Below are 127,632 nucleotides of genomic sequence, written 5' to 3' on the forward strand. Positions count from 1 at the left end.
AAATTTCACGTGAGCTCATGGAAACACACGACATCATATTAATAAGATCTGGTCATGTGTGAAAAAGAATTATTCATGTGAGAAAAGCGTTATTTTATCTGATGATTGAAATACTTGCTGGAAAAAAAATATTAGAAATATTTAGAGATGGGTTCCTAATGAGTTCTAATGTGTCTCGGATGGGAGTTTAATGGAATTCTGTTCCTGATGGTCCTAAAGGTTCCTTATCTAATTTTATCCTGATGTTATTCATTTACCAATAACAGAAAGTCCTACTGGATTCTGGTGGTATGTACAAGTAACTAGAAAATTCCTGATGGAAACCATTAAGCCAATTCCCATAAAAATCCATTATGTAATTTTCCTAATGAACTCTACGAGGGTCCAACAGGAGGCTGGTCTCCAATAATGACTTTTGTGGTTTATTGATTTATTTAAATTGACTTCTGTGGTGCTCTGCATCTTCAAGCAAGTAAATAATAATAACAACAACAACAACAACAACAATAATAATAATAATAATAATAATAATAATAATAATAATAAAACCCCAATTCCAAAAAAGTTGGCATGCTGTGTAAACTGTAAAGAAAAACAGAAGGCAATAATTTGCAAATCATCGAAACCCTATATTTAATTGAAAATAGTAAAAAGATAACATAGCAAATGTTGAAGCTGAGAAATTTTATTGTTTTTTGAAAAATATATGCTCATTTTAAATTTGATGTCAGCAACACGTTTTAAAAAAGTTGGGACAGGGGCATGTTTACCACTGTGTTTCATCACCTCTACTTTTAACAACACTCGTAAACGTTTGGGAACTGAGGAGACCAATTGCTGTAGTTTTGAAAGAGAAATGTTGTCCCATTCTTGCCTGATATACAATTTCAGTTGCTCAACAGTTCGGGGTCTCCTTTGTTGTATTTTGCACTTCATAATGTGCCAAATGTTTTAAATGGGAGAAAGGTCTGGATTGCAGGCAGGCCATTTTAGCACCCTGAGTCTTTTACTATGGAGCCATGCGGTTTTAATATGTGCAGAAAGCAGTTTGGCATTTTTTTTTACTTTATCCTTCCGCTTGTGCCTGGGGGGGCGTCGCGGGGAGATGTAGACATCTTTCTGCAGCCAGGTGAGTAGCCTCCTGGAGAGTCAGGCCATGTACACGGAGGGTCTCTGCTACTCCCTCTATCCATCTGCGGCGTGGTCTCCCTCTGGCCCTGACACCTGAGTGTCTGGCGGTGTAGGCTCTTAAGGTTGGCTGTGTGGTTGGCATTCTCGTCAGGTGACCAAACCACTGTACTCTCTGCTTGGCGATGAACTGTAGGACAGGTTTGGTTCCAACCATCTCTCTAACCACTTCATTCCTCAACCTGTCTCTCCTTGTCTTTCCAGCTGCTCTTCTCAGGACCCCCATCTCACAGCTTGTGAGTTTTCTCTCCTGTTCTCTGTTCAGGGTCCAGGTTTGGCACTGGTATGTGAGTGTCGGAACAAAGATGGCATTGATCAGTCTGGCCTTGGTCTCCATAGGAATACTTGGGTGCCTTAGTAGAGGTGCTAGCTGGTAGTTGACAGAGTTTGCTTTCTTTATTCTTGTCTCTATCTCTCTGTCTAATTTCCCATCCTCTGTAAAGATGCTCCCCAGGTATTTAAACTCCGTGGTCTGTTTGAGGAGTTGTCCATTTACTGTGATCTCCAGTCTCTCTGGGCAGCGGCCAGCTGACATGGATTCTGTCTTCCCAATGCTGATCTTCATCTCATGACAATCGCATGCACTGTTTAGCTCATCTGTGTGGTGCTGGAGTTCCTCCTTGCTCTCGTTCAGGATACCTTGATCATCAGCAAAAAGCAGTTTGTTCAAGGACTCTGGATCTGGGTTAGCTTCCTTTGTGATTTTATCCATGTACACTATGAACAGTAGAGGTGAGAGTACGCATCCTTGTCTCACTTCGGACCTTATCTGGAACCAGCTGGAGAGACCATTTGGTGTTTGTACTGCACTCTGACTGTTATGGTAAAGTGCTCTTATGTTCTCTAGAAGTTGGCCCTTTACACCGTACTGTTCCAAAATCTGCCAAAGTTTGTTCCTGTTTACCTGATCGAAAGCTTTTTCCTGATCAACAAAGACAAGGCGGAGATGCTTTTGGTACTCGCAAGCCTTCTCACAGAGTTGTCTGAGTGCAAAAATTGCATCCATGCAGCCCCTCCCTTTCCGAAAGCCGAACTAGGCTTCACTGAGCATCGGGTCTACAATTGCTCTTGTGCGTTGTTCAAGAATTTTTGCAAATATTTTACCTGTGTGACTGATGAGGGAGATGCCTCTGTATGTGCTGCATTCTTTCTTGTTCCCTTTCTTCTTCCATATTGGTATGACAATCAATTTCCTCCAGTCCTCCGACACACACTGTTCCACCCATACTTTCTGGAAGATACTAGTGAGCCATCTGATGCCAGTCTTGCCACACACTGTGATGGCTTCTACAGGGATCCCGTCAACCCCTGTGGCCTTGTTCTTTGGACTGGTCTTCACTGCTCTCCGGTCCTCTTCCTCTAGTATGCTGGGTTCCGTGTGCTCTGGGTAGCTGGGGTTGAACTGGATGTGACTGTTGTTCTCGTCAACCGGGTTGAGGAGATCTCTGAAGTATTGCTCCCATCGCTGTTTAATCTTGTCCTCCTTATATATGGGGTTTCCATCCTGGTCGTTTATCACAGGGGTGGGGTTGTAGGGTTCATCTCTGAGTCACACTCCTATAGAACTCCCGTGGTGACCGTTTGCAGAGTTCACTCAGTTCCTGTCCGTAAGCCTTCCATGAGGCGTCCTTTGCATGTCTCACCTCTCTCTTGCTCTTCCTTCTGGCTATTCTGTAGTTCACATAGTCTTCGTGTGTCTGTGATTTTACCCATACTTTGTAGAGTCTCTTCTTTTCCCGTACTGCCTCTTTCACCTCGTCATTCCACCACTTTGTGGCTTTTCTTTGACCTCTTCCATATCTCTTCGTCCCACATGTGATCTTGAGGCAGTCAAGGAGTGTGTCTCTGAAGATACACCATGTTACTTCTATGCTCTTGTCCTGTGTGTCTTCTTGCTGTAGTCTCTCTGTGACTCTTCGTTTTATCTCTTCTTGTGTGTCCATGTTCTTCCGAAGTTTGTGTAAGTTAATCTGTGGCTCATGTGGCACCTTTCGTCTGTGGTTCCCATTTTTCTTCTCTCTCATACTCATCAGCACTGGTCTGTGATCTGTGGCCAGCCCGGCATTTGGTATCGCCCGTGCATCGTGGACTGTGGTCCTCCTGGATGCTCTGGTGAGGATGAAGTCTATCTGGGATGAGACTGTCATGTCACTCCACCGATACCAGGTCTGGGTGTGGCTGGGGCGATGTTGAAAGAGAGTGTTGGTGATGACCAGATCGTACTCTGCACATAGACTCAGGAGTTGATGTCCATTGTAGTTGCAGTCTGTGTTTTTGTCACTGTGGGGGCCAAGATGTGCTGTCCATGGGTCTCTCCTTCTTCCTACTCTTCCATTGAAATCACCCATGACAACTATTTCCTCCTCATCAGCCACTAGAGAAAGACTGTCAGAGAGTTGTTCAAAGAACCTGTCCTTCTCCTCTTCTGTGTAGGAGTCATTGCATGGTGCATATACTTGGAAGTAATTGGTTATGCTGTCTTTTTCCCTGATCGTGATCTTGATGATCCTCTTTGAGATGTAGACTGTGTCTGAGAGATTCTTTGCTGTGTCAGGGTGCAGGATGAACCCTACCCATGGGTTGCCCTTTGATTTTGCTCCACTCCACACTAGGACGAAGTTGAGGTGGATTTCTTTACATCCTTTCCCCTTCCTTCTGCAGTCTGATATACCCATAACTGGGATGTTGCGCCTTTCCATAAATTCTACAATCTCTGGCTTCTTGTCCCTTAGACCACATACATTCCATGTTCCTATCTTCATCAAAGCCTGTCCATTCCAGGTATTTCCATTCTGGTCCATCCATTTACATCTCCTTTTGTTTCTACAAGCAATATAATCCACTGCCAGCTTGCTGGGCCTGTCGCAGCTTCACCAGAGCCCCGTTAGCCAGATGGGTCGGTGTGCCGATGTTGTGGGCTGTCCAAACTGTTACCATCTCTCACGACGAGGACGAGGGGTTGGACTTTGGGAGACTTTGGGAGTTTGGCATTGTCTTGCTGAAAGAAGGAAGGCCTTCCCTGAAAAACATTTTGTCTGAATGGCAGCATATTATTCTGAAACATGTATATATCATTCAGCATTAATGATGCCTTCCCAGATGTACAAGCTACCCATGGCATGTGCACTAATGGACCCTCATACCATCACAGATGCTGGCTTTTGAACTGTACACTGATAACAAGCTGGATGCCCCTCTCCTCTTTAGCCTGGAGGATGTGGTGTCCATGATTTCTAAATAGAATTTCTACTTTTGATTCATCAGACCTCGGGACAATTTTCCACTTTACCTCAGGCCATCATAAAAGAGCTCGGGTCAAGAGAAGGTGGCAGTATTTCTGTATATTGTTTATATCTGGTTTTAACTTGCATTTGTGGATGCAGTAATAAACTGTTTTCACAGTCGATGGTTTCTTCAAGCATTCCTGACCCCATGCAGTGATTTCCAATGCAGACATGTGTCTGCTTTTAATGCGGTGTCTCCTGCATTAAAAGCAGGAGACATAAAAAGAACAGAACACATTACTCCAATTCTAAGGTCCCTTCACTGGCTTCCAGTAAGCTACAGAATTGACTTTAAAGCATTGCTGCTGGTGTACAAATCTCTAAATGGTACAGGGCCCAATTACCTCTCTGATATGTTGCAGCGGCCTAACCCAATCAGATCTACCAGATCGCAGCAGAAAAATTTATTGTTAAAACCTGTTGTTAAAACAAAGTGTGGTGAAGCAGCTTTTAGCTACTATGCAGTACAGCTATGGAACCAACTGCCAGAGGACATCAAAAATGCTCCTGCTGTTGGCAGCTTCAAATCTAGACTAAAGACCAGGGGCGATTTCTCAGAGACAACAAGGGAAGCCGAGCTTCCCCTAAAATTCTCTCCCCAAACTGCGGCATCTATGACGTTCTCATTAAAACAATAACTTGCATAACATAATATATGCCCAAGATTGTATTTACGTTTATAACTATCCTGTAACTTATTTGAGTGATGTCTGACGAACTTGCAGTTCGCTACGAGAATCATCTTTGCTGCCAGGCTGTAACCAGCATTGCCAGATACTGCTGACGTTTTCCAGCCAAAATATGTTCAAAACCTGCCAAAATGCACTTAAAACCGCTCAATCTGGCAACACTGGCTGTAACCTTTCTTATTTCAATGGGCTCTATGCGCTGGCAGCCGGGTTTCCGTTGCAGTCTATGAGAGGGCTCTGAACAGCCAATTTCGGCTAGTTGTTATTGGTTAAAATCGACAAAATCGTCACTTCCAGGGAAGCCGGGCTTCTCTGGGACTAAACGAGACAGTGGGAGGGGCAAGAAGCCGGGCTGATGAAGGAGGTAGTGTTAAAGACATGAGGAGGGCAGGCTCTGTACTTCGGCGTCGGCGAGGAACAGGGAAGCATGATCAGTCCCTAGCGGATGTCGAGAAAGTGTAGTCATGTGCCAAAGTGCTGTCCGAATTTCTTTTCATATAAACGTTTCTTCTCATTGATGTCTCTGTACATTACTCTGTAAATAAATGCAAATATTACTTGTTGTGCTCCGTTAACTTTCATCCATTCTATCAGTTTGATCATTCGTGAATTCACTCGTTTATTTCATTTGTAGTTCAATCTGGTTGTAGGCTAGCTTGAGCCTTATTGGGATCTGCAGTGCTAGCTGCTAACAGAAATTGGTGAAGTCTCTGGAAAGCACAACCAGCTAGTATGACAGGGTCACAGACCATTTTCTGGAAAAGGAGCGGAGGGCAGAATGTGTGTATAAATAGTGTGCATCATATAATGTTCATGAATCTGAAGTGTGTATATTGTTCAGTAATGTTAAGAGAATGGTGGGCTCTGTGTTATAGGTTATACCTGGGTATAATATTCAAGGTTCTGTGTGTTGCATAGCCTAACTGGTTATGAATTTCCAGACTGTGTTGCAGAAGATGTTCAAGGATGTGTTGCACAGTTGGGTGTTGTGTTAAAGACTCTGTGTTGCATATCAGGGTATGATTGTTCAAGGCTCTTCGTTGAATAGCCAGTGATTTTTGGATGTTTGATATTTTTGATTAAGGATATGAGGCACTAGCCTGGCAAGCCAGACTATAACATGAAATGTACAAGCAAAAATACTTTCTGCCACTAGGTAGGGTTGTCTAGTTCACTATGCTAATGGGGCACACCTTTCTATGCTTTGATATCCGGCCTACAGGTTTTACGATGAATGCGTAAAATGGGCTTCCCCTGTTTTAAAAACCAGCAGCCGCCACTGCTAAAGACCAAGCTGTTTTCAGATGCTTTCTGCTAAATTATTAATATTGCCATCTCTACATGTTTTAAACTCTTTACTTTTACAGTCTCTCCATGTTTTAAATTTTACTTAACTTTTATTCTATTTTATTCTGCTGTTTTTTTTAAATTGAACTTTTATCTCATTTTATTATTTTATTTCTACTATTGTTTAATTCTTATTAATTTTCTTCCCCATTTATTTTATGTAATTTTATTTTCTATTGTTTACTGTTTTGCTTTTACTTCTGTAAAGCACATTGAACTGCCACTGTGTATGAAATGTGCTATATAAATAAACTTGCCTTGCCTTGCCTTGCCTGAGGGCCTGAAGATCACAGGCATCCAATGTCAGTTTTCAGCCTTGTCTCTTGTCTACAGAGATTTCTCCAGATTCTCTGAATCTTTTCATGATATTATGTACCATAGATGATGTGATCCCCAAATTCTTTGCAATTTTACATTGAGGAACGTTATTCTTAAATTGTTGCACTGTTTGCCCATGCAGCTTTTCAGTGAGTGGTGAACCCATCCCCATCTTTACTTCTGAGAGATTCAGCGTCACTGGGATGTTCTTCCCCAATCATGTTACTGACCTGTTGTCAATTAACCAAATTATTATTTTTTATCATTACACAACTTTTTCAGTCTTTTGTTGCTCCTGTCCCAACTTTTTTGAAATGTGTTGCTGACATCAATGTCAAAATGAGCATATATTTTTTCAAAAAAAAAAAAAAGAGAAATTTCTCAGTTTCAACATTTGATATGATGTCTTTGTACTATTTTCAATGAAATATAGGGTTTCCATGATTTGTAAATCGTCATATTCTGTATTTATTTATGTTTTACACAATGTCCCAACTTTTTTGGAATTGGGGTTGTGCTCTGTGTTCATGGTTCTATAGATAGAAAAAGGCAAATCTTTTATTCAAATATAACAATTTGAAATAAGACACTGAGAATAATCTGAATTAAGAGAGTAAACTGGTGGAAACCATTTGACAATTTTCATTAAGAAATAAATGTTTAATCACAATACAGTCCTTCATACAACTCAATCTTTTTTTATAACGTTTGTCAAAAAAAAAACCCAAAAAGAAAAAGCCCCCTTTGCAGTCCGTCTGATAAAGCCTTTCTAAACAAAGCGTCTCTGATTTAATTCATCTTCTGGCTGCTTTGTAAAAGACAGTCATCTCTTGTGTCCAGTAAAGTCTCACTTCTAATATTTCAGAAACCACACAAACGTTTTCCTTCTCCTCTGTGTATGTGTCACTTCACATTTTGATCAACACTGTCTTTTCATCTGGAGCTGCTCGTGTTCTTGGCTCCCACTGCGCATCACCGCATTGTTATTAACTACAATAAAATGTCCCAAGATGGGCCCTGGGCAAGAATAACACAGAGCAGAGAAATCTGAGTGCTGTCACTGAGAGCAGCTTCTGTGTTGGAGAGACTGTGATAAAAAAAAAATCTGCAAAAAAAATCTGAGACTCTGGTAAAAACTATGAAACATCCTGGCAGTGTTCAGGCCTTGATGTGTTAATGATAATCCTTAACACAACCTGAAAAATTACAAACCGTGTCTCAGTGTGCCTTGATGTGTCTCACTGCGTCTGACTCGGTGAGGTTGTTCAGCTCACACTGATGGCATCAGGGATTCTGATAAACACTGAGATATTTACACCAAAAAGCTGGTTGCCTCTGAGAGGAGGTTAAGACTCGGCCTAGATCGAACTTTTAGTACAAACCTGGTTGCAAGTCACAAAATCATTTTCAACAAAAGTCAAGTCAAGTTAATTTGTATAGCACTTTTAACAATAAACATTGTCGCAAGAGGTCTCAGTCTCTGGATTCAAACCCTGTTGAAAACTTGTAGTGTGAACTGAAGATGATGTTCACATTCACAAACCTGAAAATATCCAGGAGCTTGAAATGTTGAATATCTGACATCAGGCTTGTCGTACTTGAGTCCGACTCATGACTTGACTTAGACTTGAGCACTGATGACTCGGACTTAGACTCAGACTCGTGCATTAATTGCATTTGGACCCGTAAATTGGAGACAAGGAGTCAAATTTTTTTCTTTATTTTTTGTAACATGCCACAATAATTTCTCGTAAGATATTTATAGCTACATGAAATTTTGTACTAATTTCATGCAAGAGAATGCACATTCACCTGTTCATACGTCATGTTCAGGAACAAACTAATGTTAATGGCGCTAAAATGCCTGGAGAGAACACCACGAGAACACGCCCACTTTGCTTATTCAGACTTCTCGTGCAGTGGGAAAAATGCACTGCTATGTGTTCCATATTAGAAGAACTATCGAGGAGATGACAGGGACAACCTCGAATTTCAATCGTCACTGGGTAAGACTCCACCCAGAGAAAGAAGTGACACGCTATGTTCATTGCCCTGTTGATAAGCAGGGCTTGTGTCAGACTCGACTCGGATCAGTAGTGAACTCGACTCAGATTCGACTCGGATCAGTAGTAGACTTGACTTGGCAGACTAGACTCAAAATTTTCTTTAATGACTTGGACTTGACTCAGATCAGTAGTGGACTCGACTCAGACTTGACTTGAATCAGTAGTGGACTCGATTTAGACTCGACTCGGATCAGTAGTGGAATTGACTTGGCGGACTCGATTCAAAATTTCTTTAATGACTTGGACTTGACTTGGATCAGTAGTAGACTTGACTCAGACTCGACTCAGATCAGTAGTGGACTTGACTTGGTGGACTAGACTCAAAATTTTCTTTAATGATTTGGACTCGACTCGGATCAGTAGTGGACTCGACTCAGACTCAACTCGGACCAGTAGTGGACTCAACTTGGAATTGACTCAGATCAGTAGTGGACTCGACTCGGACTTGACTCAGATCAGTAGTGGACTTGACTCGACTCAAAATTTTCTTTAATGACTTGGACTTGACTTGGATCAGTAGTGAACTCGACTCAGACTCGACTCGGATCAGTAGTGGACTCAACTCGGACTCGACTCGGATCAGTCATGAACTTGACTCAGACTTGACTCGGATCAGTAGTGGACTGAACTCAGACTTGATTCAAAATTTTCTTTAATGACTTGAACTTGACTCAGACTTGAACACTGGGGACTCGAGACTGGACTTGGACTCGAGGTTTAGTGACTCGACTACAACACTAACTCATGTTTGTCCTACAATAAACTGAGAAACTTCTCTAAGCAGCTGTGTCTGTGTCAGTGACTGTTAGCTCCTGGATTGATCCGTGAGGCAGAATCTCTGAGGTGGCAGAGGTCGACATTCCTACATTATACTTTATCAATTCAACCTTCTTTGGTACAGACAGATCAAACCCTAACAACATGTGATATTGTTCTGGCTGTCATGAAGGCTGGAACTAAAAGCCTGGTCTAAAAGTCATTGTGTGTCAACAAAAAAAATGTGTCTCAGGAGATGACTGAAACCTTTTCACACTTACAAGGTCTGGTCTCACACTTACAGAAAAAAAAAAAACAGATTATGTTCCAAGGTGGAAATAGAAGCACTTTCAGGGCCCGTTTACACGAGGATGCTGTCGGGTAAAAACGACTAAATATTTTATCGGAAGTGCCTTTCGTCTACACGGGGACGGCGTTTCCGAGGCTGAAAAACGGAAAAAATTGAAAACGCCTTCCAGAGCGGATAAGTTAAAAACAGCCCCCGTTGCATATCCGTCTAAACTACCCAATACGTGAAACTCTGCTCAGATCTGCTCACGTCGGGTACGCGTTTACGTCATACATATGTCATATACTGTACATGCCAGCCCGGGAAGTAAGAAAGTAAGTAAAAAAGTAAGAGCATGTCTGATTACATCGATCCAACGGACCTTCAAGCTGCTCTGGCAGCTTTAATAAACGTCCAGGAGTCCTTCGAACATCTATACCGAATCTGCACATATACCGTTAATGAACAGAGGCGGGTATAGTATGCTCTTACTTTTTTACTTACTTTCTTACTTACCATAGCCAGAGTAGTCAAAGTTTTCGCGGCGCAGATGTGCAGATCAGACAAGACGGAAGACGTTGCGCATGCGTGCAGACATAGCGGAGGTCTTTCACAGCACCACCTAGCTGCCTGGCATGCACATCCAATTGAATTCCACACATTTATGCGTCACCGTATAGACGCAGATTTCCTCCTTGAAAACGGTCGTGTAGACGCGGAAAAAGGTGAGAACAAAAATGGACTTTTGCGTTTTTGTTTCAGACCGTCCCCGTGTAAAGTGGGCCTCAGAAGCACTCCTGGGCTGGGGGTGAACCCACAACCAGTTCCTTAGCCTCAGTGTGGGATAACAGCCACAGTGAGAGTGTGGATGGATGAACATTTCCTGTTAGGATTCACTTTGCTGCTCAATTAATTTCAGTTCTGACATCAGACATTACTTTAATAAGAGCTTTCAGAATAAACGAGCTTTCTATGTGCTTTTCATCTTCTGCTGAACGAGCAGCTGAGAGAACGTCACCGTGACATTCACTTATCAGTTTCTGTGTGAAAATGAGCACTGATAGGTGAGCATGCCTTCAAACCGGGGCTGTGTTCTTATCTTGAGAAGAGACACCTGTAGTCCGGAGGACATCCTGACGTTCCCATGCTGGGCTTTAATACAGAAAACCTGATGCCTCCCCAGTTAATTAACAGAGACATGAAGGTTAAAGGCAAATGTCACTCCTGTCTCTGTCTTTATCTTCGAGTTTTTTGCTCGGTGCTGCTTCTGTCACATGGCTCTGACTTATTAAACTTTTTTTCAATGACATTATATCATGACTCATAAAGGACCATTATCATTTATTCAACCTTTTTACAATTGATAGATATTATGATGAAATCAGAGGAAAGTCATTCACTCACATATAAGTCAAGCTGTAACAGAAGCTACAAGCGCGATGGAGTTTTATGGATGTTTTATGGATCTAAAACTGTGTGTTTTTGATCCATAAAACATCCATAATTTTATAGAAACGTTATTTTATAGGAACATTATTTTAGGAAAATAATCAACTTTGTGTGGTAGTATTACTTTACTAAGTAATGTTACCACACAAAGTTGATTATTTTCCTAAAATAGCATCCATCTGGGATGAGGTGGAGCGGTTGTCAGAGTGCTGTACAGATAACAACCTGGTCTTAAACACCACTAAGGAGCTGATCATAGACTTTAGAAGGAAGAGAATGGACATTCTGCCCCTGTTCATTAGTGGGAACTGTGTGGAGAGGGTCTCAGAATTCTGGTTTCTGGAGATCCACATTCAGGACGACCTGACCTGGAGCATCAACACCACAACAGTCATCAAGAAGGCACAGCAGAGACTGTACTTCCTGAGAGTAACTTCCTCAGAAGCTACCATCTTTCACAAAAACTGCTGGTGTCCTTCTACCATTGCTCCACTGAGAGCATACTGACTTACTGTTTCTGTGTGTGGTTCTCCAGGAAACAGGAAAGCGCTCCAGAGGGTCGTCACTACAGCCCAGAAGATTCCCTCCCTGGAGGATCAGTACAGTTCCCGCAGTGTAAAAAAAGCACAAAACATTCTCAGGGACCCATCTCACCCCTGACACTCTGTATTTGAACTGCTGCCCTCGGGCACACATTTTAGGACACTAACAATTAGAACAAACAGGCTTAGGAACAGTTTCTATACCAGCACCATACGGGCATTAAATAAAGCAAACTTGTACATTCACTAACATAAATATGATACAATACGGGATTGTGCAATGCCCTCCACACCACAGGATGTGAATGTTTGCGAGTGCTGATTGTTGTTTTATATAGCTTAAACAATTATTTATTTATTTATTTATTTATTTGTTTGTTTATCTTATTTTATTATTTTCATAGGTTTTTTAGATGTACTTTTTGTTTTTTGCACCAAGGACTGCATTTCAATTTCGCTATATATTTATCTACAATGACAATAAAGATATTCTATTCTATTCCATCCATCCATCCATCCATTATCCATAACCACTTATCCTGTGCAGGATCGCGGGCAAGCTGGAGCCTATCCCAGCTGACTATGGGCGAGAGGCGGGGTACACCCTGGACAAGTCACCAGGTCATCGCAGGGCTGACATGTAGAAACACACAACTATTCACACCTACAGTCAATTTAGAGCCACCAATTAGCCTAACCTGCATGTCTTTGGACTGTGGGGGAAACCAGAGCACCCAGAGGAAACCCACACAGACACGGGGAGAACATGCAAACTCCACACAGAAAGGCCCATGTTGGCCACTAGGCTCGAACCCAGAACCTTGCTGTGAGGCAACAGTGCTAACCACTACGCCACCCCCACCAATAATTAAAATGTTAATTAATTAAATAATGACAAATCATAATTTCTTATCCATTTATAGTTATATTTAATGTTGGAGTACATTCATGAGACACTTATGGTATAGCAGCTATAAACAGTCGTTCCCTCAGCACTTTCTCTTTACTCTCTCTTTCGTCATGTTCCTGACAAACCACAGAGAAGCATAAATTTGTGTGTCCTCTGGTTGTTTCAAATGTAAAAAAACATGCTTGAAAGTTTGAAAGTTTGTTTAGAATTTTCTATATTTCCGCATAAATACAGTATGACCTAAAAGATCGTCAGATTTCCAAATGATGAATTCTGAATTATTCAAGAGAATTCTAAATGAAAATCAGTTCATCTGTCTGTGAACTGAATCTCAAGAGAAAGTGGGTCATGCAGCGAGACAACGACTCAGAACACACAAATCATTCTACCAAAGATGGTTAAAGAAGATTAAAGCTAATGTTTTGGAATGAACAAGTCAAAGTTTTGACCTTAATCCAACAAAAATGTTGCGTGAGCAGTTCACATGAAGAAAAACACCAACATCCCAGAGCTGAAGCTGTTCTGTACAGAGGAACAGGATAAAACTCCTCTAGGCCGATGTTCAGGATCTGATCCACAGTTACAGGAAATGTTCAGCTGTAGTTATTGCTGCACAAGGAGCTCACACCAGATACTAAAAACAAAGGTTCACATACTTTTGCCACTCAGTGATCTGTAACATTGGATCATTTTGTTCAATAAATAAATGACAGAGTATAATATTTTTGTTTCATTTGTTTAACTGTGTGAAAGTTTGTGAACCTTGTAGAATGTTCTAGATTTCTGCATAAGTATGAGTTTCACACACATCCTAATAGTAGGAAACTGATATTTTCGATTATACAGTGCCTTGGAAAAGTATTCATAGCCCTTGAACTTTTTCACATTTTTCCACCTTACAACCACGAACTTAAAAGTTTTTTATTGAGATTTTATGTGATAGACCAACACAGAGTAGCACATAATTGTGAAGTGAAACAAAAATGACAAATGGTCTTCAAAATTTTAAACAAATAAAAAATCTGAAAAATGTGATGTGCATTAGTATTCAGCCCCCCTGCGTCAATACTTTGTAGAGACACCTTTTGCTGCAATTACAGCTGCAAGTCTTTTGTGGTATGCCTCTACCAGCTTTGCACATCTAGACACTGAAATTTTTGCCCATTCTTCTTTGCAAAATGGCTCAAGCTCAGCCAGATTGGATGGAGAGCGTCTGTGAACAGCAATTTTCAAGTCTTGCCACAGATGCTCAATGGGATTTAGGTCTGGACTTTGACTGGGCCATTCTAACACATGAATATTCTTTGATCTAAACCATTCCATTGTAGTTCTGGCTGTATGTTTAGGGTCATTGTCTTGCTGGAAGGTGAATCTCCTTCCCAGTCTCAAGTCTTTTGCAGCCTCCAACAGGTTTTCTTCCAGGATTGCCCTGTATTTAGCTCCATCTATCTTCCCATCAACTCTGACCAGCTTCCCTGTCCCTGCTGAAGAAAAGCATCCCCATAGCATGATGCTGCCAACACCATGTTTCACAGTGGGGATGGTGTGTGCAGGGTGATGAGCAGTGTTAGTTTTCTGCCACACATAGCGCTTTGCATTCAGGCCAGAAAGTTCAACTTTGGTCTCATCCGACCAAAGCACCTTCTTCCACATGTTTGCTGTGTCCCCTACATGGCTTCTGGCAAACTGCAAATGGGACTTCTTATGCCTGTCTTTCAACAATGGCTTTCTTCTTGCCACTCTTCCAAAAAGGACAGATTTGTGGAGTGTACGACTTATAGTTGTCCTGTGCACAGATTCTCCCACCTGAGCTGTGGATTTCTGCAGCTCCTCCAGAGTGATCATGGGCCTCTTGGCTGCTTCTCTGACCAGTGCTCTCCTTGCTCGCTCTGTCAGTTTAGGTGGACGGCCATGTCTTGGTAGGTTTGCAGTTGTGCCATACTTTTTCCATTTTTGAATGATGGATTGAACAGTGCTTCTTGAGATGTTCAGAGCTTGGGATATTTTTTTATAACCTAACCCTGCTTTAAACTTCTCCAGAACTTTATCCTTGACCTGTTTGGTGAGTTCTTTGGTCTTCATGATGCTGTTTGTTCTTCAGTGTTCTCTAACAAACCACTGAGGCCTTCACAGAACAAGTGTATTTATGCTGAGAGTAAATTACACACAGTAGGACTCTATTAACTAATTAGATGACTTCTGAAGGCAATTGATTGCAATGGATTGTATTTAGAGTTATCAGAGTACAGGGGGCTGAACACTAATGCACACCACATTTTTCAGATTTTTATTTGTTTAAAATTTTGAAAACCATTTATCATTTTCGTTTCACTTCACAATTATGTGCTACTCTGTGTTGGTCTATCACATAAAATCTCAATAAAAAACTTTTAAGTTCGTGGCTGTAAGGCTGGGCTGCCAACTCTCATGCAATGAGTGTGAGACACACACATTTGATTGTCTTCACACGCTCACACGCCATACCTCCGATTTCTCACGCTAGAAAAAATCTAGTTTATCTATCTGATCTCAGCTACCCATTGCGTCGCGCCAACCACTTGTGATTGATCAATTACGCCTTATGCACGGCTAAACAGGCAGAGAGGTGTTCCCTTCTGTACACACTCCCCTATGGTAGGTGGCGCATCTAATGATGCTGCACTCGCCGGAAGTTTAGAGGAAGAGGAGGGAGAAGAAGGTGTCCGAGTTGAAGACGGGTGTCTCAGACAGGTTAGTACATATACACGCCAATGTGTGGCGTTACTGGCGTAATTATGAACTTATATAAAGTTTCTGAATAGTTTTAGCCTATAAGTGTTGTGAGAATATCGAGAGCTGTGTACTAGGCATGCTAAATCATTATAGGCCTACTGCCATGCCACAGCCTCTATCTTCCCCAACAAGCAGCACAGGAGAGCACCTCCTTAGCACACGCGCATTTTTAGTTTGTTTACTGTATGTTATCATACTTTATGACTTTATTTGAAGCCATACTGGAAATGTTGTAAAATAAAGCAAGTAAGAGTGTCATGTTTTAACTTTTGTTTTCGCATTTCATTTGCTAGTGTTTCCATGAATGGTAAAACGAATGCACCTACCTTTATTGTGAAAATTATAGTAGCACTTTTATTTTGATAGCTCACTCGCAGTTAGAGGCTGTCAATCAAAATCTTATGGCAGAAAATGCAGATCTATCGGTAGACAGCCAGCTATCTTTGTTCACCACTTGACACACTTCATGCTTGCTAAAGCAACGTCTTTTTACAAAAAAGAATTTCAGTAAACTTCATAAAAAGACAACAACGCTTCTGTGGAGTTTCTGGAATGTTGTTTAGCTGTGTGGATAGCTAGCAACCCCTCTAGTGAGGCCAGCACAGTAAAAAGACGGCATCACAGCAAGCAGCGCTTTCTTGAAGCTAAGTGGCTAACGAACTAGCAAGTGGCTTACATCTACTGGACTGTCTGTGAAGCATTATTCAAATGATGGAGCACAGACCATCAGTGAGGTTTGAGACCCAATCATCAGTATCTCATGGCACCCAATCTTCAGTTAGCTCTAGATCTAGCATGGTGTTTTTGCAAGCTAAGGCAAAAGCTGAAGCAGCTCAAGCTAGAGCAGCATACATGAAAAAAGAGGCAGACATTAAAGTGGAGCAAGCACGTTTACAAGCTTTGCTAGATTCTCTCAGAGCAGAGCAAGAGCTAGAAGCAGCAAAAGCTGAAGTAAATGCATTAGAAGCTGGCTTAATTGAAATGGGCTATGAGATAAGGAGCCGAGCCTCTAGTTCAGATGTGAATGAAGCTAAACAGCAACTTGTCTCCAAATATGTGCTGGAGCAAAGGAGTGTAAATACAGGTGCTACGCCATATCAGATGAGGAATGTAGATGTTAGCACACCAAATCCTCATGTTGCTATAGATCTACAAACACCAGTGAATCACACAGCTGCTGATTATGGCCCACCTCCTCCTTTAAGCGTCCCGCGAGATAACAAACCATTACCTCACCCAAGCTATGGTGATCCACTTGTCCCTACTCCGCAACGTCCTATCTTCAGATCGCCTGATAATGGAGATTACCAGTCTTTCAATCTCACCAGTGATCTTGCTAAATTCCTAGCTCGCAGCCACATGGTAACATCAGGGCTCACTTCCTTTGATGACCAGCCCATAAACTATTGGGCATGGAAGGCATCATTCAAGAGTGCTGTAGCTGGCTTAGACCTGCCTGCAGCAGAAGAGCTAGATCTTCTTGTGAAGTACCTAGGCAAGGATTCAGCTGAGCAAATTAAACGAATTAAAGCTGTAAACATACGACATCCGCCAGCCGGTTTGACATTGGCCTGGGAACGACTTCAGGAGACCTACGGCTCACCTGAGGCAATAGAGCAAGCCCTTTTTACAAAGGTAGAAAAGTTTCCCAAGATTACAGCTAATGATCCACGAAGGCTGCGTGACCTAGCAGATCTACTATCAGAGCTGGAGTATGCGAAACTAGATGGCAGTCTATCAGGCCTGTCATACTTAGACACGGCCAGAGGCATACACCCAATAGTGGAGAAATTGCCTCACAACATACAAGAGAAGTGGATATCGTTTAGCTCAAAATACAAACGCAATCATCTTGTCAGTTTTCCTCCATTCTCTGTGTTCGTGAAGTTCATTCTCACAGAGGCTAAAGCACGTACAGATCCCAGCTTTAATCTCTTTGCCTTTTCATCTACGCCTGCAAATGTGAAAAGGGGCTATTCAGAGCGGTCAGCTAAAACACCTGTGGTGGTTCACAAGACACAAGTCTCTTCTACAGGAGAGTCACCTAGCGAGACTGAGAGCAGTGCAGTGAACCCAGGTAAACACTGTCCGATCCACTAAAAGCCTCATCCCCTCAAGAAGTGTCGTGGGTTCAGATTGAAGACACTGGATGAGCGTAAGCAGCTGCTTAAGAAACACTCCATCTGTTTTCGTTGTTGTTCCTCTACTCAACACCTGGCAAAGAACTGCACAGCTGAAATTAAATGTACCGAATGTGAGAGTAATGCACACATATCAGCACTCCACCCCGGTCCAGCCCCTTGGGAATCCAAAGCGTCTCTTCCCCCAGCAAGCCATGGCGGGGAGGGTGACAAAGTGGACAGCCAGGAGGTGACTTCGAAGTGTACGCAGGTGTGTGGAGAAGGAGTAAGCCCACGAGCCTGTTCCAAAATCAGCCTTATCAATGTGTACCCCATTGGATGCCAAGAACAGTCCAAGACAATGTATGTCATTCTGGACGATCAGAGCAATCGCTCTCTTGCTCGTTCCAAGTTCTTTGACATCTTTCAGATCAAAGGATCTTCGTACACATACACACTGAAGACATGTGCTGGGCTAACAGAGATGTCAGGAAGAAGGGTTTGTGGATACGTCATCGAGTCAGTAGACAAGACACAGTCTTTCCTTGCCGACCCTTCTTGAATGCGATCATCTCCCAAACAACCGCTCCGAAATACCTACACCAGAGGCTGCCCGCCACCACGCACATCTGAGGTGCATTGTGGATAAAATTCCACCTTTGAATCCTGATGCTGACATCCTCCTCTTGTTAGGCAGGGATATTCTAAGGGTGCACAAGGTCAGAGATCAGATCAACGGTGTTGGCAACTCCCCATTTGCACAGAAGTTGGATTTGGGGTGGGTAATTGTCAGAGATGTTTGTCTTGGATCCACACATAGGCCTCTACAGGTGAATAGCTTCAAGACCACAGTCTTGTAAAATGGTCGCACAAGCTATTTTCAGCCTTGCAGTGGTCAAATCAAGGTGAAAGAGACCTACACAGAGAAGCCCATCTGTCGTCATCAGCCAGCTTTTCCGTGAACGTGCAGCTCGATGACCTCAGTCACCGGTGAGAGCCTTGGTCAAGGTATCTTCGATCGCACTTCAGAAGACCACAAACTCGGACCATCAGTTGAAGACATGGAGTTCCTGCGAATCATGGATGAGGAGTTCCATCAAGATGATGCCAACAATTGGGTTGGTCCCTTACCTTTCCGTTCACCAAGACGACAGCTACCTAACAACAGACAGCTCGCCTATGACCGGCTCATGTCTCTACGATGGTCATTAGACAAGAAACCGTGCATGAAGGCACATTTTTTGGAGTTCATGGAGAACATGCTTAAGCAACAATATGCAGAGATTGCACCGCCACTCCAGGGAAACAAGGAGTGTTGGTACCTGCCCCTGTTTGGAGTTTACCATCCGAAGAAGCCGGACAAGATCCGCATCGTCTTCGATTCCAGTGCAGCCTACGACGGAGTGTCACTCAATGACGTCCTCATTACAGGCCCCGACCTCAATAACAGCTTAATAGGCGTGCTCATGAGGTTCAGGAAAGAACAAGTCGCCATCACAGCTGACATTGAGCACATGTTCCATTGTTTTGTGGTGAAGGAGAACCACAGAGATTTTCTTTGCTTTCTGTGGTACAAAAACAATGACATGGCATGTGAAGTCACAGAGTACCGGATGAGAGTCCACACCTTTGGCAACAGCCCCTCACCCGCCGTCGCCATATACGGCTTACGGAGGGCTGCTGAAGAAGGAGAAGCAGAGTTTGGTACCACAGCACGCAGATTTGTTGAACACGAGTTTTACGTTGATGATGGGTTAAAGTCATTCAGCACTGAAGAAGAAGCTATCAGTGTTCTAAAGCAAACTCAACAAATGCTTGCAGCCTCGAACATCAGGTTACACAAGATCACTTCCAATCGTCCTGCAGTCTTGGAAGCCTTTCCGCCTGATGACCGTGCACAAAACGTTGAAGACTTGAACCTCTTTGCAGATGACCTGCCTATTCAGCGCAGTCTTGGATTATCCTGGAACATAGCCATGGATACCTTTACTTTCCGAATCACTTGTGATGAAAGACCATTTACAAGAAGGGGAGTGCTTTCGACTGTGAACAGTCTCTACGATCCACTAGGGTTCCTCGCCCCAGTTACCATTCAGGGCAGACTGCTCTTGAGAGAGCTCACCAGCCTGGCAGGGGATTGGGACTCCTCTCTCCCAGACCACTTGGAAGCAGAGTGGATAAACTACAAGAACTTCAGATTCCACGTGTCTATTCACCCGTTTCTACAGCAGAGGCCCAGCGAAGGGAGCTTTGCGTGTTTGCTGATGCATCAGTGAAAGCTGTGGCTGCAGTGGCATACATGAGAGAGTTATCTCGAGAGGGGCATGTAGAAATCGGCTTTGTGTATGGGAAAGCGAAGTTGGCACCTCAGCCTGATTTGACCATCCCGAGGCTAGAGCTCTGCGCAGCGGTGCTTGCTGCAGAGATGGCAGAAATGGTAACCACGGAGATGGATGTGACATTTGATAACATAGTATACTACACTGACAGCAAGGTAGTGTTAGGATACATCTACAACCAAACAAGAAGGTTCTATGTCTACGTGCACAACAGGATACAATGTATACAGCAGTCATCATGCTCTGGACAGTGGAGATATGTACCATCGGAGTTAAATCCAGCTGACTACGGATCTCGTTCTGTGCCAGCAGCTCTTCTCAGTAGCACAACGTGGCTAAAAGGACCAGCCTTTCTTAAGAACCCATCTTTGCACCTCTCCGAGCCTCAAGAGGCCTATGACCTCATCGATCCTGCAGCAGACTCTGAGTTACGTTCCCAAGTGACAGCAAACCTTATGTACATCCCTGCACATACTGTGCAACCCAAGTGTTTTGAACGCTTCTCCAAGCTAAGCACTCTGATCATAGCAATAGCACATTTGAACCACATTGCTCGCACCTTTTCTCACTCTGCTCCCACCAACAGTTGCAGAGGTTGGCACATCTGTCAGCCCACGGTGGAAGAGATGGCGGAGGCTAAAGTGTGCATACTAAAGAGTGTTCAGGGAGAGTGTTATCAAGAAGAGATCAAATGTATACGTGAGGGCTCAAACATTTCCTCTTCAAGCAGCCTATTGAAACTGCACCCGATTCTTGACTCTGATGGATTGTTGAGAGTTGGGGGCCGCATAAAGCACTCAGGCCTACATTTGGATGACATCAATCCTCTCATTGTCCCCGGCCATCATCACCTGTCAGTGCTTCTTATACGCCACTACCACGAAGCTGTGAAACACCAAGGCAGGCATTTTACAGAAGGTGCCATCAGGGCAGCAGGCTTCTGGATAGTGGGTGCAAAACGAAGCATTGCCAGCCTTCTGTTCAAGTGTGTGACGTGCAAGAAGCTGCGGGGAAAGACAGAACAGCAACAGATGGGAGACTTACCAGCTGAGCGGCTACAAGTAGCGCTGCCCTTTACATACGTTGGTGTTGATGTATTCGGGCCATGGGACGTTACTTCACGCCGTACGAGAGGAGGACATGCCAACTCCAAGAGATGGGCAGTGATGTTTTCATGCATGTGTACAAGAGCAGTCCACATTGAGTTGATAGAGACGATGAGTGCCAGTAGCTTCATCAACGCTTTGAGGCGTCTCTTTGCCATCAGGGGACCCGCACGACAGATCTGGTCCGACTGCGGGACAAACTTTGTAGGTGCCTCTCGGGAATTACAGATGTCCAACACTGATTTATCCTCAGGAAGTGTAGAGAGGTACCTTAGCGAGCAGAATTGCACCTGGGTGTTCAATCCGCCCCATTCATCCCACATGGGTGGTGCCTGGGAGCGGATGATTGGGATCGCCAGGCGCATTCTTGACTGTATGCTACAAGAGCAAAGGGCCCAGTTGACACATGAGGTCTTGTCTACACTTATGGCCGAGGTAGCTGCAGTGATGAACGCTCTACTTCTGATCCCAGTATCATCAGATCCAGAATCAACTTTGATCCTCACTCCATCCATGCTCCTGACTTTGAAAACAGGGTCTGCACCTCCTCCCCCTGGCAACTTTGAGGGTGGTGTTATGTACAAGGAAGAATGGAAGAGAATTCAAAATCTGGCTGACATCTTCTGGGGCAAGTGGAGGCGCAAGTATCTCCACACATTGCAGTTCCATCGAAAGTGGCAGGACAAGAAGCCTAGTTTGAAATGTGGAGATGTTGTACTACTCAAAGACGCCCAATCAAAGAGAAACCAGTGGCCCATCGCAGTTGTCACAAAGACTTTCCCAGGACAAGACGGACTGGTCCGGAAGGTTGAGGTGACCACTTTAAAAGATGGCAGCAAGAAGACTTTCTCTCGTCCTGTCACAGAAGTAGTTCTGCTTCTGTCCGAAGAACCTCCCAGTGATGAAAGTAGTTAATGTGGGTTCTTTCAGACCCCAGGCGGGGAGTGTCATGTTTTGTCTTTTGTTTTCGCATTTTATTTCATTTGCTAGTGTTTCCATGAATGGTAAAACGAATGCACCTACCTTTATTGTGAAAATTATAGTAGCACTTTTATTTTGATAGCTCACTCGCAGTTAGAGGCTGTCAATCAAAATCTTATGGCAGAAAACGCAGATCTATCGGTAGACAGCCAGCTATCTTTGTTCACCACTTGACACACTTCATGCTTGCTAAAGCAACGTCTTTTTACAAAAAAGAATTTCAGTAAACTTCATAAAAAGACAACAACGCTTCTGTGGAGTTTCTGGAATGTTGTTTAGCTGTGTGGATAGCTAGCAACCCCTCTAGTGAGGCCAGCACAAAGAGATAATATTACAAATGCAAGAAGAGCCATTAGCCACCATGCTTATTGTTTATTTACAGGGTATTTATTTTTAATTATTTATGATGTATGTAATTGCTCAGTTAAAGTAAATAAAGCATGGTCACCTGTAATATCAAAGAACTTGAACTTGTGAATAATTAAAAAAAAAAAAGACAGAACAATATACTGAGGAAACAGGGTTTCAAAGAGGGTAAGACAGGTAGAGAATATTTGTCAGATAACAGGCCCTGATGAATGCTCTATTACTAATAAGAAATAAATTAATAAGAAATATATTAATATAGCTTATTTAAGTATGACCAAAATTTTTAAGCCCAACTTTGTGTGCACATTCTCACCTATGGCCAAGGTTCAGCTTTTTGTGTTTCAATACTGTTCAAACATAATCATTTTAATGTTCCTTGTAGCACATGCACATTTTGCTTACTGTTTAAGCATTTTATTTGTTCTTTTGCTGTTGATATTTTTCCCCATGCCAATCTTCTGCTGAACCCAGTGGTGGGGAAAGCCCTTAAATGCATAATGAATAGTCAGTGAGGGACAATCTTATTTTTACAACAGTTATTAAAAACTTAACATTTAGTTTCAATACAGAAGGTGTTTAGGCTTAGCTGATGAAATATTTTCAAACATGAACTTGCCTTTAAATCTGAAACACAGGTCTATAGGGCTACAGGAACATTGGCAGTCATCTGTAGTTTTCTAATGTGGGGGCTTTTAAGCCAAAACTTGGTGCTTTTGTTGGCCACAAGCTGAAGGCCTGGCAAGTCAGGGTGTGTAAGAATGTAGGTATGGCACAGCAGGCCACTCCAAAAATCCAGCAGAATGCAGGAGCATCTACTAAATCCAAAATCTCACCCCACCCCCCTTCATTGTCCATCTCCAGCTGGACGACCCACAAACAAAACACCAGAATGCAGGGGGACAAGTGAATATTAAACTGAATACAAAATTCCCACTTACTGCGTGGTGTGCGGAAAAATTTTGCCGTCGACCCCCCGACCCCCCCCCCAAAAAAATCTCACTCCAAGGAATTTTGAAAAGTTGGCAGCTCTGTAGTAAGGTGGAAAAATGTGAAAAAGTTCAAGGGGTATGAATACTTTTTCAAGGCACTGTACTTATGCAGAAATCTAGAACATTCTACAAGGTTCACAAACTTTCAGACACCACTGTAATACATGCTGAGTGACAGGCAGGATGTTGGAGATACAGCAGTAAGCTCCTCTGGCTCTAATAAACATGATGGAACTGACTCACTGCTGACCTCTGACCTCATCTCTGATCATTCAGGTCATGCAGGTCAGCAGCAGTAATAAATGTGATGTTATTCCTTCAGGAACCTTTGAGATACTCTTTGATTTCCAATAGTTCTTTAATTTTTTTTCAGTTAAAATATTGAGCTGCTGCTGCACATTCGATCTGAAGCAAAAATACCGAATGAGAACAAGCGGACATGGGAGCGACGTTTCCTCTGCCGTGTGCTCAATGTGTGCTGTGCTGTGATCTTGCTTCAATTTGTTCCACCACTCATCCAAGGAGCTTCACGTTTTCTTGGAAAGTTCTCCACTTGTCTCAGGTGTTGAACTCGTAAAGGTTTGACATGAGACTCTACAGCATTGTGTTTCCATGTCAGAAAAAGATCCAACAAGGTATTAATGAGAACATAACAAACAATAATTTGCAGGTTGTACCAAGGAAATTGTTTTAGTGTTGCTTTGTGTGTTTAGGCTGAATTTTGCATATCATGCACTAAATTGTGTCTATAAGGTCCATGGGTGTAGATGTAAGTCGGGATGGTGGGGACATGTCCATATCAACTTTCAGGAAAGCTGAAACATCCCTACCAGTGTTTAGACCTGTAACCGTGGCTAAAACTGAGACACGCACACTTCACTCAGCCACAGAGGGTTAAAGGTCCAGTGGTCCACTCTGTAGGGTCAGCTTAATGCATGAGTCACTCCACACCACCTTGTCCTCATCAGTCAGTGTGCTAGTTATTGATGGAGACAGATGACAGATCGTTTGGTTAAAATCTAAAAGAAAGACTTGGTTTGTCCTTTTCACATCTTTTTCTTGACTGTAAAATGATGAGAAAAAAACATAACAGACTGCTTTCCCTTGAGTTACTGATAGCATGACGAATAGATATCTTTATCAGTATCATCCAGAGGCTTGTCTATGTGGGCATAAGCTTGCTATCCAGGTAGATAGTTAACTTAGCAAACTATAGCATCGTTGTTGTTTTTTTCTGATTTTTATGATTGTCTCCTTGAAATAAACCAATTCCATGAGTGTTTACAGTATATTGTTGTACTGTAAAATGTTATACAGTCACATGGCTAAATAGATATTCATGACGTTGTTCATGATGTGCAGAAGATGTTGTTATGATTGATAGTTAGCGATCGTTAATTCACCACCAGCCCATTTCTGTGAGCAAATATGAAATAGTAGGCAAAGGTTGTTTGATAAAACAGAGAAATGTAGTTAGTGCACTTCCCTGAGAAAAAGTTCTTTTGTGTGTGTGTGTGTGTGTGTGTGTGTGTGTGTGTGTGTGTGTGTGTGTGTTTTTTTATCAGTCAGGTCAGAGCTTTGACTAAATGCGAGAAGAATGAATAGAAAAATGGACCAAACACCAGTTTGTGAGCAGGAGATTCCCAGCTGAATAGAAACGTGAATAAAGATGATTAACTAATCAAAATATACTTTAAATTAATCTCTACAGGGAAGTAAATCTGATAGATTAGATCCTATGTAATATCGCCAGTTCAGAATATCACACATTTACTGCCATTTAGAATAAAACCAAGACCCTGTGATGTCCTGCTTTAATTGTTGTCTCAGTCAGATCTTGACTGGAGTTAGTTTATAAAATTAACCAGATAATAACCTCTGCTTTACCTCCTCCTACACACACACACACACACACAGAGAAAGGGATTTCTCTGACCACACAAAAGACTTTATTATCTTTTTTAAGAAGCCCATGTCCAGTTCTGACAGAAGAAATTTCCATACCTTCTTATTTGTGGCTCCGTTAAACAAACCCACTTTTATTTCACTTCCATCTGTTTATTTCTATATAAAAATACAGGTACATTAAGATGCTTTTAATTCGAACAGAGTGCACACTTCTCATAGCATTACAGGAAACTGCTTCAGTGTGACACTGCAGGAATCTGGATGGCAAGAAAAATACCAGAATAATGCAGTAATGTGTTGGTATTAAACACAACCATGTGCATAGAAACAGTGCAGAAACACACACACAGAATTCACCTATAAATACACAGTATAAGCCAAATTGCAGCTTGAAGCGTGCATCCTCAAAGAAACAGCAACTAGCAGTTTGTAAGAACAATAATTTTCTCCTTAATGCTGATATTTGATGCTGGTGTTTTTTTTCATCCACAAAGTAATGAAATGAGTGAAATTAGTGAAGGACGGTAAATAGGCCTCATTCATGAACATTGTGTTGGTACAAAACAAGTCATGAAAATTGTGAATGCTCTCTCTCTCTCTCTCTCTCTCTCACACACACACACACACACACACACACACACACCAGGGTTTATAATTTGTATACGAGGCAACAGAAGCATTGCAGCTTTGTTTTAAATGAAATTCAGCAGTTGTGATTAGTATAGGTAATCGCATGGGGCCGAGTAAAATTAAGGATTAATTTCACGAGTGATTTCGTAGTTTTGAAAATTTCAAAACTTTGAAATCACGAGTGAAATTGATCCTTAATTTTATGAGGAACCATACGATTACTTGTTTATAATATATAGGGCCAAATTCATACTTTGGAAGCCATTCAAGTTCACAACATTTGTCATTCACGTTTTCTGAACCAATCAGGGCACAAGACTATCTTGCACGTTTGAATCAGTTTCTAAATCGTCTTTTGGTATTTTCATTTTCGCTTACAGCTTTCAATTGGTTTATCATTTCTTCATCAAATATAGCGAAACACGGCATTGCTGAGTCAGAAGAGTCAGCCATTTTGTTGACAAAATTTGTTAATTTTTGTAACCATAACGAAGCAATGAACTAGCCAATAGCATTTCAGAAATATGGCCCCGTGTTAAGGAAAAAAGCCCTCCTTGATTGACCAATCAGAATTGAGTAATTTGGCCCTATGTATTATAAAAGCAGAAATGACTTTCTTGCTCCAGTCAGTGTTAATCAACACACAGGTTTATTTTCTATTTCAATATCATCACGAGTACACTTTCAATTATAAAATGGTCAATTTGTGTTGCATTTGTGCTTTTAGAGGAGGCATGGTTAAAGACACGGTGTGTTTGTTTTTCATGATTTTTAGCTCACGATCACATAAAGCTCTTCTGTTTTCTCATCTGTTTTCTATTCTCATCTGTTTCTAACAACATTTTCAGCTCAAACTCAACACATGCTTGAAGTACAACACTTTATAAGCAGACACTGTGAGGTTATTTATATGATCACCGTGTATAAGAAGCACTGTGATTCTAACAGAGTGGAATAATGAACCCGTAATGAAGATGTGCAGAAATTAAACATTTTTAGTAAATGTTTATCTTGAGTATTCAAAAGTCAAAGAGTCCCACATACGTTTTTCGTACATACATTGGGGAGTGCCTGTTAGAGAGCACACTCTGTCTAGGCCGTCGGCATGGTGAGGTAGGGTGGCCAGTTCCTTTCCGCCTTTAACTTCCCCAGTGTTTCCACCAGGTCCCCATTCACTGCTGGGTGGACAAGAGGCGAGCCCCAGATCACCGTCCGAGGAGAGGCTCGAACCGGGGACCGTTCGCTTAGTGGTCTAGCACCCTAACCACTTGGCCACTTCGCCTCTGAAGTTAAAGTGTAACTTCACCCCCAGCTCTGAGCCAAACCCCACCCACTGCAGAATACTGAAAAATGATAAAAAAGTGGGTGAGGAGGGGCGGGGCGGGGCGGGGCGGGGAGGTGGGTCGCTCACCTCTGGTTGGAGGATGTTAAAACTTTTGTTTTATTTTATTTATTAAAAATAAATTTTATGATGTAATGAAGTACCACACAGTCGACTCTACATCAGCATTGGCCTTGGAAGGATCAGGATAATTTTACCCAGTAGCTAGCGTTTTCAACCCATAAAAATGCAGATTTTTTAAAAAATAAAATGGTAATTTTGTGAATATTAACACCAGCACTGATGTGTTTCATCAAAGTGCAGTCACTTCATTTAGTTTACAGCTAAAAAAAATAATACATTTAAGCCTGCACCACCTGTTTAAATGCAAAGATTTTTGTAAAATGTTTGATTAATTAGATATTTTTCTATTCATTATTTTAAAAACAAACAAATATAATACTGAATTAAGTAATTAATACATTAATTAATTGACAAACGCCAACCCCTATAATATCATCTGAACTGATTTTTTTTTTTTGAGAGACACCAGTTTCCCAAACGTAATCAGTGCAATGATCTGAACTCATGCTTTAGTAAAGGCTTGTTGGAGAATAAATCTGATGTGATGATGTGAACTTATCACTTGATTAATGTGTAAGTGATCTGTAATTTGGGCCTGAGTCAACATTCATACATTATATGTAACAGTAGTGTATTAAATTATTCAAAACTATTCCAAAAACCTTCCCCTTTAGAAAGTATTCAGAATAAAACCTTTACTTTCTTGACACTTACTGTGCAGGAACTGCTTTTTGTATTACATCTTAAACATATTTGTATTATTATTTATGAATTTACATTTTTAACTGTCCTTCTCGTTACTGATTGTCTTTCTAGTACTCGTCGATTTCTTGAACCTTTTATTATTGCATGTTTTGTACAATGTTTGGAATAAAAGCATCTGCCAGACATGAATAAATGACTAAATGTAAATGTATTCACATACAAAGACAATCCCTATGCACTTATAAGATCATAAATGAACATAATATATGCATGTTAAAAAAAAAAAAATCACAGTTATTACTGAAAGCTTGTTGACATGGTCTTACACTAGGTGGCATACACATGGTTTTATAAATCTGATTATGATTATTTTTGTTCATGTGGAACCTTTTAAGTTCCATGAAATGTTTATGAACGAGGCCTGAACTGAAAACTTGGAGTGCGACACTACGGACATCAACAAACATTACACATCTTTGGTAGCTTATTAAACATGAATGAAGAAATTAAGGAACGAATCGCATGTATTTATATTTTAACACCATCCATGGCACATAAAATAAACTTCAAGGCTGATGATGGAATGCTAAAGCAAAACTACTAAATATTCCACTGCATTAATGAATAACATTCAGACATTCATCATGAGGTCCCTGTTTCTTCAATAAATAAACTACTCAGAATTTATATAGCATAAATATTTCACACATTCAAAGCGAATAAATATAAATACAGCGACAGTTATTTGTTTTTACTTCTTTGCTTCATACATCGATAAATATAAAACACGGCTTCAATAATAACCCATGGAGCTCTTAAATAGAAACATTAAATGCAGAACCTGATTTAAGTGCAGCGCTAAATTAACACCAAGCTGAACCGCAACAACCACTTTTCAAACCAAACCAAACCACCGGTTTCCCGTTTAAAACAACCACTTTCTCAAAAAAATAAAAACTATATTCTTAAACGTCAGCATGGTTCACTTTTTTTCCAGCCAGAAGCAGTAATGAGCTATTCACAGTCCTGCAACAGTCGACAAATAATCAAGAGTTATAATGCACCCATATGGAAAGCAGGATGAGCTTTAGATGAATATCATGTGATTCTCAGTGGACAGAAGGGGGCGCTGTGTTCATCCTCAACACTGGGTTTAGTATCTGTGACAAGAAAAAAACAAGACCTCTTTGCTTAATGCTAATATGTACAGAGAGCTACATAATGTACACCTACATAAGCCTTTCATGACAACTAGACTCTCAAAGAACAGGTTCCTTTGGGGTTCTCAAAGGTTGTAGAACCTCATCAATGTTTTCCAATCAGAAAGGGTTCCAAGCAGATCAGAAGATAAACCATGTTTTGGTGAAGTTCACATTTCTCTGTACCTTTGTCTGGACGGTCCGTATGAGTCCAGCATCTGGGTGCTTGCATGCTCCAGGTTCCAGCTGCACCTCTGCAGAACTTCCACACACTCAAGCCGAGTCTTCAGACCCAGACGGAACAGTTGTTCCACCTGTCCAACACACACACACAGTGATGTGATCGATGATTTGCAATTGATCGTTGTGAATTTTGGTGATTAGTGGCTGGTCATCTGGAATAATGTTGCATCGAGTGTACAAGCAGAACCTGTGATGTGAGCTGGAGAGCTGTATCGAGTGCAGGACAAAAAGTCACTGCACCTTTTCTAATTAATTCTAATGAAAATAAAAAGACTTTTAGTAATCATAACAATAGCAGCCATACACCAGGCTACCTTTAGGTACTCAATAGCCTTCTGGATGTTCCAGCCATGACTCTGGAGTGCTGTCTGACACTCCTCTACTGTCACTCCATGGACTGCTTCCTGTACCTGCAGATATAAATACCAACCAATCAGCTTCCTTATACCTCACACAGCCAGAATATGTTCTGGAAAGCCAGGATGCTCTTAATGTACCTGTTTCACACTGCTATAAGTGTTGAGTGCTGCTGAGCTCTGAGAGCTGCTGCTGCTGGGGTTGGAGGTGATATTGGGCTTGGTGGCCTGCTGCTGCACCATGGGTCTAACGGTCGCCATGTTGGTCCGTCGCTCTTTGTTTTGCTCGGAATCTTTCACAGACCTGTATCTGTCGAGATATGCTGGCCTCTCAGGAAGCAGGTAGTAGTGAGTGCTGCTGGCCTTGGTGGTGTCGTTCATAATTGGTAGGTTGCAGGGGCTCTTGGCTCGAGTCTGGTCTATATTGGTGGAGGAAGTGGAATTCTGGGAACTGTAGTTGACTCTACTGGGACTAAGCGTGAGCTTTGAAGGGGTAGTGGATGGAGCGTAGGAGTACGATGAAGGGGAGAGGCAAGATCCCAGAGACCCGACACAGCAAAGAATTGGTCTCTGCTGAGTGGAGATCATGGGACTGGGGGATCGCGAGCTGGGTTGGGACATAGCGTGGTCTCTTGGAGGGATCTGAGGAGGCTGAGGTCTCTCCTCATCATCACCCAAAGAGACAGAAAGTCTGGCGCGTGTCCGTCTGGAAGGCCGTGTTGGCGGGATAGGAAGCCTGGGTGGGATCTGGGGCTTGTCCTCACAGGATGGCAGGATGATTTGGCGGTGTGGTAAGAGGGGTGATGAGGGCATTGATTGCACCGCCGCTGGCACACGCAACTTCGCCATGACCTCCCTCTGTAACTCCTTGAAGATGTCAGCTGATTGCGAGGTGGACCTGTTCTCCGAAGCAGGTTTAGATGGAAGGAACAGATCGTCTTCCACTTTGCACTTGGGATCGAAATCTCCTTCAACACTGTCATAATATTGCTGGCCTGGATTGTCAGTCTTCACAGCATTTATGGAGCGGACCTCCACGTCCTCCTGCTCCTCACACTCTAAAGCCACTTCGTCATATGCAGGGAGAGAAGGCAGTGGCCGGGAGTCCCAGTCCACCACGGGGGTTGGGTGGAGAGGGTTCGGCAAACTGCGGTATGGGCTTGGTGGAGGGCCAGAATCCAGGATGGAGGCTTCAGATAGAATGGATTTGGGGGCGGGAGTCTCCGTAATGGGGGAAGGCGATGTGGAGCTGAAACTATCATCTCCAAAGTCGATAAGCGAGACCTCACTGAGGTGATCTGCTGGGTCTGAGTTCTCCCATGGACGAAGGCGTAGCCCGAGGTATGATGGTGCTTTCAGAGCAAACTTCTTCAACCCGGTGACTATCAGATCATCGTCGTCATCATCATTGTCATCAATCACGGAGTCATAGAAAGGCTCTGAGAATGTGAAAGCAAACCGGAGCTGATCAGCAAAGGAGGAACAGATGTTCAGCTTGAATTAAATTCAAACATTCAGAGTATACAGTATACAAAGGTAAAAAAAATCCACAATGTTAAAAAAAAGCCCCGGTTCTATTTGATCCCAGAGGCAAGATCCCAAAATATTACATGTCAGCATATCAAAACACACTTCCAAAACCTTTTGGCTAAATGACTTGTGTATACCCAATATATATGAAGTGAAGTGAAGTCAAGTGTGTTAGAGGCTGAAAACAGAAAAACTTCTGTTTTTCAAAAACGGCAGAAGTTCATGAGGATGTCAGGTCGCTGGCGAAAGTGTAAAAACAAGCTCCTTTGTTTTATGCAATGCACAGTGAAAGAGGACGAGATTGGAGATGGTTCTTACTCTTTAGAAGAATGGCTGGCTGAGGAGGACGAGGAGGAGGTTGCTCTGAGGGACCAGGGTGGAGAAAAGACAATCAGAGAGTTTAGAAATTAATTAACATATGCTAGAAAATGAGAAGGAAGATAACAATATTCAAAGGTAATATTAATTTCTTAAAGTACAACAGCAGGACCCTCTAACTTTGTTTTGGTCACTCACTTTTGGAGCGGTTTGGTAATTTAGTGGGTCTGTCAGCATTTGGATCCATCCCAAGAACATCAGGGGGGTCCATAGGGTTCCCCAGGTATATACTACATCCAGAAAGTAAAAGCACAGCATGAGTTCAACCTCACAGAGAAATACAATGCTACGCTGCCCCCTAGTGGTGACAAACAGACCATCTCATCTCATTATCTCTAGCCGCTTTATCCTGTTCTACAGGGTCGCAGGCAAGCTGGAGCCTATCCCAGCTGACTACGGGCGAAAGGCGGGGTACACCCTGGACAAGTCGCCAGGTCATCACAGGGCTGCACATAGACACAGACAACCATTCACACTCACATTCACACCTACGGTCAATTTAGAGTCACCAGTTAACCTAACCTGCATGTCTTTGGACTGTGGGGGAAACCGGAGCACCCGGAGGAAACCCACGCGGACACGGGGAGAACATGCAAACTCCACACAGAAAGGCCCTCGCCGGCCACGGGGCTCGAACCCGGACCTCTTGCTGTGAGGCGACAGCGCTAACCACTACACCACCGTGCCGCCCACAAACAGACCATTGTGTACAAATACTTAGAAAAATGGAGAATTTTCAGTGTCTGAACCATCAAAAGACTGGATTTCTTACTCATCGATTTTATCAGGAGCGCCCCAACTGCGGTGAGGGTCGGTGTCTCCGTGACCCGTGTGGATGAAGCTGTGTTTAAGAGGCCTGCTGATGTCATGGGCAGAAAGGCCAGCTACAGACGTCACCACGTTCCTGGGAAACTGACCCACCTTCAGAGTTTGTCGGTTCTGACCTCGCCACCAGTAGTTCTCCGCTCTAAACAGATTTTAGTCCAAATTCTAAATTTCATATCATGATACCTGAAAGCATTTTCACAGCTCATAACACATCGTGATATTTAACACAGTGGTAGTTGCTTTAAAAAAAAAAAAACTAGAAATAATTGTATGTATATGATTTTTATTTATTTATTTCATTAATTAATTTTGTAAAGGCCATCACACGATCTTTAGTAAAACTATAATTAAATGACATAAATTTGGGGAAATTCAATTACTGTCAATATCACTCAGGATTGTATTGGACAACTAATCAGATTATAGAATTAGGACCTTATGATTAATTCAAAATTTTCATCTATTGATGCATTTATTTAATTTTCTACATAATATTGAAAAATAAAATTATGGATTTTTTTGTACAGTTTTTGTAGCAATAAAACAAAATCAGGCTAATGAGGTGAACATCTGCATAAATTAATTATTCAACAAGTAAAAAGACAATAAATTAAACAACGAGTGTGAAAACATAAAATCAGCTGTTTTAAATGAGTCATAATAAAGTTATGTAAGAAAAGATTTGACTCCTTGGGATAATAAAGTGTGTTGGACAATAATATATATTGTATCATCACATGATCATTCTCGAAGCTTAATCATCTCAATGTGTTAATTAATTAGCAAGTACAGTATTAATAAAATAATGTAATAATGCATTAATTTTTAATGATGCATTTATTAAATATGTGATAATTACTTACATAAAGGTTTCTATCACTTCATATTCATTAAAATAATTGAAACCATTCTTAATTTTTTTATTTTATGCTTTGAGGAAAAAATGTGTAAAGTGTCAACTGGACGTTTTTGACTCCAAAAAATGTGATTACGTGACCTGCCCTCGATGATGGTGATGACGTCATTGGCATGGATCTTCAGTTTGTCTGGTTCATCAAAGTCCTGCAGTGCTCTCATGTCTGTCGGCATCGTCTGCAGAGGCAAGATATCCGTGTGTATAAAATACATTCACCAATAATCCAAATTATTCAAATGTTCATGTAAACTATCATATTGGATTTTCAGATTTCAATTAATCTGATTAAACATCTGGACTTTATTAAATATTCATACTCATTATTATTAGCAGTAGGATACTGTTGATTTGAAATATTTTTCTTTTACATTAATAATTGAATTGAACGACTCTGACCTCCACGAGGAAGTCTCTCAAAGCCACGAACGTCGGTCTGTCCTCGGGTTTTGGAGACCAACTCTGCAGCATGACGTTGTAGATATCCTGAGGACAGTCCTCGGGTTTAACCAGCCTCTCGCCCTCCTTATCGATCTTATGGAGGATCTGAGGAAGAAGTGTTCAGCATGAGCTTCTGCACGTCGTAGAGTTTATAGATTTTCTATAACAGCAGATGCAAATCACAGGTTTATATTAATGCTCTCGTTCTGATACTAAATCATATATGTTTATGTTTCTATAGTAACCGCTCATTCACAGGGACTTGTACAGCAAATGCTCCATGTAAATGGTTTAAAAATCGTTGACGGCGAAGTTTTCTGAAAGTAAAGAGAGGTTTATTTCACATTTGTGGAAGGATCTGACAACCTCCAGCGTCCGAGGTGAAGCTGTAACTTGAAGTGAGAACACTAATTCACTTTTTCATGAATGTTTCACAATAAACGTGAATAAACTATAACATTTGTGGTAAATTGCTGTGGTATAAGAGGAATAAAACATGCTGTTGTAGGAAAGTACCGTTGCCACTTCAGGTGGTAGCAGTAACTCCGCCCATCAGTATTTTACTATAATACCAACACACACTGTGTTTATTCCTTACTGAAATATCGTCTCATGTACAGTGAGCTAAGCATGTACCTGGCTGCCATTGAGACCGAGCCATGGCTCCTGGCCGTGACTGAACATCTCCCACAGTGTCACACCAAACATCCAGGTATCACTGGCATGAGAGAAGGTTCTGGTCTTCAGGCTCTCTGGTGCACACCTGAGAAAGCACACAGCACATGTGAGAGAATCGACAAGAGAGAGATAAAAAGAAACCTATCTCTCTAAAACTCCTTACCAGGCAAACGGAACTTTGTGGTGCTCCTGCATAACGTAATGGTCGTCGTTTTTGGGCAGCGCCCGCATCAGGCCGAAGTCTCCAATCTTGACGAGGTCATTGGAGGCAAGCAGGATGTTTCGAGCGGCCAGGTCTCGGTGGATGAAACGCCGTGACTCGAGGTACGCCATCCCACACGCAATCTGCACAGTGTAGCGGCACAGCACCGAGATCAGGATGTGACCCTGTCGCTTCCTTAACCGGTCCAACAGAGAGCCAAGTGGAGCCAGCTCCGTCACCTACACACACACACACACGCGTAAATGTTTTCATAGTCATACCAAACTAAAAATTCATGCATATGTTGATAAAGACCAATCAGTTGTAAATTACCAAGTGTATTCTTCATAGCTTAATTACATTAACCACGCCCACAGTAGCAGTGTGCGAAAAATTAAGTACACCCTTACTACTTCCATAGAAATTATGAAGCCAATTAGCAGCCAGGTGTTGCTGATCAAATGAATTTGATTAATTGATCATCAGCAAGTGTGGCCACCTCTTAAAAATCAGAAGTTTTGGCAGTTTGCTGGTGTGGAGCACTCAGGTGTGTGTTAACACAATGCCAAGGAGGAAAGACATCAGCAATGATCTTAGAGAAGCAACTGTTGCTGCACATCAATCTGGGAAGGGTTATAAGGCCATTTCCAAACAATTTGAAATCCATCATTCTACTGTGAGAAAGATTATTCAGAAGTGGAAAACATTCAAGACAGTTAGCAATCTTCCCAGGAGTGGACGTCCCAGCAAATTTACTCCAAGGTCAGACCATGCAATATTCAAAGAAATTGCAAAAAAAACAAGAACTATATCTAGGACTCTACAGGCCACAGTTAGCATGTTAAATGTTAAAGTTCATGACAGTCCAATTAGAAAAAGATTGCACAAGTATGGCTTGTTTGGAAGGGTTGCCAGAAGAATGCCAGTGTGCCAATGACATGGCCTCTTCTATCTAAAAAGAACATGGCAGCATGGCTTAGGTTTGCAAAGATACATCTGAACAAACCACAAGCCTTCTGGAACAATGTCCTTTGGCCAGATGAGACCAAAGTGGAAATGTTTGGCCATAATGCACAGTGGTTTGGCAAAAACCAAACATAGCATATCAGCACAAACACCTCATACCAACCATCAAGTACGGTGGTGGAGGGGTGATGATTTTGGGCTTGTTTTGCAGCCACAGGGCCTGGGCACCTTGCAGTCATTGAGTCAACCATGAACTCCTCTGTATACCAAAGTATTTTAGAGGCAAACGTGAGGCCATCTGTCCAACAGCTAAAGCTTGGCCGCAATTGGGTCATGCAACAGGACAATGATCCCAAGCACACCAGCAAATCTACAGCAGAATGGCTGAAAAAGAAAAGATTCAAGGTGTTGGAATGGCCAAATCAAAGTCCAGACCTCAACACAATTCAAATGCTGTGGTGGGACCTTAAGAGAGCTGTGCATAAACAAATGCCCTCAAACATAAATGAACTGAAGCAATGCTGTAAAGAAGAGTGGGCCAAAATTCCTCCACAACAATGTGAGAGACTGATAAAATCATCCAGAAAACGATTGCTTCAAGTGATTGCTGCAAAAGGTGGTTCTACAAGCTATTGAATCATGGGGTGTACTTACTTTTTCACACATGGATTTTGCATTTTCACTTAATTTTTGTTAAATAAATAATGACATGGTGGAATCTGTTGTGTGTTGTGCCACACCTGAGGTTAGATTTGCATAATTTTAGGACCTGGTAAGGATCAGATGATTTTTTTATGTCATGTCTTGATTGGTAAACCCATATAACTGGAAGAGAGTATACTTTCTTTTTCACATGACTGTAATTTTATTTGCATAATTTTGGAGTCATTAATATGAAATGACATAACAGTTTTCACAAAACGTTCATTAAATAGCTCCAGTGGTAATTCTATAGTGTTGTGTATTTAACACACTAATAAACAGGTCAGAGGTCAGAGTCTGATCTTTGGTCCTCACCATCTTCATGGGGTGTGTCAGGATGACGCCGTACAAGCGGATGAGGTTCTGATGGTTCAGGGAGTGCATGGCGTTCACCTCACGGATGAAATCATCCAGACCTTCTGTCTGATCCAGTAAATCTGACTTCAGGCACTTTACAGCAACATTCAACTGTAATCTCACACACACACACACACACACACACACACACACAATGATTTTATGACCTTGATATAACTGTTAATGCCTACACAAAAAAACATGTGTGTGTGAGAGAGACCCCTCACCACTCGTCCAGATGGAGCATGCCACTCCGCTTTCTTCACCACGCCGAATGATCCGTCTCCAAGTTTCTCCAATAGCGTCAGGTCTCGGTCACTGATCAGACAGGTCAGAGCTGCCGGCTGGGATTCACCTTGAGGTTCAGCCCGAATGCTGCAGGGCGACAAATCCTCAAACGTCACTCCCGTTTGAGTCTCTGTCTCCGGTCTCTTACCTGTGAAAACCTGCAAGGGGTGGAGACTACACTTTAGGCTCCACCCACCTGTATTTTCACCTCATATAAAAGTAAACTTTTGTACTCAGCTGTGTGTTTATATACAGTGGGGCAAAAAAGTATTTAGTCAGTCACCAATTGTGCAAGTTCTCCCATTTAAAAAGATGAGAGAGGCCTGTAATTTTCATCATAGGTATACCTCAACTATGAGAGACAAAATGAGAAAAAAAAAACCCCAGAAAATCACATTGTCTGATTTTTAAAGAATTTATTTGCAAATTATGGTGGGAAATAAGTATTTGGTCAATAACAAAAGTTCATCTCAATACTTTGTTATATACCCTTTGTTGGCAATGACAGAGGTCAAACATTTTCTGTAAGTCTTCACAAGGTTTTCACACACTGTTGCTGGTATTTTGGCCCATTCCTCCATGCAGATCTCCTCTAGAGCAGTGATGTTTTGGGGCTGTCGCTGGGCAACACGGACTTTCAACTCCCTCCAAAGATTTTCTATGGGGTTGAAATCTGGAGACTGGCTAGGCCACTCCAGAACCTTGAAATGCTTCTTACGAAGCCACTCCTTCGTTGCCCGGGCGGTGTGTTTGGGATCATTGTCATGCTGAAAGACCCAGCCACGTTTTATCTTCAATGCCCTTGCTGATGGAAGGAGGTTTTCACTCAAAATCTCACGATACATGGCCCCATTCATTCTTTCCTTTACACGGATCAGTCGTCCTGGTCCCTTTGCAGAAAAACAGCCCCAAAGCATGATGTTTCCACCCCCATGCTTCACAGTAGGTATGGTGTTCTTTGGATGCAACTCAGCATTCTTTCTCCTCCAAACACGACAAGTTGAGTTTTTACCAAAAAGTTCTATTTTGGTTTCATCTGACCATATGACATTCTCCCAGTTCTCTTCTGGATCATCCAAATGCTCTCTAGCAAACTTCAGACGGGCCTGGACATGTACTGGCTTAAGCAGGGGGACACGTCTGGCACTGCAGGATTTGAGTCCCTGGCAGCGTACTGTGTTACTGGTGGTAGCCTTTGTTACTTTGGTCCCAGCTCTCTGCAGGTCATTCACTAGGTCCCCCCGTGTGGTTCTGGGATTTTTGCTCACCATTCTTGTGATCATTTTGACCCCACGGGGTGAGATCTTGCGTGGAGCCCCAGATCGAGGGAGATTATCAGTGGTCTTGTATGTCTTCCATTTTCTAATAATTGCTCCCACAGTTGATTTCTTCACACCAAGCTGCTTACCTATTGCAGATTCAGTCTTCCCAGCCTGGTGCAGGTCTACAATTTTGTTTCTGGTGTCCTTTGACAGCTCTTTGGTCTTGGCCATAGTGGAGTTTGGAGTGTGACTGTTTGAGGTTGTGGACAGGTGTCTTTTATACTGATAACGAGTTCAAACAGGTGCCATTAATACAGGTAACGAGGGGAGGACAGAGGAGCCTCTTAAAGAAGTTGTTACAGGTCTGTGAGAGCCAGAAATCTTGCTTGTTTGTAGGCGACCAAATACTTATTTTACTGAGGAATTTACCAATTAATTCATTAAAAATCCTACAATGTGATTTCCTGGATTCTTTCCCCCCATTCTGTCTCTCATAGTTGAAGTGTACCTATGATGAAAATTACAGGCCTCTCTCATCTTTTTAAGTGGGAGAACTTGCACAATTGATGGCTGACTAAATACTTTTTTGCCCCACTGTATCTGTGATGATGATGTGTCTCTTTGACTGTGACACGTGAGAACAGTGTACCTTCATCCATGACTTGCGTTTACACATCGCTCTGCGTCTCTTCACTGCCTCCCACAGACGCCGCTGACCTTCACAACACCAGAGAGAGAGAGAGAGAGAGAAGGCATTATATCTGTACATTATACAAGAGCTCACACTGTACCCTGTTATACGCTATTATACATTTTATCTTTAATGGATTTTTTCTTTTGTTTTTCCGACAGTTACAGCACCGCTGTCCCCTTCATGTTTAACATTTCATATGATTTTATTTCTTCAGCATAAACATCCATCCATCCATTATCCATAATGGCTTATCTTGTGCAGGGTCGCAGGCAAGCTGGAGCCTATCCCAGCTGACTATGGGCGAGAGGCCAGATCATCACAGGGCTGACACACAGAGACAAACAACCATTCACACTCATGGTCAATTTAGGCTACGTTTACATTAGACCGTATCTGTCTCGTTTTCTCCGCGGATGCACTGTCCGTTTACATTAAACTGCCTGGAAACGCCGGGAAACAGGAATCCGCCAGCGTCCACGTATTCAATCCAGATCGTGTCAGCTCTGGTGCTGTGTAAACATTCAGAATACGCGGATACGCTGTGCTGAGCTCTAGCTGGCGTCTCATTGGACAACGTCACTGTGACATCCACCTTCCTGATTCGCTGGCGTTGGTCATGTGACGCGACTGCTGAAAAATGTCGCGGACTTCCGCCTTATATCACCTTTCATTAAAGAGTATAAAAGTATGAAAATACTGCAAATACTGATGCAAATACTGCCCATTGTGTAGTTATGATTGTCTTTAGGCTTGCCATCCTTCCACTTGCAAGTGGTAAGTGATATGCGCTGGGATCACACACACAGCGGCTCAGTCCCGAATCACAGCTTGTTCACTTCACTCGCGCGCTCTGTGAGCTGCGCAAGGCCGGAGTGCGCACCCTCCAGAGGGCACTCGCTGTTCAGGGCAGAGTGATTTGGAGCGCAGGATGCCTGCGGAGCCGAGCGTATCCGTGTATTGGTATTGCTGTGTGCACGCAAATCGTGTATTGGTGTTGCTGTGTGCACACTAATCGTTTTAAAAACGTTAATCTGATGATCCGCTGATACGGTCTAATGTAAACATGGGCTTAGAGCCACCAATTAGCCTAACCTGCATGTCTTTGGACTTTGGGGAAATCGGAGCACCCGGAGGAAACCCACGCAGACATGGAGAGAACATGCAAACTCCACACAGAAAAGCTCACTGGTCACTGGGCTCGAACCCAGAACCTTCTTGCAACAGTGCTAACCACTACACCACCGTGCCGCCCCTGTACAGCATACATCTTTAATTTAAAAAAAAAGAAAAAGAAAAAAACACTAGCATTTGGTGCACAAGTTTCAATTTTCTTTGGGTTTTCTGAAATCAACACAGGGTCAAAATTATACATACAGCACACCTAATATTTGGGTAAAATATTCACAAGATTCACTTTGACCAAACATTTTTTGTTTACCATGAACAAGCTTCTGGCAGAATTCTGGTTGGATATTTTACAACATGGTAGAATTGGTAGAGTTCAATTACATTTGTTTTTTTCTTGGCATGGATTCGACTTATAAGCACGGTCCAGATATTTTCAATAGGGTTGAAGTCAGGACTTGTTTTAAGCTTAATGTTAGCCTGCTTTATCCTCCACAACCAGCTCTGATGCATGTTTGGATTCATTGTCCTGTTGTAAGTCCCAAGTCGTGTTCAAGTTTATGATGGTTTATGCTGAAGAATTCTGATGTAGTCCTCCTCCTTCATTATTCCATCCACTTTGTGCAATGAACCAGTTCCACTGGCAGTAAAACAGCCCCAGAGCATAATGATCCTACCACCACCACCAGCTGGTACAGTGTCCCTCTGTACATGGTGGTCATTCTGGCCAAACAACTCAATCTTTGTCTCATCTTTGTCTCATGTTTGATCATACGGCTTTCCTCCAGAAGGCTTTTTCTTTGTCTGTGTGGTCAGCTTCAAACTTTAGTTAAGCTTGAAGGTGTCAATTTTGGAGCAGGAGGTTATTTTTTGGATAGCAGCCTCTTAGTCCATGGTGATCTGAACTGTAGACAGTGATCCATCAGCTTCCAGTTCATGGCAGGGCTGTGCCATGGTGGTTCCCAGGTTGCTCCTGACCATCCAAACCAATTTCCTTTCAGCTGAGGGTGACAGTTTGGGTTTTCTTGAAGCAAAGTAGCTTGGCAAAGTGACTACACCTCACAATAATTTGCATACAATTGTTTGAACTGATCTTGGAATTTGCAGTTGTTTAGAAATGACTCCAAGAGACACTCCGAAGTTGTGTACATCTGCGATCCTCTTTCTCAGATCTGCACTGAGCTTCTTGGACTTTCCCATTGTATTGTGTGTTGGTCAATCCAATGAGTGCTGTAAACAAACCCTTTTTATGAAGGCACAGAGAAGCTACCAGCTGTAGTCAATCATGAGCACTAAGAGGAAGTTAAGAGACCTCGGCCTTGGCAAGATAAGAGACATTTTGGAAGTTTCAGCACCTCCGAATTAATAATCTAAGTGAGCGCATGCAAATTTTTGACCCTGTATGTATAATTTTGACCCTGTGTTGAGTTCAGAAAACCCAAAGAAAATTAAAACTTATGCACCAAATTCTAGTTGTTGTTTTTTTTATTCAAGATGCATGCTGTACAATCATTCTGCCACAGAAAAATAACAGTTTAAAGAAATTAGTGAAAGCCCAAATATTGCCATGACATTCATATCCAAGATGACATTCATGTCACTGTATGTAAACTTCTGATCACAACTGTACATCTACATCACAGTCACAGCCACCCAAAATGTTTCTGACCCTCTGATAGAACCCTGAAATGTTCTATGTAGAACCCTAAAAGCCAGAAGCTCAGAACTTGTAACTCTCCCATTAACTTGTGGAATCTTTTTTTTTTTCAAACATTGTATTTCTGAGACTTTATAGTGAAGGAAAAATCCTTTTACACTCAAGGCTGTATTTCATATACAAGAATGTAAAATGAACAGTTTTGTAAAACGAACCTGAACGCAGCAGACTGAAATGACTCATAACTGAATCTGCTGCAATGCTGAATGATTCATGTTTGCTTGTTAAATCTCTTTGTGTTGGAGGCTGAGCACCTGTGAGTAGGAAGCATGTGATGTGTGCCCACCTGGCCGCCCCATGCCGATCTTCTCCAGGTCTTCGGTCTTCACGTAGTCGAAGTGAGAGAGCCGAGTGACATTGAGCTCATCTCGGATTCGCAGGAAATACTGCTGCAGCTGCACGTCTGTGAGCAGTTCCATGAGCCACTCCGTTCCCTCGTCTGACTGCATGTCTGCTCTACACACACACACACACACACACACACACACACACACACACAAAGGGTATGGATACCTCATGATTCAGTGTCAATCCAAAATACACCAAATGAACCCTCATGCTTTACACATCACTGGTTATTAACAGATACTCCACTGACAACTGGAAATAAACATGGATGTTGTGTGACAGCATCTAAAATTGTTTATTCTCTTTTTTATTCATTTTATTCTTGGGAAATAATTACCTGAAAATAATCTCCCTACTACAATAGATATGATTTTCCTATTATTCTTCTTTAATAAGAGTGCTTTGAGAGCATAATATCCCTCGCTGGCAACTCTGCCATAACTCTGGTAAAATGCGACTGAATTAAACACAATTACAATATGTGTATTAGCAAAATATAACAAAGAATCTTGTCAAGTTTGGTGAAATTCCTCCAAAAATTGTGAGAGGAGTTGTGTGGCAGCGGGGGCGTGGCCAAGCGGTGGTCTGTGAATGGAGGGCGGAGTCAGGGAAGGTAAGTGGCAGAATCACTGCACCTGACGTGAATTAACCTGTGTTTGTGTGTCTCCCCCAGTGACCGCGCCCTTTAAAAGGAGAGAGAGAGCAGAGAAAGGGAGCTCTACCCCAACCTGGATGCTTGTGTGCATGTGTGAGAGTGAATATAAAAGCTGAAAAGCTAAATAAAAGAGTTTTTGAGAACTCAGTTCTGGCCTGCCGTGCTTCTGTGCTCCACCCACCTAGAACTCTTGTTACAAGTTGATTTCAGAAGATGAGTACCCTTTCTAGGACGGACGGACGGATGGACATCGCCACGACATAATCCCCCTTCGGGCCATTCAGCCAGCGGGGGATAAAAATTGTGAGGGAAGTTGATTTCAGAAAGCAAGCACACCTTGATGAAATTGCCAAGTTACAAGTTTGTTAATAATCAAGGGCATAACTCTGGAAAAATCTGCACAAATTAAACGAAATTTCAATATGCGTATAACTGTCATATAACAAAGCCTGTGAAATTCCTCCACAAATTGTGAGAGGAGTTGATTTCAGAAGAACGTACACCCTCATGAAATTCTCAAAGTACAAGTTATTTAATCAAGGGTCAAAACTCTGGTGAAATTTTCACAAACGAAATTAAATCGCAATATGCGTATAACAAGGCCTTTTGCCAAGCTTCGAGAAATTCATCCAAAAGTTGTGAGAGGAGTTGGTGTCATAAGGCAAGCACACCTTCATGAAATTGTGAAAGTACAAGGTTGTTAATCAAGGGCTGTAACTCTGGTAAAATGCGACCGAATTGAACAAAATAATATGCATACTACCGTCATATACCAAGGCCTTTTGCCAAGTTTCGTGAAATTCCTCCAAAAATTGTGAGTGGAGTTGATGTCAGAAGGAAAACACACTCATGAAATTGTCAAAGTATAATTTTGTTAATCAAGGGCTGTAACTCTGGTAAAATGTGACCCAATTGAACAATATTACAATATGCGTATAACAAAGAATCCTGTCAAGTTTCGTGAAATTCCTCCAAAAATTGTGAGAGGAGTTGATTTCAGAAGGTGAGCACCCTTCCCGGGACAGATGGATGGCCATCGCCACGACATAATCCCCCTTCGGGCCTTTCGGCCAGCAGGGGATAAAAATTGAGTTGATGTTAATTTCTCATCTCATCTCATTATCTCTAGCCGCTTTATCCTTCTACAGGGTCGCAGGCAAGCTGGAGCCTATCCCAGCTGACTACGGGCGAAAGGCGGGGTACACCCTGGACAAGTCGCCAGGTCATCACAGGGCTGACACATAGACACAGACAACCATTCACACTCACATTCACACCTACGGTCAATTTAGAGTCACCAGTTAACCTAACCTGCATGTCTTTGGACTGTGGGGGAAACCGGAGCACCCGGAGGAAACCCACGCGGACACGGGGAGAACATGCAAACTCCACACAGAAAGGCCCTTGCCGGCCCCGGGGCTCGAACCCAGGACCTTCTTGCTGTGAGGCGACAGCGCTAACCACTACACCACCGTGCCGCCTGATGTTAATTTTTTTGAATTATTCATGAATAAAAATAATGAAATTAAATTACATTCTACAGGAAGCAAGGCATTAAATATTATTATTATTATTCATCTCATTATCTCTAGCCGCTTTATCCTGTTCTACAGGGTCGCAGGCAAGCTGGAGCCTATCCCAGCTGACTACGGGCGAAAGGCGGGGAACACCCTGGACAAGTCGCCAGGTCATCACAGGGCTGACACATAGACACAGACACCCATTCACACTCACATTCACACCTACGGTCAATTTAGAGTCACCAGTTAACCTAACCTGCATGTCTTTGGACTGTGGGGGAAACCGGAGCACCCAGAGGAAACCCACGCGCACACGGGGAGAACATGCAAACTCCGCACAGAAAGGCCCTCGCCGGCCACAGGGCTCGAACCCGGACCTTCTTGTTGTGAGGCGACAGCGCTAACCACTACACCACCGTGCCGCCCATTATTATTATTATTATTATTATTAAAGAACATAAAATTAAGTACAACTTTATTTGCTTTTCTTTGACCTACATGCTGTATATTTACAGTATATATTTATATAATTTGACCTTGGAGCGATTCTACACCTTTATCATCACCAAAAATGTCAGCATTTAAAAATAAACATGCATATGCAAAGTTTACGTTGAGTTAATTTTGTGACGTCACAAGCTGATCTCATAGCTAGCCCACACTGGTGTATTAAGAAATAGGTGAAAAGCCTGATTTCAATGATTTGACTGAATACATTTGACCCAAACACTTACATCTACAGAATCAGAATCAACATCCAGGCGGAGTTTAAATGTTTAAGCATCACACTGTAGATATTTCAGCCTGTAGATAAACTCGAGCCTTCAGCTTCTCTCTCTCATGCTGACGATAATCTGAGATGCTCGATTCCTCTTTCATTCAATGGAGCGAAAAATAAACCGTGTGCTCCAATTTCATCTCCCATAAGACACGTCCTGGTTTCGCAGTGAACCGCTGAGAACATGCCCACTCCATAACATGCCACAGAGACTTAAAGACACAGCTGTTCCCATGGCAACCTCACATCTTTCCTCAAATCGTCATCCATAAATGAGCATCATCCATCCTCTCAATCTTTCTGTTGCTTTCTTTATTCCTTCGTCTCGTGACACACTGATGAGTCGACTCGCTCATTCTGGCTGAGTCACGACAGGACATGAGGCTCAGCATCGACCTTGATGCGACTCTGATGTACTGTGTACCACTGAAATTCTGAACATAACCAGAGATAATACTGGGCACTGCATCCTCACATAAACACACACACACTCGCAGTTGATCGCATAAAGCTCTGATTAATTATTCACAAGTAAGCAGCAGGAAATATTTATTTATATATTTATCCAACAGAGCTCCTGAGTTCTGGACTCTGATTGGTCAGAAGGATGTTGATTATTTTTCTATGACTACAGCTCTGACAGTTGTGCAGCTGCACATCACAGGTTTATATTAGAATAGAATGCCTTTATTGTCATTGCACAAATGTACAACAAAATTTAGTTTGTCATAGGAGAGCAAAGCCGCTGCGTATGTGTGCACCGCCACTCTTGGGCACTTCAGCCCAAGGCCATCCCATGTTAACCTAACCTGCATGTCGTTGGACTGTGGGGGAAACTGGAGCACCCCGAGGAAACCCACGCGGACATGGGGAGAACATGTAAACTCCACACAGAAAGGCCACTGGGCTCGAACCCAGAACCTTCTTGCTGTGAGGTGACAGTGCTAACTACTAGACCACCATGCCACCCTGATATGAATATAATATTCCTTATATTAAAGGAGTCTTCAGCGTCAGAGTTTTGGTCAGAGGTGAAGCTGACATTCTCAATACAGACGAGTGTATACTTTGTGACTGGTCAGGGAACAACTGTTTATAGCTGCTATAACGTCAGTGACAACAGGAACTCACTCATTTCACTGATATTGTAAATAGAAGTGTAGATTGTATATACGGTGGTGTAGTGGTTAGCGCTGTCGCCTCACAGCAAGAAGGTCCGGGTTCGAGCCCCGTGGCCGGCGAGGGCCTTTCTGTGTGGAGTTTGCATGTTCTCCCCGTGTCCGCGTGGGTTTCCTCCGGGTGCTCCGGTTTTCCCCACAGTCCAAAGACATGCAGGTTAGGTTAACTGGTGACTCTAAATTGACCGTAGGTGTGAATGTGAGTGTGAATGGGTGTCTGTGTCTATGTGTCAGCCCTGTGATGACCTGGCGACTTGTCCAGGGTGTACCCCGCCTTTCGCCCGTAGTCACCTGGGATAGGCTCCAGCTTGCCTGCGACCCTGGAGAACAGGATAAAGCGGCTACAGATAATGAGATGAGATAGTAGTATATAAAAAGCACTAGGGTGACCACCTGTCCCGCATAGCGCGTGCGCGTACAGCATTTGAAGCCGAATTTATGCGTCCCGCAAATTCAGAACGTGTCCCGCATAATCGATGCTTGCTGAGGGGGATGTCGCGCTCCCCGGGCCACCCAGGCAGCCAAACGAATATTACGAGTACTTGACATTTCAGCACACCACCGTCGCCACTATAGACTGTAGAACAAAACCACACACACACACACCCCTCACAACTGACTGGTTGTTGTCAACTTTTTGTTGTTGCCATGACACCGCACTCACGTGCACAGACAGTGACGAGGGACACAGGTCCAACGCATGCATTGCTTTCATATTAAAAAATGGAGAAAGGTACCGGGGAGATGGCAGGTGAGGCACCGCCACCTCCAGTTAAAAAGAGAAGGTGTATGTACAGGAAAGAGTGGGAAAATGAATATTTGTGGCTGAAAGGGGTTGAGGGGGATACCGAGAGGGCTTTTTGTGACCTTTGCAAAACATCTTCTTTCTCAATCAGACATGGCGGGGAATACGATGTGAAATGACACAGGCTCGCGGAGACTCACAAGAAACGTGTGCAACAGAAAGAAACGTCTAAATCTATGGATGCTTTCCTACGACCTAAAAACGACTCTCTAGCTGACAAAGTGACTGCGGCAGAGGTGACGAGTGTGTATCACACTGCCCAACACGCAATATCATATCGGGCAGGAGATTGTGGCACAAAGCTGTGGTTGTGAGTTAAGAGACTTTTTTTCTACTGTTTCTGTGGTGCTGAGCCACTACAATTCCTGTTAATCCACTGAAAACCAAATGGAGACTTGTCACTATTCCTGCTGTACTGATGCACTGCAAAGCCTCAGACTCAATATTATATTATGATTGATTTAAAGTGAATAAATTGTAATGGAAAATAAATAAAATTGAGTAGCTTCAGTAAATCATAAGTGGAAGTGTGTCTGTCAAGTCATTCATCTCATCATCTCTAGCCGCTTTATCCTTCTACAGGGTCGCAGGCAAGCTGGAGCCTATCCCAGCTGACTACGGGCGAAAGGCGGGGTACACCCTGGACAAGTCGCCAGGTCATCACAGGGCTGACACATAGACACAGACAACCATTCACACCTACGGTCAATTTAGAGTCACCAGTTAACCTAACCTGCATGTCTTTGGACTGTGGGGGAAACCGGAGCACCCGGAGGAAACCCACGCGGACAACATGCAAACTCCGCACAGAAAGGCCCTCGCCGGCCCCGGGGCTCGAACCCAGGACCTTCTTGCTGTGAGGCGACAGCGCTAACCACTACACCACCGTGCCGCCCTGTCAAGTCATTGAATGGTCAAAATATTATGAATGTTTATTTAAAATAAAAACACATTTGGTGGCCTGTTCATGACCATACATCACCAATAACAGCAGATTAGGGTATTATTGATATACCATGTAAGGTAGTATGTGCTAGAAATGGGTAAACCACTATCTGTGAGTCTTCCAGCGGCTGGCGCGGCGCAGTGGGGGCGGCGTCCCACATTGTCCCTCAAAAACATACCCCTTGTCCCCATGAGCAGGTGGTCACCCTAAAAAGCACCTTTAACATCAGGCGCTATAGACAGGGAAGAGGGTGCCAATACTTTATGCAGAACAACAGATGGGACTCCAGTCAGTAGCTGCAACTACAACTACAAAACGAGCTTGTAAGGGCACCGAATATTCTGGATTTCAGCCGACAACTCACACACACACACACAGGACATGTGTTTGTGTTGTAAGATGGTGTTGGGTCTCTGCAGCGCTTTCAGAGAGAAAGCCGTGTATAACGCGCTCGTGCAGGACTCGCACCTGAGATCCAGCCTGAGGTTCGGATCAGAGATGATGATTCACTGATCAACACACTGATGCTCACAGTAATACACCGGATATCCGCTGGGAATGAAGCCTCCCTGCTGCGTGTGTGTGTGTGTGATCACAGTGGTGATGAAACCTGCTCTTCTCTCTGCAGAACTCACCTGGACCGGATTCAGCACGCGCTCAGCTCGGTCTCGTGAAACCCCCGTTAAAGCCGCCGTTACCGGCCCACAGCGGAGCCGCATGTCAGCTCCGTTCAGCACTGTTTCTGTCGCAGCATCGCGGAGGATTATCCTGCTTTAATTATACAGTACGAACACACACACCTTAAAGACACAGTGCAGTGCTCCAGAGTGTGTTGCCAAATCCACAGATTTCACGTTTATTAATACAGTTACATGACACTGAAATCGGTAATAATTCCACAGGACACGCCATCACCCAGCTGTTCACCCAGCTGTCCTCATGAACTGAACTGGATTTAAAATGTAATGAAATGACGCTAGTAAATTGTACCACAGTGCAGCTGAATTCTCAGATCTGATTGGTCAGAAGGTGTGCGGTGTTTCTGTAGAACAGCAGCTCGGACTGTAATTCCAGCTGGAACACGAACCACAGATTTATATTAGTGCACTTGTTCTAATGTTATCGTTTCCATAGTAACAGCTCTTTCACAGGGACCTGTACAGCGGACGTTCTGCATTATATAAACCTAATAATAAAACAAGTGTTGCCAGGCAAAACAAACCTTGCCTGGAAGCACTTCTGATGAATATGAAGGAAGATATCGCAAAAAAAAAAAAAACATACCCTATGGCCATGGGCATAGCAGACGCGGGGTATGCAGGGGACATGTCCCCCGCACTTCCCGTATTTGTGCCCTCTGTCCCCCGCACTTTTTACAGCAATTACAACCACTCAAGGGCGGCACGATGGTGTAGTGGTTAGCGCTGTCGCCTCACAGCAAAAAGGTCCAGGTTCGAGCCCCGTGGCCGACGAGGGCCTTTCTGTGCGGAGTTTGCATGTTCTCCCCATGTCCGCGTGGGTTTCCTCCGGGTGCTCCGGTTTCCCCCACAGTCCAAAGACATGCAGGTTAGGTTAACTGGTGACTCTAAATTGACCGTAGGTGTGAATGTGAGTGTGAATGGTTGTCTGTGTCTATGTGTCGGCCCTGTGATGACCTGGCGACTTGTCCAGGGTGTTCCCCGCCTTTCGCCCGTAGTCAGCTGGGATAGGCTCCAGCTTGCCTGCGACCCTGTAGAACAGGATAAAGCAGCTAGAGATAATGAGATGAGATGAGACAACCACTCAATTCATTTTTAATATGTGGAAACACGTTTTTCCGAGCCGCCTCTAAACGCATCATGAGCAGGCGGAGCTGAGGCGGCAAACAAACCCCGCTGTCGTGTGTGATCAGAGACGCTTTAGAAAATATTGTATGAGTATCTTTGGTGTAATTCAGATCTGGGCAGTGCTTCTGTATGTTCAGCAAACCAGCCAAGACCCTAAAGACTTTAGACAGTTTTTTCCAAACAAACCATGTAAGTTGAGTAATGCTGTTGAATGTAGATAATGTTTAGCTAAAAGATGACAAATAGATGTCAATTTAGTTAGTTAAGCTAGCTAGCTAACTTAGAGGTGCTAGTAACTAGTTACATTTACTCCGTTACATTTACTTGAGTAACTTTTTGGATAAATTGTACTCTTAAGAGTTGTTTTGTTGCAAAATACGTTTTACTTTTACTTGAGTAATATTATTCTAAAGTAACAATACTCTTACTTGAGTAACGTTACTATTTTGGCTACTCTAAGATTACTCACTTCTGGGTAGAAAATAAGAATATATTTGTGTTCCTTTGACTTATTTTTGTAAAGATTTAATTTATTTTTGTGGTAGTTAAAGTTTAAAGGACATGAATTTGCTGATTATTATTACTGTATTCCTAATTCTATTTCAAAATGTTGCTTTCCACATATTTTTTAATCTTTATTGCCACAATAGAAAGAGCAGGGTGAGAGAGGAGACAGTGGACCAGAGGCCAACAGGGATGATTATGCAGGGTCACAGGTGAGAAGAGAATATAACTAGCTATGTCACTACTACTATTCTTAATTCTATTTATACATTTTAATTTATATATTTTGACTTTAGATTTTGATAGTATATCATTTTAAAGAACTAAAGTCGGTTCCCTGGTGCTGTGCTGTTTGTGGTTATGTGGTTCTTTAGCTGCTAAGGAGAGGTGCAATTGAATGCAAGAGGATGATAAATCACTCAATAGACCTCTGAACAATTTGTCCCCCTCACTTCTAAAATGATGGCTACGCCCCTGCCTATGGCTACATGTGGCTACTGCTTATAAATAATACTGGTTTCTGATACCATGTCCATACAGTAAATATAGCACATACCGTCAAGCCGGAAAGTCTGCACACCCCTTTCACCTTCTCCAAGTTTTATTACGTTACAGACTACAATAGACTGAGTTCATTTTTTGTCACAAAATTTTACACAAAATAGCCCATAATGACACAGTGAAAGCAGGTTTGTTTGTTTTTTAGACATTTGTGCTAATTTATTAAAAATCAAAATGTAAAATATCAAATGTACACAAGTGTGCACACCCAAAAGTGAGCTGAGGTGCATTTTGTTTTCACTGATACTGCTTGAGATGTTTCTACAACCTAATTGGAGTCCACCTGTGGTAAATTCAACTGACTGGAAATGATTGGGGATTGCCAGCACCTGCCTATATAAGGTCCCACAGTTGACAGGTCAGAGCAAACTCCAAGCCATGGGGTCAAAGGAATTATCTGCAGACCTCAGAAACAGGATTGTGTCAAGGCATAGATCTGGAGAAGGGTACAGAAAAATTGTTGCAGCTTTACAGGTCCCAAAGAGCACAGTGGCTACCATCATTCATAAATGGAAGAAATCTGGAACCACCAAGAATCTTCCTAGACCTGGCCGCCCGGCCAAACTGAGTGATTGGGGAAGACGGGCGTTGGCCAAGGAGGTGAGCAGGAACCCAAGGGTCACTCTGACAGAGCGCCAACATATCCTTGTGGAGATGGAAGAACCTTTCAGAACCATCCAGGCAGCACTCCACAAATCAGGCCTTTATGGTAGAGTGGCCAAATGGAAGCCACTCCTTAATAAAAGGCACATGACAGCCTGCTTGGAATTTGCCAAAAGGCACCTAGAGGACTCTCAAACCATGAGAAACAAGATTCTCTGGTTGGATGAAACCAAAATTGAACTTTTTGGCCTGAATACCAAGTGTCATGTCTGGAGGAAACCAGGCACCACTCATCACCTGGCTAATGCCATCCCTACAGTGAAGCATGGCGGTGGCAGCATCATGATGTGGGGATGTTTTTCAGCAGTGGGAATGAGGTGTCTAGTCCTGAAAGAGGGAAAGATGAATGCAGCCACGTACACTGAGATCCTTGAAGAAAACCTGCTCCAGAGCGCTCTGGACCTCAGACTGGGGCAAAGGTTTACCTTCCAACATGACAACGACCCGAAGCACACAGCCAAGAGATCAAAGGAGTGGCTTCGGAGAAAGTCTGTGAATGTCCTTGAGTGGCCCAGCCAAAGCCCAGACCTGAATCCAATTGAACATCTGTGGAAGGAGCTGAAAATGGCTGTGTCCCGATGCTCCCCATCCAACCTGATGGAGCTTGCAAGGATATGCCAAGAGGAATGAGCAAAAGATGTCCAGAAACAAGTGTGCCAAGATCGCAGCTTCTTTCCCAAGATGCCTTGAAGCTGTAATTGTTGCCAAAGGTTCATCAGCCAAATATTAGGCTAAGGGTGTGTACAGCTATGTAACCCGTAAATAACCTATTTTTGCCAGTAAAATAAAATTGCATATTTTCTAAAAACCTGTTTTCACTTTGTAATTATTGGCGATTGTGTGTAGATGTTTGAGGCAAAAAATGAACTCAATCTATTCAGGGTTCCCGCGGGTCCTTAAAAAGTCTTAAATACAACTTTCGGTTTTCAAGGCCTAAAAACGTCTTAAATTGTTTGGAATGACTGGAATTTTCGAACGGGAGGTATTAAATTTAATATTGGACCGAACGAGTGAAATGTCTCCATCCGGTTTGGGGTATTTTTTTAACCGTAATTTTAAAAGTGACCAGCGTACCTTTTGGGGGCAGCATTGGTTCTGTGCGTCCTGTAGATCTAACGTTAGGAGGCTACTGGAGGAAGTGTGGTGTGGTGCGGTGGTTGTGGAGAGTGAGAGATGCGCAGGTAGCTTACGCGGGCGCTAGAAAGCGTTGATAATTATGGGAAGATGTCTGTTTAACGACAAGTGGTTGGGGGATGACAAATACCCCCCAAATAAGGAGAAGAATCGTTTGCGATAAAAAGTGCTGGATCGCACAAATGTGTTTAAAGACGGTAACGCAGCGCTGGGGACACGGCGGACTGGGAAACGGGCTTTTGACGGACACGAGGCGCGCACGTGTGTTAGAGATCAAGCGCTCCGGAGTGAAACGCAGGTTCGCACATGCGCACAAGAGTCAGGTGGAAAATGGGACTTATAGGAAATACTACTAATAATAGTGATTAGCATCATTTTTTTTTACATAATTAACATTGTTTATTGTACTAAGTTTAATATAAATATATAAACAACCTTTATTTCAAAACTCAATTAAAAAGAACTCCAGAAAATACAATAATTCTAAATATAGTACAATATAAATAATTTGTACAAAAAGTTTGTTTTATTACTTATCGTCTACAACAGTGTTTTTAATATAATAAGAATAATATTAACAACCACTAATAATAATTAGTAGTAAGAGTAATTATTATTGATTATTAATTATTACTACTTATGAATTAGTGATTAATAAGTACTAGGGATTATTAAATGTTATAAAATTAAGTTATTAAAAATTATTACAAATAATTATTAAAACGTAGTAATTGGTAGAATACTACTCATGGATTATAGATAATTTTTTAAAATAGTGAACATTAATATAAAATAACTATACTACTACTACTAATAATAATAAACAATAATACTACTAGTAATACTTGTTGTGAATGCTATTATTATTATTATTATCAGTTCAATTGTTATATCAGTGTTCACTATTAAAAACAAATTATCTATAATTCATGAATAATTGTTTGTATCACTACTACTAATAATAATTACTACTTTTTTAATAATAATTTTAACTAATCTTATAACTCAATTTTATAGCATTTTAATAATCACTACATATTTATTAGTATAATTTAGTAGTTGATAATTACTACTTATTATTAAATTACATTTTGATAATCACTGCTTATTAATTAAGTAGTAATTAATACTGAATTATAATAATTGCTACTCTATTAATTAATATAACTAATAAGTAGTGATTATTAAAATGTTATAAAATTGAGTTAATTTTTTAAAATTATTATTAAAAAAGTAGTTATTGTTATTATTATTAGTAGTAGTAATACAAACAATTATTCATGGATTATAGATAATAATTAATGATTATTTTTGAATAATGAACATTGATATAACAATTGCACTGATGATAATTAGTTTACAGTTATTACAGCACATTGATTAATATTGATAATGGTTATGAAAGGTGACAGTTGTTTTTCTGTTTAATGTAACGCTCTGATGATTGTATGGCTGCATAAACAGGTTTATGCTGTTACCTGCTATAATGTAGAAGATACTCGAGAACTTCCTCAGCCAGCTGTATACTGTACGACACTCAGACTGATTTTGCTGTCGGACACAAAATCACACATCATCAAAGATAATCTTTGGGGATTGAAATAGTGCCGGCTAAGGTTGTTCTGCTGGTTCTACTTGCCGTTTATTGTTTTCATTTTTGAAATGATTCATGGTGTTTTCTCCAGTAAACACCATTCTTCTCCTTGCTGCTACAGTAGTTCTGCAGGCCCAAAACACACAACTTTGCTTCAGCTGTTTGCATGTCTAAAGGCCTCTGCATGCTCTTGCGACAAGGCTTTCGCAGATAGCTTTTCGCAGACAGTTGTAATTTATCGTTGAGCAGGGAGTAATAGGTGTACGCGATGTTATTCACCGCTACAACGCAAGGGGGCGCGAAATCGCTAGGAGTAGTTGGTGGGTGTGGTTAGTGGAGTGTTTATCCTCCGGTTACTTATAATGACTAGAACTGGAGTCGTATAGATACGTACTTCCTCAATCAACCGCTCTTCGTGCTGCTTCATCTTCGCTCGTGTTTTAAAAAATGGCGGTCGTGAAAACAAACCAAACCGGGAAAGTAGGGAAGCGGAAGTGCGTGTACAGCGGATGTAGAGTGGACCAATCAGAGCCCTCTTGTCTGCGACGCTGTCTGCGAGGCTTCTGCGGTGGTCACAATTTTTGAGAGGTGCGCGCAGAGCGTCTGCGAAGGTGGGGGGGGCTACGCAGACGCTATCTGCGACACCGTCTGCGAGGACTGGGTTGTCAGCATAAATTGGCCTTAACAGTTGCCATTGATGCACCCTGATGTTCATCAATTGTGTGCATTCTTAAAGTTAGTAAAAAAAACTATTGCAGAAAACAGTTTTAAGTTGTCATATTTATCATTTTCTTTGCCATGGTACAGTCTTAATTTTTCCATTTAGAGGTCTTGAAAAGGTCTTAAAAGTCTTTAAATTTGTACTTGAAAAATGTGCAGATACCTTGTCTATTGTAGAATAACTATGTAATGTAATAAAACATGGAGAAGGTGAAAGGGGTGTGCAGACATTCTGGCTTGACTGTATATTTACTCTATGAGGCAGTAGCCACAAAAATGAAGCATAATCCAAAAATGAACAATTTAAAAATCACAGAAGTAAAATATACCAAGTGTCTGTACTTTATATTATTCTACTCTTACAGTTTTTGAAACTGAAAACTCCGAACCGAGACTGATATATACACACACTGTCGCCATGCCCCAAACTCTTATTTCCTGGAAAAGGCCCGGCGCTAGAGCTCAGTGGACTCAAAAAAGTTACTCTTTTCGATAACTTCCCATAACAACTCAGAAATGTGTCACATCTACATCACACATGGGAGCACTGGCCGAAGAAGGTGAGAAAAGGGAGACAACCTGGAGTATATTTTAAAATAGGAATGTAAGAAGCATAAACATGCCTGAAAGTGATTTCTTTAGTCTAGTCCATTTATTTCGAATGGTGAACCGAATTGTATACACTCACTGGTTATTTTAATCGGAACACGTGCCTGTGCATGCACAGTGCGCGATCGTTACACTCTTACAGCACAATGACAGTGGCTACAGCCTCTATATGAAGCAGTAGCCACAAAAACCTTGACCAGATGACCCCCAAAATGTTGGAGGTTCTATTTGAGACTAATGCCCATCTATCCTGAAAGTTTCATGAAGATTGGTCCAGCTGTTTTCCCGTAATATCGTTTACAAAAAAAAAACCCGACCATGATACCTTGCCCCCCCAGTGGACTCCGCCCCAGGCGAGGTAAATATAAGCCAGTTGGTCTCTTTTGTGTGCATGCATTTGTGCTTAATTACTTACTTCTGATGAATAAATATCTATTACTATTTGAATACTGTACACTTAGTAGTAGAGCGGCAGCTACAATTATTGACACCTAAACAATCTTTTGGCCGTTGCAAAAGTAGAAAAGACTTTCAATACATAAATTGTGCATGAATAATTACTCAAACTTCCACTGGGAAAAAAAAATGAGTTGATTCCCAATTACTTAGCAAATCAGATCACATGACACCGTTCCACAATTATCGACACAAAGATGATCATTTATATAAAAAATAAATCGGCATCATGGGCGATTGCTCTAAGACAACGAGGGAGGCTCAGCCTCCTCTAAAAATGACGAACATCATGTAGGATGAACTACGCTAGGCTTATGTTATAGCCGACCTTATAACATTGCTATTTCAGATCCAGAATCATAGAAATATACAATCCCGATTCCAAAAAAGTTGGGACAAAGTACAAATTGTAAATAAAAACGGAATGCAATAATTTACAAATCTCAAAAACTGATATTGTATTCACAATAGAACATAGACAACATATCAAATGTCGAAAGTGAGGCATTTTGAAATTTCATGCCAAATATTGGCTCATTTGAAATTTCATGACAGCAACACATCTCAAAAAAGTTGGGACAGGGGCAATAAGAGGCTGGAAAAGTTAAAGGTACAAAAAAAGGGAACAGCTGGAGGACCAAATTGCAACTCATTAGGTCAATTGGCAATAGGTCATTAACATGACTGGGTATAAAAAGAGCATCTTGGAGTGGCAGCGGCTCTCAGAAGTAAAGATGGGAAGAGGATCACCAATCCCCCTAATTCTGCACCGACAAATAGTGGAGCAATATCAGAAAGGAGTTTGACAGTGCAAAATTGCAAAGAGTTTGAACATATCATCATCTACAGTGCATAATATCATCAAAAGATTCAGAGAATCTGGAAGAATCTCTGTGCATAAGGGTCGAGGCCGGAAAACCATACCGGGTGCCCGTGATCTTCGGGCCCTTAGACGGCACTGCATCACATACAGGCATGCTTCTGTATTGGAAATCACAAAATGGGCTCAGGAATATTTCCAGAGAACATTATCTGTGAACACAATTCACCGTGCCATCCGCCGTTGCCAGCTAAAACTCTATAGTTCAAAGAAGAAGCCGTATCTAAACATGATCCAGAAGCGCGGACATCTTCTCTGGGCCAAGGCTCATTTAAAATGGACTGTGGCAAAGTGGAAAACTGTTCTGTGGTCAGACGAATCAAAATTTGAAGTTCTTTATGGAAATCAGGGACGCCGTGTCATTCGGACTAAAGAGGAGAAGGACGACCCGAGTTGTTATCAGCGCTCAGTTCAGAAGCCTGCATCTCTGATGGTATGGGGTTGCATTAATGCGTGTGGCATGGGCAGCTTACACATCTGGAAAGACACCATCAATGCTGAAAGGTATATCCAGGTTCTAGAGCAACATATGCTCCCATCCAGACGATGTCTCTTTCAGAGAAGACCTTGCATTTTCCAACATGACAATGCCAAACCACATACTGCATCAATTACAGCATCATGGCTGTGTAGAAGAAGGGTCCGGGTACTGAACTGGCCAGCCTGCAGTCCAGATCTTTCACCCATAGAAAACATTTGGCGCATCATAAAACGGAAGATACGACAAAAAAGACCTAAGACAGTTGAGCAACTAGAATCCTACATTAGACAAGAATGGGTTAACATTCCTATCCCTAAACTTGAGCAACTTGTCTCCTCAGTCCCCAGACGTTTACAGACTGTTGTAAAGAGAAAAGGGGATGTCTCACAGTGGGAAACATGGCCTTGTCCCAACTTTTTTGAGCTGTGTTGTTGTCATGAAATTTAAAATCACCTAATTTTTCTCTTTAAATGATACATTTTCTCAGTTTAAACATTTGATATGTCATCTATGTTCAATTCTGAATAAAATATGGAATTTTGAAACTTCCACATCATTGCATTCCGTTTTTATTTACAATTTGTACTTTGTCCCAACTTTTTTGGAATCGGGGTTGTATGTGCTCAACCCAACTACAGTGCTAAATCATTCCGTTATAACTTTCCCCAGTTCGCCTAATGTGTGCGTGAGTTTTTCCCCCTCGTGACAACGCGATGCAGCCCAGCCTCAGTGGACTTCAATGGCATTTGGGAGCTATGCGCTTTTCAATCTCAAAATGCAAGACGATTATTGGACAAATACTGTGAAAACGCCCGGCCACGGAGTCCCACGGACTCCCAGCCTCAGTGGACTTCAATGGCATTTGGGAGCTATGCACTTTTCAATATCAAAATGCAAGACGGTTATTGGACAAATACTGCGAAAACGCCCGCCCCATGGACTCCCAGCCTCACAGTGGGAGGGACATGGCAAAGCTTTCCGCGAGGAGACTGGTGATTGGTGAAAGCGGCCGGATATTTTCTTTGATTGACAGCTCGTTTCAAATATAGACAGGCAGCGGTGAATTTCAGTTCAGTCCCATGCGGATTCGCAAGTGCTGTGGTGTATTGTAAGAGATCAGCTTACACTTCGATTTCATTCATTACATACGGTTTCTACCAGCTTTTTTAGTTTGTATATATTTTCATTGTAAATAAAGTGTAAATAGGTGGCACGGTGGTGTAGTGGTTAGCGCTGTCGCCTCACAGCAAGAAGGTCCTGGGTTCGAGCCCCGGGGCCGGCGAGGGCCTTTCTGTGTGGAGTTTGCATGTTCTCCCCGTGTCCGCGTGGGTTTCCTCCGGGTGCTCCGGTTTCCCCCACAGTCCAAAGACATGCAGGTTAGGTTAACTGGTGACTCTAAATTGACCGTAGGTGTGAATGTGAATGGTTGTCTGTGTCTATGTGTCAGCCCTGTGATGACCTGGCGACTTGTCCAGGGTGTTCCCCGCCTTTCGCCCGTAGTCAGCTGGGATAGGCTCCAGCTTGCCCGCGACCCTGTAGAAGGATAAAGCGGCTAGAGATAATGAGATAAAGTGTAAATATAGTGTTGTCAAGTTTGCTATCTTAGTTCCAGAAATTTCGTTTATTTGAGTGACTGAACTTGAACTTGAGGGGGCTAGTCAGCTAGCAATAAAGCTGCGCACGGATGCAAAGCATTGCTGATTTAATTTTGGCGAAGCCATTTGCCAGTCTTCCTTTCGAGGAAAAAATTAAAATTAAAGAGCAGGGTAGACCAATGCCTCAAATTGACTTGGTGAAAAAGGTAGGGAATAATACTCGTTCCTTTCAGCTCTCCTGGTACGAGAAAGTGAATTGGCTAACAGCAAGTGACCCACATCAACAACAGTAAATAGGCTACTTTAGTAATATGTCATGGATGGATGGACCAAAAATATAGAATCTATTTAAAATGTTTATGCTGCGTATATTATATTGGGATATATATTTTTCTGGATATGAATTAAACACAGCTACAATTTGGAAAACATTTTTAAACAAAAACACAGCCGAGAACATTTCACACTACAGACCTGGATTAAAAGTGAAGGGTTATCAAAATTGTCAATAAAACATTTCTCAGTCAAAATAAGTAAAATATAGGGAAAGTATCATTGAATGAAATGTGTGGCACCCAGCTCTATGTTTGGCTCCCCAAGGTCAGTGCTTGTGCCTATTCCAGAACACTCTGCTGTTACTGCTGAGGTTCCTGAAAAAGAGCTGCTTTCAATAATGATCAATTTTTAAACAACATGCCACAATTTTAAAATATAAAATGTTAAAATATACCCCCCAACACCACCATCATGTATATTGGACAGTAGGCTAATGGGCCAAAAGAACCTGTTATTTCACAGTTTGTGACCCTGCCAACAATCAGCCAGATCAGAGGCAAGAGTATGGGCAAAATTGATGTTTTTTCTTTTTTCTTTTAAAATCTGGAAATATCGTAACCGACCAGCCTCCCCTGTTTGAAAGACTACCAGCTGCCACTGCTATGCATAGACGATGAAAAGCATGGCAACAAAATAATAAAAAAACCTTGAGTAAGTAAGGGATAAGAATAAAAGATCAAGTTCAAGTCAACTTTATTATCAATAATGCCCTATGTACAGGACATACAGAGAATTGAAATTGCGTTTCCCTCTTATCCGCGGTGCAAACAGTAATAAACATGAAATATAAAATATAGGTAAAAGATATAAACTTTTAATATATCTCATCTCATTATCTCTAGCCGCTTTATCCTGTTCAATAGGTTCGCAGGCAAGCTGGAGCCTATCCCAGCTGACTACGGGAGAAAGGCGGGGTACACCCTGGACAAGTCGCCAGGTCATCACAGGGCTGACACATAGACACAGACAACCATTCACATTCACACCTATGGTCAATTTAGAGTCACCAGTTAACCTAACCTTTGGACTAACTTAACCCACAGTCTTTGGACTGTGGGGGAAACCGAAGCACCCGGAGGAAACCCATGCGGACACGAGGAGAACATGCAAACTCTGCACAGAAAGGCCCTCGTCGGCCACAGGGCTCGAACCCGGACCTTCTTGCCGTGAGGCGACAGCGCTAACCACTACACCACCGTGCCGCTATCTAAGAAAAGACAGTGGCAATCCAGAAAGTATAAATGTGGCCCTGTGAACAGAATTAATGGTATAAATTTAAATGTGACGAATGACAATATAAACAGAATGAACAATGTAAACGGGAACAGCAGTCTGACAGTGTAGTAGGGCAATATTGCACAATATAAACAGAATTATCAGTATAAATATGGCAGTATAAGCAGAATTTACAGTATAAGTATAATGACAGTATAAGCAGTATAGCAGTGAAGTCTATCAAAGATAAAAGATGTATAAAGTGTAAACAGTGTTGTCAACAGTTTTTATATAGTGCAATTGAGTAAAAAATATAACGTGTAAACAGTATTGTAAACAGTTTTTACATCGTGCAATTGAATTTTGTTAAAGTTTGTTAAAGTGGCTGGTGACATTTGGTTTGTGTATTAAGGGAAGGGGGTACTGGCCTGGGAGGGAGTTCAGCATCCTGACGGCTTGGTGGATGAAGCTATCTCTCAGTCTGCTGGTTCTCACCTGGAGGCTTCTCATTCTCCTCCCAGAAGGCAGGAGGCTGAAGAAGTGGCGGTTGGGATGGGTGGAGTCGCTCACAATGCTGAGTGCTCTGCGGGCCAGGCGTGTGTGGTAAATATCCTGAAGGGAGGATGGGGGACACCGATGATCTCAGCTGCTCTCACTATGCACTGCAGGGTCTTCCGGCAGGATGTAGTACAGCCACCGTACCACACAGTGATGCAGCTGGTCAGGATGCTCTCGGTGGTTCCGCGGTAGAAGGTGTGCATGATAGGGACTGGTGCTCTAGCTCTTTTCAGTCTGTGGAGGAAGTAGAGGTGCTGCTGAGCTTTCCTGGCCAGCGATGCGGTGTTGCTGCTCCAGGAGAGATCCTCGGTGAGGTACACACCCAGGAACTTGGTGCTGCTCACTCTCTCCATAGCGGCATCGTTGATGGTCAGTGGAGGATGCTGGGTGGAGGCTCTCTGGAAGTCGACAACCATCTCCTTCATCTTCTCCACATTAAGAGAGAGGTTGTTGTCTCTGCACCACACGGCCAATTGGCTCACCTCGTCCCTGTAGTATGACTTGTTGTTAATGAGTCCCACCACAGTCGTGTCATCTGCAAACTTGATGAAGAGGTTGCTGTTGTGTGTTGGTGTGCAGTCGTGGGTCAGCAGGGTGAAGAGAAGGGGGCTGAGCACACATCTTTGGGGGGGGGGCTGTGTTCAGTATGATGGTGTTGGATGTGTTGCTGCCAACCTGGACTGCCTGTGGTCTTCCGGTCAGGAAGTCCAGCAACCAGTTGCAGAGGGAGGTGTTAAGTCCTAGACAGTCCAGTTTCTGTATCAGCTGCTGGGGGATGATTGTGTTAAATGCTGAACTAAAGTCTAAGAACAGCATCCACATGTAAGAGTCCTTGGTGTCCAGGTGAGTGAGAGCTGAGTGGAGAGCGGTGGAGATTGCATCATCAGTGGACCGGTTGGCCCGATATGCAAATTGGTACGGGTCCATGGAGGGAGGGAGGATGGATTTGATGTGCTGCATGACTAACCGCTCGAAGCACTTCATAATGATGGAGGTCAGTGCCACAGGGCAGTAGTCATTGAAGCAGGATGGAGAGGCCTTCTTTGGAACAGGGATGATGGTGGTGCTCTTGAAGCAGGTGGGGACAACAGCTTGGCTCAGGGAGGTGTTGAAGATGTCTGTGAGGACATCTGTGAGCTCCTCTGCACAGTCCTTTAGCACACGACCTGGAATGTTGTCAGGTCCTACAGCTTTGCGGGTGTTGATCCTGGAGAGGGATCTCCTCACACTGGCTGGAGACAGGGACAGCACCTGGTCATCCTTCTGTGCAGGCGTGCTGTTGTTGGCTTCAAACCGTCCAAAGAAGTTGTTCAGACTGTTCAGCAGAGTGATGTCCTTGTCACAGGTCTGTGGTTGAGGTTTATAGTCCGTGATGGTCTGTATCCCCTGCCACAGGCTCCTTGTGTCTCTGCTGTCAGTGAAATGATAGGTTATCCTGCTGCTGTACTGCCTCTTTGCTAGCCTGATGCCACGGGACAAGTTGGCTCTTGCTGATCTCAGACCAGCCTCATCACCTGCTCTGAAAGCAGTGTTCCGGGCTTTCAGTAACCGATATACTTCCCCCGTCAGCCATGGTTTCTGGTTGGCCTGTACTGTGATGGTCTTAATGTCCGTGACCTCATCAATGCATTTACTAATGCAGGTTGTAACAGTGTCTGAATACTCCTGGATGTTGATCTGGTGGTTGTAAGTGGCTGCCTGCTTAAATATGTCCCAGTCTGTGATGTTAAAGCAGTCCTGAAGTGCTGAGGAAGCACCCTCTGGCCACACCCATACCTGCTTCTGGAACTGTCTGGTGACTTTGACCTTTGGCCTGTATGTTGGCATTAGCATAACAGTGATGTGGTCTGAAGCACCAAGATGGGGGAGGGGTGAGGCCTTGTATGCTCTTCTCAGTGTTGTGTAAACCAGGTCCAGTGTGTTGTGTTGATGTAACTGAGCCCATGTTTACATTAGACCATATCAGCGGATCATCAGATTAACGTTTTTAAAACGATTAGTGTGCACACAGCAACACCAATACACGATTTGTGTGCACACAGCAACGCCAATACACGGATACGCTCGGCTCCGCAGGCATCCTGTGCTCCAAATCACTCCGCCCTGAACAGCGAGTGCCCTCTGGAGGGTGCGCACTCCGGCCCTGCGCAGCTCACACAGCGCGCGAGTGAAGTGCACGAGCCACGATTCGGGACTGAGCCGCTGTGTGTGTGATCCCAGCGCATATCACTTACTACTTGCAAGTGGAAGGATGGCAAGCCTAAAGACAATCATAACTACACAATGGGCAGTATTTGCATCAGTATTTGCAGTATTTTCATACTTTTATACTCTTTAATGAAAGGTGATACAAGGCGGAAGTCCGCGCCGTTTTTCAGCAGTCGCGTCACATGACCAACGCCAGCGAATCAGGAAGGTGGATGTCACAGTGACGTTGTCCAATGAGATGCCAGCTAGAGCTCAGCACAGCGTATCCGCGTATTCTGAATGTTTACACAGCACCGGAGCTGACACGATCTGGATTGAATACGTGGACGCTGGCAGATTCCCGTTTCCCGGTATTTCCAGGCGTTTTAATGTAAATGGACAGTGCATCCGCGAAGAAAACGAGACAGATACGGTCTAATGTAAACGTAGCCTGAGGAAACACTGTTTTGAGATTTGCGTGGTTTGAAATCTCCAGCTACGATGAGAAGTCCCTCTGGATGGGCTGTCTGTTGGTCACTGATGGCACAGTACAGTTCACTCAGTGCCTTGTCCCTATCGTTGTTGTTGCAGCTGGGAGGAATGTAAACTGCAACAAGCAGCATGGCAGAAAACTCCCTCGGTAGATAGAAGGGCCAGCACTTGATGATAAACTCCACTAGGGGTGAATGGTGTCTGCAAACTACCACAGCGTCCTGAGACCAAGCATCCCTGATGTAAACACAGACCCTGCCACCGCGGGTCTTACCTCCTTCAATGAGGGCTCTGTCTGCTCGGTAGCATGTTAGCCGGTCGAGCTGGATGGTGGAGTCCGGTATGCTGTCGTTGAGCCATGTTTCTGTGAAAACAAAAACACAGCACTCCCTCACAGCCTGCTGGGTCGCTCTCAAAAGGTGTATATAGTCCAGTTTGTTATCCAAGGAGCATACATTGGGGAGTACGATGGACAGTATAGCCGGCTTGTGTGGATTAGCCACTAGCCTGGCCTGGAATGTTGGCCTGGCTTGGCCTGGAAGCTTTCCCCGCTTCTGCCTCCTCTCGCACTGCCTACGGCGCTTCCTCTGCGGGTGTGCAGCAGTAGTGGGGGTCGATGTCAAAGCGGGCCGCCGGAGTAGGCCGAGGTCGTGTAGCTCCTTAGTGTGTGTTGGGTTTCATCTCATCTCATTATCTCTAGCCTCTTTATCCTTCTACAGGGTCGCAGGCAAGCTGGAGCCTATCCCAGCTGACTACGGGCGAAAGGCGGGGTACACCCTGGACAAGTCGCCAGGTCATCACAGGGCTGACACATAGACACAGACAACCATTCACACTCACATTCACACCTACGGTCAATTTAGAGTCACCAGTTAACCTAACCTGCATGTCTTTGGACTGTGGGGGAAACCGGAGCACCCGGAGGAAACCCACGCGGACACGGGGAGAACATGCAAACTCCACACAGAAAGGCCCTCGCCGGCCCCGGGGCTCAAACCCAGGACCTTCTTGCTGTGAGGCGACAGCGCTAACCACTACACCACCGTGCCGCCCCGTGTGTTGGGTTTAACTTACATAAAAAAAGTGTTGCCAATGTCAAAAAGAGTCCCACGGCTGTATGTGCGCCTAGGGATGGACAAACGCGACAAAAACATACAATCACTCGAGCACACTGACGAAGACAAATATGTAAACACCACATTATCAGGACAGAGAGGGGCCGCTGCATCCGCACGTGCTGGCGTCTTCAAAGCTGTAAAAATAGAGTAAAAAAAAAGTAGAATAAATAAGTAAATAGAATAAATAAGTAAATTGATAAAAAAAAGGAACCATTTAATTGAAAGCTTCACTAAAAAGCTTAGTCTTCAGTTTGGACTTAAAAATAGCAATTGTGGGAGCATTTTTTTAAATTTCATCTGGGAGTTTATTCCAAAGTCTAGCCCCATAAACACTAAAGGCTGACTCACCACATTTAGTATTGGCAGCAGGTTGAACCCCACCATAAGGTCCATTCCTTGTCGTGGTGTGGTGGCTTGCGTGTCTCCGTGACCCCTAGAGCTATGCCAGCTGGAGCATAAGCTCCTGGTAGGGCCTCCCATGCTGGATTGGTCGAAGGATAGAGGCCAGACTAAATGTGGACCAACTCCCCCGGAGTTCAACGGGTTTGCGTAGGGCCAACACCCCTGCCTAGAAAAAACTCACATTACAGAAGCATCAATGACAGTTCAAAATCAACAAGACCTGGGAGAGGAAGGGCCTCTACATAGAAGGAGTACAGTGAAAGCCAGAAGGAAGCTGTAAGGCTGACCCCCTTTCTGACTCCTAGGAAAGCATCAAGGATTGTGACGTGGAATATTAGGACAATGTATGAAACGGGAAGAACAGTCCAGGTTGCACAGGAGATGAGGAACTACAACATCTGTCTGTTGGGGTTGAGTGAGACGAGGTGGCTACAGTCAGGACAGCTGAGACTGTCATCAGGAGAAACACTGCTGTACGCGGGACACGCGGAAGCTGACACCCCCCACTCTGAGGGAGTGGCGTTGATGATGAGTCCGGAAGCTCAGAGGGCACTCATCAGTTGGGAACCAGTCAGCTCACACATCATCACAGGAACTTTTGCCACCAAGAAGAAGTGGATCAGAATGTATGTCATCCAGTGCTACGCTCCTACAAATGAAGCTGAAGAGGAGATAAAGGACGACTTTTATTACCAGCTTCAAGCAGTGCTGGACAGAAGGGGAGCTAAAGACATCACAATCCTCATGGGTGACTTCAACGCCAAGATTGGAGTAGATAACACAGGATATGAGGACGTCATGGGCATTCACGGACTTGGACAGATGAATGAAAATGGCGAGCGCTTTGCAGACCTGTGTTCCTTGAACGAGTTGGTGATTGGAGGAAGCATCTTTCCACACAAGCGAATTCACCTGGCCACATGGAGGTCTCCAGACCACATCACGGAAAACCAGATCGACCACATGTGTATCAGTAGGAAATTCAGGAGATCCTGCCAGGACGTACGGGTGATGTGAGGCGCCGATGTGTCATCTGATCACCACCTGCTCCTGATGACAGCTAGGCTCAGACTCAAGAAGTTTCACACAACTACCAACACGCGCACCAAGTACAACGTGGGACTTCTTAGAACCAAGGAGGTGCAGACGGCATTCCAGATCAGCCTTCAGAACTGGTTCCAGCCATTGCAGGAACTTGTTGAGAAGGGAGAGGTGGACATAGAGAGTCAGTGGGAGCACACAAAGAAAGTTTGGCGTGACACTTGTGAAGAAGTGCTGGGAAAGAAGAAAGTGCAGCACAAGGAGTGGATTTCTGAAGCCACCTTGAAGAAGATAGAAGCGAGGAAAGCAAAGAAAGCAGTGCTCAACATGAGCAAGACGAGAGCAGCAAAGGCAAAAGCACAAGAAGAGTACACGGCAGCAGAAAAAGAAGTCAAAAGCAGTGTGAAGAAGGACAAGAAGGACTATATTGACAACCTGGCCAAGCAAGGGGAAGAAGCAGCTGGACAAGGAAACATGAAAGACCTGTACATGGTGACAAAGAAACTTGCAGGCAAATTCCAGCAGATGGACAAGCCAGTGAAGGACAAGAGTGGGAATCTCCTCACAGCAACAGAGGAACAGCTGAGGAGATGGGTGGAGCACTTCAATGAACTGCTTAATTGACCAGCACCAGAAGCACCACCAGACATCCCACCCGCAGAGGCAGAGCTACCAATCAACTGCGAGAAACCTTCCAAGGCAGAGATCAAGAAGGCCATCAAGTCGCTCAAGAATGGGAAGGCAGCAGAACCGGATGAGATTCCACCAGAAGCCATCAAAGCGGACCTGGACACAGTGGTCAACATGCTGTATGACCTCTTTAGCAAGATCTGGGAAGAGGAGAAGATCCCGAATAACTGGAAGGAGGGAATTCTCATCAAGTTGCCGAAGAAAGGGGACCTGACTGAATGCAGCAACTATAGGGGAATCATGCTCCTATCTGTCCCTGGCAAGGTCCTGAACAGAGTGCTGTTGGAGAGGATGAAGGAGGTAGTGGATACCAAGTATGTGGTATGTGTTCGGTATGTGGTATTCACTTAAAACAATTTTTATTTAAAATTTTTCCATAGACTTATATTTAGTACAAAATATCTTATATAAATATATGGATTTCGGTGTTTACGTAAATGAGGAAGTAATTCTAATGTTTGTAAACAAATGAACTGAATGTTGAACCTGTGTCAGAAAATCTTTGTTCCACTTTCTACCCACTAAGTATTTTCATAGATCAAATTTTGTTAATCATTCGTTGTTGTTTTGTATTAATTTCTAGTTTTGTAGTTTACCAATAAATGTCAACAGGTAATTGACATTGTAACCACATGAAAATCCAGGTCAAAGGTCGCATGTCATTCCTCGAACCAAAATATAAAATGCCTCCTGATATTGTAATATGTGGTAGATATTTACAGCAAACTGCAAAAAAATATATATTTTCTGAATGGAATAGAAAAATCTGAATATTTCAAGCGTGTAATATTTTATATGCTAGGAATTTAATTGTGGTCCAATTCTATTTATTGCAATAAGATTCCAAATACGCTATAAAATGTTCCATTCTGGGGGCGTCGTGGCTCGGGTGGCTGGGGCGCCATGCCGTGGGTCCGGGGACCCGGGTTCGGTTCCGGCCCGGGGTCGTTTCCCGATCCCTCCCTGTCTGTCTCCTACTCATTTCCTGTCTCTGCACTGTCCTGTCCAGTGAAGGTGGAAAAAGCCCAAAAGAAATCTAAAAAAAAAAAAAAAATGTTCCATTCTGTTATGAATCAGGAAAAAAAATCACAGCACTTTTATTTTTTTTAAAGTACTTCATCTACTTCAACAATGTTACATGAAGATCGATCCATAACAGATATAAAAGTCCCTTAATTCCCCAGGGTGTCGATAATAATGGACACCGGTGAAAGTGATCACTATTATCGACACCTCACGTGACTTCTTAAACATGCGTTTAGATACAAAATGACGGCTGTCAAATGAAAGAGTAAGAAACAAAAAGTAGGTTTCGACAAGATCATGAGATACCATGTCCATGATCTTTCCACCATGCTTACCTGTGATGATAACATCTGGGTTCTCATCAAATTGCTGATCGTGATTTTAAAAAAATAAATTAATTAAAGCCGCTAGCAGCCTTGAAAGACCCTTGCACGTGTGGTTCTGCAACCCAGGACATTCCACCACCCAACAAAACAGTCACATGTCATATATTCATCAAATGTTCAAAGGTGATGTGCATGTTGCAAATGCCATGACTGCTTGACGGATGAGAGATAGACAAAGACTGTAAGTGTGTGTGTTTTTCTCTGTGGTGTGAAAATGTACATTTATATGTGTACAAAACTATACATGTGTCTCCTCCTTATCTCTATCTCACGCTGTAATCAAGTCATCTTAGCTTTCCTGTGTCTGTAGCGTGTGTGTGTACATGCAGAGTTTTCATATGTCTGCAACAAATTGCACAATGATGGCAGGTCACTATTATTGTGTGTGTGTGTGTTTGTTTGTCAGAGGGAGAGAGAGAGAGAGAAAGTGTGTGTGTGTGAGAAAGAGAGTGTGCTCATAGATGTTGCGTGTGCATGTGAGTGCATACTTGTGAGAGCGTGTATGCATAAATATGCATATGACTGTGTGTGTACAAGTGTGCATAGAATTGTATATGTTACCCATGCTTGTGAGTATTCATGTATGTGTATATGATTGCAACTGTGTGTGTGTGCTACATGTATACAAGTGTGAGTGTGTTGGTGGCGCTATGTCAGGCATGTCATAGATCAATCCGTCAAAGCATTGAAAATTTTTGGCACATTTCCTGCTTGGCCAGATGGTGATACTGTGCTAGGCATGTGAATTAGACATGTCAATATCATCAGAATCATGATATCCAATATTTTGTAAAGTTTCAGATCAATCCATCAATGAATTGAACATTTTTTGCCCATTTCCTGCTTGGCCAGATGGTGGCGCTGTGCTAGGCATCTGAATTACACATGTGAATATCATCACAATCATAATACACAATATTTTGTAAAGTGTCGGATCAATCAGTTAAGGCATTGCCAATTTCTGGCACATTTCCTGCTTGGCCAGGTGGTGGCGCTGTAACAGGCAGGCCCATTGGGCATCAGGTTATCATAATAATCATAATATCTATTGAAGTAAGAAGTGTCCGACCATACAGTCAATGCACTGTGGCTTTCTGACATGTTTCCTGTTTATGTGGCAAGATATTAAAATCATAAGGCCATTTCAACATATTACAAGATATCAAAAATCCCCTCGCAATTTAATATCAGCGACATCTTGGCATCACGTATAACAAATTTCACATGAATCTCATGAACCGTCTAGGAGGAGAATGTTAAAATTCATGTGTCAAAACACACATTCAAAACCCTATTCTTTCCTTGGCCAGTTGGTGGCGCTATACCAGACAGGCATATTGGGCGTCTAGATGTCATAATAATCACATTCTCTAATAACCTGCAAGGTTTCAGCCAAATCATTAAATGTATTATGACTTCATGACACATTTCCTGTTTATGTGGCGAGTATTAAAATTCATAATATTGCCATTAACATACTACAACATATCAAAAATCCCTTCGCAATTCAACATCAGCAATATCTTGGCATCGCGTTTGCCAAGTTTGACATGAATCTGATGAACCGTCTGGGAGGAGTACGTTAAATGACCATGTGTCCAAACACACATAAGCCCAATTACCTCACTTCCTGTTGGGCGTGGCTAATGCAATGTATATACGAAAGTTGTCCGTCTTCGGTACGTATGTAGTTCGTCCCAATTTGGTACGCATATCTGAAACTATATGCCAATCCAAGGACTCCATGACATTAGGGGGCGCTGTAGAGGCTTGTTCTTAGTGAGACCTTGAGAAAAGTGCTATAGCTTACAGTCTCTGACCCAAAGTAACCTGTTTCCATGGGATGGCGGTAGAGAGTGGAGGTGGGCTCTTGCTTGAGATGAGTGATGGAGCAGAAATGGGAGGAAGTGACGGTAGTTTGTTTGGAAGTGAGCCAGAGATGGAAGGAGAAGACGAGGGAAATTCAAATGAGAAATGGGAGAAGAAAGGAAAAGCAAAGAAGAAAGGAAACAAACGAGGTAGAGTGACTGATGGTCACTCAGATTCGGATAAAGATAGAGATAGTAAAGCAAAGCGAGTGGCAAAACATAACGGTTTAAAGGTAAAGTTCCAGTTTGACCCCCCTAGCTCTATCAATCCACTGAGACTTACCAAAGCACTTCATATAGCTGTAGGTACAGTGCAGGTTACACCGCTAAGGGACGGTAGTTTAATTATTGATTGTTACAATGCCGCACAGCGGGATAAGCTACTTGGAATGACTGTAATGGAAGGAAAGAAAATTAGATGTACTGAATGGGAGCGTAAGAAACTTGAACTTGGTGTTATAACTGGAGTCTCTACTGACCTGTCATGTGAGGATATTTTGAGCAATGTATCAGGAGCCAATGTGGTCAAATGCAGAAGGTTGATGTACACCCGAGATCAAATAAAACAAGAAAGCCTGTCCATTCTGTTATTTTTTGATGAGAAGGAATTGCCTGTAAGAGTTAGAGTAGGATATATGAGCTTCCAAGTTCGTCCATACATACTGCCACCGTTACGGTGTTTTAACTGCCAAAAATTTGGGCACGTAGCAGCCATTTGTAGAGGGAGAAAGCGGTGCGGCAAGTGCAGAGGAGAAGATCATGAGTATGGCCAATGTCAGGAGGGCACTAGTGTCAAATGTTGCAATTGCGGGGGCTCACATAGCGCAGCATACAAAGGTTGTCAAGTACACAAAAGAGCGGCTGAAGTGCAAAGAATTAAAGTTGAGGAGAAACTTACTTATGCAGAGGCCATTAAGAAAGTTGACGGGAAAAGAAAACTAGAAACTGGCCAAAGACAGCAGAGACCGGGCCAAAGTGTTTTTTCTCAGCATAGTAATGAAATACCTAGGCAGATAAATAAGGAATCTATAGCAGTGGATAGTGTGAAATTCTTGGCATTCCTTGCCGAAGTCATAAATTGCTCAGCATTAACAGATAAAAAAAGTGAGAAGATAAAAATCATTGTCAAAGCTGCACGGAGGCATTTTTGTGTGGGGATGGAAGTTTCATTTGAGGAAATTAATAGAACTCTAAATACTCTCCAAGGTGTGCAACTAACATCACAGCCAGTTTCATGTGGGGGTTCCTAATGGTTTTTATTATTTTGCAGTGGAATGCTAGAAGTCTCTGCTCTAATGGGCAGGAATTTAAAAAGTTTATTGAAAATTTAGATGTTAAACCTAGTGTTATATGTGTACAAGAGACATGGCTTAGGCCTCATTTGGACTTTGTTTTAAAAGGATATGTGACTGTGCATGGGGATAGGATTAATGGTCCTGGTGGAGGGGTGGCTATATTTGTCATGCAGGGACTGGGTTATAGAACAATTAAAGTAAGTAGAGAGGTAGAGGGGATCATCATTGAGGTATGGATAGGCAAATGTAATTTTTTCATTGTTAACTACTACAATCCTTGTGAGGTACTAAATAAAGACGTTTTAGATAAGTTTCTGGGGGATGAATCTCACAAAATGGTGTGGTGTGGGGACTTTAATGCGTATAGCACCCTATGGGGGAGTACAGAAACCAATAGCAATGGTAATGTAATAGAGGAATTGCTAGAGGAAAGGGATCTTATTTGCCTCAATAATGGGAGGGGAACAAGAATTGACGTTTCAAGTGGGCGGGAGACAGCTATTGACCTCACCTTGGTATCAGCACAGTTTGCAAGATGTTCTAAATGGAAAGTTATGCAGGATGACTGTATTGGTAGTGATCATTACCCTATCATGTGTGAAATTGGAGTGGGGCCAATCCAGATTGAGGAGGTTATCTTCCCTAGGTGGGATTTTAAAAAGGCCAAATGGGATGATTTTAGTAAAATATGTAGCTCGAGACTGATGAGTTTTAATTTAGATCCGCATGAGAATGTTGATGTTATTAACAGGAAGATCACAGAGACATTGCACTCCTCTGCTCTAGAATTAATTGGAAAAACAACAGGCAGGGGGCAGCGTAAAATGGATGAGTGTAAGGAAGCAATTCAGGTAAGAAATAGAGCTTTTAAAAAGGCTAAATCAACCTTTTCTTTTGCTGATTTAGTTGAGTATAAAAAAGCTCAAGCTATGGTTAGGAGGGTGATAAGGAAGGCAAAGAGAGAGCGATGGAGAGAATTCTGTGACTCTATCGGAAGAGAGACCGCAATTAATGATGTATGGGGGATGATAAGAAGAATGGGAGGAATAAGGAGGGAATATTCCTTACCAGCTTTACAACTTAATGGTGAAATTATGAGAACAGCTAAGGAAAAAGCAGAAGCTTTAGCGAAAGTGTTTGTCAGAATCCATAGTGTGGATAATTTATCTCCTGAGGTCAGAGTGGCTAGAGAAGAACTGGTAAGGCTGCATCCTAATGTTCTAGAGAAAAAGGCTGTTGCAGATGAGGCTTTTGATGAGCCATTTTCTATGTTTGAGTTGAAGCGGGTTCTAAATGGAGTTAGATCTACCTCTCCAGGCAAAGATGAAATTTGCTATGTAATGGTGGATAAATTGTGTCCTCAAGCACAAATGGTAATTTTGCAGTTGTTTAATTTGATATGGGAAACAGGGATTATTCCATTAGCTTGGAAACACTCTGTTGTGATTCCGATTTTGAAACCAGGTACAGCTACAGGCCGATTGCGTTGACCTCTAACCTCTGTAAGTTAATGGAGCAGATGGTCACAGATACAGACACAGATAAGATGGTCTTATATTGTAGAAAAGAGGGGTTTAATCAGTTCCTACCAAAGTGGTTTTCGTAGAGGAAGGATGACTATGGATCCTGTGCTGTGTCTGGAAGATACAATAAGGAAGGCTCAAGCAAACAAAGAGCAAGTTCTTGCAGTTTTCTTTGACATAGAAAAGGCGTATGACATGCTATGGCGTGAGGGACTCCTTATTAAATTAGAGGCAATGGGAATAAGTGGTAGGCTGTATAACTGGGTGATGGATTTTCTGTTAAATAGAACCCTTGAGGTGCGTGTTGGACAGTCACATTCTAACATATCCTGTGGATAATGGAGTTCCTCAGGGCAGTGTATGCAGCCCTCTGTTGTTTAGTATAATGATTAATGACATATTTTTAGACATAGACGTTAATATTGGAAAATCTTTGTATGCAGATGATGGAGTACTGTGGGTCAAGGGCAGAAATTCAGCTTACATTAGTAAGAGACTTCAGGCAGCAGTCAGTCTTGTGGAGAATTGGGGCACTAAATGGGGCTTTTGTTTTTCAGTAAAGAAGACACAGGTTATATGCTTTACCAAGAGAAAAAACATTCCTCCTGTACAAATTACCCTGTATAGGCAGGCACTCAAACAAGTGGAGGTAGTAAGGTTTTTAGGGGTTTGGATGGATTGCAAACTGACTTTCAAGGATCACATTCAGAGAATAGTTATTAAGTGTAAAAAGGTAGTAAATATACTTAGGTGTCTAGTGGGAAGTGATTGGGGTGCCACTATGATGTCACTTAAACAGGTATATATTGCACTTATCAGGTCTACATTAGATTATGCATGTATAGCATATAGATCAGCAGCAAAGACACATTTACTGAAGCTTGATGTAATTCAAGCACAGGCATTACGAGTGTGCAGTGGGGCATTTAAGACCTCATCAGTTCCAGCTCTTCAGGTAGAAGCAGGGGAATTGCCTTTGTCCTTAAGACGTCAGCAGCTGGCTATGGTGTACTGGACGAACTTACAGGGTCATAAAGAGGCTCACCCTACCAAGTACATTTTAAATCAATGTTGGGAACATGGTAAGGCAGATTTTAATAGTTTTGGGTGGGTCGGGAATGGTCAGGCTGAGGAACTTGGCCTAACTGAGTTGACCCACAGTTCTGTGGTACCTCTACCGGTTATTCCACCTTGGTTGTTTATTATGCCTATGGTGGATCTTGAATTAGTTAAAACGCGTAAGGATGCTGGGGAGGACAGTGATGTGAATTATTTGATTAATGTGCACATACAAAACAAATATCCTGAAGGGGTTCAGATTTTTACAGATGGCTCTAAAGACCCTGAAACAGGGAAGACTGCGGCTGCGGTCTTTATCCCAAAATATAACAAAGAAATATCAAAAAGGGTGTCTGACCACCTAGCAGTTTACTCAGTAGAATTATTTGCAATCTGTCTTGCACTGGAATGGATTGAAGAGGTTAAAACTAGATATAATGTTATATGTTCTGACTCTATGTCAGCATTGACCAGTATTCTACATGGCAAGTCAGTGTGTAGACCTGACCTACTGTACGATGTCCTTCAAAGTCTCTTCAGACTGCATCAGCAAGATATTCTGGTTAATTTCTTATGGGTTCCATCTCACTCAGGTATTGAAGGGAATGAGGTTGCAGACCAGCTTGCCAAAAATGCTTTAAAATTTGAGGCACAGTTTAATATCCCACTGAGTAAAGCAGAAGTTAAGACCATCATAGTCACTAAAATGCTAGGACTATGGCAGGGGCAGTGGGACAGGGAGAGTAAGGGCACCTTTCTGCGCACTGTACAAAAAAAGGTTCCCACTAGAAGACAGTGTACTTGGAGTCGGAAAGAAGAGCAAGTTATAACAAGACTTAGGATAGGACACACTAGACTAAATCATAACCTCTACATCATTGGCAAGCATGCCACAGGTCACTGTGTTAACTGCAGCGAAATGGAGACTGTTAGACATGTTTTGTTAGAATGCCAAGCATACAGTAGACAGAGAAGCGTTCTACTAGAAGAGGTTCGAGAACTAGGGGAGACCAGTCTCACTCTTGAGAGATTATTTGCCTTTTCAGTACCGTCAGCTTGGAGATTTGTTCTTATGTTCCTGAAGAATACTGGCATTTTTGACAGGATTTAGTTAATTCTATTTATCTTCTTTTTTTTTTTGTCACTCCTCCATTGAAGCTCCACACCTCATTGCAATGTCGCAATAATACAGTTGGTGGCGGTAATGCACCATAGTGGATGCCAACCGCCAATAAATCGGAAAGAAGAAGAAGAAGAACCTGTTTCCACCATAGATATACATAGAAGACTAGATTTTTTTTTTTTTAATATTTTTTATTTAAACCATTTCATTTACAATATACAGTACATCAGACAATATTATCAAACATATGGACAGAACAAACAGACATGAAATGCGGATATACAACGGATATACAACTGTAAACAAAACACACAAACTATAAATGGTGCAAACGTGTAAAAAAAATAAAAAAATATGTATACACACACATGTATAAATTACAAAAATACATGAAATTTGGAGCACATACTTAATGTTTTAATGGCTTTCTTATTGGGAGAGGTTGATATTGTTTTTATGTAGAATTAAATTTCTTTTTTGAATGTACAAAAAGAGGGTCTGATTTTCAACACCTTACATTTATGGATATAAAATTTGGCCAGCAATATAATGAGATTAGCAAGAAAAAATTCACTGTCCAATTCTCTCTGATAATCTATAAATCCAAACAATACATTGTGCAAACATAGTCTCATGAATATGGTCCAAAATAAAATGACAAATGCCTTGCCATAGATTCCGAGTGTGTTCACAAGTCCAGAATACGTGGAAGACAGTCTCTGGGTGCACGTTACAGAAAGTACAGGATACATCAATGTCTTTAATGAACCTCACTAAGAATGTTTTGACAGGATAGCAACGATGAATGATTTTAAAAGAAATTTCTTTAACTTTGTTAACCAGTAGGTATCTATTAGGAAGGGTCCATATTTTTCCCCAACATAGGTTCTGAACATGTGTATTCCAGGTGGTAATTACATATGGGACAGAGACACAATCAGCTAAAAATAAGGAGCGAATTTTTTTGTTGTTTTTACGAGATGCTGGCAGAAAACATAATTTCCCTATGGGTGTGTCAATTGGATCAGGCAAAGGAGCCACAGTGGAAGGTGGAGTGGTGTAACCCTTGAAGAGCATAATTACACCAGATGGAATGGCGTCAAAGACGACCGCAAAATCTTTAGGGGTCACAGGGATCTTATAATGAGAAAGGAATTCTTGGTAATTAAATAAATTCCCTTCCTTATTGAAAAGCTGATTGATCTGTACAATGCCATTCCTAAACCAACTGTCAAAAAATAGAGATCTCCTTTTGTAACAAACATCCCTGTTGTTCCATATGAAATATCTATTAGGAGAAAAATTGTGCTTATAAATAAGAGACCAGGCCAAAAGTGTTTGCTTATGAAAGTTTGAGAGAGAGACAGGTATACGATCAATATTATAATTACAAAGTAGAAGAAACTTCAGACCACCCAAATTAGAGAATATATGACTTGAGATGATGTTCCAAACAGAGGTAGGTTCTTTTAAATAATGCTTAATCCAATTAACCTTGAATGTGTTTAGTGTACTAAAATCAAGAAAATTTAGGCCACCACTACTATAATTATTCATTAAGACAGACTTTTTAATATAATGAGTTTTATTCTTCCAAACAAAATTATAAAGCAACTGATCGATCTCCTTGATAACTTTTTTATGAACATCTAAGGAAATGGCAGCATAGGTAAGCCTGGATATACCTTCCGCCTTAGAGAGTAGTGTTCTACCTTTTAGTGAAAGATCTCTTTGAAGCCACTGATTAAGTTTTTTTTTTTTTTTGGTTCTTTCTAAAATTGGGATAAAGTTCAAGTCACACCTGTCTTTTTGGTTTTTTGTAACAATTATTCCTAGGTATGTGATTCTTTCTTTAATTGGAATATTGCAGATAGCAGGTAACTCACATTTCTTGACTGCCATTAGTTCGCATTTATTTACATTCAAACGAAGACCCGAAGCTTTAGAAAACATTTGAATTATATCGAGAGCAAGAGAAACTTGAGAGGAGTCTTGTAAAAAGAGGGTCGTGTCGTCAGCTAGTTGGCTTATAATAACTTCCCTATCTGTGACCGATATACCTTTCAGATTACTCGCTTTGATATGATTAGCTAATAGTTGAGTGGAAAGCAGAAATAAATAAGGACTGATAGGACATCCCTGACGGATCCCACGTTTTAACTCAAATCTAGGAGATGTACAATTTTTTTAGTTTAATTGAGCTACTCCCATTGGCGTACAATGTTTTAATTGTTCTGCAAAAAAAAAATCACCAAAACCAAATTTGTCAAGTGCTTTAAAAATGAATTTGTGTTCAACTGAATCAAAAGCTTTGTAAAAATCCAAAAAGAGGATGAAACTTTCATTATTAATTAACTCTGGGTAATCTAATATGTCAAGTACAAGTCGAATATTATTGGAAATATGCCTGTTTCTCATAAATCCAGATTGTGTCTCATCTATAATATCATCCAAAACATTTTTTAAGCGCTTAGCAAAAATAATAGCTAAAACTTTGTAGTCATTGTTGAGGAGACTGATTGGACGCCAATTATCAATAAGTAAAATATCTTTCTTAGGTTTAGGGATGAGGGTTATGAGGCTCTGTGTTAGAGTGGGAGGGAGAGCACCTTTGGCAGTACTTTCGCAAAACACTTGTAACAAAAACGGAGCTAATTCCTTGGAGAAGGATTTGTAAAACTCAGATGTAAGACCATCCACTCCAGGAGATTTGTTGTTCTTTAAGCTGCTAATTGAGTCTATTACTTCCTTTAAAGTGATTGGACAATTACAGAACTCTTGGTCTGCAGTACTGATCGGAGTAATACCAGTTAAAGAATCCAGAAACGAGACAGTACTGTCTTCACAATATTGGGAGCCGTATAAATTTTTATAAAAGTTGGAGCAGAAGTTTGCAATCTGGTTTGCATCATCACATATTACATTGTCTATTCTTAGTTGATGAATGGTATTATTTTTGGACTGGGACTTTTCTAACCTGAAGAAATATGCCGAGTTCTGTTCACCTTCCTCCATCCATTGCCTTCTGGACCTTACAAAAGCCCCTTCAGCTTTAGACTGGTAGATCTTGTCTAGTTTGTTTTGATATTCAAATAGTGTTTCTTTTTCTTCAGAGGACAACTTATCAGGGCATATGGAGGATAAGGTAGTTATCTTGGAATTCACCTTTTCTTCCTCATGTCGTTTGTCTTTAGTGAGATTACTGCAATTTTTTTTCTAAAAAATTTCCCAACTTCAAACTTTAGAAGTTCCCATTTACTTCCATATACTCTTTCAGCTTGGGCTTCATTCCAATAGATTCGTATTAGTTCCTTAACCCTGAGTTTTACTGCTTCATGACACAAAATAGAGCTATTAAGTTTCCAGTATGAGTTTTGGTGAAATTTAGTGGAAGAGGGAAGTAAAGAAATGTTAATTTGGATAGCCTTGTGATCAGTCAACGGGGTTGAGAGAATGTTAATATTTAAAGAGTCTTTAAGATTGCTTGAAACTAACCAAAATCTATTCTAGATTGTCTACTCCTTGTTTTATTGCACCAGGTAAAAATTCTGTCATGAGGGTGCTTTTCTCTCCAAGCATCTAATAAATCAAACTTTTGCATTAGTGATTTTAAGTTTGCACTGCTACTAGTTTGGTATCTTGGTGGCCACCTACCAATAGTGTCATCCAGAGTAATATTAAAGTCTCCCCCTATAATTAGATGAGCATTAGGAAATCTGGCCAGCCAATAACAAATTTTCTTTTCCACGATAGTAAGCAAAGTGTTATCAGATACTAAGTTATATCCATAAATCTCATCTCATCTCATTATCTCTAGCCGCTTTATCCTTCTACAGGGTCGCAGGCAAGCTGGAGCCTATCCCAGCTGACTACGGGCGAAAGGCGGGGTACACCCTGGACAAGTCGCCAGGTCATCACAGGGCTGACACATAGACACAGACAACCATTCACACTCACATTCACACCTACGGTCAATTTAGAGTCACCAGTTAACCTAACCTGCATGTCTTTGGACTGTGGGGGAAACCGGAGCACCCGGAGGAAACCCACACGGACACGGGGAGAACATGCAAACTCTGCACAGAAAGGCCCTCGCCGGCCCCGGGGCTCGAACCCAGGACCTTCTTGCTGTGAGGCGACAGCGCTAACCACTACACCACCGTGCCGCCATATCCATAAATGTTAATTAAAATAAAGTTGGAGTTGTGAGTGTCCACAACCTGACATACATAGTGACCATTCTTATCACAGTCAGTATGTAATATACCCCCTGTAAAATTATTTTTAAGAGTGCAAACTCCAGCAGAACGTTGTGTAGCATGTGAGAAAAAGGCCTCATTCCCCCACTGAGATTTCCAAAAGTGCACATCATTAACAGTATGAGTCTCCTGAAAAAAACAGAAATCAGTTTTGCATTGTTTTCCAAATAAAAATAAAGCTTTTCGTTTCAAGTTATCCCTTAAACCCCTGGCGTTGAGAGAAACTACAGATAACGACAAACTTGTGTTATAAAGACGAACTTAAACGCGCTAACCGCACAGCTCTTACCCTGAGAACTATGAAGGAATGATACGAGAGCAGCATCATATTATGGTAAAAGGAAATGTAAATACAGCTTAAGTTTAGCCATCGAACTTTTGCAAAATACCCAGCACAAATGTCAAGGGCAACATAAGGTGTGGTGGATTGTAGTTGCCATACTCCTTAAATCAACCTGGAAGAGATATCTCCTGTCTCTCAATGAAGGCGATTTTCCCAGCCTTGCATGCTTCACTCACAAGCGGCCAGAACTTCATCCTCGATTCCCTATCGGCTTTGCAGAGATCTTCCGCGAAGCGCAGACCGTTCTCTTTGAGGTAGGATGAATTCTTTGCTGCAGCCCACACGGCTGCTCTGTGTACACGGGAGGAGAACTGTATGATGATGCCTCTGGTGGCGTTCGGTTTCTTCACCCCGACGCGGTGCACTGTGTCGATAACATCTGGGAGTCGTTCAGCATCTGATGGCAGCAGCGCCTGGCAAATGCGGATCACCTCTTTCCGTACACCTTTGTCTTCCACCCTCTCGGCCACACCGTGTAGTTTTAAATTCCAGCGCCTCGAATATCTCTCCATCTCAGTGATGCGCAATTCCAGCATGTTAACATGCTTCTTTTCTTCTTCAAGAGAGAGCTCGAGTTGGGAAACTTTCCCCTTCACCTCACTCATTTGCCTGCAGACAGTCTCCATTTCTCCCCTCAGACCTGTGATTTGAGCAGTGTTATTTTGGACCAAAGTCTTCAGCTCATCTGATCTGGCGTTGATCAACGTTGACAGAGTAGACACAATATCAGTGTTGGCCATTTCAGTTTTACCTCTCTTTACAGGAGGTTTCTCTGGGGTGACAGGCAGAGAAGGAAAGTCCTCTTCACTTATTACGGAAAATTTCGGGGTGTCATCACGGGCAGAATAATCGTGGCAGTTATCAATTAGTGCATTGGAAGCACCTGCGACCGACAGCTCCTCCATTTTCTTCGCAGTACTTTTTCTCTTCCCACCGGAGTTCGACATAACTCGATAAAGTCGCCTTACAAGTTAAATAAGATACCAAAATAACGAAGATAACTCAGTGCTGTGTCACAAAGAAAAGTTGCACGCCGTGCAAAAGCAGTCTTTACATATTAAAGTTCAACTTGATAGCTGCACTCGAAAACACGACTGTTTACAGCGCCATCTTGGCCCCGCCCCCACATAGAAGACTAGATGCCTCACCGCGTATTCCAGGATGTCCGCACAGGGCGGCCATCTTACCACAGGCAAGCTTTTCCACAGAATTTGCGGTACACTGAGGTAAGACCATTGAGATGCTTAAATGTTTATACTCTTATCTCGCTGAAATTTTGACGTATATACAAATGGTTTGATTTCTTAAAACATTATTAATGTGGTTGTAATTCTGGGTGCTTGAACAGGCTAAAATCGTACCTTTTCTCTTCAAAAACGACTTACTTCAGCTTTGTCAAAGTTGTGTTTCATGCTAGGCTAGCTCGTAGCACCAAGTAATTTTACATGGAAGGTCATGAGATAATATTTTCAATAACTGAAGTTGCACTTGCACATGGTTTTCATTTTCGGGTTGGTTAATTTAAAACAACTTGCATTATGATTTCTAGAGGAAATTAAATTACTGACTGTGATGAGATGCCAAACTTCTGCGCGGCTTTCGGTTGCTCGACCCGGCGATGTCTGGAAAGTAGGGCACGCGGGATCACCTTTCACCAGTAAGATAATACATCATTTTTTTAAGGATAATCGGTAGCGTTATTTACTTAGTGAAATAATGTCCAATACAGTTCCTGAAATGAGCAGCCGGGCTAGGACAACAATATCATACTGTATTGTTACATTTGGGTGTGAGGTTGTGAGTAAGCTGTTTATTTAACTTTAGCTTCCCCTACGGCCCTATCACATGTAAAAATATTTTCACTAAAAATTGGAAATAAATTGTATGGTTATTTGTCCTAAGGCTGCAGTTATCCATAAGTATGCAGTGTTAGGCTTCTCACAGCATAGGAATTTCAGCATGTATTTTTTTTAAAACATAAAATGATTATTCATCATTAATATCATAAATGCATACTTCCGTTTGTTTTTTTTATATGCCGTTTGAATATCGATTGAAATTTGAGGAAGTTACGGTCATCTGAAAAGTACATATCGCTACCAACACAATGTAATGGGTAAGCCAGCTGTCTGAGGTAAGATGGCCGCCATGTGCGGACGTTCGACTTCGTTGACGGGCAACGGGGACGAGGCATCTAGTCTTCTATGTATATCTATGGTTTCCACTCTCAATGCAGGGCCGGACTTACCATTAGGCAAACCAAGGCGGTTGCCTAGGGCCCCCAAAATTTGGGGGCCCTTAACAGTCAGCCCCATCACGGTAAACACCAAACAATATATATGTAATCTTAATTTGTCTCTGATATTAAGTAGTCAATGATATAAATGGAAAAACACACCAAAAAAGCATCAGAATATCGAATTCATGTGTATATAGTATTTGTCCCAGCACACACACCCCCGGTTGTCTTACATTGGACTAGTCCATGATCTGACGATGTAGACAGGTGCGCAACGGAAATTCAAACCAAAGCAGAGGGAACCGTAAACAAGACGAAGCGCAGTTATGAGAGTGGTTGCGCTAAACGAAAAAAAAGGGCATAAAGCAAAAAGAATGCAGCTGCACTTCTGAAACTAACTAGATTTTTCAAATTACATTTTTTTATGTATAATCTGAAATATCAAGAGTAGTAGCTGAAGTAGCCTGTTTATTTATTTATTCAAATCAATCTAATTATTATAGCTGTCGGTCAAATATGCAACCTTTTTCAAGAAGCAACTTTAAAGCAATCTTTTATTGTTGCAAGTTAGAGCATAAGTGGATATTGAGTCAAATTGTGACTGAGGGGGAAAAGGTATCAGTCATAGCTTGACGGTTTTAGTTGCAGTGGCAGCAGTTGACTTTCTACCACTTTTACACTCTTTTCTGGAGACCAGAAAGACAATAACAATAGGATTATATAGATGATGAAGGCCAGGAGAAGTACATGGAGAAGAGACAAGCAAGAAAGGCACAAAGGAGAGAGGGAGACCTGAAACATAAAGGCAAAACAGACACACAGATGAAGAAAAACGGGTACAGACAAAGAAATGGAAGACGGGGACAAAGAGAAGGGATTCATTTTAACAATACATTTTGGGTATTTATTTCTACTGTTCCATGATTGATTGATTTGCTGTTGTCTTGTGTCACAGTAGTGAAAGATAAGAGACAAGACGGATGGACAACGCCAACTTCTGCCAGTGAGCCTTTGCTGAACAAGGTATGTGATTTGACAAAGGATTACTTGTGTTCATAGATCATATCATCAAAGAAAAGTGTATTGAGTTTTGTTATAATGCTGTATTGTTTACTGTAGTTTGGGTTCCATACCTCTGCACACCACCTTTCTATGAAGACTTTGGAGAAGCCAGCAACAAGTAGGACTTTCTTTCTCATATGATTATGATGAACAATGGACATTTGGAGATTAAGGACTTTTCAGTAATGTACTGGCTGCGACCTTTAAAAACTCATACCTCTCTCTCGCGCACGCACCCACACACTCGCCCACCCACCTACACCCCATTATGGAATGGTGATGGCATACATGAACAATGGAATTTTGAAGATTAAGGACATTTCAGTAATGTACTGGCTGCATCCTTTGCAAACTCACAATCCCTCTGTATCTGTCTCTCAACCACTGTATTGCCTGTCACTAAATGGCTCTCTCTCTCATACATTTATCTTGGCATCAGTCTTATCCCATTGAAATGTAGAGGTTTCGATAGAGTAATATCCATTTGTGTTGTAGTTCTGATAACAGTAAGATCATTTTGTATCTCTGGTAATGTGTGTCTGGTAATATGCATCTTTGTGTTCTACTTCTGATAAGAATAAGATCATTTTATATCTGGTAATATGCATCTGTGGAGTAAAAATAACTGGATTTCAGATATCCTTGTTTTATTAAAATATGGAGATTGACTCTTAAAATTGTCTCTCTCTCTCTCTGTCTCTTCTTCTGTTGTTTGCCTTGTCGCTCTCTCTCTTTCTGGCTTGATCTGAGCAATAAACACTGTCAGAATTTTGGCAAATGCTGGAGTAATCTCAAACCTGTTTCACTGTGGAGCTTATTTGAAGCACATTGTTAGTGGCAGTTTGCTATCTTTTTTTCTGAATTTACAGCAAGGAGATATGGCATATGCCAAGTAGGGATGACCATTATTCTGTATGTGTGTTTCAAGACTGACTTTTGAGGGCCCTATGTCTGTATTTTGCCTAGGGCCCCAAAATGGCTAGAACCGCCCCTGTCTCAATGTCCATGTGCCTGGTAATAAATCCACTTGAAACGTCTTGAAAGTTGAACTTTAATCCTCGTTTTAACAATTACAAATGTTCTAAAGATGCAGAGAGCCAGATAAGAAAAACTGTTTGCTTCCATGGCTCCTCAAGATCTACAATGAGAAGCGCGAGACCGTTCCTATGGAATTCTAATTCTAACGTTCTCTAATTCTTCTAACCTTGCCACGTATTAATCATGAAATAAACTACTTATATGAAATTACAAATTCAAATGAAATTTATACTTAAATTGTAATTCACATCTATATGAATTCTACTTTGGCCGCTACAGGTGCTATGAAATCCCTGGGCCACACCCGGGGCCAAACGTCTGTGGCTGAGAAGCAGTCACAATGACTGATGTGTGTATCAAATTTCATGAGTTTTCATGCATGGGAAATGCCTCAAAAAAAGCCAAGTGCGACAGAAAAAAAAAAAATCCTTCGAAAAACAATAGGGTCTTCCCACCGAACGGTGCTCGGGCCCTAATAAATAAAAATAATTCCATCTCAGGTAATGAGCTGTGTCATCAGACAAGATCAAAGAGTGGGGGGGGGGGCTTCTGGTTGATTAACCAATAACTGTTGGAACTGAAACTCATTTGTAAAATTGAATTATATTGGTAAATCTAAAAAGTGTTGATAATTTTAGCCACCTCTCTAGTATGTGTTTTTAAAAGATTCTGCTTTGAAGTTAAGACAAAGACCCAGCTCCATCCTGAAAATTCAGGAAAACTTGCTTTACCTGACACAGGAGTCTCCTTCCATAAATAACCATTAACTCAAGAATTAAAATCCACATATTCCATAATAAGCATAAGAACATGTTTATTGGACAGAAAACACACCACAAATCCAGAAAGATCAAACATTTCCAATGCATCCACTTCCAAAAAGAGACTCATCCATCACACGAGTGTGTTTAAACCCCAGAGAGAACCCTTAAAAGGTATCATTCCACAACAAACCATTTAGTACTTGCTCTTTTTGAAATACCCTAGGTCATTCCGAGTTGCATATGCATGCTGCACATGAAAATGTTCTTTTACCCCCATTCCCTGTATCAGCCTATGAAAGAAAATAGACAGAAAAACAAGCAAATCAGAAAAAGCCCTATGAACTTGCGTCACTTTGAAAATTAGTAGTCATGGCCTCACCCATAACCCACTGGAGGGAGCGTCTCAGTGCTGTTAGCCAATCAGAAGCAATATGTTTACATGTCATGAATATTAATGAGTAAGAGCTGAAATCCTGTCGTTCTCTCCCCACCCACTCCTCCACCAAACTAGAACAGCCTGAAACAGGAGCACCACAGAATTTTTTTTTTTTTTTCACCAAAACCAGCTCACAGGGCATTCATTCGTACTAGAGACCACCGCACAATTAATGAAAAAACGATGCAATGACACCTTTAAAGGTTTGAGATAAAACCCTACAACAGCATGGTTTCCTTTCAGAACCCTTTTAATAAGAGTGTAAAATTCATAACAGCTCAGGAACTGACATTCTGACATCAAGAATTCAAAGTAGTAAAACATTTACCGTATTTTTCGGACTATAAGTCGCACTTTTTTTCATGGTTCGGCTGGCCATGCGACTTATACTCCGGTGCGACGTATATGTGTTTTTTTTTTTCACCGCGGAATAACTGGAGCTGATGCTGAGTCTGACGACAGCCACGCAGAAGAGGAAACGGCGCTTCGTCTGCTGCTGGAGTTGGCAGAGTTGTTCAGAAGCGACACCGAGGATGAGGAATTCAATGGATTTGCTGATTTGGAGTGAAATCACCAGCTTGATTGACCTGTGTTTTATTATTAATGATAGGGCTATAGTTATTTAAATAAGTTATGTAATGATTTTAGGCAGTGCTTAATTTGTGAAGTGGGAGGTCCCGGAACGCAGGAGGTGGGTGGGTCCGGCGACTCAAAAAAAAAAAAAAAGTGGGGGGTGGTTTACTATAACTTTACGCACACGTGCTTATTGTGTGTGTAAAAAAAAAAAATAATATCAGACATTATGATCTTAGAAAACGCTTTAGTGACAAACAGTTACAGACAGTAATATGTCGTGATATGTTATAAAATATTTTTATTAGGCTATATATTAAATTATATTAAATTTCTCTTCTAAAATAACAGACTACTCATATCACAACCGGTTTATTTCACCATTGGAGATCAGATCACACAAGACATGAGTTAAATTACTCTTTTTAAGGATTTAAGTAGGGTATTTAAAAGCGGTTGTTTTGTTTTTTTTCACTAGACGGTTGTCTTTGGAGATGTACCTATAGCCTACTTGACCTCTGATTTAATGAAATAAAATTCGACAAATATGAAGAATGACTCTCCTCGATGATGACTACAGCTTTAATAACAAAGATGAAAGAGCCATGGGGCGATAATAAGCCCTACCGGTAAAAATAATCTAAAAGCAAACTGATTAATGCATCAGTAATGGGCTACTAATATTAGTTATAATAATAATAATAATAATAATAATAAAGGCTATTAGTAATAACGATAGTGATAGTAATAAAGATAGTAGTAGATATTTAAAATAATCAGACTAGGCTACTTACAGGGCAAAGGGCGCGTTATCACTGCTCAGCTGTTCGTTTATTAAATAAACAATGCAGTCGCGCAGTAACCACGCGCCGCTTATCAGATACAATCACAGATTCTATGGATAGAATAACCCTTCAAAAAAGTGCGACGTATATATGTTTTTTTCGTCTTCATAATGCATTTTTTGGCTGATGCGACTTAAACTCCGGAGCGACGTATAGTCCGGAAAATACGGTAATCATTTATCCTTTTTGGAAGCAGATGTAATAATTTTACTTCAAATCCATAGTGTGAACAGATGACTTGTATCCAATCTTAAACAATGTATTCAAATAAATTCTCCCATTTCTAAGAGGTGGTTCGTGCTTTCAGAGAAGTTTAAACACAGATTCAGTATCAGTTCTGCCTAAAAAAACATGTATAATTCATAAACCCATAGTTTTCCTACAGTTTTTTTCTACAGCACTGAAATGAAATGCTTTATTAAGTGCACTTTCACACCTGCAGCGTTTCCCGTGTGTTCAGTCGTGTGAACAAATGCAGCGATAAAATGATTTGATTCTGAATTGACTCATCAACAGGAAGTGAATCAAACATGTGGAGGAGGTTTTTTTTTTTTGGTAGAACAATTAAAATGGACCAAAGGACAGAACTGTAGTGCTGCAGAAATGCCATGCACTCTGAAGATTTGGAGAAAAACTCAAACCATTTTAAACTAGCCCTTTATTTAATTAAAACTTTTCAGCCATACACACTGCAACAATTATTCCCTTTCGATTCATTTAAGGATGTGCAGTTTGAAACCAAATAGCAAACAAATCAATTTCACTCCAATTCAGACTCGACACACAGATTAACAGATGTGAAAGCACACTTGGCAGACAGGCTTTGGAAGCTAAAAAGGCTTGAAAAGAAAAAGTGCAGCCACTAAAACAAGTATACATGTGTACGTTTCTCCTGGTGGTCACCCACATCAAACAGCGAAACCGAAGGCATTTCATTTCAGAAAACCACGCTGACCAGCTCGAAAGCACCACAGAAGAAACACTGATATTTATCTCTCTCACACACATGCACGCGCACACACACGGAAGGAAAAAAATCAAATCCAAAACATGAACATAAATGTAAAAACTATGGGAAACACTGTTCCCGATAATTAACTCCACCCTACAGTGAAATATGAGGGACTCTGCCCCCGATAAATACACACTGGTAGACAAAAACTACCTTCACACAGTGCATTATGGAAGACACTGCTCCCGATAATGTTTCAGAATGAGAAATATGTTCCAAAAAAACAAGCTTCATCACAGAAATTGCGACACATTTGGCTCTGATGAGCATGTGCTGATACTTAAACAAACGAGGTGATGAAGCAAAGCTGCTGCTCCCATCACAATGTTGATTATTTTCCTTTAACAGGATTATACAGAGTACAATTTTTATTCCTGTGTCACTAGGTGGTGGGGGCATTTTGTTGTCGTGTGTCCAGCCGAGATTTTTGTTAGAGGGATTGAATGTGATTATAGCGTCCTTCCTGCTTGAAGTATATTTAAGGGGATTTCAGGCGTACAGGTTACTAACAAGAAGGACTAGACTAGATTAGAACAGTAAAAGCAGCTGCTGTAGAAAATTAGTCAACACCTCTCACCAATGATATGGCATTAAAAATAATTTTTAGGGCATTTTAGCTGAAAAGCCACCGAGGCGAATCCAGATCAACATGTGATAAAAGAGCAAAATGATGATTTTATATCAGCACCTGCCTTGAGTGTTTCCACCAAATTGTAAATATTTGTAACAAATCCGTTGTGACAAAGTACATCACTGAATAGCCAGAACTTCTGTTCCATGAACAACTTCCTACACTACAGGATTTTGGAAAAAAAGAGGCATGTGCGCTTATTTCTGGTGACTGCTTGTTTGGTAACGTATTCCTCGGAGCAGATGCTGCTTTGATAAACTGACAGTATAACCGTCACAATTATGGAAGGCACTGCTTCCGATAACCAAAAAATTAAGTACAAAAACACACTTATAGTGAACACTGTCACTGATAAATAAATAAACAATTTCTCTGTGAATAACAGGTCAAAATCATAATCCAGAAGATCCAAAAGCAGCGTTTTTTTCCCTCTGCAAGGAATTTCATTTGGAATCTCGATCAAGTGCAAGTAATTGAAACAGAATTAAATATCTGATTACCTTTAATTCTGACCCATCAGGACAACTGAACCAGAGGGTTTAATCAAACTGCATCGAGTCAGAACCTGAGAAACAAGTGCACATGTTCCCAAATGTGTGCTTCAGCAGGTTATTTTTGCTGACTAATTTATAAATCAGGGATGCAAACAGCGCGCCTTTTGGCGGATGCCGCCTTTTTCACAGCTGAATCGCGCAGATCCGATTTTTTTTTGGGGGGGGGGGGGGGGGGGGGGGGTTGGAGTGTCTGATTATAATTTCAAAGTAAATTCTGTATTAAAATTACTAAATAAGCAAATCCGTTACAGTCCATGAAACAGGAAGTATAAGGATGAGAAAAAAAAAGTTTAAATCGGGAAGCTGCGCACATTTGTGCAGCAGGACTGCGCAAATGTGCGCAGCTTCCCGATTTAAACTGTTTTTTTCTCATCATCCTTATACTTCCTGTTTCATGGACTGTAACGGATTTGCTTATTTAGTAATTTTAATACAGAATTTACTTTGAAATTATAATCAGACACTCCAACGCCCCGCCCTAAAAAAAAATTCGGATCTGCGCGATTCAGCCATGAAAAAGGCGGCATCCGCCAAAAGGCGCGCTGTTTGCATCCCTGATAAATAGTTTATATTTATCGCATATTATTAAAAAACAGCAGGAATTCCTGGTTAATATCAGATTATCCGACTGAAACTAAAACACAGGTTCATCAAGTAAAGATATTCAGCAGGATTCAGTAATAAATACATGACCTTAAGGCTGGGCAATATGGCAACAAATATCGCAATACTTGGAATCAGTAACGATAAACAATCAAAACAAAACCAAATGAACTGAAGAAATTTGAACTCAAGTTCAAATCTCAAGCCCCTCCAGCAGCCACAAAAAAAAAAAAAAAAGTCAGGTTAATCGTCTTGTTTGGGTTCTAAAAGCAGCAGGTAAACAGCTGATGAGGTATTTGTTGGAAATCACATCGCCCAGCTCTAATGACTTGTCTAAACTGCCATGCAAATGTTGGGTTAATAATGTAATTAATCAAATTTCTCACATTAGCAGTAGATTATTACCTGTAATTATTTTTTTTTAAATTCACTTAAAATGTTGATCATTAAAACATTGTTTTCAAACAAAATGTTTCAGTAATGATCAACATTTTAAGCTCGCCAGGCCTCGCGGTGAGACACTGGTGATCAGACGAGGTCGTCCAGAACCCAGACGTCTCCCGCTAGGTCATTAGCGCAGCTCTGGATGGTCCAGGTAATCAGCGCAAACTGGTTACGGAACAGATCGGCGTCAGAACCGATGGCCTGCTGTTTGAGGGAGCTGAAGTGCTGGAGCAGAGCACTGATGCTGTAATCACCAGAGCCGAAGATGATGTGGCGGAACGGGACGTCCCTCGGGGAGACGTATGGAGACAAGAGGTTGTGCTCCACCTGCAGCGAGAAACACGCAAAGCTTTAACACTGACTAGAAAAGTTTATTCACATTTACACTGCATTATGTTACAGAACAGTACTGAAATGTTAGAACTTGTTTTCATTGAGGTCACGATCGGTCATCATCGCCAACATGCTAGTTTCACAGGTGCTGGGATCAAATTAGCTTGTTTTTACCCTCATGATGCGGTCGTTGATGTTGCGGCATGTTTCTGCAACGTCCAGGTCACTGTTTTGGATCTCATTCTGCAGAGCTGAAGTGGCGCGAGAATACAAGCCGATCGCTGACGACAGCCACGAGACATTTAATGTGGAGGACGCATTAGATTTCAGTGCTGTAACCTGGAGGAAAGGGCGAGGGATGACACGACAACACAACCCACCATGGATCAGGGTGAGAAAGCTTTTAACCTTCATCATAAAAACACACTTTATATAAGTAGTAAAAAAATAAATAAATAAAATAAAATCATACGCGCTCCTTTGTGATCCTGAACACATTCTTCCTGAAGACGCGCGTGTACTCGTTGACGTCCAGATTGAGGATGTGATCGTGGATGAGCCGGAGCGCCATCTGTCCTGCCACCCGAGCCGCAGACACAGAGACGGACAGAAGATTCCCCTCGGTGGCGCTGTTCAGATTTTCTCTGGTGTCTAGAGGTGTTCCAGAGTATTGATAATCTGAAGACTCCTGGAGCAGAACGGGCATCAAAATCAGATTAATGATGTATAGAATATACTGTAAATATCAACATCTGATCATACGCGTGTCACTATGATGATCATCTACATTCACGCATGTAATACAATCTGCCTAAAGTCTGATCCCCCCCCTTAAGTAACATTTACACGCAACCAAACACGATTCACTCAATCGGAGTTCTTTTACTGGCTGTTAGTTTACTACATTTCCCAGTTACCAGGTTAAACACCGAAGCAGTGCTGCACCAATAAAAGCTATATTCATGTTTTAAACACACACACACACACACACCAAAACGTCCTCATATTCTTTACCTTTAGACAATACAAAAATCACATCATGACATGTATAGATTCTCTGACACACCATAAAGACTGTTACCTGCTTCAGATAGCACAAACCCAAAATCTGGGTGCGTCTTAAAACACCATCTATGCACATTCTTCTCTCAACTTGCATACTTTTCAGCTACACACTTCTGAGGGCTGGAGCGCCACCACATGAAGCACCAGACTGCCTTTTGAGTCCATGGTAGACATTATTATTCATTTACAAATAAAAAGTTCAAACAATTCTTATATTTGTGCATCATTTCTTTTAAACTACATTTCTTGTAGCCTTATTACATTATTAAACAAGGTGGCATATTTTACACCACATGATGTGAACAAACCCGGTAAATAATTTGTTTTATTCTAAATGAACCAATCTCAATTATGAGGAGTATAAACAGGTCCAACCTTCTATGCCAATCATAAACCAAAACTCCCTGCTCTGCGTTTGTTCACGCTCCTGAGAGACAGAGAAGAGCTCGCCGAGCGTAAAGACTACAGTGATGAGTATTCGGACCTCGTCTAGATACACTGGGGCTCAGTGACGCACAGCATCCAGTGAAATATTTATTTTTGCTTTTAGATCATACACAGAACCTAATGACTCCCTCTGAGGCAATTCATAACATAACTCTTCCTTTGCATTTGTTTTCAAAATCAGAGTTTGGTTTATGGTGAACGGATTTCAGGGACATTCACACAGAAGCCCATGTTCCATGTTTTTACTGACAGCCAAAACAAACGTGTCTAACCATATTAAATAAATCTCTCCTCTTTCACGAGGCTGTCTTCATTCTGAAGTTCAGCACGGTGGGCGTGATCAGAGTGCATAGGGAGAGTATACGCAACTGAAATGTGCAAATGGGAGAAATCACACGCATAGTAAACAGGTACAGAAATAATAAAGGCATCTTTCCAGGAATTATTTGGAAACGTTAATAATTCCGCTCATATTATATAGTTATTCCACTGTTAAGGTTTAAGAAATAAAGACAAACTCACGCTGTCTGAGACAAAACGGAAGGAGATGGAGGGAATTCCAGAGAACGCCAGGAAAGGGTAAGCGCCGTCCTCCATTTTCATGGGCTCCAGACTGAGAACAGAACATTCAGGAAGTTAGTTCCAAAACACCTTAAATTACTCAGGCTCTGTTTGTTATAAAGGAGGATTTAAAAGGTTCAGGTTAACTTGCTGCAAACAAAAATAACTTTCTAAAACACAAAACAGTGAAATATTTGAGGAATTTTATAACGCTCATTAGTGAATAAGTATTGGTTATTAAATGACCTGTTTAAAATATCCATGGATATAACTGGGGCAGTGTTCTTTTATTAAGATCAATATATCAATCAATCCAAGTAATTGTAGTTACTTATAGACCCTTTTCAGTCACGTGACCTTCGTAAACGCGACCACCATTTTGGACATGTAGCGGACTTCGGCTCGAATTGGTTTGAATGCGAGGAAGGCGACAAATGGAGAACATACAAGAAAAAGGAGCGAGATGCAGAGAATACCTTCGCTATCCAGCGACGTAGGGCATTTACAGGGCGAGCAGAGGGAGAAATAACAACAGTAACGACACATTAGCAACGCCGCACAGAAATAACGGTTTATGGCACAGACCCTTTCGGTTCTCGCTCATCTAGCTGCTACAATGACTGCTTAGACTGCAACAATAATACCTAACACACATTTAAGTATCCGTCGTAAAGACGTGAAACTCGTCGAGTGACGAGTGTGTTCATTGATAAGCTAACACAATCTAAAAGTAGACATACCATCACACTGCCCTGGCGCTGTGTACAGTTTACCTTCTATGGTTTGTGCACTCGCTGTTTGCTATTACTTTCTCCAACCGTTGTGACAGATTACAGGGAACGGCCTGGATTTAAGAGACAAATACCTGTTCCTCTTGTTTTGAACACTTATTTGTAGGCAGTGCTTAATTTGTAAAGTGGGAGGTCCCGGAGCGCAGAGGATGAGCGGCTCCGGTGCGGAAAAAAAGAGGGGTGGAGGGGGGCGCGGCGCTGCGCTGCTGGGCATGTTTTGTAATAACACTGCAAATTAAGTTCATCTGCAGATATTTTGTGGATGTCGTTTCATGAGAGAAATCACCAACAAGACAGATATCAAAATCAGACATTAACACTAAATAAACTTGCATTTTTTTATTTAATTATTTGGGGTTTTTTTTTTGTTGTTACATAGTCAAAAGAGGTGTCGGATCACCGGATCCAGTGTAAATAGCTGCCGGAGCCAACGCCCGAGGTTCCGGAGCGCGCTCCGGCTTGCTCCCCCTAAATTAAGCGCTGTTTGTAGGACACTGCCTCTGATCGGTCCTACAGTCTACCAACAGCAAAGGAACACAACGCTAGCTAATGTCGTTAGCTAATAGCTACTACAGAAGAACAGAGGTTACAATGGGTTATTTTAGCCTATTTGGTTACACACTCGCCGCCACAGAATGTTAACAGCAATGTAATGCCTTTTCTGGCTAATTTTATTCGTCTTACCGCCAACAAAGTGGTCACTACACAAGTGCTGGTATGCCGAGGGCTGCCAATCTTTCCTGTTTATGGCCGCTATCCATCTTCTCCGTCGGGATCCGATAAAAATGATAAACCTTGCCTTATTTGTTGATGGTTACTACATCCAGGTGCACAACAATATAGTGGCATGATGGAAGTCTTGCTGAAAATAAACACTTTCTTTGCTGCCGTTCCTCAATGCTGGCTGTGGTAAACTACTGGTAGTACATGTCCAAAATGGCAGCTGCGTTTGTCGTAACGTCACGTGAAAAGGGTCTATAGGGAGGGAAAGTGAAACACAGCGATCCTAGTGGTAGCGTTCCTAAGCCGAGACCCATACTATTGAAAATCCCATAGACCCGATTTTTTAAAAAATCCCACGAAGTTATGACATAGAACTTGTACACCCCCCAAAAAAGTGTGTTGTATGTTGGGATTATCTACTAACTGTGAAAGTATCAGGTGAAATTTTGCTGTCTTTTAAAAGATCGAAATTGCGCCTAACCTGTCAGAAACGGACTACAATCAAACTGTTTAGTCAGAGTCGCTCATATTACGTCAGCAGTAGGCTTGATAAGTTTTGTTCTTCATACTAGCCCTTACGAGTGCTGACAGCTCTCCCTGTGAATAGCGGCAGTTGACTACATGCCCTGATCTGTAATGGTTATCCCCATGAGGGATGCATTTCTTATTGGTACAGAAATACTCCGCCAACCATGCTATACAAATCGGCATGTTGATGTAGGCTACTCGCCGGCCGCTACCTGCTACAGATTTGGAAAGGCGCTAGACTTGTGGTGACGTCACATACGCAACATCAGGTCCGTGTAGTCTTTGATCAGCTTATTAAAAAAACATTCAAAACAATTCAAATCGGTGGAAAAAATAAATTATGATCACCAGGATCGATAGAGCTGCCCGACATGCACAACATATGGAAGCCATTATCTTAACTTTGAAGTGTAACCCGAAATGTAATTTTTTGAAAAGATATTCTCATTCATTTTGCCATAGATGAGGACCCACACATCCAGTAGGGGGCGATGAGATTACTTTCCCTCCCTATAATTTATACCTCAAAGTAAAAGGCTGTGAGTTTAAGAACATGTACTCACACTGATTTATGCCCTGGTGAGGTGGTGAAATCCTGAGCGATGGTAAGCAAACTGTTCCGGGGACTGGGCACCTTTAGATTAAAGTGGTTCAGGTTAGACATGTGTAGGGGGTGCCAATACTTATGGTGGAGAAGTAAATTCATACCTCAGCCATTGTTTTCTTCAGGAGCGTGTGCAACAGCGGACTGGAGGAGGCTTTGAACTGCTTTATACCTGCATGGGCACGCACACACACACTCGTGAACTTCCTGCTTGACAGCTTATTGAGCCTGACCCTGAGGGGACACTGAGAACTGACTAAGTTGTAGAGCAGGAAGCTGCTCCTCTGTTGAAAGATGTATGCGTAATTCTTCAATAGAGAAGAAACTTATTTTCCTCCTCCCATTTCTTATAAACCCAACCTGCTGTTTATTTTGCCAATTAACTCGTTTGTGAAAAGTTTTATATATTAAAAAAAAAAAGCGGGGGGGGGGGGGGGGGGGGGGGGGCTTCAATCCAAGAATTGATGATGAAACAAGCCACAATGAATAAATTAATTAGTGAATTAAACCCAGCGTTGCATGTGCGTGTGTGGGGTGTTGGAGTGCAGCGTACCGGACACGGTGGAGTCCAGGCTGATGTAGGTGAAAGCTCTGAGGTTCAGTGAGGAGAGATAACCCTGAGGGAGACAAACAGACCAGAAGATCTCACCGTTATGCTGCGGGAAGTGTGCTCTGTAACGCTGACTATATCCGCAGAACATTTGGGTGAAGTCAGCACTCATACCTCGAGCCACTCTGTAGAACCGATGCTGCCGAAATCTCCGGCACTCCAGCTGGCAAACACAATGCTCCTTCTCGGCTTAAACCCATCTGTGGGAAATGTTTACAGGTTTACTCTCAAACGTTATGAGGAAAAAAAAAAAAAGAGCCACTTTACAGCAGGTTAGCCCCGCCCCCTCGCTTTGCAGCAGCTTAACCTCGCTCTGGCTCACTTTACCTTTCTTCATGTCCGTGATGGCCCTAGCGAGCTCCAGCAGCAGTGACGTGCCGACAGTGGACTTAGCAAATCCACTGCTGAACGCGTCTCTCTGAGCACCGAGCACCACGTAGCGATCTGCAGAAACAAACAGCGAGTGAGTTCACACTGAACACTGAGACACTTGAGCGTGTGCAGGATCATGCTCCAGCGCCTCACCTGGATCTGTGAAGCCCTTAATGACTCCGAAGACATTACAGATCTTGGTGTCAACGAGGACGTTATTAACCGTCACGGTGACAGTCGTTTCTCCTCCCATAGTGTATTTGACGCCCGACAGCGTTCCTGCGAAATTTGTGGGCGCTTCCTTTCCTCCCATCCTCCTGATTCAGAAAGCAGTTCGCAATAAACATCACACTAACATTAAGCACTTCCTGTAAACCTCAGGTTCAGAACTACTGGCACCCTGGCTGAGTCTCTGCATATTTCCCAATCTCAAAAGTGAAAGTGGGCGGAGTTTCACTGAAAGGTGTTGGGGTGGAGACTTATAATGAGCTTTAAATGACAAAAAAAAAATCTTGTGTGGCTGAATCTCAAATGGGCATTATGACTACATAATGCCCATTTGAGATTCAGCCACACAAGTGGCTGTGTATCATGTTGTACCCTATGTAGTGAACAACTCCAGTGAATAGGAAGCTGTTTAGGATTTAGATATTTCATGCAAGTCATGAGTAAGGAATATTAAAAAAAAAATTTTTTTTAAATCACGCAAAATATCAGCAACAAGAGACACCACTGTGGGTAGATAGATAAATAAATAAAAAGGTGATGTAATCAATGTTCAGATGGTGTTAAAAACAATTAAATGTGATGTCTGATGCAGTTAACATTTATAAGCATGTTGTAACACGTCTCAGTATGATGCAGCAATCAGTGGCATGAAACTTACTGATGGATTTTGCGAGCTGTTTCCGCAGTGATGGTCTGAGCCACGATCTTAGGAAGCCCAGAGGATTTAGATGGAGGAAACTGGGTGTGGTTGAAGGAAGGAAATCCCGGAGTGTAAGGATCTCCAGTTCCGAGGTGAACCTGGATTTAAAGACAAGCCAAGAAGAAATAAACGAAGGGAAATGGAAGAGCACGCGACAGGAAGGTGGCAAGAGAACACCTGGACACTCACCTGGCCATACAGCTCAGTGTTTTCACTCTCACCTTTCGGCTCCCGATAGATCAGAACCGCAGCTAGGCCAAACTGAGCAGCGTTCGCAACCTGGACGAGGAGGAGCCAGAACCGGTCAGGACATCGAGGTCACAGTGGAGGACTTGAGCCACACAACTGTATTAAAGAGATCTGAGGTACCTTCTCTGCCAGGCTGATGTTTCCAGCTCTAACCAGAGCAATGTTCTCAGCCAGACTCATCCCCTGATTCTGGAGGTTCTCCAGATCTTCTCTTCGGCCATAGTTAGCGTACACCACCTTCCCCTGTGTAAACATCGGAAACCTCAGGAAGGTCAGTTATAAAAGAAGGAAAGAAACTGAGCAAGTAAAACCATTATGGATGCATGCTTCAATTACAAGTTAGTAAGCTCCAGTGAATTGGATAATGCACTAATCATGTAAGCATTTAGCTTTAATTTTTTTTTTTACAGACATTACGACTGTTCATGACTTACTGTTTTTATTCAGTGTTAGAGAAATTTTTTCACTCAATTTCATTTTATATTATGGCCAATGTGAATTTTGAAGATCCAATGTTTTACTTTTAATTGCCTAAAAGTACTCTTCAAGCAGAATTATCTTCCTGAACACCTCTGATAGTGAAGTAACGGGAGAGGAAATACTGTAGTGATTAGGACATCTTCATGCTGTTGCATGCTCATCACTAAAAACTCCACGCGTCTTACGCACACGCCTCATTTAACTAACACAGACTACTTGCTGTAAGGGGCGTGGCTACATACTAGTTTACAACAGTAGGTCAGGTGACGGGAACATGTCCAGAATAGGGGTGGGCAAAAATATCGATACGGCGATATATCACGATACTTTGTCTTCCGATTCAATATAAATATTTTTTCAAATAATAAATCATGTTTCAGACGGGTTGTAAATCCAGTACGACTTCCGCACCTCCGCTCCGCAAGGTGTCGCTGTGCCGCTATCTCACTGCAAGGCACTCTTCGTCTTCTCTTTTTTTCCCGGTGGTTGCAGTGAGGAAAAAAAAAAAAAACCAAGCAAGCATGGCTGTTAACGTAAACCTAGAGATGCCGCCGAACTTTAAGGCAGATGTTTGGAGGCACTTTGGATTCCAAAGGAAAGGAGAAAAAAAAAAAAGTGAGCTGGACAAAGAGTACGCACTTTGCAAAACCTGTTTCACTCCAATTAGATATTCAATTTCTACTGCAGGTGACAATCAGCTCTCAGAGGAGCTGTCTCACCTCTGAGCATGTTGACCAGTTGCTCTTGCTGAAGAACAACATGCAGTTTTGAAATGTGTGCTCACAGTACAGGTTTGGATTAAACTTTACACAAGTACTAAGCACAAGTTAAATGTTCTCAGGTATATGTTCTCAAGTTTACAAAGAACAAATTGATATTAGTGTTAGCACTGAAATGTATGTGCAGTCTGCAGTGCAAGTTTTCATAAAACAATTTGATTCTGCTTGTTAAGCAGCACTGATGTGTCCATGCTTACAGAAAAGTTGATAATATTAGCACAGAAATGGGAATTTTCTGTATGTTGTAGTGAAGCAACTCTTTGTTTTGCCAGCAGTGGAATAGAGACAAATATATGTCTGGCAAGAGTGTGTAGTTATGTATGTGAAATGTAATTTTACAGTGGTCAATAAATTCTGATTTTCTTCAGTGACATATCATGATGTGGTTGAAATTTCTTGCAATATATCGATTATCGCTGTACCGTGATATTATCGTTATCGTGGGCAAAATATCGCCATAGTATCGTATTGTGAGGTATCTGGTGATACCCAGCCCTCGTCCAGAAAAACAATACAGTTTTCAAAAACCCTCAAAAACACCACCTGGTCATTTTAAACACCTGTATTTTACCTGGAGTTATTCCTACTGCTCAGCTTATAGACCATGTGTAACCCACACATTCGGATTAAAATCTCAGATACTTTAGTCATCTTAGCCCTGTGATGACCTGGCGACTTGTCCAGGGTGTACCCCGCCTTTCGCCCGTAGTCAGCTGGGATAGGCTCCAGCTTGCCTGCGACCCTGTAGAACAGGATAAAGCGGCTAGAGATGATGAGATGAGACTTTAGTCATCTTAAACTTTTGGGGAAAATGATTCCTGAGTCACCTGATCCAGGAGAACAGACTCTGAACTCCAATACATATCATTTACATACTTTAGATAAATTTTATGCACATTTTGAAATTACCATTTTACCAAATACCAAAAAACAAGTGCAGCAAATATCACGCTGTATGCAATTAATTTGTTCCCAACAGACTGAACACCGTGCACTTGTGGTCAGAAACCTGATCAACTCAACTTTAGTGTTTATTGCCTTGCCCGCGACAGAGTAAGCGGGGCAAGGTATTGCAATCAGTGCGGTTTGTGTGTGTTAACAATCTAGCGTCTAGATGGCTGCACCAACTGACTTCAAATTTTCAGGGTTCATGGGCAATGGTCCGTAGTAGAGATGCACCGATACCACATTTGTGAAAACCGATACGAGTACTATCAGTTCAGTACTTGCCGATACCGAGTACTACCGATACTGTTGATGTTAAAATATAATTTTTAAAATATTGCAGCATTTGAATATTTAATAGGCCTACTTTATCTATTTCCCGTGAATGTTGTTTTCTAACTGGAGTGATCATGCACACGGGTTCACATTGACAATCTCCGCTGCTCCAGAAGCGCAGAGTAGCCTTGAGTCCACGTCACACAGCCAGACAGCGCCTCTTCACGGTAGCGCTTATCTTTTGCAACATTGTTACAATAATGTTGCAAAACCTAAGTGGCTAGGCCTACATAACAATGTTGCAAAAGAAGCGCTACTGTGAAATGAAGAGGCGCTGTCTGCTGGCAGTGTAACGTGGACTACAAGGCTATCTGCGCTTCCGTGTGCAATCTCTCTCGATTGTCGCGCAACATTCACTCCCAGAAAACTACACTCATTGCAAATAGCCTACACAAAGAATTAAATATTTAGCTGCTGCAATTTCTGAAAAAGGCTGCTATTTATTTGGATTAGATTACAATGTCCAACTTTCGAAGTCAAGAAAGACTTGCACTCTTGCAACATGTAAGACCGATTGTTGATGAAGGGAGGAGAGAGCAGTGAGTTACCACATGCAGCGTGATCATTTCACTCCGCTGGTCACTTACCCCCTCTATCATCGGCCTTCCGCAACATTGCGGTCTTGGTTGACTTAAGGGTTGTTCTGGTGGTGCGCTTAAACTACTCCAATTACATTTAGCAACAAGACAAGGGCGTGAAAGGGAGGAGCAGTGACCATCGCAACATCACAGAGAGCGCACAAGATAACAGTGGCGGCCGGTGACGATGTATTATTTAAATTTCCATCGCCAGTAATGCAGACTAAAATATGCCGCCCCCCCCTCCCTCATGTGCATGTGCGCACATCCTGCTGTGTGCTGCAGGAGAGTTGAATGCCTCGAGCACGCTCTTGTTCAGTCGCAGAACTTGTTAGGCAGACGCTGTTGCTGTCCATTCGCAACATCGCGTCCCGTGCTCGTGGAGCTCCATACCTGTAGATGGGACGTCAATTTCCTTGGTCTTAGCGTTGCCCTCAACTGAAACAAGTTGGAAAACTCAATCAGCCATTTCTTAAAGCTCTCTCTCTCACTCTTCACTCTTAAACTCTCCCGGTTGGACTCGTACTTAAAAACTCTGCCGGTTGGATTCACCTATACAAAAATCCGATTTTCATTTGTTTGTTAGTGAGTAGCCTGTCCTACAAAACCCTTACCTAGGCGAATAGCCAACATTAAAAAAGGACAACGTTGGGGATCTTAGCGTAGGCCTATCTGCGTATGGCAGCGAAAGGGAGTGGAGTGTGGAGAGATGTTTAAAATGACAGTGTTGGGGAAAGATGTTGTGACGGCACTGTTTCATGACTACGCAAACATCTTCGTCATGGAAAAATGGGTTGTTGTCGAACAATTTTTTTTTGTCTTCTGACGAAATTAGCCTACGCTCAATGCTTGAGATTTACAATTTTTTTCCTGGGAGAGGCTTTTTTCCTCGAACGGACGCTGGCAAAAGGCGCTTCACGGAACACTATCGGCGCATGGTATAGCCTATCATATTATGCTCAAGCCTGAGCTCAACAATGCTTCAGTTTTTTTTTCTCTCTCGAATGGAACAAAAAGCGCTGCGGGGAACATTGGTATCGGCGCAGGTATCGGTTCATGGTATCGGCAACTGTTTGACAAGTACGAGTATATTAGTGGAGTATCGGGGCCGATGCCAGTATCGGTATCGGTGCATGCTTAGTCCATAGATAACCTGATACTACGTCATGCATGACATGGTGGGGTTTCCCCATTTGCAACACATTGTGGGATACAAATTTGCAACCTGAGAGAACAATGGAGCATGCGAGTGTGCACATGAAACACAAAAGACCAACTACAGTAATGGAAAGTGAGAAGAAAAAAAAAAAAAAAACCCTGCATTTCAAAGGAAAGGAAACACAGAACCAAACTAATAAATAATCAGCGATTGTGTGCGTCACTCCTTCAATCAAACTTGATTTTCTTTTCCTCTCCTCAGGCTCATGTCTGAAACAGATGGGTTACACAGGAAATTCACGAGGTTATACTAAAGCCGAGTTTAGGAAAGTCTATTCGTCGCATTATAAAGATAGAGAAGTGTGGCAGCAGGGGCATGGTCAAGCGTCAGTCTGTGAACAGAGGGCGGAGTCAGGGAAGGTAAGTGGCAGAATCACTGCACCTGATGTTAGTTAACCTGTGTTTGTGTGTCTTCCCCAGTGACCGTGCCCTATAGAAGGAGAGAGGGAGAGCAGAGAGAGAGAGCTCTCTCCCTAACCAGAAGACTTTTGTGTGTGTGTGTGTGGTGTGCGCACGGCTGGGAGAGTGGTAAAAGCTGAAACGCTATAAATGGAGCACTTGCATGTGACGTCACAGCCGATCCAGATTGTGACAGACGCCATCGTGTCGGTCAAACGCCATATTCCGCCTTCTACTTCTGCCTTTTCTTCTGGAAAACCCTACTATATACAATTCTACTACAACGGCTGCGGCTACAAGCTCTCCCTACCTGTGCACGTTTACGTTTTTTGTGTGTATTTTTGCGTGTTTTTCGTCTGTACCAGACTTCAATATCCACTACAACCGTATGGACTTACTGGACATTAGTTTCCAGCAGAAAATGACGGTTTGTAGCGATTTCCATCGCATACACAACATTCCGGACGAGGAAAAAAAAAAAAAAAAAAATTCCGGACGAGATGGCGAGACCAGCGGGGTCTCCGTGGATTGTTATTGGAAGCAAAGCGAAGGAGGCGGCGCCGGGAGCCGAAGCAAAAGCGAGGCTACAGGCAGAGCCGGCCTGTTGACTAAGCTCAGAAAACAGCTACTCAAACCTCCACTGCCAAGCCTCTACCTCTCCAACGCCAGATCCATGTAAACAAGACGGACGATTTGGAATTACCTTATTCTATTCTATAATCGGCTGGTCAGTGCTATACTCAATACTTAAGTGACTTACCCATCCAATGAGGATTATTTTCTTGTTTACAAGATGCCACATCTGAGTCGCTGACAAATCCTGAATTTCTGTAAAGAAAACTGTCCAGAGATTTATAAGCACGCAGTGCTTCACCACTGAACAGCGAGGGAAAGTTAATGAGGTAATCATACACGTCCGGGTATTCCGCTGGCAGTTCAAAATCCGGTCGTGAAAACTCCGTCCGGTAAGCCATAAGGGTCACAAATCTGTAGATCGTTTATTTCATTAGAAAAATGAGCCGTGTAGTCCATCGGTTGAAATTGATCCATTCTGTACACGAGTGCAGCAGTATTCAGCGGTGTTTTTGACCGACAAGATGGGGGTTGTGTACTTTCCGGTCACATGACTGCAAGATCTCTATAAAGAGTTTTTGGAACTCAGTTCTGGCCTGCCATGCTTGTGCTCCACCCACCCGCTCTGATTCCTACAGTAGTGCCAAAACCTGGGACGGTGCGCAGAGGAGAACAGCCCCATGGAATCCTCCCCCTTCAAGGACCTGATCCATGCCCTCGCCACGGCCCAACAGAGCCAGCACCAGGTGCTAGTTGCCCTCCGGAAGGAGTGGGAGCAAAAGGTTCGAGGCCCTGGTGCTGGCGCAGCAGGAAGATCGCCAGGCGTTCCAGCACCTACTCGCGTCGACAGGGTCCACCACCTCCACTGCCGCAGGCCCTCCCCACCTCACCCTAACGAAGATAGGCCTCGGGGTCGTCGTGTGGGCCCATCTCACACTCTTTGAGCAGGCAGCAGAGGCCTGGGGCTGGCCGGTAGAACAGTGCGCGACGTGCCTCCTCCCCCTGTGAATGGGCAAGGCGCAGCTGGCCGCGCTACAGCCGGCTGGTCTACGCCGACTTCCGCTGGGCCGTCCTCCAGCGTGTGGGGCGCACCCCGGAGCAACAACGGCAGCGCTTCCGCGCTCTGCGCCTGGAGGAGGTCAGCCTGCCAGCAGTGGCTGAGGGCCGACAACCGCGACGCCGAGGGAATCGTCGATCTGGTGGCGCTGGAACAGCCCAACTTCCCAAAGAGACAGCAGAGTGGGTCCAGTGCCATAGCCCGGCGTCACTGGATCAGGCCATCGAGCTAGCGGAGGACCATTTGGCGGCTGTTCCGACAGCATGTCTCCTCTTCTCCCCTCCCCTCTCCTGTTCCTCGTCCCATTCCCCCACCATGGAGGCAGGGGCCAGCTCCCCCCCAGCAGGCCCACCACACCCGCGGTGCCCTATCGTTTCCCACTTCCGTGTCTGTCCCCCCCCAGGTGAGTGAGCTCCGGAACACTGGTGCAGAGAGCGCGAGCCCGGGCCGGTTTGCTGGTGCTGCGGGGAGCCGAGGCACCTCCAGCATCAGTGCTCGGCGACAGAGGTGGGCGCGGTGGTCCGGATCCCCGACGCACCAGGAACTGCCCTCGATCGGGCCAGAGCGTATCGCACACCAGTGAGTATCCAAGAGAATACGCATCAGGCTTTGGTGGACTCCAGCTGTAATCAGACCTCAATCCACCAAAGCCTGGTGCAAGACGAGGCATTGGAGCGCACAATTGGTGAAGGTGTTGTGTGCGCACAGGGATGTTCACAACTACCCTTTAGTGTCGGTCCACATTCTATTTCGAGGGGAGAAATTTAGTGTAAAGGCAGCGGTTAATCCTCGCCTTACCCACTCGATAATTTTGGGGACTGACTGGCCAGGATTTGGGGAATTTATGACTCATTTAGTGAAGAGTGGGGCCTGCCATAGTTCAGCAGGGGGAGGTCCCGGTGTGGCACTGGCGGGAGAAGCTGTCACAGAGCCGTCTACGTCATCACCGCGTCAGAGTGAGGAGCAGCAGGCTCCTCGTCCCTCATGGATTTCCTGTTAGACCAGTCACGAGACTCTGCGGCATGCGTTTGACCAAGTGAAAGTAAATCGATGGTCAAACGCTCCAGCCAAACGCCACCCCGTCCTTCCCTTATTTTTCCATTATTAAGGATAGGTTATACCGAGTGACGCAGGACACTCAGACGAAGGAGCCAATCACACAGCTTTTGATCCCAAAGAGCCACCGGGAATTAATATTCTAGGTGGCTCACTTTAATCCCATGGCTGGACACTTGGGGCAGGATAAGACACTAGCCCGAATAATGGCCCGGTTCTATTGGCCAGGGATTCGTGGCGATGTCCGTAGGTGGTGTACGGCGTGCCGCGAATGCCAGTTAGTAAATCCAGGGGCCATTCCAAAAGCGCCTTTGCGCCCTGTCATTAATTGAGACCCCGTTCGAAAGAATTGGGATGGAGCTCATCGGGCTATTAGATCGGTCAACACGAGGATATTGCTTTATTGTAGTTCTGGTGGACTATGCAACGCTATATCCGGAAGCAGTGCCTCTTCGCAATATCTCAGCATGCAGTATTGCAGAAGCACTCTTCCACGTCATCTCTCGAGTTGGAATCCCCAAAGAGATTCTGACTGATCAAGGCACTACGTTTACGTCACGCACACTGCGCGAACTGTATGGGTTACTGGGAATTAAGCCGATCCGCACCAGCGTTTATTACCCACAAACGGACGGCTTAGTCGAACGGTTTAAATTGCACCCTCAAAAACACAATTTAAAAAAAAAAAAAAAAAATTGTAAGCAAGGACGCACGCAACTGGGATAAATGGGTCGAGCCCCTGTTATTCGCAGTGCGAGAGGTCCCACAAGCCTCCACGGGGTTCTCCCCATTCGAATTATTATATGGGCGTAAGCCATGTGGCATTCTAGACGTACTGCGGGAAAATTGGGAGGAGGGACCTTCAACGAGCAAAAACAAAATTCAATACATTAAATCGACCTGCGCACAAAACCACACACACCCCCACCCCAGGAGAATTTGCGGCAGGCCCAAGAACGGCAAATGCCTGGCCGCACCCACCTCTTACACTGAGATGCCCCCGGGGGTGGTAGTGTGCAGCCGCCCTTACAGGCTGCCCAAACCAAAAAAAAAAAATAAATAAATAAGGTGGTTCGGGAAGAACTCAAGGCCATGCTCGACATGGGCATTGTCGAGGAGTCCCACAGTGACTGGAGCAGCCCGGTGGTCTTGGTTCCCAAGGCCGACGGGTCGGTCCGGTTCTGTGTGGACTATAGAAAAGTCAACACAGTGTCTAAATTCGATGCGTACCAATGCCTCGTATTGACGAGTTGCTTGATCGACTAGGCACAGCTCGTTTTTATTCGACACTGGATTTGACAAAGGGATATTGGCAGATCCCCTTGACTCCATTATCCCGAGAGAAAACGGCCTTTTCCACACCGTTTGGCTTACACCAGTTTATCACACTTCCTTTTGGGCTGTTTGGGGCGCCCGCTACGTTCCAGCGGCTTATGGATAGGGTCCTCCGCCCCCACGCCACCTATGCGGCCACATACTTGGACGATATAATCTATAGTAATGACTGGCAGCGGCATTTAGAACACCTAAGGGCCATCCTTAGGACGCTGAGGCGAGCGGGTCTCACAGCCAACCCGAAGAAGTGTGCGATTGGGCAGGTCTAAGTACAGTATCTGGGCTTCCACTTGGGCAATGGGCAGGTGCATCCCCAAATTAATAAGGCAGCAGCGATTGGGGCCTGCCCGAGGCCCAAGACCAAAAAGGGGGTTAGACAGTTCCTGGGGCTGGCTGGCTACCATCATAGGTTTATACCTAATTATTCAGACGTCACCAGCCCGCTGACTGATCTCACTTAAAAGGGGGCACCAGATCCGGTACAGCGGACAGAGCAATGCCAGCGGGCTTTCTCTGAGGTAAAGGCTGCACTGTGTGGGGGGCCACTCTTGCACTCCCCTGACTTTTCTCTCCCCTTTGTTTTGCAGACAGACGCGTCGGACAAGGGGCCGGAGGCTGTTCTGTCCCAGGAGGTGGAGGGAGAAGATCGTCCGGTGCTGTACATCAGTAGGAAGCTGTCAGTGCATGAGGGCTGCTACAGCACCATAGAAAAGGAGTGCCTGGCCATCAAGTGGGCGGTCCTCACCCTCCGCTACTACCTACTGGGATGCCATTTCACCCTCTGTTCGGACCACGCGCCCCTCCAGTGGCTCCACTGTATGAAGGATGCCAACGCACGGAACACCCGTTGGTATCTGGCACTCCAGCTGTTTAAGTTCAAGGTGGTCCACAGGCCAGGGGCGGAGATGGTCATGGCGGATTTCCTCTCCCGTCCGGGGGGGGGGGGGGCGGGGCTGCTGCAGGCCAGACGGCTCCCCGGCCTGAGTCGGGTGGTGGGGGTATGTGGCAGCAGGGGCGTCGTCAAGCATCCGTCTGTGAACGGAGGGCGGAAGTACTCCACCCACCCGCTCTGATTCCTACAAGAAGTGTTCGTATTCCCAAAACTATTACTTCTGATCACTACGTTTGGCAAAAACATTAGTAAACACAAAAACTTAAAAAAAAAAAAAAAAAAAGAGATAAATGTAACGGCTTCCCTGATATAGTGGACGCTCAAACAGGCAGGTGGGAATCAACGTAGTCACTTTTGGTTTTAGTTTTTAAACGGTCACTTAACATGAAACACGCTTTTCAGCAGTTTCAAAATAAACTGTGTGCCACTGCACCGACATGATTTCAGCCAGGGGAAGAGATCTCACTGCACACACCCCACCGGCCTTGCACTCCATTTACAAACCGGCGCTTGATCACGCCCCCGCTGCCACAGTGAAAAAGAACCGTATATTGTCTTGCTCAACGAAATAAACTGTATGATAGTGTATGATAATGGTCAGTGTAGGATAGTGAATCGAGAGGTTGTTCACCAGAAGTTGTGCAATATAGGTGTATAGTCTAATTACAAACATTCCCGCTCAGCAGTCTTCACCATCGCAATGATAAAAAAGGACCTATGTAAACTATAATGCACAGGAATAATATTTACATTGTGAAATCAATACATAATTTTGTTATGACTAACAAATATTGGCTAGAATACGCTCAGTGAAAAAACAGACTTCAACAAGATGAGTGACCAGGCTCAAGTTCACCTCAAAAAGATACATATTTGGGCTAATTGCAGCATGTCCTTCACTAATTACAATATCAGGGATGTGATTTGGGGCTGGTGAAATTATCTGAAAATTTTAGCCGGGGGTCTGGGGGCCGCAGGCCCCCAGCTGGTCCAGGGCAGCACCCTGGTGGGGGGACAAGGGGGGAAGCCCCCCGAAGCTCCTGGGTTTTGGGGTTTTCTGACTTAAAAATTGTACTAAAATGGCAAGCAAAACACACAAGAAAAAACTTGTCATGATTAACAAATTCAAGCCAATTTAATGGTCAACATGCAACTCTGACACACGCACTCACTCGCGCACTCACTCGCGCACTCACTCGCGCACTCACTCGCGCACTCACTCGCGCACGCTCTCTCTCTCTCTCTTGCTCACACACACACACACTCTCACTCACACCCCAAAGAACCAGCGCGGCAGGGCCCGTTAGCCCCGCGCCTTGGGACGTAATTCGCCCCGAGGCGAGACGCGGCGCTCCGCTTAGGTTTCGTTTCTATCCCGGGCTCCAGCCCGACTTTGGACGCTCGTAGCTCGGGCAGGGGAGGTCCCAGTATCCCCAAACTTGACAGCCAGAGACCTCTGCCCTCTCCCCAAATAACGAAATCGCTGAACAAATGTCTCACAGTCTCATGTCCAACGTCTGTAGCAACCTCTTTCTCCAACCATTCCCAGCGGAACTTGTTTTTCACTATTCTGTCGATTTCTTTAACTCAATTTGCATCTTTACGCTCGATCACGAAGGCTGCCATCTTTCAACTCTGTTTGAAGCGAGCTTACGTACAGCTATCTAACAAGTGCGTTCATTGGTTGTTACAGAGCGATGGGCCAATCACGTACCTCGTTTCATCTCAATGACGTAATTACGTCAATGAGATGAAACGAGGTACATGATTGGCCCATCACTCTGTAACAACCAATGAATGCGCTCGCTTCAAACAGAGTTGAAAGATGGCAGCCTCCGTGATCGAGGCGTAAAGATGCAAATCCGAGGCTGCCATCTTTCAAACAAAGTCGGAACGAATAGGATACGAATGTGGATTTGAGGGAAAAATCGGAAGCATTTTTTTTTTCAAGTTTTGAGATGAAAAAAGCGGAATTCCGCGAATTCGCGGAAAAATCACATCCCTGCAATATTTACGATCGGGAGAAACAGACTAACCAGCATTTGATGTGTAGGATCCATTGGCTCAGTCATATTTTCTGTCGCAGCTTGAGTACTGAACTTGCAATGCGAATGTTATGATTAGCTCCTCCTCTTGCGGCAAAATGACATAACTGGGTCAGTGCTTGGTCAATGAAAACCTGCGCATATGTACGTGGACGACTTCTGTTTGCTTGACTGCACGAAGCATGCAATTTAAGGCACATTATTTGCTCGGGAATCCCCTCAAAATAAATAACTTCAGGGGGCGTCGTGGCTCAGGTGGTTAAGGCGCCATACCATGAATGCGGGCGACCCGGGTTCGATTCCGGCCCGAGGTCATTTCCCGATCCCTTCCCGTCTCTCTCTCTCTCCCGCTCATTTCCTGTCTCTACACTGTCCTATCCAATAAAGGTGCAAAAAGCCCAAAAAAATATCTTAAAAAATAAAAAATAAAAAAATAAAATAAATAAATAACTTCACAGCCACAGAATGGCCTGGTTTTTTTCTTCCTTTCTTTGAGATATTACAGAAATAAACAGGTCACAATGACCAAATTTCAGAGGGAACTAAATTTCACCAATTTTATGAAATCGAAAGGCCGTCTCAGTGTAATACTCAATATTTAAATCAATTCAAAATCTAAAGTTTTTTTTAAAAACAGAAATTGATAGCTTGTACTCGTGATATAAAAAACACACATGATCCTTTTGTAAAAGGATAATGAAACATTAACGTGTTATGCATAAGTTTTGGCACCCACCTGTTTGGTTCCTGTCGCGCTGTATGCTAAATACCCCTTTGGGCTTCCAACCTCCTCCGACCCGATAAACACTTTATTCTCCCTGTTCATGAACGAGACGCTGCATGAGCGATAAACACAAACAACTCCACATAAAACATCAAAAACTGACGCTCACCTCGACGGCATCTGCAGCTTCACGTAGTGCACGTCCATCCACTTGTCCATGCCAAACCTCCCGAACTTCTCCAACACCATCTGCCCCAGTCTGTGATCTTCTGCGCTGCCAGCCTCATGGTCCCGAGAGGAAAACTCTCTGTAGGAAGAGGATCAGAAATGCAGCAGTTACAGCAGTGTGGATCAACAAAGCTGAAAATAATTCTATATAAATACACAAATTAAAAGCTAACTCACTCTAAGGTTTTGTTCAAGGTTGCATTTGTGAGTTTCTCTTTCAGCGTCCTCGTGATGCTGCTCCAGTCCGCAAAGGGCTGAGTGTATTTGCCTTCAGTGTGCGCAGGACCTTCAGTGTGCGCAGGACCTTCAGTGTGCGCAGGACCTTCAGTGTGCGCAGGACCTTCAGTGTGCGCAGGACCTTCAGTGTTCACGCTGACATCAGGTTTATGGGGTGTCATATAACCAACAAGAAATCCTGATACACACAAAATTAAATTAAAAATAAAATGCCCGAGTGTCACATGCTCTTAAAATTATGAATATTCATTACACATTCACACCTGCCGATATAGACCCCTTTCACATGACGTCACCGCGCCGCGAGATTTTGTTAGGCGCCATATTGGAAGACCAAGTACATGCACTCACAACATAAAACAAAGTACGAGCGAGAGTAAAGTGACACGATGGATGATAATTCGGGTTATGTGAGTACATTACCAGTTGCAGAAAGGGCACGGTATGTGGAGAAACTGGCTGTGATTGATGGGTTTGACCCATATGATAAGACTCGGGGCAAGGGAGAATGGAAACATAAGGAGGACCTGACACCAATTCTGCCATCTGTTTGCTACCCAGACATTGTAAACTGTTTGTTGGTTTACACCCAGTGCCTACACTCAGTGTTCGAACTATGCTGATATTTTCGGGGGGCCCCTTTTTTTTCCCCTTGGGTGTGTGTGTGCTTGCGCTTGTCTCGGAGCACGGATCTCCAAACACATGAGAAGCCTCTCTTACGCACATATCACGCGGACTCCACACACGCATCGCGTCTGAAGTCATAACTCATCAGGGGAAATCGTGTCCGCATTGGCATGTTCAAAAAAACAACCTCGTGTCAACAATGATACCACACGCAAGAAAAAAAAAGGAAAGAAAAAAAAAAAAACAGTCAGGCTACTCAACAACCAACCTGGCAGCAGCAAGCAAGCCCCAAACCATCCTAAATTATTATTAAATTGTAGAAGTCTGGGAGGCTTGCTCCTCATACAGTTATCAACTTGGGGCCACTTTAGCATGTTTTAAATCTGAATTTCTTGCGTTTGCTTACCTCAAAGTGTCCGCAGATCATGCACAGACTTATCCATTATATCCACAGTTTTTTGCCAAGTCTCACACAGGTTTCTTTCAAGTCTACTGTTGGGCCAATAAATCATAAATAAAACAGCTCAGATTTGTTTGTTTAAGTCGTTTGCCACTCCACTTTATTCTCGTGGGTTCACATACCGCTGTCGTTATTTCCCCCTAATCACGAGTTTGTTGGTCTTCCAAAATGGCGCAGGGTCTGTTTACTTCCGGTTTCGGGTGACGTCAGTGAAAGGGGTCTATACAACAAACACCTTGCTGCACTAGTGCTAATTTACTTTATTGTAACTAATGAGCCTAAAACTGTCTTTGTTAAACATGGTAAATAAAGTTAGCAACAGTAAACACGATCATATACATAAAGTTGTAGTTGAGGAATCCGGGTCACTGCACCACACAGAACCTCACCAGTGATAAAAAAGAAGAGAACCATAACAGCAATCTTTGCCACGTTGCTCCACTTCCCATGAGACTTCTGCTGTGTGCGAACGAAAGAGTCACCCACTTCTCCCTCTTCAGCCGAGGACTTGAGCTCCACCGAGACCTCATGATCATCAACAATCTGATCCTGATCCTGGGCCAGGTCCCTGTACATGCTGGTTCCCTTACGGAACTGATTTCACAAAGAAAATCAAAGAATTTGTATAAAAATTTACACAAGCACATTTTTGGGATTTCTCTTGAAAATAATTGTTTACCGCCAGAAAATCAGAACTTACAATGTTCGAAAACTTCACGTTTGCTTGACTGATGCATCCCGCCATGATGGACCTGGAAAAGGAAACCAATTAATTGTAAAATAAGATTATTTCAATGCACAATAGCACGAGTGGGTACAGGATCTGTTCTGAGAACATGCATCTCTGGTGGCTTTATATAAACATCAAACCTGGTCTAAGGGCAAAAGGTTTAATTTTTAACTTATCAATTCAAATAAATAAAATCACTGATTCAGAGCCAGTTATAGATCGGAAAAGTCAATAAAATCAGGAATGAGTTCAATATCCACGCACTGATAAAAATAAAAAGAAGAAAAGGAAGTGAATAAATGAATGCTTCCAAGCTGGCTGTAGACGTGACAAAAAAATTTAGTAGTTAATAATAATAAATAATAATAATGAGATAATAACCTCTCCACTCACACACACATACATATATATAAAAAGATTAAAATAAAGGGCGGCACGGTGGTGTAGTGGTTAGCGATGTCGCCTCACAGCAAGAAGGTCCGGGTTCGAGCCCCGTGGCCGGCGAGGGCCTTTCTGTGCGGAGTTTGCATGTTCTCCCCGTGTCCGCGTGGGTTTCCTCCGGGTGCTCCGGTTTCCCCCACAGTCCAAAGACATGCAGGTTAGGTTAACTGGTGACTCTAAATTGAGCGTGGGTGTGAATGTGAGTGTGAATGGTTGTCTGTGTCTATGTGTCAGCCCTGTGATGACCTGGCGACTTGTCCAGGGTGTACCCTGCCTTTCGCCCGTAGTCAGCTGGGATAGGCTCCAGCTTGCCTGCGACCCTGTAGAACAGGATAAAGCGGCTAGAGGTAATGAGATGAAAATAATTAATAAATAGTAATAAAAAAATAAACCAATTCAGAGCCAGCTGTAGATGAGTTCAAGTGGGGAAGAAATAAAAACAAAAACCAAACAATAAATGAATCCACTGTTTCTCACATTTCTGGAATACGGTGGGTGTTGTTTCATAAACAGTTTTTTCCTGGGAAATGCAGAGAAAGCTTTACTATCATGTGTGCGTGCTGTAATCAGGAAGAAAACCTGTCCAACAATTTCACTACAGTGAAGACGTGTCATTTCATCATGCATTTCCTGCTCAACATTTCAAAACCTCATCTCATTATCTCTAGCTGCTTTATCCTGTTCTACAGGGTCGCAGGCAAGCGGGAGCCTATCCCAGCTGACTACGGGAGAAATGCGGGGTACACCCTGGACAAGTCGCCAGGTCATCACAGGGCTGACACATAGACACAGACAACCATTCACACTCACATTCACACCTACGGTCAATTTAGAGTCACCAGTTAACCTAACCTGCATGTCTTTGGACTGTGGGGGAAACCGGAGCACCCGGAGGAAACCCACGCGGACACGGGGAGAACATGCAAACTCCACACAGAAAGGCCCTCGCCGGCCAAGGGGATCGAACCCAGGACCTTCTTGCTGTGAGGCGACAGCGCTAACCACTACACCACCGTGCCGCCCATTTCAAAACCTAAAAACCTCAAAAGAGCAGAAAACCGAAACGGGTTTAGAGGATGAGGAACCTGACGACTACCGCAGATATTACGCCACAAAAAGAGGAAAAGGCACAAAATAATTAACGGTCACTTAGTTCCAGCTAGAGCATTTCTAGTGGACAGGTCACACCTCATTCAGGATTTATTTACTTCATCAGCATCAAATTACAGAGCTACAAAACACTCGGTCAGCGCATACGGGGATTTACAGACACGTCATTTCAAAAGCGGGACAAAAACTTCACTCAGGTTTCAGTGAAAAAAAAAAAGCCCACTCATTTTCTAACATTTAAAACATCAAACGATTTCTGTGTAATGACGACATAAAGTTAGGTGCATAAAGAATAATTAATGATGATTTCCTCTCAAACTCTCCCACAGCTGGTGACATTACATTCATAATATTCTCATCCTTCATGAAAATGAGGAGTCAAGGATAAAAATCTGGACCCCCCCCAAAAAAAAAATCAATCAATCGGCGACAGAAATCTCGCAACAAAATCCAAGAGATAAGAGAGAGGCGCCAGTCTGAGCACGACTTCAGGGTCACTACGTTACACAAATCAGAGCTCAGGTTGTAAACACTGATGAGAACAAAAACGACGACATAGAGCCACCTGCAAACTAAGATTCATACCAAATAATAAAGTAACCCCAACAAACAAAAACAAAAATAGTATAAATTGACTTTGAGCCACTTGTAAAATTCAGCTACAAGAAGAGATGAACTGGTTTAACCGCCAAACACTCCTCAGACGCCTCAGGTGAAAATTAAACTACTGACCATTTATTTTTTGTTTTGAGGGAAAAAAAAAAAACTAAGTTTAAAAGGGTAGTGATAATTAACCTCATCATTTCACATTAAAGTTGCAGGATTTCCTGTTTGCACAGAAAACGGTTGACATTTCCTATTACAATGGATGTCTTAAAAAAAATTCTAATTCTTCTAAAGAATGGATAATAAAGCAACATCACAAATGCACTTGATCTATAAACGATACAATGTTGTTAAACTTTACAACCACAATGGAAATAAGTGTTCTGCACTTTGCTGTGCTTTCCTTGGTTTAGTTCCATGTATTTAGTTCAACTGTACATTAGTATATTATCTTACTTGCATGTAATTTTACCTTAATAAATCTATTTTCACCTTAAACAATTAGACACTATTCACCTTTAACACAGTAAGCATTATTACAGAAAATCTGAATAATTATATTAACAAGGCTGCCAATAATTTTAAAACCACCACTTGCATTAAAAAAAAAAAAATATCATTCTGAACAAACATTGTTTAAAAATATTGATAAAATGATTTCTACCGTCATGAAGGGTGCCAATTTGCTGGATGACAATTAAAATAATTTTTTAAATTCAGCTTTATGTCTCGAATTATTTATGTTTATAGTCATAATTTTTTAAAACCCCGCTTTTGAGTGATCGCGCGCACACAAACCACTTCCGGTTGTGACTGCATAAAGGTCGTTTAAATTAGTAACGAGGACAAAAAATAAAATAAAATAAAAAATAAATAAAAGCATGGGAATAAATGAAAGATTTGAACCTGGCTCTAACAAGAAAGTTAACCCCATGCTAACACAGCTAGTTTAATTAGAATACATTTTAAAATATAAAATATAATTACACACTGTGTGTAAATCTTTGACGTCAGCAAACAGAAGCTTTCACACTTTAACTAAAAACGCGGTCATATTTTTCATAAATGCATATTTTTTATAGTATTTACCTCACAGACCTCGTTGAGTTTACACAGCTAGCTCACTGGCTAATTTCCATTGATGAATCAGTGACTACAAAATGGCTGAAGTATCAGTTTAATGCTGCAGCTTAGAAAACACGAATCGGTTCTTAATCAACGCTGTATTCTTTGCATTAGATTTTATTTTAAAACCTTAAAGTTCTCACCTTTTTAATGTGAAATTAATGAGCCGCAGGAAGCACCTCCTGCTCTCCCACACGCGGTCTCTGCGTGAAAAGTGATTCAAACCTGCGGCTCATGTGTCATTTAAGAACGATTCGACTCTTTGTGAATCGACTCGCACGTGCAAGTATCCAGTGCACTCTTTCTTTTCAGTTCGTTTCAGTCATGCTTTCTTTCTTTCTTAGTATACTTCCTCTCACTTTTTAAATCCTTACAAATTTCTTTCTTGTCTATTCCTTTATTTATCCTGTATTTTCACTTATTCTTTCCGTACCCTACTCTTTCTCCAGTTATTACTTTCAATCAACTCTCATTATTTCTTTTTTCCATTGATGCAAATGGAAATCTCATTTCTCTTTGGGAAGGGAAACTGACCACAGTGCAGTTTGTACAGAGCTTAAAGCTAATATCTACACGCTGCTCATCACCATCACTGACACTGGAGACTCCTTCCATCAACAAACCATCACCGTCTCCTTACACACAAGTTCACCAAATCAACACGTACAGGTTTTACTTTGTTAAACACGCTTTCAAAAATCTGTTTATTATTAGGTTTATATAATGCAGAGCACCTGGCGACTTGTCCAGGGTGTACCCCGCCCTTCGCCCGTAGTCAGCTGGGATAGGCTCCAGCTTGCCTGTGACCCTGTAGAACAGGATAAAGTGGCTAGAGATAATGAGATGAGATGAGATAATGCAGAGCATCTGCTGTACAGGTCCCTGTTGTTACTATGGAAACGATAACATTAGAACAAGTGCACTAATATAAACCTGTGGTTCGTGTTCCAGGTGGAACTACAGTCCGAGCCACTGTTCTACAGAAACACTGCACACCTTCTGACCGATCAGATCTGAGAATTCAGCTGCACTGTGGTACAATTTACTTTATTGTTGGTGGGATTTAGTACTGTTAAAAATAAAGTCAACATTAATACAATAGTTTTTGTTCATTCAGTTACTAAGCCTCGCATGACGTGATTTTTACGTTTATATTCTGTCTTTTTAGTCTCACTCATTGAACAGCTGACTGGAACTCTTACAGGTCCATTAAACCAGTTTGTATTTACTTACAAGGTGAACCTATCAAACCGCCTTAAACCTTTAGCGCATGCGCAGTACAGACCGGGGCGTATCGTCACGACCTGATTTGAACCCACTGCTCAATCTACAATGCAAGTTATTTTATTATGGAGTCGATGGAAAGAGAAATGGTGTTGGTATTGTTTTGAGGGGAGAGTTGGTCAACAGTGTGATTGATGTGAAGACGGTGTCAGATAGAGTGGTAGGCATGAAGTTGGAGATTCAAGGAGTGGTAATCAATGTTGTGTGTGCATACGCCCCACAGGTTGGATGTGAGAATGAAGAGAAGAGTCTTTCTGGGAAAAGATGGATGAAGTGGTAGAAAGTATACCGAGGGAGGAGCACGTGCTGCTAGGAGCAGATTTCAACGGACATGTTGGCAAGGGAAACCGAGGAGATGAGGACGTGATGGGCAGATATGGTGTAAGAGAGAGAAATGTGGAAGGGCAAATGGTGGTTGATTTTTCAAAGAGGATGAATTTGGCAATAGTCAATACATACTTCGAGAAGAAAGAGCAGCACAGGGTGACGTTTAAGAGTGGAGGAAGATCTACACAGGTGACGTTTAAGAGTGGAGGAAGATCTACGTACTCTGCAGAAGGGGTAACCTGAAGGAGATTGGAGACTGTAAAGTGATGGCAGGGGAGAGTGTAGCTAGACAACATCGAGTGGTCGTGTGCAGGATGAGCTTGAAAGTGAAAAACAGGAAGCATGAAATAGTGGAGCTGAAGATTAAGTGGTGGAAACTAAAAGAGGTTGAACATCAGAAGGAGTTTAGGGAAGAAATGAGACGAGCATTGAGTGGTCATGGAAGTCTGCCAGAAGATTGGAATACTACTGCTGTACTAGTAAGAGAGGCAGCAAGAAAGGTACTAGGGTGGTCATCGGGAAGGAGGAAGGAAGACAAGGAGACATGGTGGTGGAACAAAGAAGTGCAGGAAATTATAAAAGAGAAGAGGCTAGCAAAGAAGAATTGGGATGATCAGAGAGATGAGGAAAGCAGGCGGTTATACAGAGAGACGAAACAGAAGACAAAAAGAGCGGTAGCGAAGGCAAAAGCAGATGCATACCAGGAGTTGTATGAAAGACTGGAGACCAAAGGAGGAGAGAAAGACCTGTACAGACTAGCTAGGCAGAGAAACAGGGAAGCGAGGGATGTACAGCAGGTAAGAGTGATGAAAGATGGAAATGGAAATGTGCTGACAAACAAAGAGAGTGTATTAAGAAGGTGGAAAGAGTACTTTGAGGATTTATTAAATGAGGAGAATCCAAGAGAGAAAAGGTCAGCTTCATTGGAGACAGAAAATCAGGAAGCAGAGTTGGTTAGTAAGGATGAGGTGAGGGCAGCCATGAAAAGAATGAAGACTGGGAAAGCAGTCAGACCAGATGGTGTCCCGATTGTGGCTTGGCGATGTTTGGGTGAGACTGCTGTGGAGTTCCTAATGAGATTGTTTAATAAGATCCCAGAGAATGAGGAAATGCCAAATGAATGGAGAGTGTGCTAGTCCCAATATACAAGAACAAGGGAGATGTACAGAGCTGCAGTAATTACAGAGGAATAAAATTGATGAGCCACACCATGAAGCTATGGGAAAGGGTATTGGAGGTGAGATTGAGAAGAGAGGTAGCACTCTGTGAACAGCAGTACGGGTTTATGCCAAGGAAGAGCACGTCGGATGCAATTTTTGCTTTAAGAATGTTAATGGAGAAGTACAGGGAAGGCCAGAGAAAGCTACATTGTGTGTTTGTAGACCTGGAGAAGGCATACGATCGAGTGCCGAGAGATGAGTTATGGTATTGTATGAGAAAGAGTGGAGTGAATGAGAAGTATATTAGAGTGGTGCAAGACATGTATGAGAACAGTGAAACAGCAATGAGGTGTGCAGTTGGAACGACTGAATGGTTCAACGTGAAGGTGGGACTCCATCAAGGATCTGCTTTGAGTCCTTTCTTGTTTGCCATAGTGATGGATAGCTTGACGGACGAAGTGAAGCAAGAGTCACCATGGAATATGATGTTTGCGGATGATATTGTGATACGTGGTGAAAGTAGAAAGGAGGTTGAGTTGGGTTTGGAGAGATGGAGGTATGCATTGGAACGAAGAGAAATGAAGGTGAGCAGTAGCGAAACAGAATACATGTACATCACTGAGAATGGGGATGAGAAAGGAGATGCAAGGAGTAGACATAAAGAAAGTTGGTGAATTCAAGTACCTGGGGTCAACTGTGCAGGAAAATGGGGGCTGCGATAGTGAGGTGAGAAAGAGAGTGCAGGCAGGGTGGAGCAGTTGGAGAAGGATTTCAGGAGTCATTTGTGATAGGAAAGTCCCAGCAAAAGTGAAAGGTAAGATGTATAAGACAGCAGTGAGACCAGCTATGGTGTATGGATTGGAGACAGTACCCTTAACGAAGAGACAGGAAGCAAAGTTGGAGGTGGCAGAGCTGAGGATGTTAAGGTTTGCGATGGGAGGTTGGACAGGATAATGAACGAGCACATCAGAGGGACAGCACATGTGGAGAGCTTGGGAATTAAGCTAAGAGCGATGAGACTGAGATGGTATGGACACATCCTGAGAAGAGATGCAGAGCATGTGGGAAGGAGAATGTTGAGGATGGAGCTGCCAGGCACATGAAAGTGAGGAAGGCCAAAGAGGAGATACATGGACGTGGTGAGAGAGGACATGAAAGTGGCAGGTGTGGTAGAGAAGGATGCAGAAGACAGGGAGCAATGGAGACAAAAGATCCGCTGTGGCGACCCCTAACCGGTGTCATGGTCTGAATTTACCAGGTAAATTTAAACTGTAGCAGGCGGCACGGTGGTATAGTGGTTAGCGCTGTCGCCTCACAGCAAGAAGGTCCTGGGTTCGAGCCCCGGGGCTGGCGAGGGCCTTTCTGTGCGGAGTTTGCATGTTCTCCTCGTGGGTTTCCTCCGGGTGCTCCGGTTTCCCCCACAGTCCAAAGACATGCAGGTTAGGTTAACTGGTGACTCTAAATTGACCGTAGGTGTAAATGTGAGTGTGAATGGTTGTCTGTGTCTATGTGTCAGCCCTGTGATGACCTGGCGACTTGTCCAGGGTGTACCCCGCCTTTCGCCCATAGTCAGCTGGGATAGGCTCCAGCTTGCCTGCGACCCTGTAGAAGGATAAAGCGGCTAGAGATAATGAGATGAGATGAGATGAGATATAATTAAATGTATTATATGTACATATTACATATAATACATTTAATTATACATATATGTATACATTTGTAAACATACATACAAATATATATTTTACATATATTAAATGTAATTATATGTAAATTACATGTAATTTACATATAATTACATTTATATAATTATAATTTATAATTAAATTATAAATTTACCAACTTGGTATAATTTGGCCTAGTCTGAATTTACCAGCCTAATATGAGATTTATGTTCATACTTGAGTTATTTACACTTTATCTTGATGAATATTTATTTGTTTAAGTAAGACTCCTCATGATTATAATAATTTAGTTATTCTCTCAAATTTACCAACTTGATATAATTAGACTGCTGTCATTGGGCCTAGTCAGAATTTACCAGCCCAATATGATATGGGATTTACGTTCATACTTGATCCACAAATAAATTATTTTCACTTTATCTTGATGAATGAATGACCCATGTTTTAGTTCCAGTTTATGCACTAAGTAGGCTGATCAGGACCAGCCAGCAGCCAGGAATGATGAACTTTATCTTCATGAATCTTGATTTGTTTAAGTATATATGAAAGAACGAAGTCAGAATATAAGTGTTTTGAACAACTTTAATTAACTTCATTTACACATATACTAATAAAATTCAATCCAAACCATTCTTGTCTAGTACTGATAATCAAATCTCACAATTGTAGTCACAATTCGCGTTCTATTAGTCCGCAAATGTGTTGAAATGCTCGGTACAAAATCGCAGCAAGAAATGGTAAATTTAGACTTCCCGGAAGTTGACCGGGGGGAAAAAAATCGGCCTGCGCATGGTAAATTTATACCAGCGCACGATCAGACCGTGACACTGAGAGCAGCCAAAAGAAGCAGCTCAATCTACAATGCGCTAGCAGCCACACGCGCCAAGAGAATCTGCACGTAGCCGGATACGCACCTCGGTGTGGCGCAGGCTTCAAAATAAAAGTCACACATTGGCGACCATAGACATATAAACATAGACGCCGCCTTCTGCGTAGAATCATACGTCATCCTCGCCGCCATATTGGATGTGGCAAAGTGGAGATTCTTCAACCAGACAGTAGCCGAGAATAAAGACGTCTCATTCATGTGCTGCGTTTAAGTGTACCAACAGGTTTACCGTCCAAACGAGATCACATGGGATTACCTTTCACAGCTGAGACTGGAAAAATACTTTTTATTGTATTTGGTCATTATAACATAAATTTTACGAACAGATTTTTCTGACTTTGTGGCTAATATAAAGTCTCGCGCATAATTTAGCCGCTCGGTGAAACCTGTCTCCAAACAACGAAGTATTTCCTTCGTAAATACGCTGATTGTTGTTAGTTGCTTAGCTAACTTTTCACATACTATGTAGGTTTCCCAAAAATAAAGACATGAAAAAGCAGTGGGAGACAGCTGTGCGACGGGAAGGGTTTTCTGCATCCATGCTCTGCAGTGAACACTTCAGAACGGAGGATTTTGACAGAACAGGTCAGACAGCCAGGATCAGAGAGGGAGCTGTTCCTTCAGTCTTCAGTTTCCCAGCTCATCTCCACCGGGTAGGTGTATAGCAGGGGTGTCCAAACTGATCCATAAAGGGCCGTGTGGCTGCAGGTTTTCATTCCAGCCATGCAGCAGCACACCTGACTTGGCTCATTCAATCAACTGAACTATCTTCACACAGTCAAATAGTTGCAGCCACACCCACCCTTTATTAAAGGGTGGGTGTGTCAGTTGATTGAATAAGCCAAATGAGGTGTGCTGCTGCATGGCTGGAATGAAAACCTGCAGCCACACGGCCCTTTATGGATCAGTTTGGACACCCCTGGTGTATAGTATAGACATTTTATAGCCTATCTGCACAGCATTTAATGAAAGTGATGCAGAGACGGCACGGCTTCAGCAGCGTAAGCACAGCACATTATTCTACACGATCCTCGCTGAGCTCCAAAACATGCCTTGATGTGTAGATATCATTAGTAGCTTACAATAGTAGCAGCGGAATAAAAAAAAAGTTTCCGATAGCTTGATTCCGGTATAGGCCTGCTGCATGTTGAGGAAATTTAGGTCACACCTCCCACGGAATACTGACGGGTATTTCGCACACTATTTATAACCATCACATTAAAAGTTATATATGTTGTTTTGATGCCTGTTTGTTTCCCAAATATATACGTGTGCGTCTTAATGGGTGAATAAAAGGCATCGAGTTAAATATTATTGTAGAAAGGGGCTTTATGAAGTTCAGTCCATTTACTTACATTGGTTTACGGGGAAGATTTGCCACATCCAATATGGCGGACACTCTGACGTATCCCAGCAACGGGCCACCAGCTCAATGCGGCTTCTATGTTTATGTCTATGGTCTGATTAACGAGGTAACTCCTGCAGCTGCCATGACGGGGGACACTGACTTCGCCTGCCGGATCTCATCTCATCTCATCTCATCTCATCATCTGTAGCCGCTTTATCCTGTTCTACAGGGTCACAGGCAAGCTGGAGCCTATCCCAGCTGACTACGGGTGAAAGGCAGGGTACACCCTGGACAAGTCGCCAGGTCATCACAGGGCTGACACGCCTGCCGGTTACATGTGATTTTGTTGTTGTTTTTTTTATTTTATTGAAACAAAAGAATACAATACAACGACAAACTCACTACAATACATTTAACAATTTTATCAAAACCCCCACCTCCACTAATGAGTGGATTAAACGTATGTAAGACAAAGAAAATAAATAAAACAAATATAACAAGGGGTTAGCCTGGGCACTGTTAATTTTCTTGAGACATATGTGAAATAAAGATAATTCCTGTTTCAGTACAGACCATGATGGAGAGCACTTTCTAGATCGACATTTGTGTATGTAATGTTTTGTAACTATAATGAGATTATTCACTAGAAACTCAATGTTCTTATTTTTCAGAATCACACCCATCTGAATATTTTGGAAGGAAAAGCCGGAGCCTATACCTATGGATTTGGAAGATATCCGATTGTGAAGGGATTTCCATAAGTTCTGGACCGCCATATGTAACGTGTATGTATTTATGTCCTCAATGAAAAAGTAAATTAATACATTAAAATAGGCGGCACGGTGGTGTAGTGGTTAGCGCTGTCACCTCACAGCAAGGAGGTCCTGGGTTCGAGCCCCGTGGCCGGCGAGGGCCTTTCTGTGTGGAGTTTGCATGTTCTCCCAGTGTCCGCGTGGGTTTCCTCCGGGTGCTCCGGTTTCCCCCACAGTCCAAAGACATGCAGGTTAGGTTAACTGGTGACTCTAAATTGACCGTAGGTGTGAATGTGAGTGTGAATGGTTGTCTGTGTCTATGTGTCAGCCCTGTGATGACCTGGCGACTTGTCCAGGGTGTACCCCGCCTTTCGCCCATAGTCGGCTGGGATGGGCTCCAGCTTGCCTGCGACCCTGTAGAACAGGATAAAGCGGCTAGAGATAATGAGATGAGATACATTAAAATAGTGTAATTTTCATGTAATTCCAATTTCCCAATGATCCAGTCAAGGAAAATAAATGTCTTTGTAGATTTCTTGTTGTATTTGATGTTATGCAGGGATTCGTAAAACATAATTGAAGGTAGACTGCCTTTCAGATTTTTCAAGTGTCGGTCATAAAAAGAATTTTCACTGACACCCAGTTATGTTTGTTTAGTGGACTGAAAGCTACTGAATTTGAATCACAGACTTCCAATTTTATTATTTAACCTCCTAAGGCCCAAGCTGTTTTTTTACATGCATTTTTTATTTCTCTTTGCTATTTGGGCTTATTAGGACCTGATTAGAATAAAAACTAAGCATCATCTTTTGATAAGATGTACTTTTAGAGAAAACAGTATGTCCACATATGTGGATTCTTGTTCCGAATTTCCATAAAGTGCTGTCCACGCATGTGACCGCTAAGCCCTAGGAGGTTAAAAAAAAAGAACAATTAATGAGTTTAGAGCCACGTGACCTAAATTCGCCGCTATTTTTTCCTGCTTCACCATGACCCAATTCAAGATACTACCCCTGTGTCTGAAATCACTCACTCATTCACTACTCCCTACCTATCTAGGGAATTACTATATATAGTCAGCTCATTGGTAAAATGAAAAAATGCTTTCGGACACGAGTCCGTCGTGCTGGTATTCACGTCATTACTGTCGCACAATTAAAACATGCCAGATCAGCCAGCTGGTGGGTTTTCAAAATAATAAATACATGCATCTGTTTTTTTTTTAGATAAATACATATTATACTGAGTGTATTTCCCACATTAATCAATACAAAGTACCTGCATCTTTCATTTTTTTTTTAAATCAAGGCTGAATACTTTCTTCTTTGCAGGGATGAGAATTTTCCGCGGATCCGCAGAATTCTGAGTTTTTCCTGCTGAAAATGTCATTTTTGTGAAACGTGTAAATCCGTTGAGAAAATTTCGGGGGGTTCAGGGTGTGTGTGTGTATGGTTAACGATCTGTGGTCACCTTATAACGCAGACATCCCGAGTCTCCCGGAAGTTCCAGGAATCTCCCGCATATTGATAGCGGCTCCCTGATGCCCGCAAATTGGAGAATATCTCCCAGAATCTAGAGCAAGGGAGCAAGAGCGCGCACGCAAAACATTGTCTACCTTGCGCATCTTAGAATGTACGCATATGATGGAGCGCGAGAGAGAGACTGCGTGTGTTCATGTAGCGCATGCTAGACAAAGCGCATCCTGATTGGGTTACTCAGCAAAAATAAGCCAATCAGCTTTCAGTGTGGGCGGGCTTTTATCCCTTTTCTTGAGGACCGACGTTTTCAATTGAGTCAGTGCAGCCTACAGGATCGGCATGGCAGAGAGAGAGCACACGCCCCAAAAAAACAAAATACAAAATGCACTTCAGCTCAGAGTACACAAAAGAATCTCCCTGTCTAATAAGGGTAAAAAATAATGACAGTTTCGCGCGATGTACTGTTTGTAACAGTGGTTTCAGCATTGCCCATGGTGGCTTAAATGATTGTAAAGGACATGTTGAGGTGAGGAGTGTCAGTTTATGTGCATTATATTTAGGTCTACAACAGGCTGGCATGAAAAGACCAAACTTACTGAAGATTTCCGTAAAGTAACAATGTATGAATATACATCATATATATCACATATATATCAAATACACGTCATATATAAGTGTGCATCTTTTATAAATGGGGTTAGCTTATCTAATGTAGCATGTTGGGGAGAATCATAGTATCATATCTATATTTCTGATAAAATTTTAGGTATGATACCGTGTATAACTCTCCTACTTATTGCTCATTTCATAGTGGGACGGGGGGGGACGGGGGGGGGGATTGCTGGTATGTGCTGCGGGGGACGGGAGTGTCTGCCCAAGTTTTTTAGGCCGAGATGAACTTAGGTTTTGATTTAAAAAAAATTTCCAATATGTAATGCCAATTGTACATGCCTGTTCTTTAATTTAAAATCACCATCTTGATCTTCAGATTGAGCATATGGTATATGTATTACATTACACAAGATCCTGTCCAGATAAGACCGAGTTAGTACACACAACAGTTGAAAGGGAAGTGATGAGTGATGTTGAATGTTGCCTGCTTCCTGCTACCATGATAACATCAGAAGAAAGCTTAAGAGAATTATATGATAGAACTTTTTTCTGGTTTGCACTTCATTTTAAAGGATTAGAGTGTTCAAAGACATGAATAGCTAAAATGCAGAAATATAATACTGTAGAGCTCGTTTATATTAAAAGGTGCATTGATTTTTTTTTTTTAAATCATCAAATGTGAATTGATTAAAAACAAGTCTCTTGTCCCACCTGGTAGTCCACCAAGAAGGGGAATTTATTTCCAAATAAATTGCAACTTTTTGCTGATAAAATTAATGGTTTTGGGGTAAAAAAAAAAAAAAATAGGCAAAAATAATTAGCTCCCACCCCCTGGGCCCCCACCGGGGCTCTGCCAGGGAAATCGATAAATCAAACAGGATAAAGAACTGTTTCTGATGGGCATGGCTTGATAGTAGTGTTACCGTGCAGATAGGGACACAAACTGTGACGACTTGCCTGACGGAACATATCCGAAAAGTGGACGTGCCGGGAAAGGTTCTGTGTATTCTGTGCTCAGATATGATCAATTATGGAAACAGAGGAGCTAGAAACATCCAGGAGCACATCAAAACAAAGCACAAAGGTACGTTTTACTTAAATTGTCAAAGATAGAGTCAGGAGGAATCTAATATATCGTTATGGTTACCTCCATTATCGCTCACAATATATATTTGTCATCTTAAAGTTTATAAACGTTTTAAACCATCATTGAATTTGGAAACATTTTATATATATATATATATATATATATATATATATATATATATATATATATATATATATATGTGTATGTATATATATATATATATATATATATATATATATATATATATATATATATATAAGGCACCCCCCCCTTGAAACTCCCCCATGCACGCTTTGCGTGCGTTATGTCTGCCCTTGGCAGACATTTCAGAGTTTTTTTAAATGTCCCATTCTCATCCCTGTCTTTGCCGCTGCCTTTGATTAAATCAAATCACAAATCAGAGACTTTTAATTTGATTTCTTTCAGCACGACTGCAATGCATGATGGGATATATTGCTTGACTAGTGCCCATCAGTTGTGCACTACTTTTCATGATGCATTCTGTGATACTTTGAGTGCACTATATAGGATGTAAATAATCCTAACTATCGTTTCAGACAGCACTACAAAACGGCGTCTTCACTATAGAGTGCTCTATATAGTGAGTAGGGAGCGATTTCGGACATGGTACGTCATGCATCACATGGTGGGCGTTCCCCGTTCGCGCAAGGCATTGTGGGATACAAATTTGAAACAGGAGAGAAAAATGGAGGACGTGAGCGTGTGAATGAAATGTGAAAGACTGACTACAGTAATGGAAAGTGAGAAGAAAAGGCTTTATGTTGCGAAGGAAAAGAAACGCAGGACCAAACTAATAAATATCGGTGGTCAGCGTGCTAATCAGTGTGATCAGCTGTTTGTTTAGCGACAGAATGATGTACGGTAACTGGGGGCGGCACGGTAGTGTAATGGTTAGAACTGTCACCTCACAGCAAGAAGGTTCTGGGTTCGAGCCTAGTGGCCAATGGGGGCCTTTCTGTGTGGAATTTGCATGTTTTCCTCGTGTCTGTGTGGGTTTCCTCCAGGTGCTCCAGTTTCCCCCACAGTCCAAAGACATGCAGGTTAGGATAATTGGTGGCTCTAAATACATAGTGTTCACTGACGTCACGGCATTCCGGGGAAAGCCCTCCAGCCGCCATCTTGTGGGTCATACAAAACGGACCATTGCCATTACCGGCTACGTTATCTCGGACGAATTTATGAAGTTATATAGTCAGTTGTGGCAGCGGGGGCGTGGTCAAGCGCCGGTCTGTGACAGGAGGACGGAGTCAGGGAAGGTAAGTGGCAGAATCACTACACCTGACGGCAATTAACCTGTTTGTGTGTCTCCCCAGTGACCGCGCCCTATTTAAGGAGAGAGAGCGAGAGCAGAGAGAGCTCTCTCCACAACCAGATGACTGGA

The 127,632-nt window shown here is 42.6% G+C and overlaps 3 protein-coding genes and 1 long non-coding RNA gene across 4 annotated transcripts; 2 read left to right on the plus strand and 2 right to left on the minus strand.

The window, feature by feature from the left end:
* Positions 1-28,460: 28,460 nt before the first annotated feature.
* tnk2a (tyrosine kinase, non-receptor, 2a) lies at positions 28,461-49,049 on the minus strand. The gene is made up of 16 exons (XM_060900812.1): positions 48,907-49,049; positions 42,328-42,497; positions 39,155-39,222; positions 37,183-37,401; positions 36,914-37,066; positions 34,892-35,169; positions 34,687-34,813; positions 34,009-34,155; positions 33,694-33,788; positions 32,641-32,835; positions 32,007-32,098; positions 31,809-31,853; positions 30,102-31,399; positions 29,919-30,014; positions 29,548-29,675; positions 28,461-29,322 (listed from the first exon to the last, which is right to left on the minus strand). The coding sequence occupies exons 2-16, from the start codon at positions 42,488-42,490 to the stop codon at positions 29,316-29,318; spliced, it is 3,111 nt and encodes a 1,036-aa protein (XP_060756795.1). The 5' UTR covers positions 42,491-42,497; positions 48,907-49,049; the 3' UTR covers positions 28,461-29,315.
* Positions 48,869-83,984, plus strand: LOC132867836 (uncharacterized). The gene is made up of 3 exons (XR_009650782.1): positions 48,869-49,055; positions 83,410-83,477; positions 83,574-83,984. It is a non-coding gene; the product is annotated as an uncharacterized LOC132867836 (long non-coding RNA).
* On the plus strand, positions 66,193-66,687 carry LOC132867834 (craniofacial development protein 2-like). The gene has a single exon (XM_060900811.1). It carries the CDS (start codon positions 66,227-66,229, stop codon positions 66,617-66,619), a length of 393 nt encoding a protein of 130 aa, XP_060756794.1. The 5' UTR covers positions 66,193-66,226; the 3' UTR covers positions 66,620-66,687.
* A 5,820-nt stretch (positions 83,985-89,804) lies between the features above and the next one.
* Positions 89,805-115,831, minus strand: tfr1b (transferrin receptor 1b). The gene is made up of 19 exons (XM_060899697.1): positions 115,752-115,831; positions 112,297-112,348; positions 111,986-112,190; positions 110,450-110,687; positions 110,214-110,351; positions 110,057-110,138; positions 97,748-97,870; positions 97,568-97,657; positions 97,337-97,476; positions 96,604-96,767; positions 96,406-96,522; positions 96,193-96,278; positions 96,022-96,085; positions 95,573-95,640; positions 95,428-95,498; positions 92,784-92,874; positions 91,222-91,437; positions 90,924-91,088; positions 89,805-90,743 (listed from the first exon to the last, which is right to left on the minus strand). The coding sequence occupies exons 2-19, from the start codon at positions 112,339-112,341 to the stop codon at positions 90,501-90,503; spliced, it is 2,346 nt and encodes a 781-aa protein (XP_060755680.1). The 5' UTR covers positions 112,342-112,348; positions 115,752-115,831; the 3' UTR covers positions 89,805-90,500.
* Between the last annotated feature and the right edge of the window lie 11,801 nt (positions 115,832-127,632).

This window comes from Neoarius graeffei, chromosome 19 (assembly GCF_027579695.1).
Source record: "Neoarius graeffei isolate fNeoGra1 chromosome 19, fNeoGra1.pri, whole genome shotgun sequence".
NCBI classification, from domain to species: domain Eukaryota; kingdom Metazoa; phylum Chordata; class Actinopteri; order Siluriformes; family Ariidae; genus Neoarius; species Neoarius graeffei.

Excerpts from the sequence above, each read along its gene's own strand:
- tfr1b (XM_060899697.1), bottom strand. The coding sequence starts at position 112,341 with ATGGCGGGATGCATCAGTCAAGCAAACGTGAAGTTTTCGAACATT. Across the intron at positions 96,523-96,603 it reads TAAGGGCTTCACAGATCCAG|ATCGCTACGTGGTGCTCGGT; the intron begins GTGAGGCGCTGG and ends TTGTTTCTGCAG. Across the intron at positions 91,089-91,221 it reads TCAGGATCACAAAGGAGCGC|GTTACAGCACTGAAATCTAA; the intron begins GTATGATTTTAT and ends CCTTTCCTCCAG.
- LOC132867834 (XM_060900811.1), top strand. The coding sequence starts at position 66,227 with ATGTATGTCATCCAGTGCTACGCTCCTACAAATGAAGCTGAAGAGGAG.
- tnk2a (XM_060900812.1), bottom strand. The coding sequence starts at position 42,490 with ATGCAGTCAGACGAGGGAACGGAGTGGCTCATGGAACTGCTCACAGAC. Across the intron at positions 33,789-34,008 it reads TGAGAGACTTCCTCGTGGAG|ACGATGCCGACAGACATGAG; the intron begins GTCAGAGTCGTT and ends TTGCCTCTGCAG. Across the intron at positions 31,400-31,808 it reads GCCAGCCATTCTTCTAAAGA|AGCCTTTCTATGACTCCGTG; the intron begins GTAAGAACCATC and ends TCACATTCTCAG.